The 140,000-nt window shown below is 39.5% G+C and overlaps 4 protein-coding genes across 12 annotated transcripts in view; 2 read left to right on the top strand and 2 right to left on the bottom strand.

The window, feature by feature from the left end:
- gli1 (GLI family zinc finger 1) overlaps positions 1-35,052 on the bottom strand; it is a 59,281-nt gene extending 24,229 nt beyond the window's left edge. Inside the window, 1 exon segment of the mRNA XM_020918541.2 lies at positions 35,014-35,052. The gene's annotated coding sequence lies outside the window, so the exon portion shown is untranslated.
- Positions 35,053-44,909: 9,857 nt separating this feature from the next.
- LOC110154557 (inhibin beta B chain) lies at positions 44,910-46,476 on the bottom strand. Its single transcript, XM_020918553.2, has 2 exons — positions 45,915-46,476; positions 44,910-45,691 (listed from the first exon to the last, which is right to left on the bottom strand). Exons 1-2 carry the CDS (start codon positions 46,474-46,476, stop codon positions 44,910-44,912), a joined length of 1,344 nt encoding a protein of 447 aa, XP_020774212.1.
- Positions 46,477-48,838: 2,362 nt separating this feature from the next.
- LOC110154544 (R3H domain-containing protein 2) lies at positions 48,839-91,591 on the top strand. 9 transcript variants are annotated; one of them, XM_055160506.1, is made up of 28 exons: positions 48,839-49,105; positions 49,480-49,527; positions 62,629-62,704; positions 72,161-72,280; positions 72,469-72,617; positions 72,905-73,127; positions 73,523-73,564; positions 74,430-74,513; positions 74,608-74,731; positions 75,688-75,766; positions 75,959-76,018; positions 76,458-76,598; positions 76,860-76,968; positions 79,266-79,361; positions 79,620-79,669; positions 83,353-83,588; positions 84,178-84,350; positions 84,578-84,670; positions 85,047-85,340; positions 86,749-86,920; positions 87,131-87,288; positions 87,525-87,664; positions 87,866-87,966; positions 88,816-88,985; positions 89,473-89,608; positions 89,693-89,787; positions 89,861-89,942; positions 90,230-91,591. In XM_055160506.1, the coding sequence occupies exons 6-28, from the start codon at positions 72,969-72,971 to the stop codon at positions 90,577-90,579; spliced, it is 3,144 nt and encodes a 1,047-aa protein (XP_055016481.1). In that variant the 5' UTR covers positions 48,839-49,105; positions 49,480-49,527; positions 62,629-62,704; positions 72,161-72,280; positions 72,469-72,617; positions 72,905-72,968; the 3' UTR covers positions 90,580-91,591. The 9 variants fall into 9 exon arrangements, with proteins under 9 accessions (XP_055016481.1, XP_055016487.1, XP_055016483.1 ...); XM_055160512.1 differs by lacking the exon at positions 62,629-62,704 and having other exon boundaries at positions 79,638-79,669; positions 90,233-91,591; XM_055160508.1 differs by lacking the exon at positions 62,629-62,704 and having other exon boundaries at positions 79,638-79,669.
- A 1,327-nt stretch (positions 91,592-92,918) lies between these two features.
- On the top strand, positions 92,919-104,234 carry LOC110154570 (SH3 and cysteine-rich domain-containing protein 3). Its single transcript, XM_055160684.1, has 13 exons — positions 92,919-93,008; positions 93,582-93,634; positions 93,753-93,831; positions 98,180-98,336; positions 98,836-98,933; positions 99,016-99,097; positions 100,085-100,182; positions 101,420-101,483; positions 101,610-101,659; positions 101,839-101,942; positions 102,036-102,087; positions 102,596-102,733; positions 103,573-104,234. The coding sequence occupies exons 2-13, from the start codon at positions 93,618-93,620 to the stop codon at positions 103,669-103,671; spliced, it is 1,038 nt and encodes a 345-aa protein (XP_055016659.1). The 5' UTR covers positions 92,919-93,008; positions 93,582-93,617; the 3' UTR covers positions 103,672-104,234.
- Positions 104,235-140,000: the final 35,766 nt, after the last annotated feature.

The raw sequence follows: 140,000 nt of genomic DNA, 5'->3' as shown, positions 1-140,000 counted from the left end.
TCTTTGACACTGAACTAAATTTCAGAAAAACTACAAACAGTGTGTAAATTACTCACATATTTTTCCCTAATCCGGAATAATCGGCACTGAAAATAGACCTGCACACTCACTCTAAACTGCATTTATTAGATCAATCTGACAATGTTTCAATCATAAATGGATCTTTCTCACTCATACTGTATATTCATTCTGTCCACTGATTAACATTTGAACTTAAAGATGCATTGTGTAACTTTTCTGGTGGAGTGTCTGTCAAATGCTTTTTCCCATGGAGATGTTATTGCTTTGTCTGGAATGTTTCACCATATGGCATTAAACCTTTCTATTCATAGAAACCAAACCAGAACAAGTTAAAGGTCAGGTCAAGATATTTTTGAGCCATAAAACCACCTGTAATTTAAATGTAAAATAAAGCTGTTTAATGTCATATTGTGGAACATTCCAGGCAGAGCAATGACATATCTATAGAAACAAGAAGGTGACGAACCCTCAATCAAAAAGTTACACAGTGCAACTTTGAATAATTGTCCTTCAAATGTAAAAAATTTATGACACAAACCAAACAATGTGCACATACAGTATAGTGAAGCCCTACTTACTTTAATGAGTCAAATGTAAATAGTGCGTGTTTTCTTCCTTCTCTGAAACCCACATGGCAGTAATCTATAATTACAGTTCTCAATTCTCCACTTTAGGCTCTGAACATCCTGAATAATCATTATGAAATTAGTCGAACTTGAGATGAGCAAACGCACTGCTCTGAGATGGCCTTTGTGTGTGAGATGTAAACTATAGTTAAACGGGCTCCAGCAGCTGAGGACACTTGTGAAAACTTGTCTTCACCAGTTTGACGTACTCTCTCTCTCCCTTTATGTGTGTGTGTCTCTCTCTTCCTTTCTCTCTCCCTCTCTCACCGTGTGTAGGTCATTGTTACACCAAGTTATGTCATCGCTTGCCACTGTATTTTCAAAGAATCTTTTTGAACTGTACATTACAGTAAAACTTAATTTTGTTCACAAACATTTAACACACAAACACTGCTTATTTATGATTCTTTTCTCATTCAGTCGGTCCCATCTTGTGATGCCATGTGGTAGGAAGTACTCCACTGTCTTTTTAAAATCCATACACCTTCAGTAGAATCATTTGGACAATTTCAGCCCTGGAAATGCCCACATCTACTGAACTAAAGATAAAAGGTAAAAGGATTACTCAAACATTTAACCAATCTCTGCTATTTGGTTGTGACGTATGTAATGTACCACTAACAGGGCTAACTGGTATATTAAGCTTTTCCCAAATCCCATAGGAAGAAGGGCAAAAATATCTTTCCCCTTGACAAAATTCACCGAACATTCTCTTTGTTCCAGCTTTAAATCCTCGATCTCAGGAATCACTGCAAACACTGAATATATGGCTCTTTGCTGATCGGCTGGTGCCCGGACTTACACTTCCAGGGTTTTTGCGAACCGTCTAGTGTCTTCTGATTCCTGAGAAATGAAAATGATTGAAGGTACTAGGTGGCACCAGCCTGGCTACGGGTTTGTACCTTGCCCACTTTTATATTTTTCAGTAAGAGCAACTTTTTGTTTAAGACTACTAGTCTAACCCTCGTAGAGCACCTGTACTGCTATTTTTTAACTCTTTTATGACCCAGTGAAGCACTCTACCTCTTTTCTTCATCTGACAACTTTGGGTATGTTTTTGATGAGGTAACACCATTATACCATGACTCAAAGATCACAAGAATCAATTTTGTGTAATATAGGACCTTTAATCCAAAGATTAATCACTATCAAATCAAAGTTGCAATTTGAATGGACGCAATTAGCAAATCACTAAGGCTGCCATTTTTGAAGTACCATAATTAAAGTCTTATTCTGCATAAAAACTTCTAACCCTGTAGTTTAGATCTGTACAGACATGCTCGGAATGTGATTTTTGTATTAGTTTGTCAGTTCATATTTCAGTCTTTTTGTCATTTTGCCTGGAAGCGTTTCAAAAATGAATTTTGAACAAAATCCTATAATTAAAATATAAACTAAAAATAGCAGTGAAATATTTCTACCAAATTGTTCAACCATAATCCAAAGTAGATTAAAATATTGTCTGAGCAACTGTAGCATGAGAAGGAGTATGATTTATTTGACCACCAGAATAAAAATGTGAGAGGAGACAATTAACATTTCATAGTTTTATTACGAGCTTGTGTCAGTGAAACCACAGCTCCACTAACATTACAAAACAACTGAATAAAAACACTTATTAAAGGTTTGTTGAGGCCTGATGTGGACTTGGTTTGGTCCTGTTCTAATCCTGGTATAACCCTAATGGGAAAATGCATTCTTCAAAAATGCTGTCTTCAAAGCTCTGATCTCAATATGTCATTTCAAAATAAAAGCTGCCATTTTGTAATTTATTTGCTGTTAGGGAACACCACATGATGTTCTATGTTTCACTCTGGTTGCCATTTATATAACCCAATGTCATCAATTATGTGTAGACAAATTATAGAGTATTGGGATCTTATAGTACAGTACAGTGTGTGGTCCTCCTCTGAGCTGCTGACTTCATAACTAATACATCACAGCCGTTTAGTTTAATACCCAGATGTTAGTAAGGGCCAAGGCATCCGGGCTAGTATTAGTGTTTAATTGGCTGGGATCTTTGCGTTGGTGCGGGTCTTAGCATGTGACTCAGGAGACGCGCACAAACAGACTCACATGCACCGCACACTTTACAGAGTGGGAGGGGCCAATATATGATCAAAAGCCAAAATCTTACACAAAAGTCTTATTGAGTTTTTGTATGGTCAAAAAGAGACAGGAAAACTGCTATAGCTCCAAATTCCAATCCCTGTTATGTGCTTTTTGAATCTTGGCTTTAAGAACTAATTTAAGTTCACAAATCTGTTCCATACCACATTATGTAATAAAAACCCAAAATGTAATAAAATTGCCACTTTGTCATGTAATAAAACTGTTTCTAGTATAGTAGTTCTTCCCACCAAAATGGAGTAGGTAAAAATGAACCAATTTTGAGCTCACTTACCAAAATGTTTAGAGTTTGATCCTGACCAGTAAAAGCTTTTAAATGACTCCATACCAGTGATGGAAAAAGTACTCACTTTTGTAACTTAAGTACAGATACCGGGGCAAAAGATTAGTAAAAGTAAAAGTATCACATGAAAACATCTACTTAAGTAAAATTATTAAACTACCTGTTTTATACTTTACAGATCCACAAGGGAAATTATTTGGACAGAGCAGCTCACACATCACATTATAACAAAAAGATAAAAAAATATAAATGGTAATAATAAATTATAAATAAGTCGCAAAAAGATAGAAAGAGACAAGTGTCAAATGAGGCTCGGTTATATAAATGTATATGTACAAGTTAAAGTAAAATAGATAAATAAGTAATACAACATCTCAGATATATACCAGAGGTCATAAGGAAGACTGTGCAAAATGATATGATGATCAACAGGACATAGGGTTATCTGTTAAATAAAGGTGAGTTGTTGTAGGGAGTATTATCTGTCTCTCAATAGTCTGGTGCAGTGGGTGAGTTGTTGTACAGTTGTAGGGAGTATTATCTGTCCCTGTATAGTCTGGTGCAGTGGGTGAGTTGTTGTACAGTTGTAGGGAGTATTATCTGTCCCTGTATAGTCTGGTGCAGTGGGTGAGTTGTTGTACAGTTGTAGGGAGTATTATCTGTCCCTGTATAGTCTGGTGCAGTGGGTGAGCAGGAGTGTCCATGATGGAGAGCAGTTTGTCCAGTGTCCTCCTGTCCCTCACTGTGACAAATGTCTCCAGCTCACGTGACCAGCTTTATGGATCAGTTTGTCAATCCACCCAATGTCCCTTTTACTGATGTAGCTACCCCAGCAGACCACAGCAAAGTACAGGAGGCTGACCACCTCAGACTGGTAGAAGATCTCCAGTAACTTGCTGCATAGACTAAACTTTAGTGTAAGACTGACTCTAACTCTAGCCCTAATCCAGAATTAAGATCGTAAATCAAATCAAAATGTTTCATCATCCACAACCACTGTGCTATGATCACCAGTAGTTCTCCAAAAGAGTTTGTCTGCAAAAACCATGTCACCACTCACAACAAGGAGCTGAGAGGAGAAGCCCTGATCTCTGCCCACCTCCCCTTATTTATTACAGAGTAGAAGAAAGTGTGGACAGGCAGACTGATCCAACAACAGGTGGTTGCTGGCCTGCTTGGGGATTTCTCTGCACTAAACAATGGGCCTGCCTTGCTACATTTGGAGCTGTGGAGCTGTATGCACTGACCCCCCCATGACTGTAATTAAGGGGCATTACCATGACTAAAAGGTAACAAATCTGCTAATGATTGGCTGTGATGAGCGGAGGAGGAGGGGAGGGGCCAGGCTGGCTCCAATACACAACACGCAGACGTATCTATTGTAAGAACATTTGTAAGAGGGAGTGAGTGCACATATAAATAATATACATTACCTTACATATTAGCATACATAAAGACAGCATTATACATAGTAGCACAAAAGCAATATAAAAGTAATAAGAAAGCATGCATTGATATTGTATATTGAAAAAAAATAAAAATTTCAAGTAATCTATTTTATTATATATATAATTTTTATTTTATTTTAGCATTTTCTGAAGTTTGGGTTTGAGCATCTGTTAGTAAAACTTAAAATAAATTTTTTTTTAGAAAAATTACAATTTAGATGTGTATCATAGTTTTTAGCACCCAGTACCCAGTAAATAGTAGCACTTTTGTATAGTTCTACAATAAATTGGTTTATTACCGCTGCTTTATTTATTGCGTAATTTTCCAGAACTGATAGATTTACTTCACTTTGTATTCCATCCCAATAAAGATAATATCAAATAACTCTGACAGCTCTGGTGTAATAGCCATTCCAGTCTTGGTTAGTGGTCTAGTGGTTAGTGCTCCCTAGGGGTGCACAAGTACCAATACTGGTATTGAATATTGGTGCCGATACTGAAAAAATAGCTGGATTGAGTATTGGTTTCATTATACCAGTTCAGTCAATACCATGGTTGGGACTTAAATTGCATGCAATAAGAGTGCTTACAGACTGATTTTAGCCTAGAATATCTCATAATAATTGAGCTTTTATTTATACGAAGCTGTTCAGTAGTTACTTCAAGTATAAATGACATATTACAGTTACATAACACAACTGGATCTCTTGTGTAATAAGATAATGTTTTAAGGAAATAAATCCCATTTTCCATCCCACCACTATTGGTTAATATCAGGTTTCTGCAAATGCTTAAAATAAAAGTATGAAAAAAGTATGAAAATCAGTGTATCCCTAGTGCTAACACCTCACAGCAAGAGGGTTCTGAATCCATGTTCTTCCCTCGTTTTCTCAAGATACTCCAGTTGTCCCTACCTCTAAAAACATGTACAATAGTGAAGGCAAATAAATTCCTTGTATGATAAATAAAATATCATACAAGGAAACACAAGTACAAAATCATTTCTGAAATCCCAAACAATACTGTACAAATTTGCATCACTAATAAACACTGGACTGGACCCACTCCTATGAACAGTCCACATGCAGGGATGTTTTGCAGTGAGCAGTGATGTGTTATTTGTGCACGTAAACACTGATGTTATCTGCAGCTCAGGGAGGGACTTGTGAGCTTGGCCCCTACATTCCTCTGTTTCTGTGCAGTACTCAGTGATGTAGACCCAAACACACACTCCTCCAGCACTCATCCAGACGTAAACTTATATACTCAACTGTTACTGCTATAGGGACAGACTGTAAGTATCTGTATACAGACAAACAAAAGATGGAGGGAAGCTCAAACTATCACAAATGTTTTTTTGGGGAAAAAAATCACCTACACATTTTGTAATTCAGTAATTGAGAATTTCCTCTACAGCATTGCTTTTCAATCCAGGAACACTGTTAACAGTACATAAATAATGTTTTAAAATAATCAGGAAGACTCAACTTCTATAGGAATTTGTTGGTGATATAAAATGTCTCCGGCGTTTTTGAGCAAGATTTGGGTCATCTTTAAACATGCACAATGTTTCCACTGTCTTTTTAACTTAACATAAATCACAGATAAAAGGAGTGTAATGCGAGACGGCTTCCTGTAAAGTTGGCGAAAGCAAAAAACAACAGTGATTCACTCAAGATGGAAAAAATGTGCGCAGCCTGCCTCAGAGTCTGTGTGTGGTATTGAGAGCCTGCACGCTGCCGGACAAAGGAGGAGAGCAGGGGATCGCAGGGATGGAGAGAGGAGAGACGGACGAGAGCGGAGAGAGGGACAAAAAGAGCAGGGAGCAGCGGTACTATGCATGAGCAGGCCTTTTGACCCACAAGAGAAGCACTGCAGACCCTTTGTGTAGGGCCCATTCCTCACTGTATTGTCCCACCTTAGCAATGCAGGGTCACCAGCAACAATGACACACACTGCCATAACTCTGTACCAAAGAAGACTAAGAAGAAACAGGTGCGAGATTACTTTTAAACTATCTTTGTACAAAAAAATTTAATATTCCTTTTTATGCTTGACAACAGTTGTTGTTTTGTCATAACACATACAACAGTATTTAGTAATCAAATAATTCTAGCAATAAAGACATATAAAAGTGAAATGTTTGACCCAAGTTTCCCGACTGCACCTGTGTAATGACAGGGCCACCAGATGTTTCTTATTCATGAGCGACTATAAAAGCAGTCTCTACCTCTTCACTGTCTGTGCTCTCTCTTCTGTCAGCGAGTGAAAAGGTGAAAGTCTGGCCAGGCCTGGAGCTGCGGCTGCTGCCAGGGGCACCTGAAGAGGGGCAAACATTTAGGAGCAAAGAGAAGTGCAGAGCTGCAGACCAGGCTGAGTGGCCTGTAGGGCCCTCACAGAGTTTGTCTTGTAATTGAGTCAATTGTTGACCCCCTGTTCTGATGCCTTTACAAACCCCATGGAGCAAAAGCCTGTCCTCTCTCCATCTCTCCTTGTCTCTCTATCTCTCCCCTCACTCCCCTCTCTCGTCTGTCACAGGATAATTGTGCAGTGAGTCAAAGGCGCTCATTTGGGAAGAGGTTGAGGTTTGGAAGGGAGCTTACAATCTTCTTTTCAGGCCAAATCTTTCTTACCCACCCCAGCCCTGTTCTGTTCTGCAGCTCTCTCCCCTTTTCCATACCTCCTTTTGTTTGCATCGTGGGATGAATTTTAATCACTGCCTCTCCACCTCCGAACTTACCCCCATTTAGTTTTTTTCTATGCTCTCGGTACTCAGTGTGGCTTTCGCCTTAAATCTGTCTCCTGCTTAACAAGCTCTCTGGCCAAAAGCTCACTACAGCTCTTTTAACATGTCCTGTTACTTTCCAGGATTTACTAAACCTGTTGACAGTGTCAATTTCTGTAAATGCTGATTCTTCATGTATCTTATGTGTAAATACATTCAGAACCTCCCATTATATATAGTGAGATTTGGGCATTATTAGGAGGTTGTGGATTTGCTTAAACTGGATATTCTTTCACCTAAAAATAGTTCAGGTGAGATTAAAGTTTGAGTTTCACAAAAAGGGTAAAATCCCAGAGGAGGGGGAGCAGGACAGAGAGTGGAGGTGCTTCTCTGCCTGTGAAGAGAGATCATTTTAAAATAGCTCCTTCATTGAAGAACACTTTGTTTGCACAAGAGCTCTAGTGTGGTGCTCCCATTGTGCAGGCCTTATCCCCCAGGACAGTTGTGACCTGGGACACTGTTGTCATTCACATTTCTCACAACTACTCAAGAAAATGTGCTCTATATCTAGGGTCAAACAAAGTGTGCTCATTCAGTTAAGAGGACGGGACAATAAATTAGCAAATATAGATTGAAAAAAAGACAATCAATCCTGAAAAGTCATTAGGCCTGTCACAATGACGTACATTTTGAAGTGTGACATATTGCTGAAGTAAATATATAAACCATAAATGATAATATTGAAACTAATTTATGCCACTGACACAAAAAACAAGAGGAGATTTAAAACACAAAAACTATTCTAAATCTATAATATTGTTAAAAAACATTAGCTGCAATAAATAAATAGCAGAATGAAATACTTTAATCTGTAATAGAAGTCACAGAAGTTATTAATTCAACCTTTTATGGCTTACATATTTTCTTATAGCCAAAAACTAACCACAATTGTTCCTCTACTACAAAGAAAAAATGCACGCAATAAATACAGACAACAAAAAATATTGTTCCAGCTTTCATATACTGAATGATACGTTGATATGGTAATTATTGTGACAGGCCTACTAGTGAAAACTCTAACACTTGTGGTGCTTCTTTTACAACAGCTTGGTCTCATTTCCTGCCCACACTCCACAGTTGTACCAGTCCTGCTCTGCTCCAGCTGAAAACATTTACAAGGCAGACATTTAAGATGGCTAGACGTTGCTTTGGCTTTTTATGGGGAGCTGCTGATATCTGATGAGTGTGCAGTCAATAGTGGAGCCAGTTCATTAATAATCTGTGAAAATGGTTTGAAGATTTTTACAGTTTTAATCAATTCTATTTCAAATTTAAGTTTCAAAAGAATAAAAATGCTGTAACACTTTATGATAACTACACCAAAATTAACCTTAATAAAGTGTGAACAAGGACTTAATTTATAACAAGGAAGTATTTTATTAAGGATTAAGAAGTCAGGGTTAAGAGCTACTTAATTCAAAGGGTTACGGTTAGGAGTCAGGGTTAAAATATTAATGAATTATTAATTGGCCTGAATCATTCTACTAATACATAAACTATTTTTTCATTATGTATTAAAACTCATTTACATAACTTTAAGAATTCAAAAGATTCAAAAGATAGGCCTGTCACAATAAATACTAGATCAGTTTATGTTTTGGGGCTCAATATTTATTGTGTTTAAAATTTCTTTGCAATAGTGAAGAGATTTCTGCCATTTTATGTAACAAGTTAAGATTTGAGCTGTAGATAGTAGAAACAATAACTTCTATGGCTATTTATAAGTTAATTCTGCTGTTTATTTGTTGCAGCTCAAGCCTTTTAATGATACAATATTTTTAAAAATGAGAGATTAAAGCTTTGTGTCAGTGGAATGAAGTAGTTTCAGTGTTACTGTTTATCGCAATATTTCTCCATAGCAATATATTGTGCTTCAAAATGTGTTATTGTGACAGGCCTAATAAAAGATAACAACACACTTTTACAACTTATATTTCTGAGGTTCAGTTAAGACTTCCAAAGATTTGTTTATATTAATTTAAAAACAATTTCAAATCCATTTCCTAACCATCTCCCTACGATGACTTTGCACATTACTGTATGCATGATGTAACTCCTGTGTGCAGACGAGCGTTCCCCGGTGGAGTGCGTAGTCTTGAGTCAGACCCCGGCCCTGTCTCTGAGCTGTTTGGGAGGAAATCCTGAACAAACTGGAGCTGTTTGTTCTCTCTTTGTCAATGACAAGTTTTTATAGACTTGTACTATTGACAATTGTACGACTCCTGTTGGCCCCGCGCGAGCTGGATAACCCTGTGCAAATAGGTGTATGTACACACCAACTCACAATCTGTCACAAGTCTAATCAAACTAAATGTAAGCAGTGACATCAAGGCAGAGGTTTCTATGCAATTAATAATACACAATTACAAAATCGACTCCTTTGTAATTTGAATCAAAGAAGCATTCACACATAAACACACACTTCTATACACATGAACCACTGCAGTCAAGACAGTACGTGTGGTGAGCCAGTGTTATGGGTTATGTCTACTACATTAGCATTGTCAAAAGCACTGAAACTCAGATACTAATGTACAATAATAAAACAAGGATAAAAACAGACATAACTACTTATTTATTATCAACACTAACTGCTTTAGAATGAACTTGAGCTGTATCAGAAGTTGTATAAGACCACATAGACGAGTATAAACCCATGGACCACTATGGAACCTACAAGGACGACTGAGGGATCCTACACAGAGTACATGGTAAAGAATACTATGATTTTATGTTGAAAATTCCATCCTACTGTCTAAAAAGAGTGTGCTTTATTATCATTATGGTATCAGAATCAGTATTGCATATCAAGTCTATTACTTTTATCAAAATCGAGTTTGAAATTTTACTATCATGACAACACTCATGGACATATGCTTTACTGACTGAACCACTGGCACCGTGGTACTAATACTTTTGCACCTTAACATAATGAAATAGCGACATAAAATTACAGCAGCTACAGATATCAGGGCAAAAATACATAAAAGTAACAGTATGACATGAAAAGATTTGTGCTGAATTAAATTCAACAGAAACAAGATCGATAATTTTTTTCCAAGCTTTTTTAAGTACAGGTACCTTCTCTCAAATGTAGTAAAAGTAAAAACTATCCTCTTTAACTTGTACTTAAGTAAAGTACCTAAAACCTAAAACCATGTTACTACTTTTACTTTGTTACGTTCCACCACTGGGTTTAAAACTATTATATAGAAGAAAATAAGTTACAATTTAATTTCACATAAATGACTTTTATTTTCCTGGCTATGCAAACTTTATATTTTGATAACCAACTTGATCAAAACTTAAAAGCTTGCACACACTACACCAGTACGTTATCAAAACACTATGCTACTAATTGAAAGTCATTATGTGCATTATGGGTGCTATATATTCAAATGGAGCTGCTCGGACCCTCCAGATGTTGGCACTGATTGTGGAGCAAAAGGAAAGCTGAGAGAAAACAAGCATGGTGCAATGACACTGGTGAGAGAGACACACAGGGACTATGGTTCATGAATGGGACAGATCATGGGTGCCAGTGGGGGGCTCAGCATTTGGGACAATAGACCCCCGACCACTGCAAACCCCCTAATACCCATACTCCTATTTCACACATCTTTTCAAAGCACCCACACAACACCTCTCCCCCTTCCCTTCTCCTCACTGATTGCTGGACAATAGCGAGAAAGTGCAGCAGAGCAACTAGAACAGGGGCCGTCGGGACACCTTGTTTTTGTGTATTGGGGGACAATAGGGGGGCATCTCAGGAGTGGTAGTAAAAGCTTCCTCTGTCCTGGCAGGAGGCTGTTAGGAATGACAGCAGACTCCTGTGTAGCTGATAAATGGGTCATTATCATCTAATCCAAGAGCAAGTGCTGGGGTCATGTGAAGAGTGAGGGCCGAGTCACAGTTACAGGTGAAGTGCTGTGGTGACATGCAGAACTGTTACTAATGGACAGTGGTGGAAGAAGGACTCAGCTTTGTTACTTAAGTAAAAGTACAGATACAGAAGGAAAAGTATCACATGAAAAAAATCAACATAGGTAAACGTATTAAAGTACCCATTTAAAATGTACTTAAAGACTAAAAGTTTTTTTGCACATATTTTGAGATCTAATAAAGCTTTAAATATTCTGATTTAAAAAAAAAGTTAAATATAAACAACTCAATCAATCATTTCTTATTGTATATTTTTGTTTGCTATGAACTATGAACGTGTTAAAAATAAACCACCCAGGCTTTTCAGGAGTCTCAAACAATTATACAAATGCTTTCACTTTTCAGTCCATTTATAAAATGTAGTGGAGTAAAAAGTACAGATACCTTCTCTCAAAAGTAAAAGTAACCACTTTAAAATCTTCTTAAGTAAAGTAAAAATACGTAAAATTTATAAAGTACAGCACTTTACAACTTTTACTTTGTTACGTTACACCACTGCTAATGGAGTTTACAAATGAATTATTTGAATAATTTGCATGAGGGCCACATGATTTTGAATAAATATCTAATTGAGATTTTTATGCTATTATAATTAGACAATGTACTTTATGTTTTAGTTGGATTCTGTTTAGATCACACATTTTACATATTTTCATTTGAGAGAAAATCTGTCTAGGAACTGCTGAATTAAAATAAGTATTACATAAACTACACCAAACTAGAAGGTTAGCAGTTTTAATATACATTTTGTTGTTTGTAAAGGAAATTATGCTACTTAATTTGCCACAAATTGTAGCCACTCAAATTCAAGTTTCAATTGAATTGTGATACATTCTGAAGTGGTGTATTATTATGACTGAGATTGTTATTCAAAAAGAGCATTGAAACTGTACAGCATATTCCATATTTTTGGTTGAAATAAGCATATGCAAATGGGAACTAATAAGAAGTCAATAGCTGGTAGCATAGAACATTTTCCTGACTCTAAGTGAAGTTGAAAGATTTGTCCATAAAGACATCCATAGGTTACACTATGTATACTGTAGTATCAAGGTATAGGGGTATGATGTATGCAGCAATAGGGGAGATATGCAAACATTTCTGGGCAGCCATAAGCAAAACATCTTGAAAAAACTAATCGCCAGGAGCAGGGAGGAAAAATATACCTCAACATCCTGGGCAGGTCCAGGGGAATTCTGGCATAAACCCAAAACAGAGAGAAGAGGACGAAGAAGGCCTGGCTTTGTGGAGTCTGGACTGGAGAAGAGGAGGGCAAATTGACTAAGGAATTCAATTTAATGGAGAAATTTTAATGTGGTATCTTAAACTTTGGTGCCAATCGTACAAGCAAATAAACTCATAAGAGCTTAAAGATGAATTGTATAACTTTTCTGGTGGAAGATCTGCTCCCTGCTTGCTTGTCTCCAAGGAGATGTTAATGCTTTGCTTGTAATGTTCCAAAGTATGGCATAAAACTGATCTATTTTGCATTTATTTCATAGTGGTTGGTTTTATTGCTCAAAAATACCTTGAAAATTATGCATTATTTCTGTCAGTAGGGTTGCCTCTCCACAGATCTTACCTGCAACCCCTGCTTGACTTCATAAAGATAGATAAAGTTCAATGATTTATGTGGAATGACCCTGACAAAGCATAAAATCTTCTAAAATCCAACATAAAGAAATGGTGTTGTCACAATACTGAAATTTAAACTTGATTTTGATTCTAAAGAACAAACTTGATACTTGATACCGATTCTGATACACAAATTATCATTTTAAAAGCTCCTTTTCAACACAAAATAATAAAATTACAGTATTTGTTTATTATATCACTTGGTGTTAGTTAGTTACTAAAAAAGGTCAAAGCTATATGAGTTTTATTTTTTTCAGAAGTAATACTTGCTTAATATAGTATCTAATTAAGATTTTTGATACTTTTGAAAAACCATTGAACAGGTGGTTGGCCCAGAATTACACAGAAAAGTTACATTTGAGTCAAAAATGTGTAAAAGAAAACAAAACAGACTTTTTTCAGGTTCAATATAAATTCTACACTGACCATTTGCTAGTGAGGAAGTTCATTGGCTCCGTGGTCCAGGCAGAGGAGCTGGAACAAGCCTCAGTCCTGCAGCCTCTTGAACGGCTACTGGCCTCCACTCAAGCGGACCCCCTCCTCCATTTACAAGGCCCTTCAGCGGCGCACTGGTTGCTAGACAATATGCCTGGTTATGTGGGTTATGTAAAGACCCTCGTGCTCACAAAAGCCAGTGTGGCCGGCCTGTTATGTGCGCCCCCTTCATTGGCTTGAGTCAGTTAGCAGAAGAGCTTCGCCACTAACACTCCAAGTTAAAAACGTTTGCTCTTCAATGTGTTTACTGAGTGCCCGGGGAAAAAAAAGAGTCAAGACGAGATGGACCGCTGAATTATCTCCTATTTGCTAATTTGACTTTACCCCTTTCACAAAAATCCACTTGTGGGGGGGTTAAAACAGCTTCCTTGTTGACACGTGGCTATATAAGAGGTTTTAGGAGAAGTGAGTGTAAGTAACTCAATCTTTATAGGGAAACAGTTGCTATTTTAGTGCTGTTAGCCAATCTGAGAAGTATTGACAGACAGTTACATATAGGAAAGCTTCAATCTGACTAATAGCAACCACAGAGTAGGTAATAGTTCGTCATGGTATTTGAGTTCAATGCAAAGTGATACGAACCTGTTTTAAAAGTTGTTTTAGCTACTCGTTCACATGAGGCAACAGAAAAGTAAGACAATATATGATACACCAGTTCTAGGTTTTGTTTTTTGTTTTTTTCTGTTAAACCTATTCTTACATAAAACTGAATAATACCACAACAATTCAAATATTTTTATCATCAGAAAAATAAATAAAGTCAGTGTTTTTGATTTAGAAAAAGTACTTCTACATGTTTACTACAGATGTGCAAAAATATTGAAATATCGATATATCATTTCGTTTAAAGTGATGATACTGTATCGATACTGTGGGGTGCTGTATTGATATATCGCCAAGAGTAATTTTTTAAATATTTTTTACTAAATTATTTTCTTACAGTGCCACAGTTTTGTTGCTTGTTTAGTGGAAGGAAACTTTTTTTATGCAACACTTTTGACATTTTCACTGTGTTTCATATTAACTTTGCACAAGAAGTGGTTTTACAAAGACTTTTAGTATCACAGCCATGGTTTAGCTTTTATATTTTATTGAACCATATTGAATCGATTTGAAATATATCGTATCGAATCAAAAGTGCACTGTATTAAGATATGATATGCATCGTATCGTGGCCTAAGTATCGAGGTATGTATCGTATCAGCAACTTCTTAATGATACCCAGCCCTAATGTTTACGACAATACCACAAGCAAACAGTATCATTTGTATAACCCATTTTTGTTCAGCTTGTTTTCAGAGAGCAAAAATTGTTTTGCCTATTAAAGGAAAACACTGATATATCATTATCACTGAAATCCACGTTCGTAAGACTACCAAATATAATCACTTTATTAGCATGTTATCTAATGCCAGTGACCCCAAAACCTGTCTGCTCGTTTACAAGTTGAAAGGTGAACACTCCGTACACAGACAGACCCCTCAGGCAGCGACACGGTGGTAAGCCACACTCTCCACCAGTGGCTCTGATGGCCAGGCGGCTCCGGACCACTGCATGTTAAGGGCTTGGATTTAAAGTCGCTCTGCTTTGCTTTACACTGCATAAGCACACACAGCTGTTGACGTTAGCCTACCACAAACTGTTTCCTAATATACTGCACGGGAGTAAATCCACCATGACAGGTATGAGCGCTTGTACAACCGAATCTGTGACACCTATGATGACTTCACATATCAGGTTGAGAGTGGCTGTTAACATGTCGATCATAATGTTACTTTAAGAATTTGCTAATTTAAAGGTAGGGAATATTGACATAAATAATCTATAATATCCCTTGTGAATCAGTAAAGTATAAGTCTGTACAGTATTTATTTACATAATCTCAATAACAATATTTAGAGATATTTTAACAATGCATGAATGTGCTGAAATGTAACTGTATGTCTTGGTTGAGATTCAAGTCTTGCAAAAAAAACATGAATGGACTACAAAACTAACCACAAATATGCAGAAATATCGATTTACACAGTTGTAAAATTGTACTAGATGTTTCTGTCTCTCTATGAAGTTCTTTTTAGTTGTTTTAATATACTCAATATCCTAATTTTGCATATATATAAAAAAAATCATTGAGATATTCAGAAATTTCCAGTATATCTTCCACATCTAATTTCATCAGATTGCCACCACTAGTGAATTATCAACAGCCATAGCAGCACAAATTACAAATCTGAGACAACTCACAAGATAGCGACCACTTCCCCTTAGCAATTATCTTGTCCAACCAAACTTTCTTCTTTTTATGAGAGCCTCAAAAGACAAAAAGAAGAAATGTCCTCAAGTCAACTCTACTTTCTCGTAATAAACCCAACATCAACAAAGCAAATTAAATTTAAATTTGTTTAGACAAATAAGGTAAATTAAGAGCTCGCCCACGAAATATTTATTGTTTTAATGCAACAAGACACTATGTTTTAGACTCCCCCAAAGTGTAAAGAGACCGGAGGTGAACCCAGACCACAGCTAAGTAGCTAATTGAAATCTTTCTCTTGTCCCAGACCTTCACCTCCACCCACATAGAGAAATCCAAATATACAAAGAGTTAAACATATAGGCACTTACTTGAGCGCTGTCTCTGTCATCCAGGCAGTTTGCTGTACAGTCCCTACATGACAAGTTGCAGCCTGATAGACAGACACACATCCATCTGGCCTGGGGCTCGGGACTATCCTACAGGAAGCCCAGAGTGTGAGTTGGGACACACAGAGAGAGGGGGAGAGGGGGGTGGGGAGAGGGAGAGGGGAGAGAGGGAGGTGGGGTCTACAGCAGGGTAGTAAAGGGGATGTTTCTCTCACCACCAACAGAGTGAAGACTGCAAGAGTTTGTGGAGGAGCTAGTAAAAGTTGTTCCACTGACATTGAAAAATGGCCGATAAGCTTCTAAATACTACTCTCAAACTCACTAATAATAATGTGTGTTATAAAAAACAAGTAGTAAATCTGATTCCTTTACAAATTCTTGGTCATGGTCAAATCAGTGAATTAAAGGTGTACTATGCAATGTTTCCGTTTAAGGGTCTGTAATCTCGTTTCCATGGAGATGTCTTTGCTTTACCTGGAATGCCCCACTGCATGGCATTAGAGTAATTTATCCTCAATTAGACAAGCACATGATGCCACCAGACCAAATTACAGCTCAGATCAGTGGACAGACAAGCATGCTCACAGTAACGATGCATATTTTTCAAAGTACTTTTGAGCCTGTAATGAAATATATGCAAGATATGTTTAATGCCATATAGGGAACATTTAAGGCAAAGCACTAACCTGACCATGGTTACAAGTAAGAAGAGGAAACTTCACTAGGAAGTACAAGCACCTTTGAAGCAGAACAACAGTTGTATTACTATGAGGAGGATAACAAACTATAAAAGGATTAAATGGTTAGCAATAAACAGATCAGGTTGAGTCTGATATATGAAAACATCTCTTTCTTTACTTATTGGACTGTTGATACTGAGAATAATACATGACTCATGCAAAAAGAGAAAGTAAGATGTAAATTAAAATGTATGTCTCCTGCAGAAAGAGCCGCTGTCCTATCTGGTATCATGTCAGTGTTTGGAGGATTTCAGCAGATTTCAGGCTCTCTTGGAGGCGGGGCTAGTTGTGTCAATCAGGTACAAGTGGATGTCCGGCTACTGAAGTTTGAGTCATTTCATTTACACACTCACCTGCATTTAACAGGTGGGTTATTAAGACACATTCCACTCACTTATGGTAATTTAGCATCAGAACTTATTTCATCACAAAGTGATAAATTGTTTTAGTGTGCTGACAACATCACTAGCTGGTGTTGCAACTTTATGGAAACAACAGACAGCAGCACTTTTTTCACTCAGGTTGCACACATATCCACTGTGTTGCGAAAAAAATAATCCATCTATAATGACTGATATCTGGGAAACTTTTCAACTTTTCAGTTATTAAGTGTTGTATGAAGTATGAACAAACACAAGACAAGTCCTGATGACTATCTCTGAAACCTTTCCTGCCTTGGAACATTCCTGGACAAATGAAGGATTACACATATTATTTATATTTTTATAACTATTACACTCAGCTCTGGTGCTCTGGTGCAGTAGCTCTGGATACTACTGCTAAACTGCAACAAATACTACTGCACATTTTACTAAATCTACTGTTACCACTGTTACTACTATTACAACACTTACTAATACTGTAACTATAGACTATAGCTCCTTTAACATTACTAATTAACTGTTAACATATAGGCCTACCACAATACAATCATTCCGAGTCTATATCATATAGTCATTATGAGTCATGATAATAAATATATCGATATATATTGTTCAATTTATGAAAGCTAGAACAATATACTTTGGAGCTCAGAATTGATCTGCGTATAGATTTTTAGTAAAAATTGGGAAATTTTGTGTATTTTAGTTATCTATAGTAATACAATAAGATTTGATGTGGAGAGGGAATAACACATTTTTATGGCTAATTATTGGTTCATCTGCTACAGCTCAGACCTTTAAAAGATACTGTATTTATAAAAGTTACTTTACTTTAACGTTTCAATGTTATCATTTTTTGCTAAAATTCTCTGTAGCAATATATCGTGCTTCAAAATTTGTTATTGTGACAAGGCTATATGAGTCATAAAACTTCTACTACCAACCAATCACTTCCACTTGTGTTATTTTGGTTCTCCTGACTTTATTCACTGAAAACAACTAAATAATCACAGTAAACACTAAATCTGTATCTGCAAAACTGAAGAAAGCATAATAGACTAATGGACTACAAGTGCCTGCAAGGACCAATAAAAGTGGAAGAGGGGAGCAACTGTGCACCCAACGTTGAGGACACGGGGAACATTCTGACGGACAGGGGCCATGCTGCTCCCATCTTCAGACGCTCGCTGATGTTCGAAAGTCGAACATCAGCAAGTCCCAACCTGCTGAACTGGCATCAGATTAACACAAAGCATTCTGGGAGATTGTTACAGACGCACGCTGTTAGGAAGTTTAGGGTGATCTTATCAGGGTGAGGTGGAGCTAATCTGGCACCGCTGTGGGTTAATAGGTGAAGGTTTTGCAAAAGTGCATTACTGTGCATTACTGGTAACAGGCAAATCCTCCACATCTTCCAGATTAAAGGTGAAATAAGTAACTTTTCGGTAGGGGGGGTCACCTTCTTGTTTCTATGGAAATGTCATTGCTCTGCTTGGAATGTTCCATAGTATGACATTAAACAGATTACATTTATTCAATTTCAGGTGGTTTTATAGCTCAAAAATACCCAGAAAAACAGACATCCTGACTGTGTGTGGGATCCACTCCACAGATCTGACCTGTAACTTGGCTTGGTTTTATCTCAGTGATGATATAAAGGTTTAATACCACATTAAATGGATAGATAATGGCTGATCATAAATTGGTGCCTGTTCAATCTTGCGTTTTTGTGTACAATAAATAGATAAGATGAAGTAAAATTCTGTGAGACCATTTCATAGAATTTAAATATTGAATCTAGCAATTAGCTATATCAACAAGTATGTTTGTCCCTAGTGCTTATAATTCCACTCTTCCAACAGTTCCCACAAGAACAACAAAAAATTCAAATTCCACCGATTTTGTCTGTGGAATTCTATAGACATTTTTGAAGCCAAGACATTTTTTATCCACTGATGTAAATATTCTTTAATAGTGAACAGCTGGGGTCTGGGAACGTCCCTACAAGTGCCAGTTTCCCGTCAGAGAGAGGATGCATGGAGCCCCACACTGTCCCAAAGAAAAGTGCACACACATCTCCACTGACCTGCTTGTATTCAGCAGAGAACAGCCCAATAAGATGAGCGTAAATGTCCCAGCATGGTCCCACTGTGTACTCCCCACCTCCCCCGATACCATAGACTTTCACAGAGCAGTCCTTTCACTGTCTCTCCACCTGTCAGCCTCACTGCCCCGCGCTGGACTTAAAACTTGTGCTAGCAGGTGCATTTCTTTAGTTTATGCACTCTTAAACTGTGCCATAGCTTGCCATTCTGCACACATGCTGATGGGGAAACAAGGAGGTTTGTCAAAATGGGAAAAATTTGTTGATATTTCTTTAAAGATTTCAAGCAGATTTTGAACACAAGTGATACTGGTTAATTAAAAATCTGTAGTCAAAGATTATGGATTCGGGATAGTTGAAAAGGCTTTGATAACTTTGGACAAAAGCACTAATCATGTGCCTTTTATAAATTCAGATAAAAAGATCACCATAGGTAACATTGTCCTGTTAAAGTTGCCTGACCAGAACGGTCCGGACCCGGACCATTGAAGGTGAAAATCCTCTGTCCCAATCACAATCCCCCTGAGACGATTCAACCATGGCTGCTAATTTGTAGCATGTGTCTCTCAAATCCATCTCAACTCAAAAATTCTTGTAGGCCAGTTAATACGCAGCAATAATGTGTCCTACCACAATTATGCAGATGACACTTCATCATGCAGATGACACTCAGATCTACGTCTCTCTGGCAGCAGGAGACTATGGACCAGTGGACTCACTTTGTCACTGCATCCAACAGATCAGTGTGTGGATGCAAAACAACTTTCTCCAGCTAAACTCTGACAAGACTGAAGTCATAGTCTTTGGTCCACAGAAACAAAGGGACAGTGTCAGCATCACCTCCAGTCTCTCTCTCTAAAACCTTCAAATCAGGCAAGAAATCTAGGGGTAATAATGGACTCAGACTTGAACTTTAACAATCACATCAAATCAATAACATCTGCAGCCTTTTACCATCTAAAAAACATAGCAAAAATCAAAGGTTTACTGTCTAAAGCAGACTTGGAGAAACTTATCCATGTGTTTGTCTCCAGTAGATTAGACTACTGTAATGGTCTGCTCACTGGTCTCTCCAAACAAGCTGTGAGACGCTGCAGAACATCCAGAACGCTGCAGCTCGGGTCCTTACTCAAACTAGGAAGTACGAGCACATAAGTCCTGTGCTCAGGTCTCTGCACTGGCTTCCTGTGCCTCAGAGACTTTAAAGCAGCTCTGCTTGTGTACAAGTCTCTCCATGGCCGAGCACCAAAGTCCATCTGTGACATGTTAGTGTCATATGAACATCTCACACTCTGAGGAGCTCAAGGACCGGCCTCCTGCTGGTGCCCAGAGTCAGGACTAAACAAGGGGAGTCAGAGTTTCAGGTTCATGCAGCTAAAACCTGGAACAGTCTGAACATGTGAGACAGACTCTTCTGTGACGCTGTTTAAATCGAGGCTCAAAACATTTCTGTTTAATTGTGCATATAACTGAAAGGTTTTCTCCAATTTATGTCTCTCTTTTTTAATTTTAATCTTCATGATTATTTATGTTTTGATTTGTTTTTATTATGATTTTAATGTATTTCTTATTCTGTAAAGCACTTTGAATTACTTTGTGTACGAATTGTGCTATACAAATAAACTTGCCTTGCCTTGTAACATTCAGAACAAAATACATACCTTCTTTTACATGAAATAAGAAATATGTTGTTGTTATCTGCACTGTTTCTCAGTCCTTTATGCAGGCCTATAGCTCAGAATCTGGAGATAAGTTTCTGGGCACTGCACTGTTGCACCCACTATTCATGACAGGCTGCCCCAGCGGCACTGAAGGATGGGTCAAATGCAGAGAACAAATTCCTGTATGAGGACAAAAAAGTGCACCTTAATCTGCTGTGTCCTTGAGCTACACTTCCTAATATAGATAAATCATTTAATATACATTTGATATAGGTAAAAGTTATAACATACTCAGAATAAGTTGCAACATTAGCCTGAATCAGAGACATGTATTGACAACACTGAGCTTATTGTGCTGATAATCTGCCCCTTGTCTCCCAATAATGGATCAAACTTGTACAAGCAGGTGTCTGTGTGCACTGCTCCTGTCCCAAAGCCTGTCCCCTCAGTGCAGTCGCTGATGGGGCAGGAAGGAGGCGAAGAGAAGAGGAGGAGGAGACACTACAGCACAGGTCCTGAAACAACAACAGCTGTCACACAAACACATCATCATCAGAACATTTGTCCCATGCTGAGTTCAGGTCATCTCCTAGCATGGGAAACCACACCACCTTATGTAATATCATTTTACTATATACAATGACTGCCAAAATAAAACATTAATGCAATTACGAATGCAATAAAATTTCATTTTTTTTTCTCTCTGTTAAACAACACATAGGTAATGCACTGGTTAAGAGAAATAAGTGGATAATAACTACACATGAGTCCTAATTAATAAAAATTAACAAGGATTTTAAACTTAGTAACTATTAATTAACACCATATTACACCTCCTTTAACTCCTAAATAATAACCCATTAATGACAAATGTTACTAAGCTCGAATCAATCTCAATAAAGTATTTGTTCATTATGAGTGAAGCTTTCATACTTTACTAATTGAGGGCAGTTAATGTGTAGTTAAACTGATATCTGTGGAGATTTATTCTCAGTCATAAATAAAGAAAATAAAATGACTGTGATATATTGTTCAACAATAGTACTTTGTACTTTCATTATGTGAATTCAACAACAGAAAAAGTACTATGCATAAGCATAATTTAACAAGTAAAGTAATCATAATAAAACATACTACACATAATTTGAAGGTATCGTTTCATGTACGTAGTGTAGTATTAATTTGGTTTGAAAGGTAATGCACTGATGATTACTTTAACACAACAATAGCCCTCATAAGAATTACTCATCCTAAACACTCTTTATGACTCACAAACATTCATTCTTCATAGACTCCTTCAGACCTCCATGCTGTAGTAATGCTGCCCTTTACATTCCTGTCCACAGCAGCTCAGTCACGGTGTCAAAGACTTCATCACACCTGCAGACCTCAGTCACAACATGTTAGGGGCCAAACTACAAGTCCTCTGCAATACTTCTGTGTGTGTGTTAACTGGGAACTAAGTGCAACAACAATGAAATACAAGAAACATGTGAGTAGGGCAGGGAAATTTGGTAAAAAAAAATATTATTACAACATAAAAGGTAAAGTTTGCAATAACAATATACCTAAACCTGCTTATTGGACTGCACTGTGTTGTATACTTGTTTTTGGTCTATGGCTATAAGTTCTTCCTCGTCTCCTCGTCATGCCTTATCTCTTTTGTTATTAGAGTTTTTAGCCTCTGAAGAGTCTTCACAATCACTGTTTAAGTCAGTTTAACTCAACTGAAAGGAAAATCAACGGCAATGAGTAAGTGTCAATGAGTACAAATCACCAAACAGCTTTCATCAATGTATTCCTGTTATCACAATATCATCTTGGTTATTGCTGTGTACCACTGTCACCACAAATGAATGAAAAAAAAAAGTTTTTTCTTCAATGGACTAGTAAATGGAATACTCTTTTGTCATTTAGCTAATGCTTAGTACAGAAATAGCAACAGAAAAAACAAACAGATGTTGTTTAAGTATGAAAATGAAAGCTACAGCTTGGCTTTACATGCATTTACTAATATAGTCAGTTTAGCCACTATTTTGGTTACAAGTTATAAATGAGACAGGTGACTGGCTGTACAGTTCAATATATCGATGTCAAAATATGTGAACAATGGAGCAAGATTAAAAAAAAAAAAAAAAAAAAAAAAAAAAAGACACAACTCAAGTGAAGCCTGGTGAAATTCATAATAGTGTGTAGTGTTGTGCTTATAGGGTGTTTTGTCCCATAAAACCGCTACTATTTGAACAATAAATAAAGTACAAAATAGTTACAGTAATGCACACATGTCTGGAGACCCTCTGCACTGGTCTGTTATTGGGGGACAGGAAACGATGCCCCACCTCATGTAATTAATGGGAGCAATTATATCAGTGAGAAGGGGGTCTCTACACTACAGAGGGGTTCAAACACAGCCAGATGTCCCCTGGGCCTGCTTATACTGAAATGCACTCATGTTGATCGTTCACTGCGGGGTCAGAGCCGCTACCAGACCAGACCCTCTCTTCTTTTCTTGTAAATAAAGACTTAATGGTTTACAAGCCCGCCAATAATCGTAATACCTTCAGGAAGAATTAGCAGCCAGACGCAGGAATAAAATGAGACTGAACTGCTTGAGAAGAAATATTTGCGTCCTTAGAATTTTCAAGTCAAAATCCCTCTTCCCAGAAAAAATGCTGTAATCCATTTCCTTATTGTCGTGTACGTGTATGGACATGCGTGCGTCAAATGCGTTATCGCTCCAGAGCTCCAAACTCTGACGCTGTGGGGCTGATTTACATGCTGATGTCATCCCTCTGAGGATTCAGGCCTGTGCTGTTACGCAGGCCCCGGAAAACTCCATGCTCCTGACCAACGCCAACAGAGCCTGAGCGAGGACACAACCCGGAGAAGACCTAGCTGAAAGAGAAGATGGTCTAGAGGGATTCAGTAGAAGATTTGTATTAGTATATTTCTATATTTTATTTTTACTTAAGTACATACACTAGTATATCAATGTGCTTTATTTGACACAAGTCTCTTGCTATTTTTTCTATTTATTTAGAATTTAGTATTACCATTTATATTTTTGGGTCTTTGCTATTATATTTACTGTGATGTGCAAGTGTCCAAATAATTTCCCTCGTGGATCAATAAAGCTTGTCTGAGTCTAATAATGTGTAAGATTAAAAAACAAACTAACTAACTAACTAACAGACAAACAAAAAACCAGATGAGCCTGTACAAATATTTTCTTTTTCCAAACTGTATTCACACTTTTCCCATTGAAGTTGTGGTTAGCGTAGCAATGTGGGTAGGGTGATCTTTGATCTTTGAAAAAGGTGAGTTACTCAATTATTATTTAATTTTATAGACAGTGTGCCTTTAAAAATGACTTCTGGAGTCAAATAGCCTTGTAACTTATAATAATAGAAGAAGTAAAGGTACATCATGTATAGTTTTTCTGGTAGGGGGATCCATCAAATGACTTTATTGCTTTGTCTGGAATGTTTCACAGTATGGTGTTAAACCTTTCTATCATCATGGAGACCAAAGACCAAGTTACTGATCAAATCTGTGGAGAGGCAACCCTGCTCACAGTCAGAACGCCTGTTTTAGAGGCATTTTTGAGCTATAACACCACTTGAAATTGAATACATGTAAGGTACATGGACAGCTGTTTAATGTCATACTGTGGAACATTCTAGGCAGAGCAATGACATATCCATAGAAACAAGCAGGTGACGGAAACTCCTCCAGAAAAGTTACACAATGCACCTTAAGAAGTACTCTAATGACTTTACTCAGTTTCAGCAAATAGAACAATCACACCTCTCTACACAATAAAACACAACTCAAACTTCAGCCCCTGTACAACCAGCGAACCCAAACTGTATCTGACACATTGAAGGAACTGAAAGAGCAGCTCAGAGCGAGGAGTAGGTGGCGTGGAGAGTGGAATCGAGGCAGGGCAGGGCAGGACGGCACTTTGAGCTGAAAATGTGTTCCAGCAGGAAAAGCCAAAGCGAGGAACAGCAGACTGGAGTCGGCAACTTTCCCCTACGTAGCACCGCCCCCTCTCCCCCTCCCTCTGCAGCCCACCCAAGAAGCAGCCCATGGGCATAAATTTGAGAGGCTGCGGATTTAAAACAATCTGGATCTCTCTCTCCTCACACACATACACACTATACACACTCACACACACACACTCACACACACACACACACTCACACTACACACACACTGCTCCAGTCTGTGCGGTACAGCTCACTGTAGTCACCTCGTTCCAACTAAATTCCACCAGTAAAGAAAATTCAAAGCTCTTTCTCATTGGGAGCCAGTAATATTATTTTTCTAAGGCCACTATTCGTTTTTTGAAAATATACAGTGGATGCACAAAGTTTGGAGGTGAAATTTTTAAATGGAGAAAACCACTTAATTTAGAGAGAAGTGTGTTCTCACAAAAAAAAAAAAAAAAAAAAAAAAATCTGATCAGAGAACATATTTAGATAAATTTGAACAATTCATACCATAAATTAAAGCAATTAGACAATACAGAACACTTTCTGTCCCAAAGTTTACAAAATGATCTTCATATTCAATAGTAGTTTTGAAGCAACTGAAAATGTTACAGTACGAATAGATCTGCTGCCACAATGATATAATTCAGAACACAATTTTTGTTATTGATTTGAGCAATAACTAATTGTAATAAAAATGTGCTGAAGCCAAATCATGGCATTTTGTCAGTTTATATTTGGTGTGGATCTAGAACATCATGAGCTTTCAAAGAATCTGTAAATAATATTAGGCCAGGTTTAAGAAACACAATGTTGCAAACATATTCAGTATGCATCTTGATACATCAATACGATTTTAGGCCTCAGAAGGATAAAAGTACAATTTTATGGTAATATAAACATAACATCCATTTCAATGTGGCTACACTAGCAGAGTTAAACATTTATGGAGCTGTTTTCTTCTGTATCTGTTACAGTAAAGTACACTGGAGTTGTGACATGTGCGTATTGATTCATGACAGACTCTGTATTGGAGGGCTAGGAATCAAATGGTCCCACATGATTTGATACAATACATGATACATGTCTCATGATACGATATTATCACAATATAGTGATAATCGATATATTGCACATGATACTCACTACTTTTGCAAAGTTAATATAAAACAGTGAATATGTCAAGTGTATTGCATAAACAAGTTTCCTTTCACCAAATAAGCAACAAAACTCTAGTACAGCCATAAAACAATGTCTAAAAAATACCAAAATACGTATATATACTTATAGATATATCGATAGGGCAGCTCATGATAACGATACTGTATCACCAAATTTAGTATCACGATATATCGATATTTCAGTATTTTTGCCCAACCCTACTATATTGTATGAAGTACTGTTGCATCCCTATAAGAAACACATATATCCACAGTACCATAGAGAGGTTTATTTTAAACCTATAGAAAAATAACTGTGGCACATTTGAAGTATTTCCTTCTCTCCCTCAGAGTCCACTGCAGACAGGATGCCTGGTTGTAAATTGGCTCGGTTTGACGGAGGGCGCCGTTACCTTTGACCCTGAGCAGATATTCGTGTCAGCGTATCAGTGACGAGGATGCCTGGATTTGGCCCGGAGTGGTAATAAGTCAAGTACGTGTGTCACCATGCATGTGCCCACTTCCTGTTATGGCATTCGATCTGGTTAACGTGGCATGGGCCCAGGGATGAAAGAAGTACTCAGTTTTGTTAAGTAAAAGTACTCAACTCTAGTAAATGTATTTAAGTACCTGTTTAAAAATGTACTTAAAGAGTAAAAAGTAAAAGTATTTTGTGCAGACTTTGAGGTCTCATAAGGCTTCAAAAGTATTGCTTTTGATACAGAATCTTCCTCAGCAGAAAATGAATAAATAGTTTTGAGCTCTTTTTATTTGTATATTAATGTTTGCACAATTTATGAACATGTCAACAATAAACCTACCAGCCTTTTCAGCAGGTCTCTGACAATAATAAAAAATACTTTTACTTTTCAGTCCAGTTAAAAAATGTAGTGGAGTATAAAGTACATGCTCTAAAATGTAGTGAAGTAAAAAGTATTCACTGTAAAATGTACAGATACACAAAAATGTATTAAGTACAATACTTTACTACTTTTACTTTGTTACCTTCCACCACTGCATGGGCCAACCCCTCCAAGTCCTCACATGTGACAGCTCACACACACGCAGCACACACACAGGAATAGAAACGGGCCAAGGAGACACTCAGACTCCAATTGCATATGAATGAAAGAAGAGAAAAACTACTCAGGAACAAAATAATCATAACAACTAATTCTCATCTCGGCCGGTGGCTCCCAAAGGCTGACCACTTTAGTCCGTTCTTATAAACACGCATTATGAAGCAACAATGCGGTGAGTGGGATTTTGCCCAGCGATTGTTTTAAACTGTCATGGTTACAGTATCATACAGAGGAATACAAATTTATCATCCAAACAAAGAACTTGTTGAAAGCTAACAAGAAAATGTGCCAAAGAATTTAAATCTACAAACTGACAGATTACATAACTGCGTGAATGTATAACAGCTTGGGTCATCCTTCAGTACACATACATAATATTCTGCTCGCAATATCATGGTGTATCCTCAAATAGCCTATGTACCCTTTCTCCTCCAAATGTATTTTAATGATGAAAAACGCAAGAAATTTTAGGTAATATTTACTTTAAAATAAGGATCCTAATAGATAGATAGATAAATTGTTGAATTTATGGAGATATAGTTAATATGTTGTGTAACTTAGTGAACAATAACTGCTTTTGATTAATTTGGATTTTTTTTTTTTTTTTTTAAGATGAGCTGCGCAACCTTTTTAGTGGAGCGTATATCACGTGCTTGTCTCCATGGAAATCTTATTGCTTTGCTATGGTTCCATGGAATGACAGTAAACACATCTATCTAGTATTTATTAATTACAGGTGTTTAGTGCTCTTTTTTCCCCCCCATAGATTTAACATGTAATGTAGCCTACAGTTGTCTCCCTTGAGATAGATAGGTTTAATCTATACTGTGGAAGCAATAACATCTCTATGAAGACAAGCAGGTGGTGAACTCTCCACTTGAAAAGTTATGTAGTGCACCTTTAAACAAAACAAAACACGCAAATGACTTACTCAGACTGTTAGCTAAGCAGTCACTTACATGTAGATAGATACTTATTGATCCCAAAAGAAATTCAAAAATAATGTATGGAAAGAAATATGACTGAAACTACGTGGACTGCACAGGAAGTGTGTCTAGAAAAGCCCCATACGCTCACTGTTGTTACGCATTTCAGAACTGTTTTGCTTTCTCAGCTCATATCCTCCATATCTGAGATAAGGCCTGTGGTTTAATGAGCCTGTGTGTGGTATGTGCAAGAATCCTGGAGCTTCTGCCAGCTCCAACCTGGCCAGGATGTTATCTCCTCTCAGATACTCTTATTGAGACACAACTACAAAATCAAATGAAAAATCTATTCTAAAAAAATATTACTGAGTTTTATTAAAGGTACACAGGGTAACATTTCTAGTGGAAAGTCCACACTTGCTTGTCTCTGTGGAAATGTTATTGCTTGTCTATAATGTTCCACAGTATAGATAAAACCTACAGGACTACGCTACACTACAGGTCAGATCTGTGGAGAGGAGCTGTTGTATTTTTGAGCAACATTAACATTACACTCGAAATGTAAATGCTAGACATATATATTTAATGTCATACCATAGAACATTCCAGGCAAAGCAATAACATCTCCAAAAAAATAAAATAAAATAAAATAAATCCACTGAGACAAGCAGGTGGCGAACTCTCTACCAGAAAAATTGCACAGTGCTCCTTTTTTTTTAAAAAACTTTTTTCTTAGAGTAAAAGAATTGCTTTTGACTTGTAATTTGTTAGTTATCTTTTTTTTTTTTTTTTAAACTAAGTTTAGTTGGACCATGCAGAGAAAAGGCGCTTTATGGTCACATGACATTTTTCAAGTACCATGCGAGGCGGACCTTAAGTTGTAATTACACTGATGATGATGGTGGCAATGACCAAATGCACTGTAACCACGGCAACAGGCCGCAATAATAAACACTGCCCCCACGCCACTTTCTGCCTGACGACTGGATGAGCCGTGAGTCATAAGCTGCAGCATGCTTTCAAATTCTCACACAGGTTACATGAAGTCATTCAGGTGCTCAGTGTGTCCGTGTCAACGCCACTGCTACAAAATTGGTTAAATAAGTAGTAAAAAGGCCAAACATGCTGAAGAGGGCTTTAAGTTTTCAGTTTAGATTTCATGATCTCATAAACTACAAATGCATTTGCACAGTATCTCAATGAAATGTTTTGTTGCATTCAGAAGTAGTCATTGTACTTTTATGAACTGAGTTATGCAGTAATCTGTGCATGTGTGCCTAGGATAACACAAAGTAGCACAACTTACAGGTCTGAGTGACTTTTTGTATTTGTTGACATATTCTGTTAATATTATTCACAAATTATAAGCAAAAATAGTTTTAATCTTGTAGCACAAGGTTAAAAAATGTATCATAGAAGCATCAGGACAGTATGAGAAGCTGAACTACAAGAATCCCATGCGTGACATGTCTGTGGAGGTCTACCGGTTTTATGCATAAAAACAGGAGATAGGGTGCGCTCTGCAGATTTTTTATTTCAAATATCATGAACATCTGTGTCTCCAGGAGGTAAGGCAATAAATATTGCTTTTACTGTTGTTTATGTAATAATTTCTTTTCAAGATCAATCCAAAAAAAATCCAGATGAAAATATACATAAAAAGTCTGATCTGATTTGTCACTGCCTAAACACCAGCATCTCCAGTCAATCATTAAACAGTGCTAGTGCAGCCTCCGCAGCTCAGTGACTGAATTTGAGAAGCTCTGAACTTTCACATGAGGCTAAATTATTTGAATACATCCAACCAAAACAAAAATAACACAAGTGAGTAGTATGTAAAGTAACTCTGTGTGGGTTAAATGTATAGAGACTCTCATCTGAGAGTCAAAGGGTTTTCTGTACTTGTAGAATATGGCAATAAGTATAATCTGACTTGTGCTAGACACATCTCCTGCTTTTATTTCAATTGTTCATTCTCAACTTAAAGCTGGTGCAAATAATCACTGGAAGTCATTGTGATTTCAATTATGATTACAGTAATAGTGATTCCACCCATCAAGCAACTGTCACTGTAGTTATGGAATGAGGTGGGCATCATGGATCACAGACATACACTAAAATATACAATAAAGCATAAATAATTATTAAATTTTAACCATTAAACAATAGAAACAAACATAGATCCTTTCTATTGCTTGATCTATTGATCTCATTAAAGTTCCCGATGCGCTGTGTGTGTTAAGAAAAGCGTCTGTGAAAAAGTGATTTTGCTGATTTTCCCATGACTGCAACATTTCCCTCTCATTATGTTTGCCCTTTGACTGACTCAGTTCAAGCCGTAATGCCTTTGGCCTCTGGTGTCAACCCACTACTTAGTAAGAACCCCTCCCCAATCCACTTTGGCCATCATTACATGTTCACTCCAATATTATTAGAACAGAGGTGAAAGAATACCACAAGCCACAACGGTTTTAGTCAGTTTAGTTACTACTAGGCCACAATAATTACTGTATCAAATTATCAAATATATGAAAGCTGAAACAATATATTTTGGAGTTTAGTATTTAGCGTGTCACATATTTGCTACAATAATGTGGAGACTTCTGCTATTTCTTAATGCTTTTCCTCTGCAGCAAAATATCATGCTTGAAAAAAATATCACAAATTTGTAATAGTTAAACCAAAATATTGACTTCAGTAGGTCTAGTTCTTATATAAACACCACCTTCTTTCACTGCTACCAACCTCACAACCTCATCACTAGGTTTCAGTTTTGTTCTTTTGTTCTTTTGTTTTTTCTGAGTTGCCATGATGAAGTGCATGGTGATGTGCTTAGGTTTTGCAATGGATGCCCTTCCTGTCCTAACCAACCACATAGCCTATACTACATGTGACTGGCATACAGAATATTGGTGACTTGGTGACTTGCCCCAGGGCACAATGGCAGTACGCTTGGATGAGGTTTTAGTCAATCCAAATAATTAAACTTTTGCACCTCTGTGACCCATACTACTGATTTCCGGATGATCATTACTTCACCACGAGTAGCCTGCTACAAATACTACCAGCATTGTCACTCTACTAAGATCTCAAGTAAAAATATATCTTCTGATTTACATATGTATATTACATTTACACAATAGAGATTTAACTGTTTAAAGGATCAATACAGAGCAGTACAATAGTTTGAAAACAGCACAAGCTCAGTCCGGTGAACCCAAAATAACCTCAGAATACCAGTCCCTGACAGGCAGCGGCCCATCTGAATCAGTAAAATGGTAGAAGAAGAGTAGAGAAAGGAGACATAGGATAAAACGTGTGTCCCTTGGAGCATCCTCACCCCTGCACTGCCTTCCCTGTCCTGTCCCTCACTGGTTGCAAGCCAAGGCCAGCACAGACAGACAGCTGCTATTAAACCCTGATTGTTTCAGGTTCAGCGAGTGTGAAAGGGCCTGATTGAGGGGCTGTGATCCCAGTGAGGGTGGTCCGAGGTGGGGAGGGGGGGGTCTAAGGTGGGAGGGGGGTCAGCGGAGGATTGCAGGGCGTCACGTGACACTGGTTTCTTGCTGAGCGGCCCAAAATGGAATCTGGACAAAAACACACCACTTGTTGCTGCCTGCCGACATCGTGTGACCTGAAAGTGGGCCAGCCCTGAGATAATTAATGTTAGGTGTTTTTTTGTTTTGTTTTTCATTATGACTTATGCAAATAATATTATAATGTGGAGGTAAAAGTAAGGATGAAGACAGAAAACTTGTGCCTGGGGGTCAACACTCTTTATGTCCTTCCTTCTGCCAGTCTGTCCATTTACTGGGCTATATTTAGAAGATTTTACTACCAGCTAGGGATGATGTGTTTTTTTCCCTCCTTTGATCGATCATTATTTTCTATGGCATTATATTTTGTCTTATGAATGCCCCAAACACACACACACACACACACACACACACACACTTTTACTGTAAACCTCTTGATTACAATGACAAGTATATTATATATATTATATTTTATATTATAAAATGTAAAAAGTAAAATGATTGACTACTATCAGCATATTATATTATTAGTTCATATGCATAAAATACAGAGGAACTTAACAGTAGTAAGTAGTAAGATGGTTTAGAGAACATTTTATGGACATTGGATTATAATTTTTAACTATAACACTACAATAAATTCATCTATAATAACAACATTAATGCTATTGCTCCCATACATCAACCAATATACTACAGTTTTAATACAAAATACTGCAAATTATTTCAAATATGATACATTACTGTATATTTGTGACTCATCATATCAAGTATAGTAATACGACATTGGCTTTTGTGGACTATTTCTTGCCCCACACAAGACATGTCCCTGTACTGTATTCATCCTGCCTTATCACAGCTGATATAGGCCCTGATAACACCAGGCTGGCCCCTCCCTCTCTGCTCTATTTGTTTAAGAAGAATTCCCATTAGGAACCTTTTGGCCATATACCACACTTTATACACTGCAGCCAGAGCAAGGAAGCACCCTGTGGAGTCTTTCACACCTCACCAATGAACGAGTACACTTCCCTCTCTGCTCACTTTCCTCGAGCAACTGAAAGAACCAATCAGAATTTGCAGCTTTTAAGGTACAAGAGAAGTATGACTTAAGGTCTCGGGAGCTTAACAATAAAAAACAAAAAACAAAAAAAAACAACAACACATACATAGCAATGGTTACAACTACTTGAAGATGTCAACATCAGCATCGTGTGCACTGATTTACTCCACTAAAAGTTTTAAAGGTGTAAAATTGACTGTTGTGAACTTTAGGCCATCACAGACCTGGAGTTGTGTTTTCTTTCATTAGTATGTTTGAGTAAAGCTTTATTATTAGTCTGTCTGTATCTCCAAAGCTCAAAATGCTCTGTTCCACCTGATGATGTCATAAGTAGTTTTCAAGTTCCGAATGATTCTAGTGAAGATGTATGAAGTTTAAAAACATGGTGGAGCACTTCCTGCATTAGCACATGATCACAAGGTGGAACAGAGTGTTTTCTGTTTGAGAGAAGAACTCAGCCTAAATATGCAGGATTTGTGTAATAAACATGTGTTAATGAAGCAAAACACAACTCCATGTTGTATGTTTGTGATGAGGAAAACAACATTATAACATAGATCAGAAAATAGTGTACTATAGACCCTTTAAGTAATACTGGAATAATTACTATTATTACATCTGCTGGAGGAGCTGGAGGACGTGTCTGGGGTGAAGGAAGTCTGGGAGTCCCTGCTTAGGCTGCTCCCCCCGCGACCCGGCCCTGGATAAGCGGACGAAAATGGATGGATGGACATCTTTTCTATTGGTTTATCCTACTACTACAGCCAGTTAGAAATCCAGCTCCGTCTCCTCTTGACAAAACTATTTAAACAGATGCTGACCTCGTAGTTACTGACGCAGCTAATTAGTCATTTCTATACCAACTATGCACCCTGTAGCAAGTTGAGGACCTGTTTAATAGATGGCTATCATACATTTGCTAATATCCCGTGTTTGCTGGTGATGATGCTTTCATTCTGTGTGAGAGCTTGAGTAAACAGACTGTGCGTTTGTGTGCTCACCACTTCTCACTGTCACTGTGGAAGACATAAGGCTTTGGGTAGTCCATTGAGTCCAGTGTTGACGCTCTTTAGTCCCTACACATCCACTGCATTAAGAGCTGCTGCTAATCTCCGCACATTAGTTAATACACTCCCACTGCAATGATTAGATTACACATATTGACACTAAAGAGACTTATATAAATTGTACAGTAATATGCAGTATAATAGAATAAAAATGCTGCTCCTAATTTTGCAATGCTAAAAATATATTCCCCTGACCTGCAAACACTGAAACATTAATGCCCTTTACGCTGAACCACAAAACTGCTGGAGCATTATGGAGAGGAATGTACTGCTTTATTCTCAGTGGCCAAAAGTAGATTCTTTGACCTGTGTCTCAGAATGGTAGCCCTTATTCATATTTTATTACTGTTTCACTAAAATGCTCATTTACTTCTAACTATTACAGACGTTTCCTGTAATTTTGACCTGAAAAATTCACATTTGGGAATGACACAGGCACATCGAGCATTATAATCACAAACCTCCCTGACAAATCTGCACTCTGCTGTCCGTTCTTTGTCGTGTGCAGTCAGAGGATGTTGTTTGTGGGTGTCCTACTGAAACTCACATTTGGAAAAGATATTGGCACCTCAAGTATGTCAGGTTACAAGAAACAGCTGTTCCCGGGTGGCCCAGCGACCCTGGGCTGCCTGAGCCAGATGATTTCAAAACTTACTGGCAGCAGCAGGAGCACCAGCTCTTTACCAGTGTACAAGCAGAGAGCAGACAAGCACAACACCACAGCTATAGGCCTAGAGTTTGACCTGCAACCTAATCATCCCAAACTACTGAATCATCTGAAACTACTGCACATAATATTAGTATAGTCTATTGTGACTACAGTATTACATTTAGACATTTTGTTTAACTGCCTCTGTTTTGTTGTTTTTTTATTTTGATAAAGTATGGAACTTTTAAATCTTAATAAATCCTCTAACTTCAAATTATTCCGTGTTATGCAAGTTTCCAATAAACAATAGCATTTAACACCTTCAAGTAATCCATTCCCTGCCAGGAAACATTAGCATACGCAGTACAGAGTCAATAATAAAACGTCTGAATTAATACAAGTTAATGACCCCTGTTTGACACCAAAGGTCAGCCAATCCACTGTACCATCATCAAACGCATTCAAAGTACATTTTAGGTCATTTCAACTACGAACTAGGAATTCTTCCCTATCAGATAGTAAAAACATGTCCCTACTTTTATTAGTTCTAAATGAGCTACTTGTGCATCAGCGAGAGAGACAATGTGTGTGATAAAAAACAAACAAACAAAGAAAAACCCTTTATAACAGAGGCGTGCTTACCTTAGCTTCATGCAGTGATGTTGTGCATTAAACTTTCTTTCTGACTTGTTTCCCAGAATACGTGGAGGGGAGCAGGGTCCAAGAAAGGCTGTGAAAGTTTCCAGTTAGGAGCCCCCCGCTCTTCCCTCGCCTCTGTCTTACTCCTTCTTTCTCCGGTTACGATCAGATGGAGATGAAAAACACCGCTTTATCCTCGTTTCACACGCGTTTCTCTTCCATCGCTGTTTTAGTCACTTTACGCGGACGGGACCAAACCGAAGCCCATGTTCGTCTCTGGAGTCCCGCACAGCGCCCTGGAGTGAGTTGTTCAGCCAATGCGGGAATGCTGCACCCCCTGCTCCCCTCCCTCCTCCTCCCTTTCTCCTCAGTCTGTGGACCACCCCGAAACAGGAAGTTCACTTTTTGTTTTTCTTAAAAAAGTCCATGCTACTTTTCTTATTGTTATAACAACTTTTACGCACGGAGTGAACGAAACATGATGGCCTCATCTTTTTAAGGTTTGTCTTGTCCGTTTCAAAAGCGTGCACGTTTATTTAATTGAAACAAAGAGTTATATAAAGACATGATGTCCCACAGTCGTGCTCACAGCACACACACATAGACACGGCGCTGTCCATATGAAATGATCCTGAATGAAATGGTGTATCTATGAATAAAAGTGTTTCCTTTAATGCTGTAACTTCACAGCAGCGTGTGTGGCTGCCTGCGACGTGTGTGGATCCTGGTGTGGATGCTGCAGATCTGCGCTCCGATACTTAAGTCCAACACAAAACAAGGACTGGAGTTAACTTCGCTGGACCGGGAGCAAAGCAACAGGTTTGTCCCAGTACAAATTGGATTAGCAATTTGCGCATTGTTACTGTCATTTTGTGAAGCCGCAGTTTATATGCAACCGGATTCCAAACTGTATGCCTGATCTTAAACTAGGTTATGCATGCCTAATTAGCCTACAATTAGCACATTCATTCAGCATAGAATATTAAAATGAACAGACTCTTTCATTGCACCAGGATGAGTAATGAAAGCTGTGTGAACAGTAGCTGACCTGAGAAGACGCTGGTTTATTGATGACTCGCTGATCTTAGATCAGATTTTGTGAATGAGAGTCAGGGATTGACGCTGAAATCCTACTGCAGAAGGACAGACGCTGAAACATATGCTCCATGTCTGTGTTGAGTCCAGGCTGCTGCTTTTATCAATGGCAGGATTACAGGTGAGCAGCAGGGGCAGGTGCACACGCTGTGGTGCATAATGTGTGTGTTTTCTGTTATTCCTGACGGTTACAACAAGTTTAACAAACTTACTTCACCACAAATATGTTAATATTAATGTTATATGTGTTTATTACCCATCTTATCAACTAATCAACTACTTAAGAACTACAATTAACTGCAAAACAAAATTTTATTCGAGCTACTGGACAAAAGTTTTTTGTCACCTTTTTTTTGTTTTGTTTGTTTGGTTGTTTGTTTGTTCTGCTCTGGAACATTGTATAAACATTACATCAGAGGAACATATTTGATGTATAGTATCCAGAGTAAGGCTGTGAAGATAATGGCATTTTAATCAAGACATGAGATTCAGTTGTCTCTAGTCATTTATGATCAAGTAAATGGTCAAAAGATAAAAGTTATAAATGTCTCTTAGTAAAGCTCCTAGCTAACACACTACAAGACAAATTAGACTAAAACACACATTCAAACACCTGGTTAGGAAACTTAAACAGAGCAATGAGAAGATGCTGGCAAATTTAAATGCATTTTGCTGATAATACAATTTATTACAATACTGCATAGCACCTGATGTCTTTGTGACACTGGGATTAGACAGAGAGTCAGTGTGGTAGAATGTTTGTGGAGAACGGGGCAGTGGTCAGAGTGAGAGAGCAGAGAAAGGTTCTGTTCAACTCTGAGCAGCTGGGCAACACTCCTTCACCAGCTAAACCACTACATCTCTGACAGGATTTGAGGATTTGTTTTTCCATTGCAGATGGCAGTGCACATGTTTTCATGTCATTGGCCCGGGGTCCCAGAGCTGCAGCTTTGCAGAGCTACATATAAGTGTGCAGTGAACACCAACCTCAGCTCCACCTGTGTGTTCTGAGTGAATGAGGCAGGACACTTGAGACAGAACGACAGCAGCAGCAGCAGAAAAACTTCTCTCTAATGGAGCATGGACAGGTATATTTTGCCTTGGTGACGTGACAGTTTGGTGAATTTATAGTGTTATAGTTTTTATAAGTTTTTGTCTTTTCTGTTTTGATGAGGATTGCATTTGCACTGTAGAAGTCACAAACCCATGTAACCCACAGTGCTATTTTACATGAATCTTTTAATATTTAAGAATCCAGTTCAAGTTAGAACATGCTTTTCCTGGGATAACTGCAGCTAAAGTTTTAGTTCAATGGCAGTAAAATCAAAGTTGTAGTCATCATTTGCACTAAATGGTAACAAGGTCGTGAAAAAATAAATATGATTTAACAATAGCATCTATACAACCACTGAGGTTGTTTTATTCATTAAGGATCTCCCTTCTTTCTCTTCAAGCCACTCTGGTTTCTTGCCAGCATTTTAGTTTCACTACTGTGCAGATTACACATTTTTAAGTGAAGCAGTAGCACTATGTTACCTCTACACCAGATGGCAGCATTGCACAAGACAGACAGAACGATCCCAGAACTTTTTAACATCAGTAACATGTCCTAAGACCGGGAAGGTATATACTTTTGGACATTTTAATATCTTACTTTCTTTATTTACTTTAAATACTAGCATCGGGGGAGTAGGTAATAATCAAAAGTAACATGCAATTATTATCATATCCGTAGTTAATTCCCAAAATCTGGTTATTTATTTATTAAATTATTTCCCCTAAAAATGTTTTTCATACTTCAGTCATTTTACTTTTGGTAGTTAGATTTGATAACAATCCTACAGTTTAAGTGGATTGTGTGGAAAAATAATTGATCCCAAATTATCAAGTGTCATCAGTGTAGATTCTGAAATGTAAATGTGTGCAATCACTCACTCTTCCCAAGTAAGTCTATAAACAACAGCAGGTGTCGCTCTCTGCTTCCTTTGGCTCTGAGATAGGATTATTCTATATGTGAAGTTTCAAATGATCATAGCTACTCTTGTGTGCATAATATTACAAATGAATGAAAAGTAATGTATGAAGTCAACATAATCTATAAATGTCAAATATAAATCTTGTATATTTGATTATTTTGTGGTTGCCATGTAACATCGCATGGCTTCAGCCTTTGACAGAATTAGGTCTACGCAGGAAATGGTGTGGTATAAGACCTGAAAGAGAGGTGAGCTGAAGGAAGAGCACTCCTGTTAATTCCCTGAGCTGTGCTGGGGCATGCTTCTGCGGATCACCACTCACCACGTTCAATACAACCTATTTTCTCATGAACAGAAACAGATGCAAGCACTGCTACAGGAACCAGGCAGGGAAAACTAAACTTAACTAAACTTAAACATTCAATTTAAGTGCTTGCATGAAACTGAAAAAACACTCACTTCTTATTCAGACTTGTACATATACAGTAAGTGTTACAATGAAAATCAACAATAGTAATTATCACAGCAATCAAGAATGTTGTTTATAGGATTTACTGCATGCAGCAAGACCTATTAGAACTATGTTATGTTTTTACCAGGTTATGCTGTTGTTGAACAACAGCATAACATGGCATGGAGTTGGTGCTGGGTTGTTATACAAACAGGCCAATATTATTTAGTACAGATGGGGTTGGCTAAATTAATATTGTTAAAAGGCAGATTTTTGTAACATAGTGAGCTTTTTGGCCTAGTCAATAATAGAAATTATAAGGTCAAAAATTTGTGCATGAAACATTTGTGATTTTGTGCATTTGTGCAAATAAAACTGACTCTTGCCCTCCATCTGGGACTATGACATCATCACATTAGAATCTGAAAATCGCCAATTGACAACGTGGCCCAATTTGACTTTAGACTTCAGACTTTACTGTCCCCAGGCCACTTCTTTTTCATAAACACTGAGCTCATTTGACACATATGCAAACAGACAACAACAACACAGCACAATACACAGACACATTAAAATACACAAAATGACACTGCACTGAGCGGGGCCTGTAGTTCAGAAATGTGATGGCTGAGGGGATGTATAACCTCTGCTCTCCATGTCATCAGTCGGCAGAGAGATCCAGTTCTCGGGCTGCTGTGGGTTGCTGAGATATTCACTGTTATGGAGTGAGTTGACGAAGGATGAAAAAAAAAAAGAAATAACAGGGAAAAATATATATTATTTTAATCACACATTTGTTGTTGTGAAAAACAGCCATATTCAATACAGGAGAAAAGTTTGTATTGAGTTTGTGCTTATGTAGTATGGTTATTTTTAAAGCAACAAACCCTAGTGTCCTCAATCTGACTGAATACAACTACAGACCGGCAGACATATAGTACCTCCATATAGTACCTCCAGCACACCCTGCTTCAGGGCGTCAGCATGGCATGGCATTAAACAATTGAGAAATATCATTTTATTTATTTTATTTTTTATTTCAAACCTGCATATGACACAATTTACAGCAGAATGACTTCTTTTCTGGAGGAGCAAAAATCATTTTCTGGGAAATGTAACTTCCCTCTGGAAACCATGACTTGTAATACATAAAGTCCTTCCTTGTGTGTTTTCAAGTATTAAGTCACCCTTTAACATACAGCTCTTAGTTGCCATTCAGAGTTAAGACTATGTGTGAATAGGTGGTAAGTCCAATAATCAGAATGGTATTTGCTTGTCCACTAGTATTTACTGTCCTATTCTGTCACTATTGCTTATTGAGAGTAACACTGAAAAGTCTGTTTCTTGCTCTAAGTTCAATATCAAAAAGCTATTATGTGTCCACAAAATTAGCAACAAGACTCTATACTTTCACACTGAAAGAGCTGATCTGTTTTTTTCAAACAATATACTTCCAACAGTACTGATACTGATTGATTTATATGATCAGTGACAGTGAGCTCTGATGAGTCTGAAGATAGCATAGCATGGTGACAATATGGCTGATAATGTGCACATGCTGATCTCTTCCATTCTGTTTAAGTGTGAAATGTTTTGTTGTGTTTTGTAGATCCCAAGTCTTCCGGGAACTGCTGTGGAGACACATCTTTGCCGCTGTCTGTACTTTTCAGAACCTTGTCATCGCAGGTATTGGCCTCTACAACCATGATTAAACAATTTGGGTGTAACATCTAACAACGGGTAATGAGATATATAGTCATACTTTGCCTGCTTGTGTCGTAGCAGCATGTTCTGTTGTGGAGATTAAACTGTCGATGAACTGTAACACGCTTTCGACTGTCTTTTGTTTGCCAGATTTATAAGACGGGTGCGGTGCCAACAGCCTGAATGGTCCAATGAGCTACGCCTAAGGATTCAAAACGGCAAGTGCCAAGAAGCATCGACATGTGCTGGTAAGTACAATTTATTACTTCATGAAATGGCTGTAAGGCATTCAAAGTCTGAGTGACAGGGTTTAATACAGTAAATACAGAGGGAAGCAAGCACAATATACAAGCAATCCCGTCTAGTCCACTGGGCTCTGATAAAAAAACAGCAATAAGCATCATCAAGCTGTTTTGGTTGGCCATTATTGAAATCTATATAAAGCACAAATGCACATTACAATAATCAAGCAATCAATCATTAGAACAATCATGTACTTTGAGCCTACTAAGCTAAGGTATATTCACCACTTATTCACAAGGGTCAATTCTCAAGGGTCCATATCAGAGACTGTAAAATATAGACCACCAGAATCTAAATACTAGTCCTACTGGTAATATTACTGCTACCACTGCTGGTAATACAACAAAATAAATGTTAAAAAAGAAATTGGCTGATCTGGTGAGACAAAATCAAGCCAAGATTCTCTGTATTCAACCATGTTACGGTTATGTGCGCCTGGATGAGAATCTCAACAAACAGTCCCTGGTGTTAGCCAAGCACATGACGGTGGTGTGAGCCTGGAGGAAACTGTTGGGTAACACGACTATTCTGATGTAACATAGATTTAAAACAGGTAAGTGGGTCTGGCGTAATGGGATCAGCCTGTGGATTTAAAAGTTATTTGAAGTTCTGAGCGAGGAACACTTAACATTACTTTCTCACAGGCCACTCTTAATCATCTCATCTCTTAAGAGCTCATGGCTGAAGGCAAAAGGACTATCTGTTTAAAATGTCCCCACTATAACAAAATGGCCTAGTCTGATTATTTGTATTTATTTATTTTTTTTAGAAAGTACCAGATGCCTTTAATAATGCAATCATATCTGTTTTAAAACTGTACAGATATATGATCCATCAAGGCTTTAAAGAAAGACCACAAAATAAACTTCGCACCATGAGTATCTTATAACACAAACTGAAAAGAAAGCCAGTAGCTCCAATTTAATTAGCACAATAACATTTCTGAAACTGTTAACTGACTAACTAACTAACATGAGGTCTGATAGAACAGATACTATGTTGATAAATGATCTGAACAGTCTATAGTTTAAGTTGCTCATCATCACTAATCATCTTCAATGTCATTGCTTACAGTTTACCTGGTCCAGAAGAGAGTGTCCTGTCATGACTCCACCACGCAAGATGAGTGACGGCCATCTTAGCATCCTGGTGGATTTGTGGGATTGTGAGTGGAGTGAAGGATTAGGGCTTTAGTGGCACATGGTAAACAGTAGCTCTGTGGGTCAGTGTGTCAGTGTATCAGTAAGTCAGTAGGCTTTCTTTTCTCAGTAGTAGGTCAGTACGTGGCCATCACCACAAGCAGCCTGCTTGGGCCTCTCATCTAAACACCACGCCATTAGACTCTGTTGCATATTATTGTCATTTATTCAGCATTAATTACTCACATACTCAATATTCAAATGTAAAAATGTCTTGCCCAAAGAAAAAAATAAAAGTATGCAATGTTTAGAGCTGGGATCAAACCTTTGGACTGTGGAAAAATGCTCTTGTCTAACCAGTGAGCCACTTGCATAGAATAAATTCCACTTACTTTGGGTGCACTATGTAACTTTTCTGGTGTAGGGTCCACCATCTGCTTTTTCAAGGAGATGCTATTGCCTTTTCTAGAATGTTTCACAGTACCTACAGGTCAAATCTGTGGAGAGGCAACTGTGCTCACAGCTACAAGCCCTGTTAACTCTAATGCCATACTATAGAACATTCCATGTAAGCAAAATATCACCATGGAGACAAGCATGTGTCCCCGCTCCAAAAATTACACAGTGCAACATATATCAGGTAATCAACATATGATAATGTATAATACATGGTTGAAATGTGATGTTATGTGATATCTAATGTTGGATTCTTTTCTGTGTTTTTTATTATTAGGTTGTCAGTCTTTATGGTTTCCTGTTCAATGATCAAGATGTCAACAAACCAACTGAAGGTAGGACTTTTTTTTCTTAGAACATAAACTTTATTAACTTATGAAGCCAGATATCATATAAAAATTGCATCAGTTTACATTGTCTGGTTATAGTCCATTTTGGATGGTGAAACCTCCATTCACCTCCTGGCTGGACAGGGGGTGTTGCCAACTTTGGCATGGGGTCAAAATGTTCAAGTCAATTGTCAAACAAACATCAGTGTGGTCAAAAAAGTGTTTATGTTTAACAATATAGGTTATGCAAGCCTAATTAGGAAAATCAATTAAGATGAACCATTGTCATTGTTTGACAGAAGCCCATATGAATTCATAGGAGATGCAAATGGCGGTGTGCCAGGAGAATGTGACAGCTGTTGACCAAACAAACACAGACGGTCCATAAAGCCACTTCGCTGTCTGAAAGAGCAAGCACAGCCTTTGCCCTACAGACTCACTGCCAGGAGCCATGCCGGGCCACTTTCTCAATGTGAAATTTGGATATCTGATATTAGGACTGTCACAATCACTTTTATTGACTTATCTTTCAATAAATGACAGATGGAACAAAATATTATTGGGCTCAATATTTATCGTGTGTGCATTTAGTTTGCACTATTATTATTATTATTGTAGTACGATAAAGCTTGAGTTACTGCTACAAACTCATAAAATTGGATACAGAGATTATACTGCTTTAATGATGCTAGATTATCCTGATGGATTATTATGTCAGTGCTATAGATTAAATATTATGATTAATTGTGATTTTCTGTAACAATACTTAAAGGGGCGGCACATGAGAAACAGAATATATTGTGGAGGGCTGGGCCAAAATGCTTGACTAAATTCTGTATAATATTGATTGTATTTCTTTATTTAATAAAAGCAGTAAATAGTATTGTTTTGACAAGATGGTAAGACTGGTAAAAGTATATGTTATGACTAAGCAATGAAAAAGTGAGGTTGCCTTATAAAAAAAATATTTTAAAAACACAACACACCTCTTGAATAAAAGCAAATTCTTTAGTCCATTCATGAGGTAAAATTATAAAATATGTTTATTTTATAACTCCAAATGATCTTCTACAGGCTGGTCAGAGTCAACCAAAGGACCAGTTGTGGCCCAGGAGCTGTTCAGTGCCCAGGTCGGATCTAAAATCTTCTCTTCATAATTAAATTTTTTTCCAGGTCTATCTGAAATAATCATCACAATAATAATTAACAGCTGTTGCTTAATGATACCTATTCAAATTATGAGGTATTCTGTTTCTAATGCATTTATCATAAGAATCTGATAATGTTCATATAGTGCTGATTGACAAGGATTTATTTATCAAAATACATTTTTTTTTTCAGTTTGAAAACTTGTTCATACATATACACATTATACACTCAAAACATAGCATTATATAAAAATAAACATACACTTGAACGTGAACAATGACACAACCTTTACAGCAAACATTCGGTTTATTATGTACATGCTTAGGCAGCAGCCCCCTGAGTTTAAAATAGGTTTTAACATTATATATTAGGAAGATAAAGTGCTTTCTACATTGTCTCACTCTCTTACATTGCATTGAGTGCTTACTAAGCTAAGTTGTATTTGTCAAGTTGTACTTCTGAAACTGTTGATAGTGTGTAAATGTTTTGAATAGATTTGAATATATCTTAATATTATGATAGAGATACAGACAGAATTGGCCACGTGCAGTAGTGCAGGGCTGTTCAGTATTTGCCTGTGAATCAGGGAAGTGTCCCTGGGTTCATACCGTGTCAGGACTGTTACCCAACTGATTAAATGTGCAAATATTGCTGATGGGAGCATGGGCTACCCAGCAAGATTAAACCAGCTGGAATACAACAAACGCTATTGTCTAATTTAAGAGGATAGGCACTAGGAAATGGACTGCTATTAAGTGTCACAGAAGTGAACACATCTCTTTGGTCTGAATGTGCATTTGAAGGCACCATCCCTTAAAACCTTCCTGGGAAGTGGTTCCTGAATGGTGGGTGAGGACCCAGCAATTAAAAAGAAAAAATGCAAAACATTGTAACTGTAAAATGTTACAAATATGTTCAAAGAAATCAACATAAAGTAGCTCACTGTATAAAAATAAGCAACCCAAAGCCTTTCAGTCACAACTGTTAAATGTAAATTATCATTGTGTACCAAACACATAATATCAGAAATGTGTCCAAAACATTTGAGGGTATCTCAGCAAACACATTATGAACTGTATCTAGCAGAGTGTACTAAATACTTAAAGAGATTGTCAAAGCAGCATTAGTTAGTGGAATAAGTGTGGAATAAGAATAAGTGAATAGAAGAGTCTACAGAAAAACAAGGTGAATGCAGGTGAAATCAGTGGACTTGTAGTTGTTGACTACTGTCACTGTAACTTGCTATTTGGCTGCATTGACTATGTTTTAGTACTATTGTAATGACACTGCCATGAGTCTATGTGCATCCGCAGGACTCCACAATCATGTCAGGCACGTCTGTTTTGACAATGCTATGCTGAGAATTGAAATAGACCATGGAAAGTGGGCGCCGCTCAGTAGGGATGCAACATGAGGAGATGGCTGTATGGATGCCATTGACTTTGAGCTGGCTGAACACTGTGGCATGAAAGGAAGAGGCAATGCCTGGAGAACCAGACAGGTGCTGAGGACACTGGCCCATACAGTAGTTCATGTGATAACCCTCAGGTGCAATGATCCAGTCATGCCACTGGATGTCTTTGAACTTGATGTAGAAATCTCTCTTGCAGCACACAGTGACATCATTCCCACAGCGCAGAGAACGCTTCCTGAGTGAGCGTTTGCTGTGGTCATCACGTAAGCGCACCTGAGCCACCAGGAAGGGCTGGAAGGGGGTGTCCCTTGTCCTTTCCAGAGAGCAGAGGTTCTTGCCATTTTCCTCACAACTAACCTCAAACAAAAGCCTGTGTTGGCCACCATCCAGAAAGGTCTGCAGTGTGCGGGTGATGGGGAAAGTGTGCCAGTTACTGTTCTTCACTTCCAACATTTGCTCTATAACCAGGCTGCGGTTAGAGCCCTGCTGGCCCTGATCTGCGGAGAGGAAGACCCTAGCAGGCAGGCGGGAGTCTCTGTAAGGGTCCTCAGAGGAGCGCACGTAGATCCACAGAGAGGCCTGCAGCACCTGGATACTGTGGCCCTGCTCCTGGAGGAACTGAAAGGCAAGCTGTAGGCTTGCATCCTCAGTACTCCGAGTGTCATCTGTATCAGAGAAAGACATGTCAGCACTCACTTGACAATACTATTTATGACACAAATTAGAGGTTTTCACCACCTTTGTTTTGCCATACATCATGTACACATGTGAAACATCATGTATCTACACACACAAACACACACCCACACACATATTCATGAATTACATAAATTAATAAGCTTATGCTATACGTGAACAGAATTAACTTTTGCCATTTATTGCACTTACTTATATCTGCAAAGCTGACTATTTCATAGCCTTGGTCTTTGAGAGGTAATCTGTTGTCCAGCTCCAGTGTCCCATCCTGTCTGACGCGTCCTGAGTACAGTTTGCGCAGCGCAGTGAGAAGCGCCGCACGAGGCACGGTTTGAGTGATGTTTGGTCTCTCTTTCAGGTGCAGTTTGTCTAAAAGTTGCTGCTTGGCGAATTCCACCATGAGCCTTTCTTCTACATCCTTTTCCAAACTACAGGACACGCATCCGGAGGAAACATCAACTGCCAGAATTGGCGTAAGAAGAAATAACGCAGAAAGGATCGATAACGTCATGTTAGAGAAGTGAATAATATCTGCCTCAATCAAAGGCAAAATGTATGAAGAAAAAAAAGTTTCTTTCTTTGATATATGATCTTGTAATGATGAAAAGTGTGTCCTCTTGACAGCTGCTGTCCGTGAAGAGTGAAGTTTGGAGAAAGGTGTGCCCTTTACACTCCCGATGAAGAAGATATCTGGGGTAATCCACCAAAACTGGTGACACGTTGGAGGGACGCACCAATGAGCGCATCGGGGCATCGGGGAAATTACGCACTCTACAAGCAAGCACTGCACTGTCAATCATGCACAAGTTCAACTTGACTTAACAGATAAAAAAGGCTCAAGTTACGACTATTGAGATCGATTTTCGGCAACACCATCTCCAATTAAATAAGAGCAAATTGTTTAATTGTCCTAATGGACGATGACTTATGAATTCTGGAATAAACTCAGCCTAATGAAATGATAGAGTATATATTTAATTTTATTTATGAGTCTATCATTGCTCATCGATCGAAGTGGAACCACCCAGTTACGGGATTGTCTGCCTGAGACTCACTCGTCAAACGGTTTGTGTTGTAACGTGAGAAAGTGCTCAAGGCTTGGAGGCGGAGACTCATTTATGGGTGGCAGTCTTACACGTCCCGTCATGTTCTTCAGAAGTGACACCGTGTGTGGAGCGTGTGCGGTGTAAGTTGGACAGTGTTCTCTGTGTAGCGAGCATGAGTCACGAGCTTGTGGTGTGTGCACGGACAGAATTGATGAGGCGGCTGGATGGAATCTGCAAGGTTACTTTTTCAGTTCTGCGCAGGATACTTATACACTGCACATACATGCATCGCGCCGCTGTCACCGCTTATTACCATGTACCTACGCACATGCATAACACATCTGATGCATTCACTGACCGACTGCACAGTCTGTGTGTTCTTAATGATACAAACATCACAGAGACCATGTGTGATGTCTCCTCTATGGTAGGCCTAAACGAGAACACAAGAGAACAGGCCAAAGATCGAAGTAGGGCTATGGTTAAGGCCATCTGAAAGTCACTCAAACGTTTCATTTGATGATCTCGGGACTTCTCATTTAATAGGCTTAATAGTTGGTCATTAGACGAAATAACTGTTTTGCACTAACCATAATGACCACAAGAATTCAATGTAAATTAAGCCTAAACTATTGTGGAGATCTGGCACGCCAAATTCTGTGATGTTTGCAAATGAATGGTGCAACTCCCTCCCCAAAGCTTCACATTTTTTATTATTTTATAGTTTAGTCTGTTTCACAAAGAGCCTCTAGAGCTGAGCTCCTGGGTACTTTCACATATTATAGCATTAGGTCTTTCCCTGGTTGTAGGCCTATAGGCTTACCTGTTTTTGTAACACAGCCAATGCTAATTGTTTCGGATCTGTAAGTCGAATTTCATATATGCCTAAATATAGCCTAATCCTTTTTTTTAGGCTAAATATTTTTCAAATATCAGAAAAAGTGAGCGAGTCTAAAATCCCCCAGTGTGCGCTCACACAACAACTGCCCCTTCAACATGAACGTAGACAGCACAGAAGCGCGTGTCTCCCCTCGTGTGGATGACAATTGAAACTACAACAGTACGTTCAATAGTCAAGTGAAGATGTGGGGAAAACACTGAATGTGTGTCTTTATTATTGATAATAAATAATAATGCATTGGATTTATATAGCGCCTATGAAGACACGCAAAGCAGGTAACACTGCATCATTCATTCACTGTGCACGTGGTTTTGGAGGTAAGCTACTATTATTGCCCCAGCTGCCCCGGGGCAGGCTGATGGAAGCGAGGCTGCCAATCTACACCATTGGCCCCTCCAACTACCACCAATCACTCACCTATCACATTCATCATGGCAAGGTGGCGATAGGATTAGTGCCAACACTGCTGCCAACACTGCTGCCAACACTGCTGCACTAATCACGTATTGGTCTGGATTATTGCATTACTTTAAAAAAAAAAAAAAGATTACAAGGCTATATTAGGCCTACCAGGAAACAGCTATAGTATTAATCATAATAAAGCTAAGGTTATTTCTTCTAAATCAAATGGGCCTATTGCCCACAACATCTTTTAAAACCAACGAGTTGCCTATACCTGCACACACAGGCTACCTCCTTATTTGACAAAATGTTTCAATATTATGTAAATATCAGAGTGTGATAAGAAAGCACGAAAGCACTATACCTTGCCTAGGGAAAGAGAACTACAGTTGGAAACTAGCTGTGTAATACTGGCATTAAAAAAAAAAAAAAAAAAAAAGCTAAATACAGTAAACAAAATAGATAGAAAACAGACTGTAAAATATGCCAAGAGTTACAGTCCATGTAGGCCTAGATACATTTAAAGTTGTGTGAACCTCAATAGCTCAATAGCATATATATATATATATATATATATATATATATATATATATATATATATATATATATATATATATATATATATATATATATATATATATATATATATATATACACATAGGTAGTAGGTAGCCTACTACATGTGCTATTTCATGTTTTCCCAGCTCGTCTCCCTGCGCCCGAAAAGCACGCCGCTGACGTAAACTCTCGGTGAGCGAAAAAAGTGACGCTCGCACAAGAAGCCGGAGCTTTGAACACAAGGGGGAATAGCGTTTTCTTTATTTTTTCTTTTATTTGTACTCTTTTATTCTTTCATGTTTGGTTGTTATTTTTCCGTGCTACAGTGATTGATTCGTTTTTTTTTTTTGTTTAAAACCAAGCGCTTGCAACCTGAGTGAGTAATGTTAACGCCACAGCTCGCTCACACGGCGCTATTTTGACAGCATCGGGGTCGCAGTGAACCAACTCGAGCTAGCACCAATCTATTAGCATTGGTAAGTCATTCGAAGCTAGCCACCTGGTAGCATCTTATTTAATAACCTGGCGCGTAAAGTGTGTACTTTTGTAACGGGGTCATTATTAGCTTGTGCTACCTTTCTGTCTAAGCTGACATTTATCTATAATAAGAACTATTGACAAGTGGTAGCTGGTGCAGAGTAAAAATATCAAATAGCTAGTGGGCTACTGTGCTAACATTAGCTAGGTGGCTATCATGGCTATAATGTTAGGTACTGTGGGAGCTAATTATACTTGCCCAAAGGAGGCAAGCTAACCGTGTGTTAGCTATTGTTAGCGTAAGAATATGTCAGTATTTTAAACCATCCGCAAAACTACTGGCCCAAACGAATCATATTTGTTTTTTTTACAGACAAAACCTGAAGATTCATCTGAGTCGTGACGCGAAGCCAACACATAGGTGAGCCGAACACTCATCATTTCAGATGACTTAAAATCGATTGTTCTTAATTTCCAGTCCCAAAAGAAATATAGCCCAACGCACCGTGTTTTAATACATTGTTTTCCATGATCACACGAGCTTGTCCTGATAAGGTTTTGTCTTGCGACTCTTAAGAAACAAGTGCTACACTTAAGTCACATGGAGGACTGGAGCTGCAAATATAACCATTCATTTGCTAATCAGTTAATCGAACAATTATTCTATAGATTAATTTATGAGTTGTTATAACTGTGAGAGGCCTGTGGCTATGAGAGTTTCACTAAATCTGACCCAGAAAAACTTCCAAGTCATATTTAGACCATACTGATGAGTATATTTACAGATAAAAATGTTTTTTTTTTAATTAAAACATCAATGTTAACAATTCCCTGTCTCATTTTGATGTAATTGCCGTTCTGTCATTAAACCTTTTCTTCAAGTACTGTGTATTGTTCAGACGGTGATTACTTAATTATCAGACAATTATTTCAGTAACTGATTAGTTTCAATTAATTGATTAACTTTAACTACAGATGATTAACAGGACTTATTGTTGGATAGCTTGTAGTAATGTTTCAGTGGAAATTCTATGAATTTGGACCATATCTAAAATGTAACACATTTTGGCCTTTAATGTTAGCCAATTAACCAAATGTTGATTGATTTATACATTGGCTAGTAACACTTTTACTTTGGTCTGGTACATTCGTGCACAGCCTTCATGTAGCCTATTTTACCACAGTGGGGTTCATCATTTCGTTAGGGCTAATTCCGCAATAGACATTCTTTAAAACAGTTTGATAAACTGCTCTCATGGCTTGTAAAACACAAATAAAAAGTGTTGTTGACGAGTCGAGTGTTTTCCTTTGTCAACAAAGCAAACTACATGTCTGCTTGTCTCTATGTTGATGCTAATATTGTACTTAACCTGGAATGTTCCACAGTATGGCATTAAATGTATACAGATTGAAAAGTTAATTGCGTAATCACAGCTAATCAATTATTGACATGATCGCCAACTAATTTAGTGATTAAATAAGCAAAATCTAAACTGCACACAGACTCCCAAACATGCCATGTTCTGTGAGAAGAGGTTTCATGACATGCCAGAATGACATCAAAATGACAAAGGAAACATTTAGTATTCTTTGATGAAAAACCTATTTTATTTGTAATGCTCTCTATCAAGATGTCCTCAATGCTGCATCACTTAAGCTTCATCAGGGTCAAAATGAAATAAATTCTCATACACTTGAGCCTTTCACAAAAAAAATTAAAAAATAATTCATTAATTGGAAAGAATAATTGCTCATTTAATCAATTAGCAAAACAGTTGCAATTATTTCAACTTAACGTTTGTGTTGTTTAAAAAAATGAATGTGCTTGCATCTCCTCAGACACATACCCTGTATACGATGGCAACCCCTCCAGAAGAAAAGTTGTGTAGTGAATCTTTAAATATAACAATATGAATTACTATCCATCAATGATCATGATCCACATTGCCTAGTGTGAATGTGGTGTGTGCTTGATTGTTGGAGGTGGTCAGGGGGTCAGATGGCGTAGATTGTCAGCCTCGCTTGAATTGGTTTACCTCAGGGCAGCTGTGGCTACAGTAGTAGCTTACCACCACTGTGTCCAAAATGCATTCATATTAGCATCTTATTTGTAATTGTTTTATTGCAGCATTTCTCATGTAACTGCCCAGAAAATGTGTTGACTTTAGGATGTTCACAGCTCCAGTTTATTATTAGAAGACAAGGATGTCACTGCTCTTCTGTTGTTTGGTGGAGTGTAAAATGCAGATATATTTCATGTTTTTCCATCATAATCAAGAGTCTTCTTTTAATAATTATCTTGTTCAAGAGTTTAGCTTCACACCTAATGTTTTTTTTCTTTTGTAAATGTTAACTACAACAGTCAAAATCTGAAATCTGGACTAAGATGTACGGTCATTAGTTTATCATTGTGTTGCCTCGCGTTGTGGCACTTGAGCTGAAAATAGGCAGAAGACTGTTGTGCCAAACAAGGTGGGATCTCAGCACAGACTGTGAGAGCGGAGATTCAAACATCTGCTCTGCTCTGGGAAAACGCCATGTGTGTCTGTAGCACGAATATTCACGTCTTCTGGCTCTTTTGTGAATCAAGGCTGCACAAGTGACCGCTTTGGACATCACAATGAAGCAGGTCATGTCCTATTCCAATAAGACCATAGCTATAGTTTTCTTGAGATGGTGCTTTATATGGTTTATTTTGGCTGTATTCAGTTAATTTATTTTCATACTGTTTTTGTTATATGCCAGGTATTGGTCTATCTGTGCAGTTAAAGGTGCATTATGTAACATTTCTGGTGACAGTTCCATCACCTGCTTGTTTCTTTGGATATGTCATTGCTCTGCCTGGAATGTTCCACAGTATGACATTAAACAGCTCTACCTTACATTTACTCAGTTACAAAAATACCTAGAAAAACAGGCATTCTAACTGTGAGTGGGCTTGCCTTTCCAGAGATCTGACATGTCATTTGGCCTAGTTTGGTTTCCATGAAGATAGAAAGGTTCAGTGCCATACTGTGAAACATTCCAGACAAAGCAATAACATTTTCAGGGAGAAAAGCATTTGATGGACCCTCCACCAGAAAAGTTACACAGTGCATCTTTTATATCTGGGGTGATCATTTCTGTGTACGCTACTGTCTGTGTCATGAATTATTGTCTTCTGCTGCTTGTTGCAAAGCCCTATTTTTGAGAACGGGCTGGACCATAGTAGGATCTATTGCAGGTGAGTCATTGAATCAACAGTCTGCTGTTGCTTAGGCCACCAAAAAAAAACTGTATCCAGGGCCAGGCTGCCTGTGAACATGCCTCTCCTTATGGCTTGTGACATGCATTAGCCAAGTGTGATTTGTACAACGGTTGAATGATAAAACTACCATGTTTCTGAGACTGAAGTTTTGTTTGGTGCCTGTCGATAAGCCATTGTTTATTCATTCACTGCTGGAGCATGTGACATAGTGCTGAAGGTAGTCTGCTTGTACCATGTTCACTTAATGTAATCAAATGTACATATATTTGGTCTTATGCTGGATTCTGATTAACACTGAAGTGAGACCAGGAGAGGAGAGGAGGAGAAACACTACATATGTGCTAGTCCGTCAGGTATCCATAAGAGCCGCTGTGTGTGTGTGTTTGCAGCAGCAGAAGAGTGGCTTTTTCTAGAGAGATTTCAAGTGCTATTTATAGACCTCTGCCAGAGCACGGAGCGTGGTGCTGTTGCTGCTGCTTCTCCTCTCTCTCTCTCTCTCTCTCTCTGCCTTCACCACTCCTGTTTCTGTCTTCAGCTAATCACTCTGGCTCCTCTTCCTCATTCGTCCTGCTTCATCTGATCTTATGTCATTCACACCATGTTTATCAATCTGCTGTCTGTGTGTCTGTCTCTCATCGCTAGCTTTGACACAAATGTATGGACTGCAAAGAAAGGTTGCATACTGGTTGCAAATAGGCCAATCAGAAGTAGAGTTTTCTGGTTTTTGGCAAAGATTTTTGTGAAGAAGGAAATCTGTAGTTTACATTTAACTCAGAACTGCACTCTGTTAAGTGTGTGTGGTTTATCTGTGGTATCTTTGGCTGCTGATCCTTGCCCAGCCACTCCCATTCTCCTGCTTTACTTCTACACTCATTACTTTCTAATAGGGTTGTCACGGTACAAAAATTTCAGACTTGATTTTAATACTGTGAAAAAGAGTTGATAGTCAATACCCATTCCAATGCCGTGACAATAATAGAAAACACTCTTTATGTAGACAGTAGAATGCCATTTTCAACATTAAATCATTGTCCAGGTGGTCCATAAGTGTAGAGGAAAGGTTAATGTATCAGTATCAGTACCCGCTCAAATTTGCAACTAGTTTTGATGCTACTTTTATTACTGATTAATATCTGATACTGTATGTTTTGACCACTCTAGTCTAAATGTACATCCATGTTTTTGCTTAGCGCACATTGGTCAGATGAAATAAAACATAATTAAGCCTGGTGTTAGACAAACCCCCTGTGGATGAGATATAGCTTGTCACCTCCAGCTCCTCCTTTGATGCTGAACTTTTGACTACCTCTTCCATTGCCTCTTCCATTGTAGCTTCCAGGCTCTTTCTTTAAAGCAGCTGTGGGGAGATGCAATTATAAAGTCTTATGGGAGTCAGGGTTTTATTAACTAATGAGCTATTTTCTTCCCCTTTTCCTTCTTTATCATATTATACAGTGGGGTATCAAGTGTCAGTGTTAGAAGAAAGCTTGGATGCTATTATTTTTAATGATAATAATAATTTAAAAAAAGTAGTGTGGTGTGATTAGATTGAAGTTCTCTATGTAAAATTTCCACCTTTTGGGAGTAATTTATTTAGACTAGGGATGGGCATTCGATAAAATTTTTTTAATCAATCGTCGGAAGAATTAACGATCGATTATTGATTAATCATTAATGTTTTTATATTAAAATGATCATCATTATTATTACTATCTGCACTACTAATCTGCATAAATAAATTCAACTTTACGATATATAAACCGTAACGACTCTAGAGCCACATCAATCCGTTTGACATTATAATGTGTTTAATTCAGTTTTGCGCAACTCTCACAGAAACGAAACTTAAAACCGCATCGCTAATTTCCATAAACTCAGCGAAGATAAAACTACAGCTCTTGTGTCGCTGATGCGGTCAATTTCTGTCGGATTAAAAGACATGATTCAGTGGAATACAGGTTAGTGTGACCATATTTGCGTTTGTCAAAACCAGGACACCTTACGGGGGGTGGGAGGTTGGGACTCGTCATCGACATTGCGTGACTCTCACCTGGTAAAGCTTTTTCCCACTGGACACCGAAACATATGTGCTGCTTTGTACACTGTGCACATGGACTCACACTTGTCCCGAACGCAACAGAAAGCGTGGAATTTCTTGTACAAATCATCATTAAATACACATTTGTGCTTCGGCAAGCTGCAGGCTGACCTACTGTTTGTGTTTGCTCGCTCCTTCTGAGTGCAGAGAGCTGCATGTACGGACCCCTGTTTGGTCACGCTACGCACAGCAACCTACATTCGGTTTGTCGATTAAAATTTACGTAATCGATGAAATTCTTAATGATCAATTAATCGATTAATCATGCCCATCCCTAATTTAGACTACTACAAGTATGTACAGTCCCTGACAAAAGTCTTGTCGCTTATCCATTTTGTAGAAACAAAAGCTTATAACCTGACTTTAAATTAATCGATTGGTTTTAGAAATGTCTCATATGAAAGCTAAAACCCTCCCAAATTATGCTCAATATACTAAAATAAATTTGCTTCACTGAAGAAAGATTGATCATTTAATGAACACAGAAAGGTCAGATTTTGGAAAGACAAAAGTCTTGTCGCCTTGTCATATGATGCACCCAATCCTAGATTACAGTCTCACCTGTGATCAGTTACTGATCAATCAATTAGTGGGTGTGTATAAAAAGAACCCCAGCACACCAGACATTCACATCAACTGCAACTTGACCTCTGACAGCATGTCTAAGAGCCACCCTGAGACCAAAGCGTTAATTATCAAGAGGCTGAAGACCAGATCCACTGCTGAGGTGGCTGACACCTTCAATGTGTCTCAGCGTCAAGTACAAACAATAAGAAAAAGATCTGAAATGACTGGAGATGTTTTGACAAGCCCAGGTCCGGCAGACCCCGCAAGACAACTGTTCGGGAGGACCGTTTGTTGATTCAAAAATCCAAGGCCAGCCCCTTTTCCACTGCAGCAGAGCTCCACCAGACCTGGTCACCTCAAGTCCCTGTGTCAACCAGAACAGTTTGTAGAATTCAGTCTCGAAATGGCCTCCATGGTCAAATCAGTGCACAGAAACCAGCACTAAACAAAAGGCAATTTAAAAACCATGTGGCATTGCCAAGGCCCACAGCCTGCTAAAAGGATGGACACTGGAAAAGTGGCAGAAGGTGGATTTCTCAGATGAATCCTCGGTTGAATTACATCACAGCTGCTGCAAATATTGCAGGAGACCTACTGGAGCCCGCATGGATCCAAGATTCACCCAGAAAACAGTTAAGTTTGGTGGCAGAAAAATCATGGTCTGGGGTTCCATCCAGTATGGGGGTGTGCGAGACATTTGCAGGGTGGAAGGCAATATCAATAGCCTAAAATATCAAGAAGTATTAGCTACCTCTTATATTCCCAACCATAAAAGGGGTCAAATTTTGCAGCAGGATGGTGCTCCATCGCATACTTCTATCTCTACATCAAAGTTTCTCAAGGCGAAGAAGATTAAGGTGCTCCAGGACTGGCCAGCCCAGTCACCAGACATGAACATCATTGAGCATGTCTGGGGTAGAATGAAAGAGGAAGCATGGAAGGCAAAACCAAAGAATCTTGATGAACTCTGGGAGGCATGTAAGACGCTTTCTTTGCTATTCCTGATGACTTCATCAACAAATTGTATGAATCATTGTTGAACCACATGGATGCGTCCTTCAAGCTCATGGAGTCATACAAGATATTAAATATGGATCTCACAGCACCACTACTTCATTCACTGACATTATGCAACATATTTTTGTATTTGAAGTAAATTATTTGTTCAATTTTCTGTAGGCGGCAAAACTTTTGTCTTGCCAAAATCTGACCTTTCTATGTTCATTAAATGATCAATCTGTCTTCAGTGAAGCAAATTTATTTTAGTATACTGAGCATAATTTCGGAGGGTTTTAGCTTTCATATGAGACATTTCTAAAACCAGTCGATTAATTTAAAGTCAGGTTATAAGCTTTTGTTTCTACAAAATGGATAAGCGACAAGACTTTTGTCAGGGACTGTATTCCACAGTATGGTATTAAACAGATCTACCTTATATGTATTCTGTTACATGTGGTTTTATTACTTAAAAATACCTAGAAAAACAGGCATTCTGACTGTGGGCAGAGTTGCCTCTTCACAGATCTGACCTGTAACTTGGTCCGGTTTGGTCTCCATGAATATATAATACCATACTGCAAAACATAAAGCAATAACATCTCCATGGAGAAAAGCATATGACAGACACTCCACCAGAAAAGTTAGACAATGCACCTTTAACTTGAGTATTATTTTGCTTCAGTGTCTGTACTTTTGCTTAAGTAAAATGGATAAGTGACAAGACTTTTGTCAGGGACTGTAGCTAACAATGGTGTTCTGAGTTTCCCATATGCAGGATAAGGCAATCTTGCTTAATGCCAGTTTTTTATTGACCCAAAAATTCCTCAGACATTTGAGACTTCATGTGAAATTCTGTACTGCAGTTAATCAGAACCACCAGTGATTTAGACATTGATGCATTATTAGTTACTTAGAGTGTGTAACTTGAGAAGACACAAACACTTAACATTAGAGGTTGGTCATATATATTCAAATTAGAGCCCGACCGATATGGATTTTGTTGTGGCCGATATGAAACTGGTATAATGGGAGTTGGCGCTGCCGATAGCCGATATAATCACCGATATATTTAGTGATGTAAAAATTCACTGTAAATCTTGAATTGTTTAAAAAACTTAGGTTTGGCTCTAGTGGATTCTAAATTGGGTTTATTTAGTCAACATTTATTGTTATTCTGACTCTTTACATCATATTTACATACAGTAGATTGGCCTAATGGCATTTTTGCATCACATTCTAGCTACTAGTGATGGGTATTCCAGTTTTTTTTTTGGGAGAACCGGCTCTTTTGGCTCGGCTCACTAAAGCAGCTGGCTCTTTCAGCTCCCAAGCGACTCTTGATTGTTTTGTTGCAAGCAGGACTAAACCAGAACTGAACCAGGACTAAAACAGATTTAAACCATGTGTAAAACAGGACTAAACCAGAACTGAACCAGGTCTGAGTGTCGGGACTCGGTTTCTATCTCTCTCCTGCACTCGAGCCCAAGATTAGTCCTGGTTTATTCATTTTATGTTGAACTACAGCCAAATATGCACTTTTTTTTTTGTTTATCCTATGCACACGCAGATTTCTGAACGTTTCGTTTTCAGCCGCTGCTGCTGTCAAACTACGGGTCTACAAGCGGCTTGAAGAGAAAAAGTGAGAAAAACAGAAAACACGGCTCCCAATAAGAAACATGCTCCCGTCGTTCACTTCAAAGAGCCGGCTCGAAGAGCCGCTTCGATCGCGACCGACCCATAACTCCTAGCTAGTAAAGAAACTACCGCTATTAGCCTTTAGCCGTAAAAACGTGCGCACTTAATAATAATTAATTATATGCATAAATGTGGATCATTCACACGTCTATTCACAGCTCATTTACATATCAATGCTGGTCCAGTAACAAATATACGGACAATACAGTCACTTTACAATAGGCCAATAGAAAACAGCCTGTTTATGTGCGGGAGCTACAGCAGCTAATCGCTAACAGATAACCCCTTCAAAGTCGACATATTTCCAACACTCACCGCTCACACAGGCTCCTCCTCACATCACAAGTCTGCACTAATAAATGTCCTTTTAATCCAGACTCAAACCGATTGTCCATAAAAAGAATATAATCTCAGTGTTGCGCACGGCTGCGGGTGTAAACAAACACACGTGAGTGAAGTGACGTCACTCTGGGGGTGTGTTCAGGGACAGTACGGACACAAATTACACCGCAAATAAATACTGATGCGGAGCCACATATTAGGACATCGATCTGTCTATAAATTGGATTAAATGAACATAATGTAGAGAGTCTAAGCTTTATAACGAGGTATAACCTGCCCACGTGAAATATCGGCCCATATCAGCAAGCATATCGACCGATAGCCGATATGTCTCCAGGTGCCCATATTGGCCGATAATATCGGTCGGGCTCTAGTTCAAATATCTGGATTGGTTGGAGAAATAAAGAAATCTTTAAAAGGTTAAACAGTCATGGGCTGTACATCATTCACAATATTCTTCATTTCATTTTGATTTTTGTTTTTTGCAAGGACAATACAATCAGAAATCGCTGTAAAACTGCTGCACTGCACGATATTATCCACACGGGGTGTATAGCTAATGCTAATGCTAATTTTCAGCTCCCAGCCCTGGGTGTTTTGCTACTAAAAAGTACAGTCTAGTGTGAAATAATTGCAGACACTCTTGCGTTTAAACCATATACTGTATAAAGTATCCTATTTTGCCCATAGCATACGGTTTCAGTCAAATAAAGCTCATCAAGGCAAATTTGGAGCCAGGTTCCATATTTGGAATTCGAGGGCAAGTATCATAGCAACCAAAGAGCCAATCCAGAGCGAGCCTGTTGAAAGTAACACCCCTTCCTGCCTTCGCTGCTCCTTCACTTTTGGTGGCAGGCACCTAGCAGTGCTGTCAGACTTGTTGCTAACGCTAGCGGGAGTGACCTCTGAGAAAGAAAACATTTGATCTGTCTGTTACTAATGTTCATATCTTGATTTATGGACAAAATAATGAAATTAAAACCAAAATGAGAATTCTGACAGTAGTAGTCTGAGAGAGGAGCGCCTGTTTTTCAATAGAAAAATGAATTCGAGTCAGTGAGGCTGGAAGTGCACCCATGCTCTCTTCCCATTTGGAATAAGGTGGCGAGTTGGTTAGCTATGTCCATACAGTCTGTGGTTTAAATATAGACAATTCAGTATTTATGGATGGTTAACATTTAGTTTTTAACTCAAACCTGGAGGTGAACATCTTGAAGAAATGAGTTAGAAATTAGTCAGTTAGAATATGTTGTTTTGTTGACCTCTTGGAGGCAGGTGTATCATTAAAATATTTATAAATGATATAGATTATGCATCCCTTTAGAGAGTTGGGTTTCCCACAAACCCTGTAATAGCTGTCATAGCCATTTGAGTGTCACACGGAAAGATGGAGAGGCCTAACAAGATGTGTGTCTGTGGCAGAGCATGCAGCGGAGAGGGAGGGCTGTTTGAGCAGGGAGCGGTGGAAGCTATGCGCATGATGGCATAAGAGCAGGAGGGAGAGAGGGAACCGGCAAGCTCGCCTCTCTCCTCTGCTTCATTCAGAAAAGAGAGACCATGGGGAAGTATGGATACCTCTACACATGACGCTAGAGCCCGGCTCCACGGGGAGAAAGTAGTGATCTGAAGAGACTCATCTGCTTTAAAGCTTTACAAACGGAATATACACTATTGTTTCCAGCACTTTTCTCTGTCACACACCTGACCTGAGGTGGATGGAGAACCTCACGGTGGACTCTGCATACAGTAAGCCTGAGCTTTGTCTCTCGTATCAGTTTGTGCTCATTTAGGTGATGTCTAAGTGGCTTTTACAGTAATATGGCCATTGTCTGAAAATGTGAACCTCCTTGGCACTTGTATGGTCTTCATAAAGCTCTCATGGTAATGATTGTAATGATTGTAATTATAAGCTGTCTTATAAGAACAGTATTTGACAAATGATACACAGGGCATTGTTTGAATAACTACAACTGTATATTAATACTATGTGTTTTAAAAAAACATGTTGAAAGTTTTATGCCAGTGTGAAGCTCATGATCAGTGAGTGCAGTGAACTGTACTCTCTAAATACAACACATGTGCTGAGGCAAATGCTGAGGTAACAAGGAATTCCCTTCCTCTGTGTCCTGGGGTGGGAGGAGGAAGAGGGGAGGTGGAGGTGGCCTGGTGGGAGGTAGAGAGTCACCAAAAGTATGCGTCTCAGGGTTGCGCTGTCACACCTTGGGGAGCTACGAGGGGATACAGACACCCTGTAGGCTTACATAAAGGATATCTGCATTCTACAAACAACAGAAACATGCACACATGAGTACAGTGAATTGAGCTATGATCCCTTGTGTTAATACAACACTCTAATACAAAAGGAATGTAGAGAAGATGCATTTGCAGCAGCAAAAGCATGAGAGAGAAAGCACAAGAGCAGAGCCCTCTTGAATAAAAAATCTGTCGCTATAAATAGCATGCCATCCTCACGGCCTCAGCACTGTTTCAGGTTTAGAAAACCTTGTTTTTTCCTCCTCTTCTCTCTTCAAATGTTCTTGCTGTTACGATATAATGGTTGGTTGAGTATTTGAGTTGTGCCTAGTGACTTAGATGACACTTTCATTTGGACTTTGTCAAAGAATATATGCAGCTGTGAAATACTTCTGTTTCAACAACATTAATGTATTTTTAATACAAAAAATATCCCTTTTGTATTTCCTTTCTCTCAACAGAGTTGATGGCACATTTTTTTTATGAAATATCTAAATTCAAATGCATCTCCATTACTTCACCATTGTGTGCGGTGTTGTGTTACTAAAGTTAGATCTCAGCTCTGCTGTAGCCTCTTTGGTGGGATGCCATCTTTGCACAAAGGACACCTTTTCCTGCTGGTCATGTACCTTTTTGTTTGACATCCTTTTTTATAACTTCTCTGATAAGTGTGTCCTCAGCTTCATTCTTGCATATACTTATTGCATATGCGTGGGAAATGCTATAGAAGTGGAAGTACAGGAGGGAGTGAAAGGGAGGATAAAATCAATAGGATTCCCCAGAGTAAGTGTTGCTGTAATTGCCTTCAGTCAGGATTTCATGCTTTTCCTTTTTTAAAGTCTTACCTAAACCATTAGTGTACAGTTGCCAGAACAATCATACGCTGCCTCCAGCTCTTTTGGCGCGCTGCATTAAACATTGATGCTTTATTTGTTGTGCTGTTTATTCTGCCTGTTGTGTATGCTGAAATTGCACATTTAACTTTGTTGTGAGTGAGAACATCAGGCTAATGCAGCATTTGTTTGTTTTAATTGGTATTCTTTTTTAGATATATTGATTTTGCTCAAGAGTGTTCCATTTCTGGAGTGCATTCCAGTTAAAATTTCTTCTTCTGCCACCTCAGGTTAACTAATCTTCAAACCTTAAATAGTCCATCTTTCAGAACAGTGGGACCAGGCATCCCATTTGCAGTGGGTTGGTAGCGACATTAAAAGCCTGATCCATCCTTCTGAAACTGACTTTTTCTATTGATTACTCATAATTACTTGTAAAATTATTAAATGATTACTTTTTTGTAAGAGTTTATAAGAGTTTAATCAAATGTGTGTTTTGTTACAGTATTTTGCATAATAAGTACAACAGTTACATGGCCTAAGGGCTAGGATAGAAAAGCAAATGTCATATTTTTTATAATTCATACTTTTATGTCATTATGTAATAATGATGCATTGCTTGTACAGTTCTGTGATTTTTATTTTTTGGAAAAATGGAATTTGGCAATATAGCAGCACCACATCTGGTACAGTTTAACTGTATGTTAGCTGCGCTTGATGCTAATAATTTAACTCCTCCTTCTCGAATTTTTATGAGAGAAACTACCGCCCATGGCCATTGGTGCCATTGGGGTCAAGTATGGCCACAAGTATAATCCACGAGCTGATATCCTATATAGTGGAATCAGTGTGTTCACACACAAATGTTAAGCATCATAAGAGAGTTAAGGGTTACCTTTACATTCACAATTAACTTGAACAGTGTATTGGTAATCTGTCCTTCATTGAGTCTAGAGAAGTATGTTCCATAAAGTCTAGATTTGGGATTTAGCGGGGTAACTTTACTGTTACTCCTGGTGTTTTGATACTATGAAGATGGATTGACAGTGAGCTCTCTCTGTGATTTGGCTTTGATGTCGCTCAGTGCTCTTCCACTCAGAAATCCAGGTTAACTCAGTCCCTTGAATAACTGGTTTATAATACTGCTTATCCAGAGAAGCCCATGTGTGGGCTATTCTCAAGGGTTCTCTCAGCTTCAGTCATAATCATATTCAGACAATTTTATGGCATTTCATCAGAAAGATTCTACAGTGTGCCAACTATAACCATTGAGAGTCATGTTTTGCATAAAGTGCAGAAGGTACCCCTTTTAAATCCTTGTTGGAAAGATTACACTGAGAAAGTTGGTAATATAACTCCTACCTATTCTGTAGTACAGAACCTGAGTGCTGGAAGCATTTGATTTGTGTGCTTTCAGTAAAGTCTTTGTTTTTAGAGCATTTATTTTTCCACATTTTGGACTTATTGTCATGTTTTTTCTTGTTCTAGGTTATGTCAGGTTATGTAAGAGGCAAGGTGGATCACTCTATTGCTGGGCAGGAGGAGGAGATGGTGTCTTTTCCAGGTAAACATATGGCAGAGTTCAGTGGGGGTCTGACTAGCCCCTCTGCCAGGTCAGCTCTGGGATGTAGTGACTTGACACCATGTGTACTTTTTGTAATTGACACACAGCTCCCAATCTACGTTCAGGCTTATAAGGCCTGTCGGAACCATCACACTAACCCTCACTCACTCATGAACAAGGGAAAACTAGAGCGAACTGTGCACACATTTAAGTAAAATGTTAGCTTACTCAAAATCGGGTGGTATATTTCTGACAGAATGTAAATGTAGTCTTTTCCCAGTCTGTCAATGTCAAAGTCTGCATACCATCAAGTGTCTCTAGTCAGCACTTGGCCTGTCATCAAGGCTCTGTTTTCTTATTTTAGCTCAGTGTTGTCATTGTTTGAGCATCACTGAAGCATCTCAGTGTTTCCGCTGCAATTATTTGTATGTGGTGGGCAGGATTCTGGCATGGTGGATGGTAAAATGCGCTTCAGTTCACCTGCCTCTGCACAGTTCATATGCATTTCATGTTGTATGTAAACTAATAATAATCTTCTGTGTAGTAATACATGTGTCTAATCTTGTGTTAGGCTGTAACTTCATTAAGACAGTTAAACGGTTTCTTTCAGAATCAAAGTGACCTTTAGATGTCCCAAAGAGTCTTCATGAAGTCTTCATGTGTTAGACTTCCATTATTTACAGCTGTGCACACCAGACACTCTACAGCTGCAGTTTTTCTCTAGCGATTTGCAATTAAATTTTTTTTTTTCATTGTGGTTATTTTCACTGGACTCACTACTACACTAACTACATTTTTTGTAGGGATGCTCATATTGCCTGGAATATCTGTGTAGCCCCTCAGTTGTCCAGGTAGGGCCCATAACAAAAGAAAAAAAAATTATCAGTTGAATAAAAGTTTTAGAGTGAAGAGGTTTTCACCACTATTGCCTTGTGATTTGTGATTGTAATTATGATTGTAATCGCCCTTTGTGTCCCTCAATGCCTAATACACCTGTCCACCCATCTGAATTCTGGGAGATCCAGTGGGGACCAGAGTTACATCTTTGTACAGTATTGAAGAAATGTGTCTAACAAACTAAATTACTTAAACCAGATGTGGGCTGGTTCTGGTGATTTTTTGTTTTGTTTTTTTGCTTATGTGCATGCTTTATATAATCCGACTGCCCGTGTTCAGCTAACAGCAGATCGACAGCTCTCCCAAAGGCCAGGTTCTTTCCATTTTCACAACAAACCATTTTTGAAAGCCTCAAAGCTCCTATAAATTAGCTTTTGTAAGATTTAGCCTAGCCCCATTCTAAGCCTGCTCTAGCTCCACTGTAGCTGCCATCACTCAAAACCATTCACGTGGTGCACATTTCTTTTGTCAAACCTGGGGATGGACAAGTATTCAGGAAGCAATGTGGAAAAGAAAGGGCAATGGCAATGAGTACAGGCCACTGAACATGCTACAATGTAATCTTTTTTTTTTTTTTTTGCACCCCTATAAATGTACCCTCAGCATTAGCCAAGGCTCTAAATTTATTAGCTTTGCAATGTATGGGAACCAACTGGGCCGCTGGGGACTTGGTACTGCAGTACCTAATTGTGGCCTTTAAACAAGAAATGTTAGTTAATCTTTTATAATAGTTCTGATTTATCCAGAGCTCATCAAGATGGGAATTCAAGCACCATTGTCACTAATTTCAATTTTAGAGTAGTCTAAAAGATTTTTATCTAAATATGTATATTGTTTATTATTTTAAGTAGACAATTAGTCTTAGGTGGGCTAACCAGCACCCCCTGGATGTGCCAAAACCAGCTGAAAGCTCAGAGGGGACTGGGTCTTTGTGGTGGCAGGATCAAAACTGTGGAATGAACTGCCTTTGCACATTATAGGCAGACCTCTTCTGCACCTGTTTTTAAATCTGCGTACACTGGTGTATCAACATGCTTGTGAATGGGTGAGAGAGTGGTTCCTTGTTGTAAAGCCCTTTGAGTGCCTTCAAGGTGGAAATATGCTACATAAAAATGTGACATTTTACCATTTTATAAATAAGCCTTAAAGTTTCATTTCACATTAGTCAATTTTGCATTAGACACACAACAGTATAAAGTATAAAGTAGGACCTGATCAATTGGGATTTTTTGGGGGCCAACATATTGGCTGGTATATTTAGTGATGTAATACTATAATTGTAAATCCTATGGTTATACTATTTAGATTAAGCTCTATTAGATTTCTAGTTGGTCTTATTCAGGCTTTAAATTAATTTTTAAAGACAGTAGTTAGGCCTAATGGTGTTTTAACATGACACGCTTGGCCATACACTAACCTACCAATGAAGTAAACATTGTAGAAGCAAGGGCTGTATGATTTTTGGAGAATTTTTTTGGGACAGTGAAATATGAACTGATAAAGAAAATAAGAATCCCATTCATTTCAGAACAGGATTGTAAAGTAGATAACTTTTATACATTATTATTATACATATACATATTATTATAATGATTGCAGCCATCCCAAATTGTGATTCCATAACTATTAATTGTCAGCCCAAATAGGAAGACCATTCACAACTCTCTTCACAGCTCATTCACACATCAATCCAGGTCCAGTAACATGTAAACAGCTACTATATAGTCACTTTACAGTTGCCCAATGTAAGCGAAAACAGGTTGTTGTGTGGTAGCTTACAGTAGCTAAGTGCTAACCAATGTGAAAGAATGAAAAATGAATACATTTGCAACACTTACCACTCATATGGGCTACCTCTCAGATCCCAAATCTTCAGAAATAAGATTACTTTTAATCCTAACTCAAAACAGTTGTGTGTAAATAGAATATAATCCAGTATGTTTGACAACAGCAGTGTGTGCTCGGTCTGTGACGGCAGTCGTCTGTCTTCTCCGCACTGACACTTTGATAAAAACAAGCTGTAGTTTTGTTGCTGGCTTGAACTGTGCTGTGGTTACCTTTTTTTTTTCTAGTTTAAAGTTTACTTCAGAGGTTTACTTCAGACTGAAGCATTTAATGCCAGCGCTCAAAGTGTTGAATGATCAAAGCACACTGGTGTAAATAGACCATAACATGTGACTCTGACGCCGTACTGCACCTGAATGCACAAACTACTCCACTGATAAATAATAGATGTGATGCCCACATACAAGTGTCTGTCTGTAAATTGGAAAAATGGCTGTAATTTAGAGTCCAAGCTATACAACAAGATATAAAATGTCCACTTGAACTATTGGATTTATTGACTGGATTTTGACTGCTAGCCGATATCTCTCAAGTGCCCATATCAGTCGACAATTTTACTGAATCGAGTGCAAATCAAAAGAATTTTTATACATCGTACTACCCTGTTTAAAAACAGGTGAACCCTGCTCCAAAAAGGCTAAGCTCAGAGTTGGTTGGCTGAGCAGAGGGCTGAATGTGTGCTGTGTTGTGTTTCTAGAGGAAACCGCCACATTCTAAAAGGGCACCATTAGCACCGGCCCACCAGGGCAGTCTGGCAGTTGGACTGGCATGTTGCCGGATGTTGGTCTGGCTGGTCTGGCTGCCTTGTACCTTGCAAGCTGAAGACACATTGGCATTATTTCCCATAGTGGAATTGTGACATTTTTTTGTCATTTCTCAGTAGTTCATACTGAACATATCAGATACTGTACATTACTTGGGCACCTTGTTCCAAATATGTGAGCTTTCAGGTCAGTAGATGTTCACAAGGCCATCTGATGTTTTGATTCAGATAAATTGGAAAAAAATTTAAAATATTCCTTGAGAGTTGTCCAGTGACATGAATTAAAGCAGGGGGTGTAACAGTATGCTGAAATCTAAATTTGGTTTGGTTCAGTTTTGGGCCAGCTTCAATCAGGATATTTTGCAAAATTGTCTGTACTGCAGAGACACTGTCAACTATCACTGCCACTCAGAAATTCGCACTGATGAATTATAGACTACGAAAGAAGTGTGTCCCAAATATTGTCCGTCTTATAATGGTGTCACCGTAGAAACGTGTGACACGTGTGAACTTATTTTTCACTGTGCCCTGTTATTGAATACAATTGAAACATTAAAAATGTGCACCAAACCAAACATGTGTACTGTTATACCCCTAGTTATTTGCTCAAACCTGGTTAGCATGGTGGTAGTTAGGTGTCAATATATTCCTCTTAAGCTTCAGCAGAACTCTTGTTTAGGCTGTTTATCATCTAAGATGAAACAGGTGGACAGTCAATGTAAATGAAGCCCAAACAAGTGAGATTCTGAGTCTTAAACCTCTCAAAACACTATGTTGCACCCCCCTTCCCCATGTGTGCTTCTGTTGTGCCTGCGATTGAACCGTGTGCTTGACATCAGGCCCGTCTTACAGACGCTGTCTGTGTGGTATCAGTCTGAACCTGCTCCTCACTCATACACACAGCAGCTTGTTTAATTGGGGAAGGGGTGAGGGTCGTGAGAAAGAAAAGAAGAGAGAAATCTGGGGGTGTAGAGCGATATAGCTTATTTTCTCTTGGTGACAGAGCCTGTTGCCATGGAGCTGGCCCTCCCATTGGTGGAGAACTGGGCCAATCATTTAACAGCGCAGATTGTTTCATCATTGAGAAGTTTTCCTCTCGTCCTGTCTCGCTTACCACCCCTTGGTCCTCTCACTCGTCCTTTTTAAGAGAAACTGATAAATTACACAAGGTTTGTCTTGGATGCACAGACAGCCTCCCAAAGTCTTTCTTCCACACTTGTGATGACTTAGTACATTCTGGGCTGGCATATTTCCCCTCTACTACCAATGCATGTTTTAGTGGAAATGTGATGGGCTTTTTGACAGACACTCTTGTTACTTCTATCACATGGCGTATATAACAAGCAATTATATTTTATGCATTAAGGATCACAAGACAACTACATGTTGTCTTAATTAAAACTTGTTAATTAGCTGTGTTAATGTTTTCAAAGTACCTCTGATCTGCATTCAGTGATTTGAGAAAGCAGTTGGCAGACAATAGCAGACCCGTTGTATGTTTGTTGCACTTAAGTACATTTTGAATTTGGGCTTAGCTGTAAACTGTTCTACAGTTGCATATTGGCTTAGAGCCAATGAAGGTAGTGATCTTCTCATTCATGCGTTCTCTTCTGACCAGTCCTCCAGACTAGTCATTTAGATTAGCTAGACTTGGTCATATTTTGTGGTAATTTGTTTTGGAGCGAATAGGTCAACATCTGTTGTTTGTTGTGAAACTGATTTTAGAATGGACAATTTAGCCAACACTACATTTGGTAATAGTACATTTAAAAATCAAAGCTGATTATGTAGGACAGCACATTATGGAGGAAACCTCAGGTAAAGCTATATGATATAACAGTAGCAGTTTTGTAAATTAAGTATTCCTAAGCAGGAATCCCCTCTTCCTATGACGTGCCCAGTGTCCTGTCTTCATCACCCACGTTATCTTTGTGTAACATTTGCACTGTTTCCGCTCTTCCTCCACCCAACCTGTGGCAACAAAACCATGCACAGGCTTTAAGCAGCCACAGAAGCTAGATGGTGAGCTACAGGAAAGGTAGGTAGGTAACTCTGGAGAGAGAGGGAAGGAGGGAGCCTATGAGTCATAGCTCGTCCCACAGGACTGAGTGGGTTGGTGGAGTGGAGGAGGATGGCGTCAGCAGCAGGTCTGACAATTTAAGATGACACATTAAAAAGGACAGAGTGAGGGAGAAAGACGAGGAGCGGACAGTGACAGTGGGTGGATATACTCGGAGGGGAGGGGTCCATCAAAGAGTAGAAGGGGTATCCTCGCTGTGGTGGGGGTTGGCAGCGAGGAGGATGTAGACGTACGTGGTGTAAAGAGAAATCCTGTCTTCCGATTCTGTGGCTTCACTTTATTTCTTCTGTGTAGTTTTCTTTCATGGTACTTTGTTCTCGTGTAATCTCCATTGACAATCTGCAGTGAACAAGATGTAGGCAGTGCTCTGTGTTGAAGTATGCACACAACAAATGAAGAAGTTTTCTGTGTATGCAAATTAGCCATGTGCTTTTAGATCTGCAACACTTCTACTTTTCTTATTTCTTATCAATATTAATGGTATTGCAGTTAGTTATAGTTACAAAGTTATAAACCAAATTGTTCCACTCATACAGACCTCCCATTCCCAAAATTACAAGAGTACTATAGGAACATTTGGATTTAAATGCATTTATAATTGGACAAAAGCCTTGCTATCATACAGTTTTTTCCCTAATTCAACTGTTTTAAATGGAAACGCTGGCTTCAGTGAAATTCAGTGATGCTACAGTCTTCCTAAACTGCTCTCCTCCTCTAGTGCTCTGCCAGACCCTTTCCTTGCCCTTCCCATTTCAGACTGTAAAACACACACTAAAGGGAATCCTCACTGAAGCATACTGCCACATTCACATATATATGATATGTGATATGTAATGTGTATAAGCAGAGCAATGTAGATCAAATGCATAAGCTAGTTGCATTTAGAATGGGGTTGCCTCTGACGTCACAGGGTTGCGGTTTTGAGAATGAATTAGAATGCCCGGCCTGTGCGTCTCTTCCTCTGCTGCCTGCCTGCCTGCCTGCATGCATGCGTGCGTGCATGTGTGTGCGTGCGCGCCCGCCCGTGTTTTTCATTCACCTGAGTTTCATTCAGCCTCAGCAGAGAAAATGGAGAGGCACGTCGCATATCTCTCCATTGTGAAAACGGAGGAAATGCAATGAATGAACTCCAGTCCTCCACATGATTCACATTACAATGAAGGGTGTCTGTGATGTGGAAGTTTGTGCTTTTTTTATTCATACCACAAATATAATAGTGGGCTCAATTTCAGATAATGTTAATGACAATTACAATTTTACTGGAATTATAATCTAGCCAAAACCAAACCTATGTAAGTTATTATCATTTTATTTTTTACAACTCTTCCTAAGAGTTGCACAATAATACATACAATAAATATTAAGTCCTAAAATTATAGTCCATCTGTCATCTATTGAAGTTGATATAGTAATTATCATGATGGTTATAGAAATAGATGAACTGTTAAAGTGTTAAAAGGCAATCTCTTCCGTGCTAGAATGCTGGATACAGTTGGTCTTGTTAGTCAGGCTGACCTGCCCTATGGCTAACTACTCCCAGACCCTGACCCATCCTGACCTGGGGCAGCTAAATTTGCCGGTGAGCTCATACCTGCACAACAGAGTCTGAGAGTAGTGTCTGAAGCACTGTGTTGTTTTGTGAGCGCTTATGACAAGTGTCCCTCTCCGTCTCCCTGACCCGCGGCTGCTGTCTGACTGGGCACTCTTCCATTCACAGTGTTGGGTGCAGTAACCTGACACAGTGCAGAGCAAGGCTGCGTGTGGCTGCTGTGTCTCAGCTGGTGTGCTGTCATCAAGAGGTCCATGTAAAGAGTGAGAGGTCGCTTTGTGTGAAGTGGGTCAGAGCAACCTGTTCTTCACTGTAGCCTCCTCATCCAACTGTTCTGGGCTGGCTCTTGTATGTTTGGCTCTTTACATTTAAAATCCCATAGTTTTAAACTGTGATGTTGCTAATTTGCTGAAATGCTGCAAAAGTGTGCATCTTTTTTCTTCAGAGGTACATACAGGCCCATAAGTTACTGTTGTGTTCACTTTGGGGTCCTCCACACTGCGCACCAGACCGACACCACCTAAACACTTTTTACTGCTGCCACGTGGGACACTTTAGAGTTGTACACACTTGTACAGGGGAGGTTGGTTGATCAGCCAAAAAAATTATATTGTTTTGATCCCAGATCACTATGGCTAGTTTATAATGCATGATGCATTAAAGATTTTTTTTTTTGCCTTAGCCAAATTTTTTTTGAATGTAGAGCAGCCAAGGCATTGTTCTAAATCAAGGTATGTGCCAAACTATACACATCATTTATTTTGCCTTCTGGTAGTGACTAGGTTATCTGCCTCACAGCGATGCATAATGGAGTCTGAGGAAAAGGAAATTCTGAATCGCAATCACTTTTTTGTCAAAGGCATCAGATTACAGTACAGTTTTTGTAGTCTTATATTGCCTATCCCTACTCTCCAGACATACTCACATGCAGGAGATACCGTGCCGGCAAAAGTGAGGACCAGAGCGTGACCATAGTTTTGCGAGGATTCACATGGTTTGGAGGGATGTAGTCAAGGCATGGGGCGTGGGGCAATTGTTGTCAATGTGGCTGCCCTAACTATAAAGGAGTGTGGGAAACACTGCACAGAATGGTGTTAATTGTGAGACACTATAGCCTCATCTTTATATTGTTCCATGCATCCACTGCTCACTTTGAAATGAAAGAATTTAAGAAATTTTATTTTACTTTTACTATTTTTACTTTTTTATGGATGACCTGAAAGTACCTCATTACAATAGTATCAGTTTTTCAAATGAATTGTGCACATGGTTGTTGGCGTGTTCCACTCTCTCGTACTCAAGTAGTTTATTCAGTCTTTCCTGTGGACACCTCCATCTACATATTTATCTTTAATTTCATTTGTTTTCCTGCCCTTCTCTCCGACAACTGTTCTACACAAATGGCAGCAGTTGCGAGTGACGTTACCATTTCCTTGGCAACCCTCCGGATCCGTTTTTGTGTGTTGAGAAGCAGAGAGTGGGGGTTCTGGATAGAGGAAGGCTGAAACAAAACTAGGAGGAGGAGGGAGAAAGGTAAATGGGTGTACAATATTCACTCAGTGTACCCCATTTCCGCCTGTGATTCATCATTATCTCTCTGCTTTGAAATGCCAAACAGGAAGTGTGTGCGTTCAGTTGCAAACCCAAAAGGCATTTATTCTCTGAACACCGCTCAAAGAACTGAAGAGGATGCTGAGGAAGATGAGACTGAGTCAGGCCTTTTGTATTGCTGATCTAAACTCTATGGATGTTAGCTGTGCTGCTGTTAGCAGTGTTGTATAAGCAGAGTGCAGTTGGGTGGGGGTACGTGGGTGTCCTGGTCACTGGTGTAGCATAATGCTGCTGCAGCTGATGACGTTCTTTTAGCTTTGCTCGTGTCTCCCCTCAGTGGGAATCCCTGCTGCCTTCATTGGTGTGCTCCTCTTTCCTGCTCTGCAACATTGTACATCATAGTTATAGTCAACATGTAAATGACGTGTATATTTATTTACTTGTCTTTATCAGCCATATTGTTTCTTTATCTTGGTCCATGCTGGTGGTGATACTGCTTGCTTGCCAAAGCGCTTTCTTTGATTTCTCATCAATCTGTGATTTGTGGTGTGTTCTTGCTCTGCAGTCCCTCAGTCATCCTGGTGCCGCTGTTGTCCTATAACTGAAAATATCTCATACATAAGCCTTGTGTTCCAGTGAATGCTGAGCTCTGAGCTGCTGTGTCCCCCCCTTCCTGTGAGCAGCGGCAGCAGCAGCAGCAGCAGCAGCGATGAGTCACTGGTTGTGTGAATAATGACGTCATCCGTGTCTCCTCTTGTGCTCTGGGTCCAGGGCTCCCGGCTGAACACACACCATGCTGCTGCACTGAGCTGGAGGCCGCGCTCTGAGGTTTCACCCCTCCCCCCGCCCAGCCGCCTTTTGCTACCCCAGCCACCTGCCCACCTGACTGCTGTAAATATCCTGCATGCTTTTTTAAATTGTTATTCAAAGAAAGTGAATTTTTGTTTTCATCCTGCAACCTGTCGTCCTTTTTTAAATGCATGCACAAAAATAGTTTACAGGTGTTTGTTGGAATATAAAATTGCATTGTTTGCAACTTGTCAAAAGTGTTTCATATGTGACTGATTCCATGTGTGCAGACTCTGGGGACTTGGGCGTGCTATGGATAGTGCTTGTACTTGTGCCGCTGCTGAGCCCAGTACAGTCCCATAGTATTGCCCCTCTTCCTCTGGCTTGTGGTTCCCATAGAGCCACAGCACCACGGACCCTGGTCTGATACCACCTACAGGTACAGTTGAAGAACATTTCTTTTGTGTATGATTACACATCAAATTCTTTGTAACACTATTTAAACTCTTTAAACCCCGCCTCCAAGTTTGTTCATCATCAGGTTATTTTAATTTATTATTCAAGTTTTAATCTATTAAGGAATTATTGAACATTACAGGTAACTTTTTGCACTCTTATGCATTGGCATTGAAAATGCTTTTATTTGTTTAGAGTTTAGATTAATAATTAGGTTAAATAAAGTGGCACCCATTTATCCAGATGTTAAACTTATAAACTGTTTTACAGCCACTCCTGGGTCCCCCACCCAACCCCCTCCCCATTTCCCACCCTCTCCCCCTCCCCGAAGAAGATGTCAGTGAGCCTGACTACAGACATCCAGCAGGAGGGAGAGAGCGGGCCACTCATTGAGCCCTGTAGTCGAGGCAAAACCTCCCCTCAACCACAGGGCACCAAGGAGCTGACAGGAGATACCCAGGAGACTGAGGACACACTTCCACAGGATGCACTGGTAAGCCTGGCGTAGTCCAGGTCACATGTTCATAGTGAAATTTGGGGACGTGTTCCTGTTTGTGGTGGAGCACTGCAGTTATGGCTCTTGTGTTTGCTGCCACACATTAACCCTTACCACATCACATGTAGCCAGGCAGTTGTCTCACACATGACCACTGTTTTTGAGTTACAACAGATTATTTTTCCCCACACTGAAGAATTCTTTGTTTATAATGTCTGTTTCACTTGGTTGTTTTGTTGGAAACAAAAAGAATAAAACCTTTCAAACCAAATAAGGGAAAAATTAAACATGCATGTAAAAAGAAAAGCACAGGCTTTTACACATTTTGATTGTGTAATGTTAAAGAGATTTTGGAGTTGTTACACAGCACTTAACTTTCTCTTGTCTTTCAGAAACGGGCTCCTAACCACAGCCATGGAAGGAAAAGGGCCAAAGTAAGTATTTTTGACAATGTTCCTCAGATCTGGATTCACAGTGTGATAACCACTCCTCACCATCTCAGGACAAACTCAGACAATCCCAAACAAGCTTGTTAGTCATCTGTCATTTAGAGCAAAACTTCTCTTACCCCAGATTAACAGTGTTTAATGTGTCTTCTGATTCTTAAGAAGTGTTATTATTTTTTCATTGTAATGTGTGTGTGTATATATATATATATATATATATATATATAATATATATATATATATATGCACATATATATATATATACACACACACACACACACACGACACTTTAACGCGTTAATTTTGCATTAACTAATTAATTCATTATTGCCGACAATTATTTTAATGCCACTAATGCAGATTTTATTATTATTATTTTTTTATTGTAAAAGTCTGTTGCTCACTGAAAAAGTCCACCGTGAGCGTTTCTTTACGTTTGGCGTCTTTTCACTTTTTTCTGACGACGTGAGATGCAACGTGACATGCAACGTGTTTGAGCGTCCACCAGCTGTGGACTCTGAGCTTCTGCGGGCTTTGTACTCCGACCCGGCTGCGAGCTCCGGTTCACGAGTCTTTCTCTTTGTTCTCCTTCTTCCAGACGCCCCTAATGCGTCCAAATAGAGGTGTACAGTGCGGTTTTCGTCGCTGCGGTCTCGCTTACATCATGCTATTACAGGGTATTCGCGAAGGGCTGGAAGATTTCATGATATGATCCCGCCCATAACTCAGTCACTGATTAGAGCTAGATAGCATAGGGTTTGTCAGACATACTCTTAAGGGCTTTTATCTATGAAAAAGTTAAGCACTTTTTAAGGTATACCAAAGTTATGTTATGAATTTCACTTTGTTCCAGTCTAATGCCAAAGTGAAACTGGTACGAAGCCTTGCAGTCTGTGAGGAATCCTCTGGTCCGTTTTCTGATGGACCTCCAGAATCGGTAATTTTTTTTTTTACCTTTTAATAACTTTAAAAAGCAAATCAAAATACATTTTAATCTTTTAATTGATTGCATTGTTGTGTTGTGATCTTAGGATATTATTCAATTACACATCAGCTGTCCTTCAGACAAAGAGGAAGAGAAGTCATCCAAGGATGAATATGAAAATGAAGAAAAGGAGAAGAAGGATAAAGCTCCACGAAAGATGTTATCACGTGGTATGTTTGAATCCAATGCTTTGAACACATAAATGCACTCAGTTATATTGTTAACGGTATAACATAACAGTAATATAAAAAAGACACACTTCATTAAAAATCAGAACTAAGGTCATTTTCACACATGATAATGTGCTCTGTTGACCGACCACTGTGTGCAACAACCTTGCTTTCAGACTTCCTGTTTCTAGTGCTCTCGAAGGAGGCTTTTAATGCAAATCAGAATGTAACTGTTGGGTTGGCACCGCTCTCGGGGCGAATGCCCTTTTATGTCGCCCTAACTAATGGCTGTGTGAAAACGACCTGAGATGCTCTCATACTTTTTATTTGGCTGTAACAAACAAGTTAACACTAATTGGCCCAATTAAGAGTTGAGACAATCATTGTGTAGTTGTTTTTTTTTTTTTTCCAGACAAAATTATGACACCATTACAGTAGCCCTACACTAAAATACAGTCATCATTTAGCCCATTTGCTGCCATTTTCGAAAAAACCTTGATCCTTTGACACAGCAACTTTTGTATAGTGTGTCATGATTAGGACTGGCTTGTGTCAAGGGTTTGACAAGAATATTCTAATAAAGGAAATGGGGATCCTATGTCTTCTTAAATTACCCATGGCCCCTTAGCTGCAGTGGCCCCAAAGCGTCATTAGACCTAGAGTAGCATAAAATGAAATGGCTTGTCCGACTGTCTAGTGTTGTGGAAAATAGTGGAAAATGATCCCTGAAGAGTGTGTGTGGGAGATGCAGAGAGGGATGGACCTCTCTGTAATCTGCTCTGTTATGTTGATCCTCCATGAACATCCTGGCATGCTGCTGCGGCTTCTGTGATGGGTGCCATTTTGGGAGCTATGGGTGCAATACGGACTGTGTTGTTTCAATTTAACAAAATGACAAAGTGTTTTCTTTTTTCCAACAGCTTTATAATACAAAATTCTGTCCTTTGTTAATTTAGATTCCAGTCAGGAATACACAGACTCTACAGGCATCGATGTTCATGAGTTTTTGGTCAACACACTGAAAAACAATCCCAGGTATGTGGTTTAATTTATTGTCACATTTAACGTAATGATGGCTGGTAGAAATACATTTAAGTACTTAAACCAGCTAACCACTAATAAATTAGTTTCTAAACTGATTTAGATATTTATTTGACTACATAGTCACGTTACTCTGTGCTCATTGAGTGACCCTTTTTCCTCTCTGCCCCCCTTTGACCTCTACAGGGATCGAATGATGCTGCTCAAACTAGAACAAGATATCCTGGAGTTTATTAATGACGACAAGTAAGACCATTCTTCAAAGCCAATCCTTGTACTTAAATATAGGACAACCACATTCCCAACTTCATATTTATAGTTCATGGTTGTAATGAGCTCTAAATAGGTTCACTATTAGTATGTAATGTTATAGTTACACCAAGTTCAGCTTTGGCACGTCTACTATACAGCGATAAGCGATAGATCAAATGTTTAATAAAAGGAGATGTAATGGTCTTTATTGTCCTGTTGTCCACTAATTAGCTCTTCAAATATAAGGGGCAGACACAGATCAGTTCAACTGGAATTTCGCCAACCTATTTCTATTATTAAGTCGTCTTAGATCAATATAGGAATTTTAATGGAACAAAATAAATCATGTAATCTTTGTGTCATAAGTGTAAACTAAATAACAAAGAATATCATGTCATTATGATTTTATTTGCTGCTGCCTATACTTTTACAGTAACCAGTATAAGAAGTTTCCTCAGATGACTTCATATCACCGCATGTTGCTGCATCGTGTGGCTGCTTACTTCGGAATGGACCATAATGTGGATCAAACGGGAAAAGCAGTCATCATCAACAAGACCAGCAACACAAGAATGTGAGTTTGTGTGACTTTAGTCTATATACGGAAATCATGAGTGTCCATAGTTTGATGAAAAATCTATTAGATACAACAATTTACTGCATATTAGGTTGATACATTTTAAAAATCAATCTAATTTGAAAATGTAAAGGCTAAATGACAAACAATATCATAAGCCAGCCAATTTATGCAAATCAAGCACACTTGGTAAGGAAGTGCACAAACATTGTGTTGTAACAAAACAAAACTCCTAATCTTGTCTTTGTATTTCCGCAGCCCTGAACAGAGATTTTCTGAACACATTAAGGATGAACGTAATATGGATTTCCAAAAGAAATTTATTCTTAAAAGAGATGATGCCAGCATGGACAAAGATGATAATCAGGTTTGTGGTCATTAATGCACCCACAAGTGTGTGTGAGTATTAACACAATTTACTCTCATGTAGCAAATATTAAAAAAAACCATAAAACCTGTGGTCATTGGTGTTGTACTTGCCTGTACATAGAGAGGAGAGGAAACAAAGAAAACAAAAACAACAACAAAAAAATTCTGTATTACCTTCCAATCAAATTGATGCATATTTGGATGTGTGGCGGTGTGTAATGAGTGATGCATACGGGGCAAAGAGGAGAGGCAGACACTTAAATGAGCATCTGCCTCACCTCATCACATGCAAGGTTCAGAGTTTGCACAGGATCGTACACAATAATTTTGTACATGCGCACACATTATAAATAAGATCCTGGGTTTGTACCAGGGTACATGTAACTACGGCAACTATGGGCCAAGGAGGCTATTTAAGTGATGTTTGTTATTAACTGTGCTTTGGCATCCTCTTCCAGGTCTAATGGAATTGTAGCCTCATTTCCTCTGAAGGCATTAGGGCAGATTTTAACCTGCCAGTGCTTTGTACTTTGTCCCTCTGTATAAGAAAGGGGACTGGAGGGTGTGTTCCAACCACAGGGGAATCCCACTCCTCAGCCTCCCCTCCCACAGAATTTCTAGGGGCAGTCAAGAGCTGGAGGGGGTCCGGTTTGGAGACCACAGGATCTCATCTCTGCTGTTCACAGATGATGTTGTCTTGTTGGCTTCATAAGGCCAGGACCTGCAACGTGCACTGGGGCGGTTTGCAGCTGAGTTTGAAGTGGCTGGGATGAGGATCAGCTCTTCAAAGTCTGAGACCATGATTCTTGACCGGAAAAAGGTGGCTTGCCCTGTCTGGGTGGGTGGAGAGTCCCTGCCTCAAGTGGAGGAGTTCAAGTATCTCGGGGTCATGTTCACGAGTGAGGGTAGGACCGAGCGTGAGATTGACAGGCGGTGCAGCATTGGCAGGGATGCATTTGTTGTATCAGACCGTTGTGGGGAAGAGGGAGCCGAGTCAAAAGGCGAAGCTCTTGATTTACCGGTCAGTCTTTGTTTCTACTCTCACCTATGGTCATGAGCTCTGGGTAATGACCGAAAGGACAAGATTGCGGATACAAGCGGTTGAAATGATTTTCCTCCACAGTGTGGCTGGGTGCTCCCTTAGAGATAGGGTGAGGAACTCAGTCACATGGGAAGAGCTCGGAGTAGAGCTGCTGCTCCTCCACGTCAAGAGGAGGAGCTGAGGTTGCTCATGCATCTGTTCCAGATGCTTCCTGGGCGCCTACTTCGGGGGGTGTTCCGGGGATGTCCCACCGGGAGGAGGCCCCGGGGAAGACCCAGGACACGCTGGAGGGACTATGTCTCTCAGCTGGCCTGGGAACGCCTTGGGGTCCCGCCGGGGGAGCTGGAAGTCGTGTCTGGGGTGAAGGAAGTTTGGGAGTCCCTGTTTAGACTGCTGCCCCTATGACCCGGCCCCGGATAAGCAGAAGAAAATGGATGGATGGATGCTTTGTACAGTTCAGTTTTATGCTGCATTCAGAAGCTCAGTGTCAGGGGTGTTGAGTTTACATGCAAAGTGTACAGGGGAACATGTGTTTATGTTAGTCCAACGTTTCTGCTGTTGAAAATCTGAACTTATGCCGAAATTTGACGCATGTGATCAAGTTCCAGATCAAAATCCTTAAATCAGCATTTATAAATGTTTAACTACATTATAACTGTGTGCCTTCTTCATTGACTTAGCATTGGCATTACGTTTGGTTAGTATTTTGAAAGATTTGTACATGTTTGAGTAAACCTTTATTGTTCTACATTTGAGGCTTGAGTGATAAGAGAAAATTTTGTAAAAGTTTGCACCTACCCTCAATGTCCTTTAACTGGACTGTTGAAATCATTCATAAATGAACAAAATGTAAAATAATGAGCCGCTTATGTAACATAAGCCCCTGTTATTTTGTCTCCATGTTAACACTGAAGTCATTTAGCTACACTTTTTTTTTTAATTCAGTGTTCTAGTCCAGGTGCAACTTTCCCCCCTGCCCATCTTGGTTGTTCATAACATTGTGCATTAACTAGAAAGTGCAAACCCCTACATAATAGCATTCACACCCCCTAGTGGAATAGAGGTGTAATAGGGCCTGCTTTCGTAACTAGGTTACCAATTCTCCACAGATACTCAAGTATCTTGATGGGAATAAGTCTGAAGCTACATTTTTTATCTTGTTTTTACAGTATCACATTTAGGTGGGACTGGGTGGGGAGTAGATTTGACATTTGGTTTACTCAAGTATTTTTATTTTTGTTTTTCGATATTAGATTCGTGTGCCACTGCAGGACGGGCGGCGAAGCAAATCTATTGAGGAGAGAGAAGAGGAGTATCAGCGGGTACGAGACCGGATCTTTGCCCGAGAAGTAAGTTTTTTGCCATGGTTGGCCTGTGGTGATATGTATAGGTAGTAATATTCACACATTTTATGATTTATTACTGGGCAAATAATGTGAGTAAATAAAAAAAATAAATAAATAAATGCACATGAAACTAGAGACTTGTTTTTGTTTTCACAATGAATACGCCATCAGGCAGGTTGTTTATTTCATTGATCACTAAACAGATGATAAATTAGTAGCCAAAGTATAGGATGTTTTAAGAACATATTTAATAATATGTAGGTTTCCTTCTTTCTGCAGTCCTCTCAGAACGGATACATAAATGACAACAGGTAAGATCATCGTTACTTACAATAATTCTGTGACACAAGTTTCATATTCTGTAGTACATACTTTGAGATGTATCCCAAGGCCAAGGTGTGTTATTGTGTATGATAGTTTGTTTCAACTCTTTTCAGCAGTAAAGTAGCTTTTCTCTCCTTGCCCAAACATCCTGGTACTGACACAGAAGATGAAAGACTAAGACCTAGTTCTGTGAGATAGTGGAAGGAGAAGTGTGGTCAGCTTTTCAGCAGACCAACTTTCTGCCATGTTTGCCTTTTTTAATTTGTCCACAATATGCACTATTCCACCTCCTTGCGTTATTTCCTCTCCATTTCCTGTTCTCAAATACAATCCAATAACACTAGCCTTGTTTTTGAATGTTAACCCAACAGACTCTCCACAGAGGGCTACTGCTCTAGCTCTCAAAAGAGGAGGCAGATCTTTAGGTACTGGGGCACTGCTGCTGGCATGTGTGTTGCCATGGCCATCCTCTCCAGTGGTTTGGTGGTGGTAGTGGTGACTTGTGGTGGTATTTCTCTGCTTGGCGTAGTGGGCTGATGGATGGCTCTTTCAGCACTGCACTGTGGGGCTTTCTATGGCCCATGCATGGCTGCTTTGTGGTTTCACAGAGGACTGACCTACTTACCTTTTCCACCCATCCACTGTCAGCATTTTGTATGAAGTAACTGCATTGTTTCCACAGTAACCTGTTTTGTTTTGGATTGCAGTTTATGTTAGCATGTCACTTGTTTACTTACTGCAAATAACATTGCATTTACTATATTACTGATCATTTCTAAAATACACTCCTAAATTATTGAGAGATTTCTCAAACACTGTTGGTTACCTCAAAGTTGAACAAATGTGTTGAATAAATGTGCAGTATATTATTGGTCTAGAGAACTGGTCAGATCAACAGAAGTTGTACTGAACAACTAGGCATGCCATCACTATATCCGTATTTAGAGCTACAATTTGAAGTGACTGGAAACGTGATTAGGTGATTCTCACCAATATTGACCTAATCGTAACTAAAAGAAAACAAAATATTTTTCATTCACATGTGTATTATGTGATCTAGGCCAAATGTTCTAATAAAACGTGCTGCTGCAGGATGTGAAACATGAGTTACACGTTGGCCAAATACAAGTGATTAAAACATTCGAACATTTTGCATTGGCAAACAGTAATGTTGAAACTAGTGACACACCAATCCAGCTTTTTCTGTTTTGATACCAACGTCGATACTTTGGCTATCCAACATCAGCCGATACCAGTGCAGAGACTGAAAATAATATTTTCTTTGAACACTAATGATTTGTGCATAAATATGACATAAATGTGTTTTACAACTGTTTTTAGCATTTAATGTAACTAGAGAATAGCTTAAAAAACACTGGTCAGTAAATTGTCTTATTACACCAATTTGTAGACCAAACTGAGATATCGACTGAACGGATATCTGAACCATCAAAAATTTCAATATTTGCACCCATATCCAATATTGTATCTTTGCATCCCTAGCTGAAACACCATGATTATTGGATGGTAATAAGTAAAGGTTGGATTATATTCACTGAGTCTGACTTTGTTAATTCACTGATGAAAACTCAAGGCTGAACTGAAACAAAACAATGGGCCAAAACAAGGCTTGTAACCTGGCTTGATTTAACGTTGATTGTTTTAAATGATGTTCAATCTTATTTTCATGAAGCAAATTTTCATTACACTTGCCATAACCGTATAATATTTTGGAAAGTGCCTCCCTGAGCCTGGCTAAGCCTTGTGTTTTCAAATATACCTGAAATACCATCTACATTCAAAACTAGAACTACAAGTATAATTTTCTATTTTTGTTTCCCCCATAATTTTACTGCACAATGCTGCGTAAAAGGGGACGCAGAAGACAGGCTCAAAATAAGCACAGTATATCTAAAAGCAGCAAATGAACCCCTCCATGTGTCTCTGTGCATCTGTGCACGTGAGGAGCCCGAGTGTTGTCAGGAGCGACGGGAGGCGGACCATGTGACCAGCCGCAGTCCCTCCTCCCTCTCTCCTGCTGATGAAGCCACTCTCATTTCTTGTCTGCAGACCGAGCAAACAAGTGCGCACCCACCCCTCCCTTAAAATAGGTCGTGCTCAGAAAGGAGGACTCAAAATAGATGCTCCCTTAATTACAGTTTCTATGAAATATTTATCAGCCTAAGCCACCTTCAAATACCACCTACTACACCTTGAGTTGTAAATTGCTCACTGGATCCCCTTTTCTCATCAGTCAAATCACTGTGATGATGCATACGTGTATTTTATCGCTTTTGCTTTTTCTGTCCCTTTTCCGAATGATGACTTCTTTGCATCTTAAAGGGCTCATATGAAAGTATTTTCAGATCTGTGTTATAATGTAAAATAATAAAAAAATAATTCTTTTTCAAAAACATACTAGTCTTTAGTTTCATCTACACATGTTAAAACATGCATGTTTAAGATGAGTTTTCTCTCTATCTGTTCCAACTTGCGATGTCATGTGATAAGTGCAACAATAAGTGCTCCACTGTGTTTTAAAAACTTCTTAAACTTTCACAATCATTTGGATAATTTTAGCTCTGGAATTGCCAGTCTCTACTAAACAAATGGTAAAAAGTAGCTGTTAACTTGAAAACAGAACAAAGCATTTTGAGTTTTGTGGCTGCAGACAGCCTAATAATCCAAGATTACTCAAACACGTGTGAATGAAACAAAACACTCAGAGTACGTTTTTGAGCAGGTAACAGCATTATAACATGGCTGAAAGCTCACAAGAATCCATTTTCTGTAATACATAACTTTTTAAAGATATTTTTTTCTATTAAGCCCATAGTTTTTGTTAACATTGTCCTGACTGGAACAGCCAGGGTTTGTCAAAGTGGTGTGTGACTGTTGGTTTTCTCGGCAGCTATCCTTTGGGGGGTGCACCACAACACGCCACAATGAGTGTGTATACAGCCACATAGTTGACAGACCGTAGTGGTGAACACGTGGTAGCAAGTGGTTCTTTTGTAGAAAGTGGGTGTGAGTGTCGATGTACATTTTGCCCTAAGAACTGAGCGCCTATGTACATCTATACGTTTTGTCTGTTTCTCTGGACAGTCTCACATCTCATCGTAAAAGCATGCGTTTTCAGTTACAGTATTCCAATGTAAAAGCCTTTTTGTTGTGTGAATGTTGTCTCCATCCATTGTTGTCATTATGTCATTTTGTGCTATTCACTCACTGTATTACTACCATGCATTCTGACGTTGTTCCTCCGCATGTGTGATTTTTGTCCTATGAATGGGTCAGTATCTGTTTTCTCTAGGTGTGATTGTGTAGTATGTGTTTAAACCAAAATAAATATTGTACAGTTTACAGTGCATTTTTGCCTGATGTGTAAACCAGTTTGTATGCGTCTGCGTTGAATGCTTCATAAGTTTGTCAATGACCCCTTATTGTGCTTTTCCTTTCTGGTCACATCATTTGTTTCATGCGTTCCACTTTGTTCTGTGTTCATAATTCATCTCGTATTTTTTAATCATAACCTCATGGCACTCTTGCTATGTCTTCAACACCTGTCTGTAACTTCACTCTGACTTCCAACTACTTTTTCTACTCTTGTACACAGTAAAATCCTTCTATTTCTTCTTCAGTTGTCTTTATCCATTGTGTTGTCTCTCAGGGGGAACCGCGAGAGCTCGAGCAGGGCGTCCAGCAGTCGCCAGAGCAGCACGGACAGCGACATGAAGTGCCTGGAACCTCGGCCCTGGAGCAGCACCGACTCGGACAGCTCCAACCGCACTCTACGACCCCCTGTCACCAAAGCCAGCAGCTTCTCCGGCATCTCCATCCTGACCAGAGGGGACAGTCTGGGTAGCAACAAGGGCTCCCAAGGAAGCTGTAAAGGCTCCAGATCTGGTGAGTGCTGCTATTATTTTTATACATTTTTGTTAAAGGGCCCATATTATGCTATTTTCTGACCTATGTTATGATGATGTTTCCTGTTTAATACATACCTGGAGTTGTGTTTTATTTCATTGACTATGTTTAACACACAAAGCCTGTGTATTTATTTTAGTTCTTCTCTCAAACAGAAAACACTTTATTCCACCTTGTGATGACATGTGGTAATACAGGAAATGCTCCACTGTGTTGTTAAACTCCACTAGAATCATTTGAGTAATTTCAGCGCTAGAACTGCCTATCCCTACTGAACAAAAGGTAAAAAGTAGCTGTTAACTTTAAAACTGCCAGTGCATGCCAAAGCATTTTGAGCTTTGGAGATGCAGATAGACCAGAGGTGGGCAAACTTTCTGGCTCACGGGCCACATAGGGTCCTAAAGTTTGACTGAAGGGCCGGACAGAAGACAGGACTGTTTTAACCAAAGTTCACCCTCTAGTGATAATGCAGCTATGAGTAAGAAGTGTCTTGGCAGCAGTAGCTGAAAGTGAAATGTAACATGTGAATTGTTTCCCTACATCCATCATGTGTCCTTGCCATCACTAGGCCTGCCTCTAGTCAGTCCTGATGTGTGTCCCCCACCCACAGTCTCTCAGTCCAGCCGTAGCCTACTGCCATGCCCACCCCAGCCCCCACAGCAGCAGCCCCAGGCGCCACCTCAGACTGCCCTGCTGCCCACTCCTCCGCAGCACCCACTGAGCAACCACATGATCGCTCAGGTAAGAGCCGCCTTAGCTTTTGTTCTCATGTTGTATGAAAGAAATTGTGAAGGGATTTGTTCAGGGAAATCTCTAAAATTGATGGTGTTATTGCATCCAGTATATCATATTTAATTTCAAATGAATAAACTCCATCAGCTTAACCCCCTTACTCCTGTTTTAACCGTTTCCTGTCTGTGATGTGTTCACGGCTGTGCTCTGTCCTCTGCTCCCTGTCTCTGGTGTAGGCTACTCTGCAGCCCTCTCAGCCTGTCTCCTTCTCCAGTCCTTCCTGCCCCCAGGTTCTCCTGCCAGTCTCTCCTCCACAGCAGTACACAATGGTACTGTGGTCTGACACTTCATCTTCACTTCATTTTTCTCAACAGCATTTCTCCCCATTAACACACTAGTCCACAAGTAACACATGACAAGTATTACTTTCACCTTTTTGTTTTCACAGTGTATAAAAATTATTATCCCAAAACCATTTTTGCACCCACACAAGATCACACTGTCTGGAAAAATGTGCTTTTAAAATTCAATCAGTTCATTTAAATTCTAATTCAGTTTATTCAATGTAATTTTATTTGGCATAATTTCAAAGTGGTATCAGAAAAGCAGTTGTTTATCATGATTTCGCAGCCTTAATTCAATATGTCAGAACTTCATAATTTTAAGTTTATATATTGAACCTAACAGTAGTTTCTCTCTGGACAGGGTGATGAACTGCCACCTCAGTTCAGTCAGATGACTCTGAGTCGGCAGGGCTCCAGTGAAAACCCGGAGCCTCCCCAGATTTACCAGGCCCCTCCCACAGTGCTCACTGGGCACCCCCCACCCCAGACCAGCTACATCATGGCCACAACGGGGCAGCCTTTACCGCCTCCATCTGGATACCAACCTGCCACAGGACACCCCCACCCTCCTCCACCACCACCGCCCCCATCACAGCCAGTCATACAAGCACCTCCCCCACCACAGGGATACATGGCTCCTCCGCCACCCCAGCAGGTACTACCTTCCGTATTATTGAGCCTTAACCTTGCCGGATTGGTTATGGCATGGACTACATAAAATCATTTCTTGAATTTTTTTTATTTTTATTTTTTTATGATTGATCAAGCTGACTTCTTTGATTTTGATTAGATTTTGGGTTTTAGAAAGAAATACATTTAACATGGCAAGTATTAGTAATGGTAAATGGTCACATTTTTCTATAGCGCTTTTCCACCTTCAAGGCACTCAAAGCGCTTTACAACAAGGAACCACTCACCCATTCACACACACATTCATACACCAGTGTACGCAGACACTGGGCAAAGTGGGTTAAGTGTCTTGCCCAAGGACACAACGGCAGCATTCATCTGTGGGAGCTGGAATCACACCAGCCAACCTGTGGGTCAGTGGATCTGACCACTCAACCTGTGATGGTTTTTTTATGTTGAGAGCTGGATTCAAACCGCCAACCTTCAGATCAGTGGGCGAATGCTCTACCAACTGAGCTACTGCCGCCCCAATGTGTAATGTGATATTGATCCACTAATACAATAACTTTTATTAAAATGCATTGAATCTCTTCTATATTTTACCTTGTAGTTACATTTCCGCTCCTCCCCAGTTTGAAATGACAGAATAATTAAATATATATGCAGATAAACTAAAATCTGAACAGTGTCTTTAAAATGTACTATGCTTTACTATTAAAATTGAAAAACTGCAACCAGTTATTTACATTTACATTTGCATCACATTTTCACAGTGAAAAATTGTGATTAAGACTTCACTACTAATGGGGATCTTGTTGCATTAAACTGTAATAATGTTCAATGGATAAAACTGTAGAGTTCTAGCTTGCAGGAGTGCTGGTAAACAATATTCAGGAAGGTTAATTTCATCTTGTTTTGAGCTCCCTTGTCATAATGTCTTGTTTGACTGCACTACTCACACCTTTCTGCATGCCCCCCTCTTACAGGGACTTTTGTACTTGTATAAAAGTATTGGCAGGCAGGGGGAATATTGGCTTGGTCAGTGTGTAGGTGGTAAATAGTTTAACAGAGTACAAATACTGACCGTCATGCAGCTTCACAAGAGTGTTGTCACATATGCAGATGAGGACGGAGGCTGGATTATTGATCCTACCTCTCTTTGTCCTTCTGATGTCTGGTTTTCTAATACTTCTACATCCAGACTAGTTGTAGTGCCAAAGAAATGGCATAGAAATGAATGATGCCATCTGTTCTCGTTAAGAGGTATTTCTATAATACTGGTAATTCAACTCTAAGTAACTGACAAGGAGCTTCTTTCTTAGGAGTAGGAAAATGTATATGTGGTCTAGTTCATCAATAACCGTCTTCAATTATTTGTATTTCTTTGATTAAATCTGGCTAAAATGTCATGCTGTTGTTTCATGTGTGTTCAGATCCAGGTGTCGTACTACCCTCCGGGGCAGTATCCCAGCTCAGGCCAGCAGTACAGAGTGTCCCAGCCCATGTCCCAGCCCATGTCCCAGCCCATGTCCCAGCCCATGTCCCACCAGGTGTCCTACCCTGCCCAGCGCTCACAGCCCATGGCCCAGCCCACGCAGCAGTCAGGTGGGCTCGAGCTATTGTTCTGTTCAACAGGCCATTTAGAGAGGAGAGCATGTATCAGTCTCAGAGAATTTCTTCAATGCTACATTGAAATCTAGCAGAATGAATGTGCTTGTCAGGTGTATTGTTTGGCCTGAGATGTGAGTCCTGAGCCAGTGCCTCTATAAATAATGAACACCAGTGTGGTCAATGAATTTCTCTTGTCATGTCCAGGTCTCACATCAATGATGCCCAACCAGCAGCCAAGCTACCAGAGTATGATGGGGGTCCAGCAGCCTCAGAATACAGGACTGCTAAACTCCCAGAGGCCACCCATGGCTGGACAAATGCAGAGTATCATGGTTCAGTATCCACAAATGCCCTCATATCCGGTAAGAACCACTTATTCAGCAGCTCCATCTAGTGGACATTTGTAGAACTTTTTGTTTGAGTTGGGGTAATGAAATGAGTTTTGATTCTGCAGCGGGTTATATTTGTAAAGAAAAGAGTAGTTTTGGAGAAACCATGTAAATTATTTACTTATTAAAATATTGGCATGCCTAGGTTGTAATAGGGACGGCAGTGTGTTCCTGACATACACTATATTTGACCCTTGGCCTTGTCCCAGGTCCAGGTAGCCAATGAGAGTCAGCCGGTGGTACAGCAGCAGTACCAGCAGCAGGTGATGGTGCCTGTGAGCCAATCTGTCCAAGGGCCCATGCCCGTTTACTACAGTGTTATCACACCCACGCAGCAGAACAGCACAAGGTACAGAGCACCACTATGCTTACAATACACTATGAACAATAAATTATGTCCACTGAAGATGAGATCCATAAGGTGGGGTTATTTTACAAAAACAAACTTTTTGTGCCAAATAATGGTCAGCAGTAATTAACATTTACAAAAATACTGTGCGCTACTATATTGTATGAAATTTTCTAAACTGTTGGTTTGATCCTGTTTCAGCCCCTCTGTGGGTTACCTGCAGCCCCCCAGCTCTGAGCAGTATCAGATTACACAGTCGCCGTCCCCATGTAATCCTCAACAGTTGCAACAGCAATATTCAGGTAAAAAAACATTTTTGAACCCTTTTAAGTCAAGGTTGTGCTCAAGGTACACTCAGGGACTCTACACTTTGCTTGAAAATATTTTCCAAACATTTCCATTTTGTAAGTTCAACTTAGTGGGCTTCCATCTATCCAAAATTAGGTAAGGCAAAGCAAGTTTATTTGTATAGCACACTTTGTACACAAAGCAATTAAAAGGGATTTACAGAGTATAAAATCATAATACAAAATAAATCAAAACATAAATAATCATCATAAAAAGAGAAAGACACATTAAATGAGAGAAAAGAGTGCAGAATGAAGATGCACAGTTAAACAGAACTGTTTTGAGCCTGGATTTAAAAAGCATCAAAGTAGAGGCCTGTCTCACATCTTCAGGAAGACTGTTCCAGGTTTTAGCTGCATGAATCTGAAACTCTTACTCCCTGTGTTTAGTCCTGACTAAAGTAGGAGGCCGGTCCCTGAGGTCCTCAGAGGGCAAGATGGTTCATATGGCACTGACATGACAAAGATGTACTGTGGTGCTAGGTCATGGAGAGATTTGTACATAAGCAGAGCCGCCTTAAAGTCTGTTGCCTGAGAGAAATGCATGCTTAAGTCTCTCAAAGTCTGGTTTAGACGGTATACATTTGATTTTTGCTGTTATTTAGATGGTAAAAGGCTGCAGATGTTATTGATTTGATGTGGCTGTTAAATTGAACTGCTGGTCTAATCATATGTTACATAAAGATTGATAGAAGGCATATTTTGCTAAATATGTTGTGCTTAAAAGATCCACATGGATACAGAATGGTCTTTGCTTAATAATAACAGTAATGATAAGCTGTAGTTTTTTTTTCTTCTTCTTAGGAGTTCCACCTCCTGGTTCTGGGGTAATGGTTATGCAGCTCAGTGTCCCTAATGGGCCCCAGCCATCCCAGAATCCTCCTCTGGTTCAGTGGAATCCCTGTAAATACTACAGCATAGAGCAGCGGCCTAGCAAACCAGTAGAGCTCTACAAACCTGACAACACTCCACAGGTAAACAAAACACAAAATGTTCTGTTTACAGAGGAAACTCCTGAATGAATACTGCAAAATATGTTGAGCCCGCTTTAGATGACAAAGATGGCCTAGAAAAGGAACAGTCCTACCATGCTAAGATGCATTTTTGTGGTGGGATGAGAGCCTTTTCACGAGACAAGAATAATCATTTACACTACATTTAATAGAATATGTAATGTTTCTGTACTTAGATTTACACACTAAACGATATATAATTATACATGTAGGCCCAATAATATAAATACATTTAAACGGATATCTTATTTAAGGCTGATTAAAAAAATAAAATCAAAATTTTCATTATATGCTTGTTTTGTGAACAACGTTTGGGGGCCCCCCTGCAATGAGCATCATTCATTATACCTCCCCTCCCCATTCTTTCATATTATTAATTTAGTAGAGTCTGAACTTCTTCCATGATGTTAGTTGATTTGCTGTACCACCTGTCATTTTTATTGTGTAGGTCACTACACAGCTGACCAGTCCCTTGGCGTCTCCCACACAGTCTCCGACTCCATCTCCATCTGGCAGCGTCTGTGCTGGTCTGGGGCCACTCCCACTACTATCCCAGTTTCCCCGTCCTGGAGGACCCACACAAGGTACTAAAGAATTGCACACAGGAAGCATCTGTTCAGAGCAATTCCCCATACCTCAAGTGAACTATTTGATTCTGTGATTTTCAGGTGATGGACGTTATTCGTTGCTGGGACAGCCTCTTCAGTATAGTCTATGTCCTCCACCTTTAATGCATGGCCAGTCCTCCTATAGCTCCCATCAGGTCAGAATAAGCAAACCTCTAACAGTCTGACTCAATAATGTATTTATTCTGACTCTTGTAACGTCCTGTACAGGGCCAAGGAGTCATGAAACACAGCGCAAGAGGGAAGAAGCAGACTCTTAAATCTGCTTCAACAGACCTTGGAAATGATGTGGGTAAGTCCTTCCTTTACCCAGATCAAGTCCAGTGTAGCCACTACTGCCTTTGGGCAGACTAATGGAAATGTAGCTGCCTAGCTGCAGCAAGACATTGTCAGGTCACTATCACTCTCACAAAGCCAAGTTGCCAAACAATTGGTTTGCTAGTGACAGTTTAAACTGAGAACTTAACTGTCATGATCGTTCACTACCTGAGCCATCACATTTCCAAATGAGAAGATAACAGTAACAGTCTAAACTAGTTCATTCACACATTCTGAGTACTTTATTTGTTTGTTTTTCAGCAGCGTTAAGTCGTGTGTTGGAGGTGACAGACCTGCCAGAGGGAATTTCACGTCCTGAGGCTGAAAAACTCTTTAACCAGCTGTCCATGTGCGGTGCCAAGATCCAGTGGCTAAAGGAGCCCCAGGGAGGTCGAGGGGGGCCTTCAGGAGGCGCTGCTGGACCTGGGGGGATGAAGATGGATGGGAGCGACCCGGCTCACCTCTACACTGTAGTGGCAGTGTTTCCTAGCACCATGGCCGCCCAGAGTGCTTCCTTCAAACTTAACAACAGTGGGGCCAGTCACTTCAAACTGCGGGCCGCCAAAAAGAACTATGATCTGCGTGTTCTGGAGAGAGCCAGTTCTCAGTGAGGGGCAGGAGAGTGTGAAAAAGACGAACTCTTGATGGAGTGGTGGGAACGAGAGTAAGACTGGACTGCTCTTAGTGTTCTATCTAAAAACCACAAAAGAAAAAAAAAAAAAACTTGAGTTGATGTGTCAAATGTACAAAAGGGAAGAAGGTGTGAATCATGAGGTGGCTGGTGTTTGGTTCCAAATATGAATAGTTTGTTTTTAATCAGCATTTTTGTTCAGTATTTATAGCAGAAGAGCACACAAGACACGTGAGCATGTGTTTCACTGTTGCCGTGGAGTGTGTGCCTCCATCATTCACCAACAACAACGTTCCCATAGAGACACCACACAGGCAACAGGGTCACGTAGCACAGAAGACACTGGACAGTCCACCTCAGTCAGAGCCCTTCGTCCTGGCCCTCTCCATGCAGCCAACTTTTTCTGCCTCCCTCAGCTGTCACCCAAAACATTATATTTATAAACTTTCATACGCACAGTTGCGCACTCTCTCTGCTTTCCTGTCTCTTCTTGACCATGTTTTACTCTGCCTCCTCTCTTTCTCACTTCCTCAGCCCCTCTCATGTACTCCTTTCTCTGCCCCGTCCTCAAGCTTTCTGTTTGCCTTACTGCTGTTGTGGGTCTCTGTATTGCGCTGATATTTTTCAGATTTTTTTTTTTTCTTGGGAGGGGGTATTCAATATATTTATATAAGTGACGTAAGGAATAAAAGAAATCTATATATTCAGTGGTTTTTCTTTCCTGAGTGAAAAGTTTAGGCCTTCCTTTCTCCTTCCTACTTCCCTGTTCATACCTCTCTCCTCTACCTCACTCTGTCCTCTCCCACAACTCCCTGCTCCCCCGGTCGCCCCCATTGTGTTTGCGTTTTTGTTGACAGCTGTGCAGAACGTATCAGAAAAAGTAGTTAAAGTGCACAATGATTGCATATGTCTACTCTACTGTAAATTTTATTTAATCTGTTATTTTTTGTTTGTTTTTAAAAATATAAAAGTCGAGAAAAAATATATTTAAACATCTTGTTATGTGATTTATTTAATTTTTGATGATCACTTTTTATGTAATTTGGAAGAAGGCTCAGGATGTTGTAAATTTTGTGTTTTATTCTCCCACAGACACTGCACATTAGAACAGCTGAGCAATGCTGCCTTTGTAAAAGTTGCTACAATTGCCGCCCTTTTTCTTAACACTTAGTGGTCTTAAGTAATATCTGTGGTTGCCTTGGATCCAGAATACACATTCTACTACTTTATGAAGATATGAGTCTGGTCAATGTTGAGTCTTCCCAAGTTTAGATGGGTTTGATTGACAGGTCGAATAGCCAGTCAAGGACATGGTCTCAACTATTGCTGCTTAAAAGGGAAACAAAGCAAAAATATCACAGGTGACTGAAAAACAATAAGTGTAGCGCTCAATGAGCAAAGCTCTACTCTGTTAATCAAACTTCAGTCACAAGTCAAAATTGGTCAAGCCAATCTGACTTAAACTGAGCTAAATATAATAATAGTAATAGTGATGTCCCTAAAGACATTACACTAGGACCTTTACCTTTTCTGCCCAATATGAATGATCTCCCTTTCTTGTGCCAATTCTATAGACTCATTTTCATATGCAGATGCCATGGTTTTTACCTCATCATAATTCTGTTGTAACCACTAGTACCAACCAACAAAGCTGTCCTTGCATCTTAAACGGTCAGCTATTTGAGAACCCCGTAACTGTTAATGTGAAATATACTGAGCATATGTACTCTGTCACTCAGAAAGCAGCTATTCTATAATAAAACACAGCTGTTCTTGTTTCTGTCTGTGTCAAAACACCTGCTGCAGTAGTCCTCCACCATCTCCTATTGTCTGTTTGTCTCTCTGACGGATGATGAGCTGGAGCCTGTGGTCTGACATTACAATAGATTGATGGTAGACGTCTTTTGCTGGGTGTACCACTCCATAGTGCTAACCAGGTGTAATGGTATTTAACACCTATAAAACATGATAATATAATTTTTATACCTGTGGTTGGTTTTAGTGTTTCTTTTTAGAAAAGTCACTAAATATTTGCATTTTGCATTCCTTCCTTTCATTTCCTTCAAACAACTATTTAGATATCTTTTTAACTATATAGCCTGTCACTCATCTTTGCGCCGTTAGGGAAGCTTTGCATTTGGAGGCTTCAGCTGTTGTGGGCAGTCACATGGGGTCCCACACATGGGGTCCCACACATGCTCACACATAGCCTGGGCTTGACTGGCTTCTCTGCATTACTCATCCACAGCACCCACCTGTTGGAGTCCCATTTAAGCAGACTGTGGTTTAAAGGACCGCCCTGGGACACTGGCTGTAAAAACATGCAAAATGTCTCAGAGTGTTTGGATCTGCCCTAAGTGAAGCCCACCCTACGCTTGACCAGAGAGAAGACTGTGAAGACCCTAAAAAGTGAGTTTTCATTTCATGTATTGATTACTTATTTGTTTTAGATCATTCATATGAAAAGGAACATTCAGAGGATAAATTTTTAATAATCAAAATAATTTATTTTCAATGTTTTCAATAGTTTAAAATATTTTGACAAAACATACCCTTTTTTGAACAAAGGTTGGTTAGGTTATCTGGCTCCTCCAAAATCTTTCCTTGTAAATGTGACCACAATGTGTCTTTATTTAGACTAGATATTAAACATTCTTTATTAGAACTATACTTAGAATCTCTTTTGATCCATAAAGTTAATCACTTCAACATAATAACTCACATTAATATAACAGTACAAAAAATATTCTTGTAAACTTTGAAATAATTAAGTTCAAATTTAAAAAGTACAAAATAGATATGAAATATATCTAAGCTATATATAAGAAGTGTTTGTTTATTTATTTATTTATTGGAAGTATGGCAAGGAGATACAGAGCAAAGATAAAAATGACATATCAAGATTATCTATTACATAAGGGTGAGGTGTTGTACTGTTATGGTGATTTTTAATAACACCTTTTGCACACTGTTGCCCTTTAGCGCCCTCTGTTGGACCAGTTTCTGAATGACAACGATATGGCCAATTATGACTCGTAAGTTTCTTTAAATGATTAAGTATTAAGTGCGGTACAAATCATCAAACATCGAATGAATGTATTTATAATGTGTAAACTTTGGTATTGTGTAACATTAACTGCACTATGGTAACAGGCTGGATGACAAGGATTCTTTGGACTTTCATGACAACCCACCCCTCCCTGACAATGTGGTGAAAGAGGAAGACAACACGGTGAGGAAGAGTTCAGTTTGCTTACTTTGCTGTCAACAGTTTGTTGTGACAATTACTAAAAGTCCAAATTACTACTTAAAGGTGCATTGTCTAACTTTTTTGGTGGAGGATCCATCAAATGCTTTTCTCCATGGAGAAGTTATTGCTTTTTCTGGAATGTTTCTCAGTGTGCTATTAAACCTTTCTATCTTCATGGAGATCAAATCAGGCCAAGTTACAGGTCTGGTCTGTGGAGAGGCGACCCGCTCACAGTCAGAGTGCTTGTTTTTTCTAGGTATTTTTGAGCTATAAAGCCACCTGTAATTGAATAAATGTAAGATTGTTGTTTAATGTTGTATTGTGGAACATTCCAGGCAGATCAATGGCATTTCTATGGGAAAAAGCAGGTAACAGACTCCCAACCAAAAAATGACACTGTACAACTTTAAATCAGTGTTTCCCAAACTTTTTTTCTGGGGACCCATATTTTAAAAGTCACAAACCTTCGTGACCCAAGTCAACAAACATTATTCGTAAATCACAAAATAAAGGTGGATTTGACCATTATTGAACATTAATGAGGATATTTTATTGTTGACTGAGTCAACTGTGTCACTGAACAATTAGAATTACTCAAGTTTTAAACAATGAAAAACAGTCATTGAACCAGCAATGAATGAATCCATAAGTCCCCTATTTGGACTTTAAATGAAGCCTATCTCTTTTTCTTTTCAAAATTCAATTGAATCAGCAATATTTCAACAAAATTTTCAATAAAATTATTTCAAACTGATTAGAAATTATACAAAACATGTCTTAACATTTATAATGAGATAGGTGGGCCTGTCTGCATTTTTGTAGCATGTCCTGGGTGAAGGTGGAGAACGCAGCAGCAGATCAGGTTTACAGGCAGAACTGTTTATTGTAGACCACCATGCAGATCATGACAAGGCGACCCCCAAAAAAATCTCACCTCAGGGTCGCGACCCAGTCTTTGGGAAACAATGCTTTAAATGACTACTTCAAACTGTGATTACGCTGCTATTGAATACAGTGGAATCTTCCTTATTGCTTCTGTAAGCTGATAGAGGTACATAGGGATGGTGTTATGTGCGAAGTATCTGTGGGGTTAGCAGTTATTGTAGTGTAAATCCTGGGGTCATATATAATTCTGGCTGCAGTCTGTCAGCCGCTGTCCCCAGCACTGTCCCATACTATATTTATGTCCACCTTTACCATTCTGCTACGTGACTGCTATTTCAGCGCAGACACACTGTCACTAACTGTAAATTACTATATGGTGTTTATGCTCGATACACAGTGTTGAGAAGAAGACTGGTGGAAGAAGTATTGCATTTTGTTACTTAAGCAAAAGTACAGACACTGAAGCAAAATAATACTCAAGTTAAAGGTGCATTGTCTAACTTTTCTGGTGGAGTGTCTGTCATATGCTTTTCTCCATGGAGATGTTATTGCTTTATGTTTTGCAGTATGGTATTATATATTCATGGAGACCAAACCGGACCAAGTTACAGGTCAGATCTGTGAAGAGGCAACTCTGCCCACAGTCAGAATGCCTGTTTTTCTAGGTATTTTTAAGTAATAAAACCACATGTAACAGAATACATATAAGGTAGATCTGTTTAATACCATACTGTGGAATACAGTCCCTGACAAAAGTCTTGTCGCTTATCCATTTTGTAGAAACAAAAGCTTATAACCTGACTTTAAATTAATCGACTGGTTTTAGAAATGTCTCATATGAAAGCTAAAACCCTCCGAAATTATGCTCAGTATACTAAAATAAATTTGCTTCACTGAAGACAGATTGATCATTTAATGAACATAGAAAGGTCAGATTTTGGCAAGACAAAAGTTTTGTCGCCTACAGAAAATTGAACAAATAATTTACTTCAAATACAAAAATATGTTGCATAATGTCAGTGAATGAAGTAGTGGTGCTGTGAGATCCATATTTAATATCTTGTATGACTCCATGAGCTTGAAGGACGCATCCATGTGGTTCAACAATGATTCATACAATTTGTTGATGAAGTCATCAGGAATAACAAAGAAAGTGTCTTACATGCCTCCCAGAGTTCATCAAGATTCTTTGGTTTTGCCTTCCATGCTTCCTCTTTCATTCTACCCCAGACCTGCTCAATGATGTTCATGTCTGGTGACTGGGCTGGCCAGTCCTGGAGCACCTTGATCTTCTTCACCTTGAGAAACTTTGATGTAGAGATAGAAGTATGCGATGGAGCACCATCCTGCTGCAAAATTTGACCCCTTTTATGGTTGGGAATATAAGAGGTAGCTAATACTTCTTGATATTTTAGGCTATTGATATTGCCTTCCACCCTGCAAATGTCTCGCACACCCCCATACTGGATGGAACCCCAGACCATGATTTTTCCACCACCAAACTTTTCTGAGTGAATCTTGGATCCATGCGGCTCCAGTAGGTCTCCTGCAATATTTGCAGCGGCTGTGATGTAATTCAACCGAGGATTCATCTGAGAAATGCACCTTCTGCCACTTTTCCAGTGTCCATCCTTTTAGCAGGCTGTGGACCTTGGCAAATGCCACACGTTTTTTTAATTGCCTTTTGTTTAGTGCTGGTTTCTGTGCACTGATTCGACCATGGAGGCCATTTCGAGACTGAATTCTACAAACTGTTGTGGTTGACACAGGGACTTGAGGTGACCAGGCCTGGTGGAGTCTGCTGCAGTGGAAAAGGGGCCTTGGATTTTTGAATCAACAAACAATCCTCCCGAGCAGTTGTCTTGCGGGGTCTGCTGGACCTGGGCTTGTCAAAACATCTCCAGTCATTTCAGATCTTTTTCTTATTGTTTGTACTTGACGCTGAGACACATTGAAGGTGTCACCACCTCAGCAGTGGATCTGGTCTTCAGCCTCTTGATAATTAACGCTTTGGTCTCAGGGTGGATCTTAGACATGTTGTCAGAGGTCAAGTTGCAGTTGATGTGAAGGTCTGGTGTGCTGGGGTTCTTTTTATACACACCCACTAATTGATTGATCAGTAACTGATCACAGGTGAGGCTGTAATCTAGGATTGGGTGCATCATATGACAAGACGACAAGACTTTTGTCTTTCCAAAATCTGACCTTTCTGTGTTCATTAAATGATCAATCTTTCTTCAGTGAAGCAAATTTATTTTAGTATATTGAGCATAATTTGGGAGGGTTTTAGCTTTCATATGAGACATTTCTAAAACCAATCGATTAATTTAAAGTCAGGTTATAAGCTTTTGTTTCTACAAAATGGATAAGCGACAAGACTTTTGTCAGGGACTGTATTTGAATCAGAGCAATGACATGTCCATAGAATCTAAATCATTTGGATCTAATAAAGCTCCAAATGTAGTAACTTTGATAAATATTTGTGCTGAATTTTGTTCAAGAGAAACAATTAAATTATTATTACTATTTATTATTATTTTCACTGTCTGTTTTTATTTTTGTATTTTTGTTTGCTCAAAATAAACCCTGCAGGTTTTTCAGCAGGTCTCAAACTATCATAAATAATACTTTCAATTTCAGTCAAGTTAAAAATGTACACATACCTTCTCTCAAATGTAGTGAAGTAAAAGTAAAAAGTATTCACTTCAAATTAAGTTAAGTAAAGTACAGATACCTGAAATTTTGGCTTAAGTAGAATACTTTGCTACCTTTACTTCCAACACTGGAAGTAACTGAATAAGAATACATATTCTGAATACTAATTTTGAGTAACTGTAACAAGTATCGCTACTGAAAAAATCCTGTAACTGTGGTAAAATTGGATGTTTTTTGAACAGTTTTAGATTGATATTAAACTGTTCAAGAAATCAACACCAACATCAGTATAGAACCACATGATAAAAAGAACAAAGCACTATGATTCTGAGCTGAAAATTACATTCTAATGTTTTTTTTTTCATCATTACGGTATCGAAATTGGTATTGAGTATCAAATTTTAATATCCTGACAACTCTAATCTGTGGACACTGGGGACCTTTTCAACCTATGTAAATGTATTATCTTTATAAAACAGGCGCTAACAGACAGCGATGCTCTCTATACCTATAAAACCTCCTACTGTAATATTAGACAAGTGTTATAGCTGGTGCGACCACCTCTTAAGCACAGAATGACTCAACCGACGTTTGGTATTTATAGACACTTTCAAGATAGAAGTGCCGACCATAGGCTTGACGTAAATTAAGATTGCTTGATTTACATAAGTGGACATTTTGAAATCTTTCCCTTCCTTTTTGCTCAGTGCGTGCAAAGCTGAGCGCTGCATTGCCTGAGTCCATGGCCTCTCTGCTGTCTTTAGTGACCTCTGTGTTGTCCCATGTGCAGGTGTACTTTATCTACGATGAAGAGGTGGAGGAAGAGGAGAAGGAGGAGCTGCCCCCTCCCGAACCCCCCAAACCTGTCAACGACAAACCACACAAGTTCAAGGACCACTACTGCAAGAAGCCCAAGTTCTGTGACGTCTGTGCGCGAATGATAGTCTGTAAGAATCTGCTTTTTACATTAGATATTTATTCATGTTTGCCTAATGTTTTAAGATTTTAAGATATTAAATACGAAACTTAGAATTCTTTAAAGGCTCTATATTACACAAAATTGACTCTTATGTGCTTTATGACATGTTATAATGTTGTTACCTTATCAAAAACATACCCAGTTGTGTTTTGTTTTCTTTGTTTTGATAAATCTGCAGGGTTTGTGTGTGAATGAAACAAAATACAACTCCAGGTGTGTTTTTGATGAGGTAATAATGTTATAATAGAACCAAAATTAGCATAATACGGGCTCTTTTAAAATTAAGATGACATTGAGTGATAAAAGTATTGATCAGATTGAATTTCCATGCATCACAAGCTTTACTGGGTCTACTGAGATATTATCAAAACTTTTACTTTAATGTACCATTTCGTAGTGTCATTTTGGTCAAGTACCATGGCTAATTTCACATATTCTGTTCCATCGTTTTTTATTTTTATTTCCAGTGAATAATAAGTTTGCGTTGCGATGTAAGAACTGCAAAACCAGCATCCATCACCAGTGTCAGTCCTACGTAGAGTTCCAGAGATGTTTTGGCAAAATTGTAAGTCAATTCAATTCTTTGGAAGTCCGATTTGAGATCCAGTTCATATATTTGTTTATACATTGTGCTTTTTGTTTGGTAGCCTCCGGGTTTTAGACGGGCCTACAGCTCCCCTCTGTACAGCAGTCAGCAGAATGCCACCGTCTCACAACTGCTGCCGTTTTGTAAGTCCACCCTCTGAACCCAAGCATGCATGTTAGAGTATAAAGGTCCTATATTACGCAGAAGTGAAGCTTTAAGCCATGTTAGAATATTTTTACCTCATTGAAACATGTCTGGAGTTGTGTTTTGTTTCATTCACACATGTTTGAGTATCATTTGATTGAAGTCTTATACTTTTACTTGTTTCTAGTGTATATATTTTATTATATTTATTTATTTTAGGCATATTTTTAGGATTTCCAGTGTTTCCTCTGTAGGAGCCTCTGCATCAGGAGCGGAGGCCAGCTGTGGCCACTGGGTCTGTCCCGTGGGCTCCTGGTGAAGGGGTGGTGCTTGGGCCTCAGGTGTCTGGGCTTCATCTCTCTCCTGGACCCTGTGGTGGTTCCTGGTGGTGGTGGACGTCTCTCTGCTCTGATGGTGCTTTCTCAACTGGTTCGCCTGTATTTAGCCTCACATCTTACTATGTGTGGTTTTATGTATTTTACCGTGTTTGTGTGTGTGTGTTTGTGTGTGTGTGTGTGTGTGTGTGCGCGTGTGTGTGCGTGTTTGGGTTGTCTGGTTGTGTGGGGTCAGGCAGCTGTGGGGGTTGGGTAAGTGGGTGGGTGGATAGAAATGTGGGATTGTCTTTAATCACTGTAAAGCACTTTGTGTTACAGTTTTGTATGAAAAGCGCTTTATAAATAAAGTTTGATTTGATTTGATTTATTAATAATCTCTCTACATCTCCACTGCTAAAAATGGTCTGCTCCACCTTATGATGTCATGAAGTGGTAATTTTCAAGTTACCTTTTACCTTTTATTCAGTAGAGATTGACAAAATACAACTCCAGGTATGTTTTTGATGAGAAAACATCATAACACAGAACATCATAGAACATCAGAAAATAACGTAATATGGGCTCCTTTAATTGTGTCATACGCTTACTGTAAACATCTTATTTTGTTTGTTTTTTAATTTGACTTTTCTTTGTGTATATTTCAATGAGCAGCACAGTCCAACCGCACAGATCCAGTATTTGAGACGCTGCGTATTGGGGTGATAATGGCCAACAAGGAAAGGAAGAAAGGCTCAGAAGACAAAAAGAATGTAAGAACATAGATACATAATTCATTCCTTTTGGAGCCTGTGAGTTTCTTGCCAATAGGAAGCAAAATAAAACTACCAAATTAAATACTGAATGTAAACATAATTGCGATATTGTGTTTAACTGGATGAAAATGACTCTGCAGTACATATACATGAAGGTTAAACTGAGAAAAATATAAAACACTGCTCTTGCAAGTGTGATTTTTTTTCCCTCTCTGATCAATGATAAATAAATTCAAAAGAAAGTTGGGAAGGTGACTTTTAAAATGTATTCCCCTACAGATTACAGATTACGCACCCCAAAATGTAGTTTGTAACATAATCCATTAAATTACTTAACATGAGTAACGTAATCTGAATACTTTGGATTACTTGATTTGCTGTAGAGAAGCAAAGACTAGGATATTTTCATTTAAGATGTTTTGTCTGATAAAAGAAAATAAAAAGCCCAGACTTTATTTAACCAAATTAAAAATATTATTAATAGAAGAGGAGGAGAAACGGTCCACACAGCAGGATTAATCCTGTTAAATCCTGTTAAATCCTGTTTTAGTCCTGTTTTAGGTCTGGTTTAGTCCTGGTTTAGACCTGATTTTAGTCCTGGTTTAGTCCTGGTTTAGACCTGGTTTAGACCTGGTTTAGATCTAGTTTAGATCTAATTTAGTCCTGGTTTAGACCTGGGTTATATCTAGATTAGTCCTGGTTTAGATCTAGTTTAGACCTGGTTTAGTCCTGGTTTAGATCTAGTTTAGACCTGGTTCTAGTCCTGGTTTAGTTCTGGTTTAGTCCTGTCTTAGACCTGGCTGCTAAATTTAGACCTGGTTTAGTTTCCAGCAATGAGTGGAATTACCGCAAAAAAAAAAAAAAAAAAAAAAGCCCAAAATGTGAAAAACTGGAAAATACTACCATGTAATCCAGTTATTTCAACCACTCATTGAAAAAGTAACTGTAACTGAATACAGTTACTCATAATTTGTACTCTGATTACGTAACTCCAGTACATGTAATCTGTTACTCCCCAACACTGAATATAAAGCTGTTTTTAATCCCATGTTGCATTTTTACACTTATAATTTAAATACAACCCTGACTGAAAGTATTCTAAGTATTCAGAATACAGTACTCTAATTGGACCTTTCATTTAAATACGTTACAAAATACATTTTAATGCAGGTATTCAGTATTCTGTAACTAAATAGATTTTCAAATTATTCTTCCCCATCACTGATTTGCTCAGATGGTGATGATGATGGAAGATGAAGATAACCAGCCAAAAGCAGATGAGGAGGGAGGCGATGGAGGTCAGTTTTCTTCCGATAAACATCATATTTACCATTTCATGTTACTCTTAATATTACACTGAATTGCAAAACTGAATACCAACAAACATGTGTGTGATAAGATTTCTCTGCGTTCAATTCTCTTAGCAAATGTAGAAGGAGACAAGAAAGGAGACAAAGCACCTTCTGATGACAAGGTAAGGCTATAGCTCTTACTCACACTAATGTTGTAGCAGAACGTATCTAAAAGTAAAGTTACTCTTTTGAACTGTTTTAATGTAGAACTTCAGGAATTTTGAAGTAGACTTCACAATGTTGCTTTTTTATACAGTGTCACATACTTTGCATTTAATTTTTTTTTGTTTTTGGGCTTTAGAATAAGAAGGTTCAGCCAGGAAAGATTGGCGTGTTCAGTCAGTCTCACTACTACCTGGCTCTGTACCGCTTTAAAGCCATAGAGAAGGATGATCTGGATGTGCAGTAAGTCCCTTTTATAAGTACTCAGTATTATGCAGACATGATTACATTGAATGAAACTGTGATATCTGATTACTCTGTACACGTGTGTTTTAGTCCCGGCGACCGCATCACAGTAATCGACGACTCTAATGAAGAATGGTGGAGGGTGAGACCTGAATTTTTATGTTTTTTAATTTTTTAATAAGGCATTTGTTGTCTTTCTAAAGCAGAACTATAATGTCAAATTCACTGTACTACTAAATACTAAAGTAAAGATGATCTAGACACAGAGAGTTTTTATTTTTCAGAGAATTGTGTTATTTATGATTTCTCTTTCTCTATGATTTTTAAAATTAACCCTGAATTTATTTGTACATTGTAGGTTCTCCCAAATAGCACAAAAGTCATTATAAAAGTTAATAATATAACTGAGGGCATGTATAGTTTTAGTGGAGTTGGATGGTTGAGAATCTTTACATGGGTGAAATGCTTTGCCCATGGACACAGCAGCCGTATACAACACTAGCGCTTAAATCCACCAAGCCTCCAGTTATTTGTCTTTAACAACTGACGATACTGCCTCTTAAAACCAGTACTGCGGGCATGTAGATAAGACAGTCCTGTTATAATCCACTCAGCTGTTTGTGCTTTACCTCCCCCTCCCCCTCCTCCAGGGCAAGAGCGGAGAGAGGACGGGCTTCATCCCGGCCAACTACATCATCCGGGTGCGAGCGGGAGAGAGGGTGTACAAAGTGATGCGCTCCTTTGTGGGCAACCGAGAAATGGGCCAAATCACGCTCAAGAAGGACCAGGTCAACACAGTATTTTCTTTACACACACACAGTCATATGCATACTTTTTTCTTCTTTATTTTTACTACTTTTTACATTTTAGATACATAAGCAAGACATCAAATATAAGAAGAAAGGTATATGGAATTATGTAGCAAAGAAAAAACGTGAAACAACTCCAACAAATATTTTCTGACAAAACAAAAGGAAGATGTGTCCAAACTTTTGACAAATAAAAAGGATAATAACATAACATAACATTGCCATATTACCTTTTACTTTTCTGAAAATGCAATAGGTATTAAATTGTATAATTAATCTCAGCTTCCTTTTGACACACATACGCTCTCTTTGCTCACTGTCTCTTTGCTCACTCCCCCTTCAGAGTGCTATCACAACACAATCAGTGTGCGTTCTACTAATGAAACTGCAGCACATCGCCTCAGGTTTGTCAAGTTGAGTTTTGGATCCTGCTCTTGTACTTTAACTTTTTGAATAGTGCTCAAGAGATCGCAACACATGCACAGATGACATATAAAACCACTTCAAGCATGTTTGTTATGAGGGAACAGTGTTATAACATGGTGTAAAGCTCCAACAAGTCAATTTTGCATAATCCTCCCTTTTTAATCTGTATAAGAACATCATGAGATTTGTATGGATGCAAATTGAGTTCATTGAGTGACTGCAGAAGACATTACATATCATCGGTTGCGGTTATTACTTTTATAGTTCTTTCATTTTTGGAGTAAATGTTGGGTCAGGTTTTGTGTCAGATTAGTCAGATTGAATGTATAACTTGTATAATTTGATCAATATGGCACAGTGTAACATTGATCTGGTGTGTCTATTGTGTCCAGATTGTGGTGAAGAAGGGTGAGGAGGTGAACGGTTACCTAAAGGTCAGTACGGGACGAAAACTTGGCTTCTTTCCAGCCAATCTGCTGCAAGAAATCTGAGCAGTGGCTCCATGGACACGTTATGTATCAGCTACTATTCCTGACGCAGCAATAACACTTTGTACATCAACGTGTGCTTTATTGATACTTTGCAGTGACATCATGTCTGGGGTATTCTACATGTATCTCTAATGGTCGAACGTTTATTAGTTACCATGGTGACACGATGCACACATTAGCAAACACTGTCAAAAACACACATAATGGAACTAAAGGACAAATGGAACATTTTCAGGAGCCTGTGATCAATACAAACGTTCGCTGTTCTGTTTAGGTGTTTGTTCTTCTGGTCAGATTGTGATTAAATAAAGCAGAGATTAAAGTTGAATAACACCTCAGACAGAGCAGTGCCTACAGTTAGCACCACACCCCCAGGCAACGTTGATGGCATCTACCGCATCTATACTGCGTCTCTTCTTGATAATGAGATCACAGCAAAAGAGTATTTTTATCCCAAAGTATTTTCTACTTCACTGCCACTTGTGTGTTTTCACTGTCTTTTTTTAATAGAAACACAACCATTTCTTAGTTGTGTTTTTTTATTCACACTTTTTGTACTTCGACCGCACAAACGCTTTGAAACTCATATCCTGTTTTATCCTTCACTGTATGTTCTGTATGTGACTAAATTAAACTGTGTAATTGTCTGTTGATATTTGAGAATGAATTTATCACTCCATAAAAGCAAGGCACATAAGAGGGGCTCAGTGCTTAACATTTCGTCAGGACTGGTTGGCACGTTCTGGGCGAGAACACAGATGCTTCAATCCACACAGCTTAAATGTCAATTAAAGGTTGGTATTTTTATTTGGTTATTCCAGTGTTTTCATTCTCTGGTAGCCTACAACAAACAAATCTGATTGATATGTTTTGTTAAATGCTATTGCAGTATACAACAGAATTACTGAAGTATTAGATATAAGTAGCTCCAATATTGTACTACTTGTACTACTACTACTACTTCAAAACAGAGCTACTGCTGGCCAAACCAAGCATGCAGGTGTTCTATTGGTTTTGGCTACTGTTGAGCTGGGCTAAATCTGTCTCTCTTTCTTTGTGCTAAACTCGGCTAACCAGCTGCTGTCTGTGAAGTCAACTGTTCTACACTCAAACACACACACACACACAATCAAACACAAGTACACAGGCAAACACACACATACACACACTCAAACACATGCACACACGCAAACACACACACACACACACACACACAAACCCACGCACAAGCAAACACACACACACAAACCCACGCACAAGCAAACACACACACACACACACTCAAACACACACACACACACACAATCAAACACAAGTACACAGGCAAACACACACACACACACACACTCAAACACATGCACACACGCAAACACACACACACACACACAAACCCACGCACAAGCAAACACACACACACGCACACGCAAACACCACCATGGCATCAGTGTTAGCATTTGTAACAGACATGGAAGATCAAAGTAAAGTCAAATAAGTGAAATGTGTGTGAAACGTGGGGAGATCTCACTGCGCCCAGTGGGTGACGCCGCTTAGACCATCACAGCATTGTCAATCATAAATGTGTTTATTTGAGCATTATTTAAAGGCCCTGTATGTTGCCTGTTCTCTCTTCTCTGTCAGCACTATCACAACTTAAACTGCAGATAGAGGATACATGAAGATTTTTCTCCTTCTCCATATATGGACAGGCCGTGCCTCATGTGAAGGCTCAGAACCCCCAGAATTGGTCCCACTGAGCTGCAGAGGCTGCATTAGCACTGACTGCTACCATTCGGTGCTATATTTGATTTGAACATGTTTACCTCAAATCTGGGGACACAGTTTGATTAAATCAAGTCCTTTAATGTATCAACATTATTTGTGTCTGAATGAGTCTGATTGTGCTCTGTCCTGTGTGTCGGAGACACATCAGGAAGCAGACAGCAGCTGCAGAATGCATGATAATCACTTGGTTATTGATGCTCTTCTCACAAAGTTGAATATTTCATGGGGGTTCAAATACTTGGAGGCATTTGCAGATCTTCAAAAGGGGACTGGGCTATTTTGTGCTGCTGAGGTGTAATTAGTGGAGCAGAGGGTTTACTGTGCATAGGCCGAGCGAGTGAGAATGTGGAGAATGGCATGTAGAGGTCCCAGAGAAAAATGTGTCTGGCGACAGCAGACCTGAATAACAGGAATACTGCAGAAACCACCACGTGCCTCTGACCCTCACATCTGCCCTCACACTCCACGCCACATTCTGACCCATCACCACTTAGTTTGGAGAAAGATTGTCTTTTCATGTTTGAGGAGAAGACACTGGTCTCGTGCAGTGCAGACTAAATGTGATGGTCAGTTTAGTTTGGAGAAAGATGCCACACTGCAAGATGCAAGAGAGTAACAATGTCCTGACAGATCTGTAGGTTTTAGAGGAACTTCTTCATTCAGATTGTCTAAAATGTGAACAGTTGTCTACTGCACTTTATTCTGGGTTTGTGGGATCTTTCTGTGATCTTTCAGCAGTTACAGGTGATGCTAGTTTTATTTGAAAGTTCTATGAACACTGCATTGTTTCCCACTGCTCCAGGTGATCCCTGCTGAATCTGAACTAGAAGATTAATCACAAAGCACTGTATGTTTTATTTGCTTTGATCAGTATTTTCCTGTTATCATAATCCTAATATAATCTGCTTGCATATGTCAGAATTGTACTCTCACATCTCCACCCACTCAGCAGCTTTCCTCAGATGAAGCAGGCGAGGTGCACAGTCACGCCTCTGTTGTCTGTCAGAAGAGAAAAAGCTGCTCAGCTTGGGCAGGTAGCGTGCCCGGGCGCTGCCAGTGCTCTGATTGGTCCACGGAGCAGAGCACCCCTTCAGTTACGGGTCACCTCCTCACGGGAAACGTTCTGTGCCTCGTGCCCCCCGACCCGGAGACTGTGTGGGAGAAATCAGAGCTGCCATGTTGTCATCCCCGACCTTTGACCCTGCCACTTCAGACAGGCGGGTCACTGAAATGTCGTCAGGTCATGTATTTGTGTATGCTCCTGGGTTTTATTTCTGGGGCTGTGCTGCTGTGTGAATGTGTGAGAGAGAGGACAGAGCATGGGAACTTCAAGTGAATAGTCTTACAGAACGTCTTCACAATTAACTCATTGTTCATATTAAGTCAAATTTATGTAACATTACTACACAGTATAGACACAGGGTCCTATTCTATTGTCCAGTTCTCTCACTTGTTGGTGTTGATGGGTGATTAGACCAGTCAGGCTGTCGATTCTAAACTTATTTTTGGTTATATGTCCAAATCTACTTTCTAAAAAACAAAGGTTGCTACTCCTATTTACTTCATTTACTTTCTATGGACAAGGAGGTATTTTGAAGATTACATGTAATGGCACCTTCCAACCAACAGAGGGCCCTATTCAACCAGTGATAAGACCGACCATCTCTTGTTATTGTTCGTAGACAATTAGTGATCAGTCAGAACACGAGGCCTCGATTAGAATAAAGACATAATAAAACTATCTTTCTCTTATAATGTGATCAAATTAAACTAGCAAGGCAAAAGTGGGATGTTAGCTGGCTGGAAGTTTTCTTTAAAGGAACACTGTGTAACTTTTCTGATGGATAACCTGTTTGTCTTTGTGGAGATGTTAATTAAACTAGACAAGCAGTTGATGTCATGACCAGGTCAGATCAGTGGAGAGGTGAGTCTGCTCAGTAAGAATGCAAGTTATATTATATTTACCAATTAAAACAAACAATAAAAACGTAATTCAGATCAGGTTAATGCCATACTGTGGGATATTCCAGGGAGTAGCATATCCTTGGAAACGAGTGGGTTGCATATCCTCCACCAGAAAAAGTTACACAGTGCATTTTAAAGCTCTACTTTACTATGAAGTAAAATAAATAAATAAAATACAACTTGAGGCCCAATATATGTTTTTTACATTAAACCACTGACCCACCTCTTTTAGAATTGCATTTAGCATTCAGTCGAAGCAAAAATCCATGCTCTCCAGACGTGGAGAGATGTTGCAATGTGCGAGGAGAAATAATAATAACATAAAACTGTATTAGAGATCCTCTTTGCCTAGCAGAAAGCCAATATTGATTTTCAGGAAAAATGTTTCAGGAAAAAAGTACAGCACCCATTGTTAATGCAGCCTCTCCAGCCACAGCTCGGAGCGAAATAACATTCTAACTCAACATGAGGTATTTTTGGAAACCGTTTTGCTCTTTTGATTTGAGTTTGTCATTGTTTTTTCATGAATAATTTGATCAAATCACACGTTTTCTGACAGTGGCTGTGAGGCAATAGATTAAAGCTGCTACATCTTTCTTTTAATAAAACGCCCCTTTATTCCCTCCATTTTTCATTCAGGCACCAAAATTCAATTATCCTGGCTGATTTGAGTGAGTATTAATCTCCATTACGGGTACATTGGAAATGACTTGGCAATCTTATGTGTTACAAAACAGTGTGCGTTATAAAGTGGAATTGTAATGAGCTGCGGTGATGGATGGAGAAAGGACGTGTGCAGGCCAAAGGTGGGGCAGTGGATTTAATATAGATGACAGCAGCTTCCTGTCTATTCAAATGAGACACTTTTAGTCACATACATACAGGCATAATTCAGAATATTACCTTTGTTTATGGGTGAGTCAAAACTTTGCCTTTTCTGGGTTGTGCTCTTTCAGTACAGGTTGGATTTTTTTCAAGGCATTATCATGACAAAAAGTGGGGGGCAAGAATAACTTCTGACATTTTTTTCCAATATAACTAACTTGAGTCTGAGAAACCATCAAGAGCACCAGGCATTTTAATGACCAAGGAAGAGAGTTGTAGTAGTGCTGGCTCAAAGTATGTAGGCCTGTTGGTGCTGGTAGGTGGTTTTAAGTTCAGATACTAGAGAAGGGACCAAGTCTTTGTTTTGCAAGTCTCAAGTAAGTCTCAAGTCTTTGACCTCAAATCTGAGTCAAGTCCCAAGTCAAATACAGGCAAGTCCAAGTCAAGTCTCGATTCAGTGGCCAATAAGTCCCAGTCAAGTCCAAGTCGTCTGCTTTGATTTTGAAGTCAATTATTATTTGAATTTTAAAGTAAATTGTACTTAAAGCAGTAAAGTCATGTTATATTCAGGATATTTTTTAAAGAGATGTAGAAATGTTATTTTTTCCCCCTTTTTAAAGATATTTTTAAATGTTTCGTCAAGATCTTAGCATGAATAATTATGGTCAGAAGAGAAAGAATCTAGATTTTCAGTGCTAAATAACAATTATTTTGTCAAGTTATTTTGTCATGTGTCTGAAATGGAAAGATCATGTTCTACTGTATGTAGTTCCCTCTGTTTTACTGTATTGTACTGTATATTACTGTAGTACATTTGAGGATCCAATATTAAAGTACTTCAGTTACATACAAAGTAACAAACAGAAGTGAGAGGGAAATGTTCCAGTTTGTTCCTGTAAAATTTAGCTCTGTATTTATCAACTGTAATGAGAAAAGTATCAATTCTGAGTCAAGTCCCAAGTCATTGAGCTTCAAGTCCAAGTCGAGTCCCAAGTCTTAGTCTAGTCTCAAGTCCTAAAAATAGTGACTCAAGTCTAACATTAGTCCAAGTCACAACTTGTTAGTCCCCACCTCTGGTCATTACCACAGCACCTTCTCTGACTGGTCACATCTCATGTCCCAAAGCTTAGTACCACTGCTAAAGATCCATCTTAAATCTGCACTGCGTAACATTTCAATTAGAGGGTCAGCCACCTGCTTGTCTTCATGGAAATGTTGTTGCTTTGTCTAGAACACAGGTGTCAAACATAAGGCCCGGGAGCCGGATCCGGCCCTCTAAGACCTTTTCTACTAAAATATTTTAATCATATTTTCTATTAAAATATTGGTAATTTTCTGTTCCGCTTAGCATAGCTGTGTCTCCCGTGCCTCTGTGTGTGGCCCCTCCCACCAGAGCAGCACAAATGAAGACTTGTCTCTTTCCAAACGCTCTTAAAGGACGATCGTTTTGACTGTTGACCATGACACCCTCATCAGCAAAATGTCAAAAATGAGAAAAGTGGAGCCAAGTGCAGGATTTTACCAGAAAAATTGACTTATTCCTATTTGAATTCAAGTTAATGTTAAAACATTGTGTTGAAATAGCTTTTTTTTTTTTTCATAATATTATAATATTTTGTAAAAGAAAGAGTTCATCAATTAAAAAAGATTTCTGTAATAGATTTACGTTTCTCTGCACAAATATTTTAACTTATTGCTGTTTTTGGGGTTTATATGCCATGAGTTTTCTGATCCGGCCCCTTTGGAATCAAAGTAGGCTGGATACGGCCCCGGACCAAAATGAGTTCGACACCCCTGGTCTAGAAGGTTCCACAGTATGGATTAAACTATACTGTAGCTCGGCGGTATACTGTAGAGCGGCAGTAGCTCAGTTGGTAGAGCATTCGCCCACTGATCTGAAGGTTGGTGGTTCGATTCCAGCTCTCAACATAAAACATCACAAGTTGAGCGGTCAGACCCCCTGACCCATTTACCATTAAACTTACCTATCAAAAGGGAGATAAGCAGGTTATAGCACTGTGCTACAAATTATTTATTTGTATATTTATTTTTTGTGAAGTATATGAAACTGATCTGATCTGCACCAATGACTAATCAAAATTAATGAACACCATTATTTTGTTATATGTAAATTACAAGAAAAGTTGTCTTCCTCGTGTGGAAATTATCCCTGAATTTTGGATGAATTTTCTGTGTTGTAGAAGGATGCTGTTTTTAGAACTCACTGCTATTTCCTGGATTTTTCAACTTTTTAACTAATCTTTTCTTTTCCCAAACTCCCACTAAACTGATGTGAAACTATGACATTTAGCAATACCGACACTTTTCCACCAAACCAAGTAATAATTAGAAAAACATGAGAACCTGTACTTTAACGGTTCTATATTAAGCCAACTTGACTCTGTTAAAATGTTCCCTCATCAAAAGCATACCTGTTTTGTTTTGTTTCATTCACACATGTTTGAGTAACTACATCTCCAAAGCTCAAATGCTTCAGTTTAAGAAAAGAACTCAGCCTAAATTTGCAGGGTTTCTGTGTTAAACTTGTGTGAATGAAACAAAACACAGCTCCAGGTTTGTTTGTGATGACGAAACAACAATATAACATAGATCAGAAAATAGTGTAATATGGTCCCTTTAAAGTCTCGTAGAATAAACAATAGAAAAACAGTGTGGATTCATGTGCAGATGTTGATATCACACACAAAGTTTGGTGAGTGAGTCCTGGGGCTCCGAGTGAGTGTGTAGGGGAGGGGGAGCAGGAGACAGGGCTGCAGAGAAGACTGCAGGCTTGGAACCAATTAGGCCAGGAGAGGCTGTGTGCACCTGCACCGAGGCCCCCAGGGGAGCGCCCCGGTGACAAGATGAGGGATCATCATCATTACCATTATTTATTTGCTAAGCAGAGGCCGACTCTGGGGCCAAACCTAATAGGATTCAGGAATTACAATGAGTGTTTTGCTTTTGGGGCAGATCATATGCTCGGTGTAATGGGGAGGGTTAATGCATGGATAAGAAACATGCATATATTTGGAAATGGTAACTATAAATACAAATGCTAAACTAAAGTGCAGCTATTACCTGCTTCAACTGATAATCAATAATGTATGTGGTACTAGTACAGAGCTCAGGGACTGTTCAGAGAGAGGGGTCACGTTAGACACAAAAGGGAATATGAGAGACAAAGTTTATTCATAATTATGTTTATTGATACTTTGCATCAACATCACCTGAGAGTGTGATGCTAACTAAAGGTACTACTCTGTCTGAAGCTCTGTTACTCAAGTTAGACTTTAATCTGAGTTTATTTTAACCCACTGCCACAAGAAAGAACTGACTGAGCTGGAACTACAAGAGATGAGTGCTGTTAAAGAAGTCTCGCACATAGAAAAACACCTAAAAACACCTAAATTGCACTTATATTGATTACAGGCTCCTGAAAATGTGTTAAATCCATTTTGTATTTTTCTTGAGATTTCAGATTATTTTAAGACTTTTTTTTTTTTTTTTTTTATCTATGCCTGTTAATGTGTGCATTGGGTCTTCATGATAACTGGTGAACATCCCACACTAACCTCTACAGCGTCAAGTCAGAGTAATGTTATTTTCTCATCTATGTTCAGTGTTGGGGAGTAACAGATTACATGTACCGGGGTTATGTAATCAGAGTACAAATTATGAGTAACTGTTTTCAGTTACAGTTATAGTTTCAGTGAGTGGTAATTGGATTACAGTTACTTTGTTGAAATAAGTGTATTACACTGTGGTAGTCTCCTGATTTTACATTTTGGGCTATATCCCACATTTTGTTTTTTGTTTTTTTGTAATTCCACTCATTGCTGGACATTAAACCAGGTCTAAAACCAGGTCTAAAACCAGATCTAAAACCAAGTATAAACCAGGATTTAACAGGACTAAACCATGCACCGTCGACCATGTCTCCTCCTCCTCTTCTATCAATAATATTTTTAATAAGGTTAAGGAAAGACTGGGCATTTTATTGTCTTTTAGTAGACAAAACTTCTTATGTGAAGATTTCCTAGTCTTTGCTACTCGACAGAAAATCAAGTAATCAAAAGTATTCAGATTACATTACTCACTTTAAGTAATTTAATGAATTACGTTACAAACTACATTTTGGTATATGTAATCTGTAATCTGTAGGGGAATTTTAAAAGTCACCTTCCCAACACTGTCTATGTTATAACAGAAAACACACAGTTCCACCTTGTGATGTCAGGTGTGAGTTATACAGGAAGTGCTCCACTGTGTTTTTAAGCTCCGTACACATTCACTTGACCGATTTGGTTAATTTCAGACCTGGATGACCAACAATTGTTCTAAGGTAAGTTATCTTGGAAACTGCTGCTTAATGGCATCACAAGGTGGAGCAGAGCATTTTGAGGATTGGGAATGTTGATAGATTCAACACCAGGTATGTTTTCTTTTAATGAAGTAACAGCATTATAACATTGGCTCAAAGGTTGTATAGAGGAATTTTAAGGGAAGTGAAATACAGTGACAGTACTTTTTCAAATGTTGTGCATGTGTGATACCACCTCCCTCCTCCACCGCTCCCTCAGTAGAAACACCTCCTCCCGCCTCCTTACTCTAGAAATCACGCTTGTTTACAGCCAGTGCGCGTTCAGAATTACTGTTGAAATGCCTTGTCTTGAAGTAATTTATCGAACGACGCGTCAGTTTTTAGAGCCTTCATCTGCTTCATTTGCACAATCGCTGGAAGGAATCTCCAAGAATCACTTGGCTCCTTTTCTCCTTCTCTTCGTCTTTCAGCGACCTCAAAAACCGACTTTCTTTTGCAGCGAACTGGTCGGGGACTCTCGTCGGCCATCGCAACAAACCTTGTGTGAAATGCGAGGAAACGACGGTTTAAAAAAGCCTCTAAGAACCACTGCATAAACCACGTAATCCCCCCACGCCAACGAGTCAGTTACACTAGAAACGTAGGGAGTTTGATTGACAACCGAACAGCCAATAGAAAATGAGGCAGCCTCGTTTTCTATTGGCTGATGTTTATCTGGCCTCAACACGTCCACAGTTGATCGATTTCCATTCTTTTTTTTTTTTGGTCATCATAATTACAAAGCTACTGCATATCTCTAATGGTATTTTAAACTTTCATTGACAATTTGAAACTAAAAAAAAAAATCCTCCATACAACCTTTAAAGCTCACAGGAGTCAATTTTGCATAATATAAGACCTTTAAACAAAGTCAGTCATGCTCAATCACATTAAGGCCAAGTCTCATCTGAAGGAAGAACTGTTTTTGGTTTGTTTGTTTACTGTGCCTTTAATGGTTTGCTGACAGTTTATGAGCTCTTGTCAAGATGTCAGCAAAAAAGACAGAGAATCTCACAACTTGAAGTTCCAAACACATAATTCTATTTCTTCTTTCATATTGTTAATCAATACAGCAGTAGCACTCTGTTTATACCTTACTTATCTCCAATATGGGACTTATTTGTCAGGCCTTTTCCACAGAGACCTTTCCTTGTATACTTATACTTGCATCTGTTGAGTTCATTTCGGGAAAGCCTTTCATACTGTTATACTGTGGTCAAAAGGTGCAGAGGTGTAAGATGTTCAAAACCCCAGTGATGGGAAGAAAACCTTGAAAATGTATTTAGTTACACAATACTGATTAACTGCATTAAAATGTTTTTATAACTTTACTTTTGATGGTCAGAGGACTGTATTCTGAATATCTTTGCCCCAAATTGCATTATATTATAGTGAGAAGGGGGGAAGAAAAGAAAGACCATGAGAAACCATCAATTTAAAGGTGCACTATGTAGCTTTTCTGGGGGAGCTGCTGGTCTCCATAAAAATGTTATAACTCTGGCTTAATGTTTTGCAAAATGACATTAAACTAATCTAACTTCATGTGAAATAGCAGGTGACAAGAGGTCCCATCGTGCCACACTTCACAAAAAAGAAAGAGCAATTTAAACATTTCAAAACTACCAAGATGATAGTGATTCTTTCTGTGATGCTGTGGCTCAGATTTCTGTTTCACTCTGATATTAAAAGATGCACTATGAACTTTTTAGTTTGTGTCACCTTTTCTTGCTTTGACTGGAAAGTTTCACAGTACTGCTTTAAACTTAATTGTTCTCCATTGAGGCATTGAGTGATATAATTAAGTTATTTAAGTTTAATGTCTTATTGTGGAACATCTGAGCAAAGCAATATCACGGTGGAGAGTGCATTTTTAGGTCCTATATTATGGAAAATTGACTCTTGTGAGCTTTTAGCCAAGTTAGAATCAAAAACATACCCAGAGTTGTATTTTGTTTTGTCCACACATAAGTAACCCTTTATAATTAGTCTCTGTTCCACCTTGTGATGTCATGTAGTGGTATTTCTAAAGTTAACAACTACGTTTAACTTTTGTTTAGTAAGAGATTGGCAATTCCAGAGGTGAAATTTCCCAAATGATTCTATTAAAGGTATACGGAGTTTAAAAACACAATGGAGCACTTCCTGTATTACCACATGACATCACAAGGTAGAACAGTGTGTTCCCTTTAAGAGAAGAACACAGTGTAAATGTGCAGGATTTGTGTGTTAAACATGGTGGTCACAGGTTGTGGTGGGGCCTGTATCTCTGTGTGAGGAAAATAAATAAATGCAACCACTGTGACTGTGAAAAAAAGGTAAACAAGAATGGACATGGAACTTGGAAAAACAGCTATGTAAAATCTGGCATAAAAAATAGAATATGTCATGACATGCCATGGGAAAAAAAAATGTCCCTCGCACTTTACCGAACAGGAAGTCGGCCGTTTGAACTGGCAAAAGCACATGTGTGAATGAAACAAAACACAAGTCCAAGTACATCTGTGAAGAGGAAACAACATTATAACATAGATCCAAAAATAGTGTAAGATGGGCCCTTTAATACAAAAACTGCAGAAGCCATGTTTTGGAGGATGGCTTTTGTCTCCGGGCGAGTGTGTGTGTGTGTATGTGTGTGTGTGTGTGTGTGTGAGTAAGTGCATGGCGTGTCTATCTGTGATTCAGGTGTTGTGGAAGACTGACTTTAGTTAGTCCATAACTCATGATGCTCTCCATTCAGAAGACACCTTAGGGCCCGCATTACACCCAGCGAGACTCAATCACGGCCTACGCTAAATCGATAATCCTGGAGATAGTCGGTGGGAGGGAACGGGGAAGAGATGGAGAGAAAGTAGCTGGGGGAGAGAAGGGGGGAGGAGACCTGGAGGGAGGAGGAGGAGGGGTTGCGACGATGAAAGATGAGCACTGCTTTTCCCACAAACTCCCAAAGGCCTCCGTGCTGACTGGGTTTTATCAGAGCGTCACAGGACAGAGTTGAGAGGAAAAGAGGAGAACAGAGAGAAAGGATGGTGTAAAAAAGGTTAAATAATGTCTTTAGATTCAGACTGTTTGATGCAAGAAAGATAGGAAATGTGTGTCAAAAAGATCTACAATTTCTCTTGAAAGGGGCACTGAGTTGCTTTTTGTTCACACTCTCAGCTCAGTTCTTGTTATATTGGTCTACGTCAGCAGAGGTATAATACTCCCTACACAGAAGCATACCTAAACTGGACAAGACTGGACTAGATTGGAATGGACAACACCATTTAAGAAAGGCCAAAATAAAGTAAATTAAACTAAACTGGTAAACAAACTTCTCCAACTCTCAGGGTTCTTCAGTTATTTTGATGACAAGCATGTGACTCCAGGGCCAAGGTTCAGGTCAGTCCCATGAAGAAGACTTCCTGCTCACAGTCATTTGCATGGTTCTCAAGGGATTTTTGTACGATAAGAACATTTTAAATGGAAGACTTGATCACTGTGGTATATTCCAGACAAAGAAATAGGCAGACAAAGACTTAAAAGTCAGCACAAAATAAAAAAAAATAAATAAAATAAATAACAACACAGAAGAGCCACCATAAGTGAAAATGTTGTGTTTCCAAATGTAGGAAAAATAAGTTCACTAAAACTGTATCTGACTAGGCACACAGGCAATAGGAAGGAGATATCGCTTTTTTACTGTCATTACAGTCATTTTGATATGGAATAATTGTTCTATTTATGTATATAGATTACATTACTTTATGCAGTGTTTTTGTATGTCTCAGGGAAATTTGCTCCACGAGCTACAGTCTAGTACAAATAATATATATATATATATATATATATATATATATATATATATATATATATATATATATATATATATATATATATATATATATATATATATATATATATATATATATATATATGTCAGTTATCTATCTATCTATCTATATATATATATATAATATAATATCTCTTCAATGTTTTCTTTAATTAAATATCCCATATTGCACTATTTTCTCATCTGTTATAATGTTGTTTCCTTTTCACAAACATACCTGGAGTTGTCAGATGAAGAAAAGAGGTAGAGTGCTTCACTGGGTCATAAAAAAGTCAAAAATGGCAGTACAGGTGCTCTACGAGGGTTAAACTTGTAATCTTAACAGAATGTTGCCCTCACTGAAAAATTTAAAAGTGGGCAAGCAAGATACAAACCCGAGGTACTCTGACTGAATATACTGAAAGTCCTTTATTACATGAAGGGACATCAATGCCTGTCGACCAGCAAGATGGTCTTCGTCAGGGCATAAAATACCTGGAAACTCCATACACCTTCACTAGAATCATTTGGATAATTTTAGCTCTGGAATTGCCAATTTCTCCTGAACTAAAGATAAAAGTAGCTGTTCACTTGAAACCTACCTTCTCATGACATCACATGTGTCTAAAGATGACCCAGGCGTCTCTCCATCATAATTTAACTTTTGTCAAACCCCCTCAAATCCTTCATTTCACTCATTTATCTTGTATAATTTTCTGTTTATCCAACCTGTCACACAAGGAGACAGTTTATGTACAGTGCTCCCTTGATGTGTCAGTTATCTATATTTTATCTGTAAGTTGCACATTTCAGCAGTGATGGAAGTACTCAATTTTCCAATTTTGTTATTTAAGTTAAGTTAACTTAAGTTAAGTTAACATGCAGCTACTGGAGCAAAAAATACTAAAATAAAAATAAAGGCATCACATGAAATTGTATTAAAGAACCTGTAATTAACTTAAAGAGTAAAAAGTAAAAGTATTTTGCAGACATTTTGAGCTATATAAAGATAAAGCTTATAGATTTTTTAATAAAGATTTGCGCTGAATTTTGTTCAACAGAAACAAAGGAAAGTGATATTTATTTGTCCTGTTGTTAAATGTGTTAAAAATAAACCCCTCTGCTTTTTCAACATGTCTCAAACTATAATTAAAAAATACTTTTTCTTTTCAGTCCAGTTCAAATATGCAGTGGAGTAGAAAGTTTAGATACCTGCTCTCAAATGTAGTGAAGTAAAAGTAAAAAGTATCCTCTTTAAAATATTTTGAAGTGAAGTACAGATGCCTAAGATGTATATTTGGGTACAGTACTTTACTGCATTTACTTCACTATGTTCCACCACTGAATTTCAGTTATATTTTTGATCACTATCCAGTTTTCACAGGCTGCATTTCTACTGGCTTTTTGAGAAGACATCACTCTCCCTTTCAATGTGCCTTGAGTGTTTTAGGAGGGAAAGAGAATATAAAGATTAGTCGGCAGAGAAACAGGAGCTGAGTTTCCACTGGTAAATTATTAGTCAGTCACTACTGCTACAACTACAGCTATAACTGCATAACAACAAATCTATACAATTGTTTTCTGTATATTTACATATTATGCTTCACTGCAAGATAATGAAACAAATATATACTTGAAAAAGAGGTCACAATAGTCTTTGCTAGAGCCTTTAACCCTGAATCAATCAATTTTTCAAATTTTATAGGTGCTCAAAAAAAGGAAATTCAGAGTTTGAGTCCTTAATGATAGTGTTTGAGAAGTGTGTGTGTGTGTGTCCTCTGTTTTGAACCTTTGCTTGTGTTTAATGGCAATGTATGTTAAAGGTGCACTATGTAACTTTTTGGATAGGGGTCCGTTACCTGCTTGTTTTTATGGATATGTCAGTTCTCTGCCTAGAATGTTCCTCAGTATGCATTAAACAGCTCTACCTTACATTTACTAAATTACAGGTAGTTTTATAGCTCAAAAATACCTTAAAAACAGGCACTCAGACTGTGAGGAGGGTTGCCTTTCCACAGACCTGACCTGTAACTTGGTTTGGTTTCTCCATAAAGAAAGATTTAAGGTTTAAAACATTCCAGACAAAGAATAGCATCTCCATGAAGAAAAGCATCTGATGGTCCCTCCTCAAGAAAAGTTACACAGTGTACCTTTAAGTTGCTCAGTTATCCTTGGACTGAAATGTCCCACATTATGGCATTAAACTCCTCTGTCTTCATGGAAATAAGGTCCGCCATGAGACCAAGTTACAAGTTAGATTGGTAGTGAAAAGCGACTCTGGTCAAAGAAAGATTGTCAGAAGAAGTTTAAAGGTGTACTGTGTAACTTTTCTGGTGGAGGTATCTGCTACCTACCTGTCTCCATGGAGATGTTATTGCTTTGCCTGGAATGTTTCATGGTATGACATTAACCGTATCACTCTAGCATGTATTCATTCTGGGTGTTTCTATTGAAGAGTACTATCACTCAGGTTTAAGGACTGTATAGGTGTTAGCTCAGATTGTGATATTCGCCCTGGAGCGCCGGTCAGGACACAGGAGACAGGATGCAGATGGTGAATTTAGGAGGTTTAATGAAGCTCAGACAACATCACAGAACATTATTGGTTGTATGTGTGGTCTATAAAGAAAAAGAATAAACAAATTAAGTTACTGTACTACAGATTACAGTGATAAAGGTGTACAGGTGTATTGCTAAGTATATAACAAACATAAATAGTAAACATGGATGGACTAAATAAAAAGCACACAATAAAGACATAATATAACAATAAGGAACATAAACGGCACGACACACGAAAATAGCATTAGCGCCTAAGCTAAGATAACTCCCTTATAAACATAACTCCACAGGTATTATAGGAACATGAACACATCCTGACACGCGTAAAACAATAACAAAGGACTTATAAAACGTCCATATAGCCCCGAATACCATAAACTTACTTTTTGTCAATAATGCACAACTTTAGCTGACAATAGGTGTCTGCACGCCCGAGCCTCGTGAACCAATTAAGACAGCGGTGCCGTGCGCTCTGAACTAAAGCATGCATTAACTCACAGCACCTCTAGTGGGCGCTCCTGACAAACCTACTGCCTTTCTAACAGTTTCTATTGCTCAAAAGTACCATAATTCTCTTTCTGTGCATAGGGGTGACTCTCCACGGATCTGACCCGTAATGTAGCCTAGTGCTGTAACCTGCTTGTCTTCCTCATGATGGATAAATTTAATCTATACTGTGGAACATTCTAGACAAAGCCATAACATTTCCATGGAGACAAGCAGGTGGCTGACCCTCCCCTAGAAATGTTACGCGGTGCACCTTTAATGCCATATTGTGCTTTTCAGGACATTCCAAGCAAAGCAATAACATAATGAAGACAAACTGGTGTCATACCCTAGGCCAGAAAAGTTACACAGTGCAGCTTTAGTAATAAGTCACACTGGTGAGCACTGTTTCAGCTGGCAACACCTAAATCTTATAGTCCCTGGTATTGTCCCCAGCCCATCCGAACACTATCAGGAGTAAACAAGTGAAACTGACAACAATTACTTTTTTCTCTTTTGTTTTGTTTCCCCTCCCTCCTCCTCTTCAGTCACTTAGCTGTGCTCGGAGCCGCGGAGTTGTTTGTGAGGGATGTGGGGCTGGTGGCGAGCGCTGGGCGATGACAGATGCGCGTGACAAGCAGATGGTTTTGCTTGTCGTCTCTTTAATCACACGAATCCAGTCGGCCATGACGCTGCTGCTCCGTCTTGTCAAAGCAACGCAAAGTGGAGACAGATTTATCCCACGTCAGCCGTACTCTTTGATACAAAAACGGTGCAGGCATTTGTTAAGGAGTGGGCAGGGCGTGGAGAAGGAGTATAGGGCCTCTGTTTGGGGTCCGCTGCTGTGGTGTGGTGCTGTTCTAATGACTGAGGAGTGAAACTTTTACACATCTGAAGGGGTGACGCACAGTGAGTGATTGGTCCTGTCAGTTCACTTGTGAGATCGTTTGACATGACATGCTGTGTGCTGTGGGGAATACAAATAGACTATTATGTTAATGAGGTTTGATCACTCTCAGCACATGATCCATGATGTGTGTGAATGGAGTCTGGCCATTTGTTGAAGTAGTGTTTCTAAAGGCTTTGTGTTTGTATTTCTCTGTTTAACCTTATCCCCTCTGGCGTCTTTTCAAAGCTAAGATCTAACATTTGATAATCAATCTTAAAGGCGTACAATGGGGTAGGAGTCGAAGAGATCCTTGGAGATGCTTTTACTCTGCCAAGAATGTACCACAGTATTGCATTAAACTTATCTATATTGCATTTATTCATTTACATTTAACAAATGAATCAATGTTTATTTGGAGAGTAATACATAAAACACACATAGAAAACATAAATGCATTTGTATAATCAAAATAATAAATACTTTTTTTTTCAATTGATTTCTCCAAACCATTGAAAAACATGGATCCTGTTAGCAAGGTCACCTCTCCACAGATCTGGCCTGTAACTTGACCTGGTGACACCTGCTGACATCATGGAGATAGTGAAGTTTCATTCCATACCGTGAAACATTATAGGCAAAACAAAAACAAAACTAATATCTCCACAGAGACAAGAAGATGGTTAGTCAGGCTGGCGCCATCCAATGCCTCCGCTCAATTTCATTTCTCTCCAGTGACTAGATCAGGAATCAGAATACGCTTGACGGTTTGCAAGAACCCCGGAAGTTGTAGACCGCACACCGACCAATCAGTAAAGAGCTGTGAAGCCATGATTGGGTCCTTTTGTGGAACAGCACAACAGTAAACAAAGTGGTCGAGATGGATGTAGACGAAGCCATACATTCTGTGTTGGCAATGATTCCCGAGATCGAGGATTTAAACCCAGAACAAAGAGAATGTTTGGTGAATTTTATCAAGGGGAAAGATGTTATTGCCCTTCTTCCTACGGGATTTAGGAAAAGCTTAATATACCAGTTAACCCCGTTGCATTACATACATCATGACTAAATAGCAGTAACTGGTTAAAAACAAAAAGTACCTGCCTACCGTCAAGTGAACGATGGTTTCCACGAAGTGAAACCAGCTGATGAATCAGGCTAGAAGATGGTAGGCCCTTCACCAGAAAAGTTACATACCAGATTTAAATCCCTTTCAGTTTCCTTGACTTTTCATTGCCCTAACAATAATACTCTTTATAATTATATTGATTAGCATGAAATTAACTTTTTAAATTTTACTGCCATTTCAGTTCATTTAGAGAAGCATAGCCTAAAGTAAAAATAGTCCATACCATATCAAATGATAGACTGATCAATGACTGAGGACTTGGTAATAATTTGTATGCATTTTTGTAAACTAGAGTGAAAAATACAACCATCAGGAGTAGAACTAAACACTTTTCATTTTCCTTTTATTTTACGTTCTAGTTAGCGGTATGTTCTTTTACCCATTTCATCTCTTTGCCAGTATTTGATTACCACTGATCTGAACGCTGCGATCTATTATAAGATTGTAATAATATTATGGCATGATATAATGTCTTGGACTAATGGACATTGTTATCTTGGGGCATATTTATTATAGGGACATTTTACCTACAGGTGCCCTTACCTTCATCACTTTCTCATCCAATATGTCTACCTCACTTTTCCAATCTTCCAGTCTTAATGTTAGCCATCCAAGGTCAGATTGACTTTAGATAAATTAACTGTCAATTAAAAGGAGTAATTGTTTTGTAATGTTCTACTAATGCCCCAGAGACAAGGGCCACCACTGTCAGTATTGCATTCACCCAGAAAATCTATGGTATGAACAGGTAAAATGGGTTGATAATTGGATATGGTATTGTACATTAACGGCTAAAAATGTCACTGCTCATCCTAGAACCTATTAACATAAACAGAAGTGGTGTAGTACTTGGTTATATCTGCTATATTTACCTGAGGAACTTTTAAAATAAATAGTTCTTTTCAGAATACTTTTTCCAGCAGCATACTTTTAGCTCTAATTGAGTATGTATTTTTATTGAAATAGCAGTATTCTTACTTGAGTAAAACTTTTGGCTACTCTTAACACTGTGAGTAAGTCTACAAGTGGCAAAAGCGTTATGTTGACAATATGAAATGATTTGAACATTTGTGTTTCTTGCAGCTCTCTTTTAGATCTAACTATCCATTATTTACTGTTTTGCTCTACCAATTACATTAACTTAAAATTATAAATCAGACCAGTAATATTATTTTGAAGTAACATTAGTCTTATTTAGCTACTCTACCTTCACCTGATTCATCTGCTGGTTTCATGTCGTGGAAACTGTCTGACCTCACAGCATTAGGATTCATTCACTTGACGATAGGTGGATACTTTTTTTATTTAACCAATCACTGCTATTTGGTCGTGACGTATGTAATGTGCCAAATCCTGTAGGAAAAAGGGCAATAACGTCTTTCCCCTTGATAAAATTCACCAAACATTCTCTTTGTGCGGGCTTCAAATCCTTGATCTCGGGAATCGTTGCCAACACAGAATGTATGGCTTCGTCTACATCCATCTCGACTGTTTTGTTTACTGTTGTTCTGTACCACAAAAGAACCCAGACAGGCGCTTGAGTTTGACGTCATGACTTCACAGCTCTTCGCTGATTGGTTGGTGCGCGGTCTACAACTTCCGGGGTTCTTGAAACCGTCTAGTGTATTCCGATTCCTGATCTAATTGTTGGAGAGAAATGAAATTGAGTGGAGGCACTAGGTGGCGCCAACCTGACTAACTCTACCCACCTCTGTTAACAAACATGAAACTGAATCCTCTACTCATTATAGCAGTATAAAACTTCTCATGCATGGCTCTTTCCACACGCACGGAGCCTTTTCAGGCCTGATCTAATATAAAGCTCCTCCATGTTTTTAAAGTCTATATCTTATTCTGACTTGGTCTGATCAAATTAGCCCAGTCCACATTTTAAAAGAATTTATGATAGCTGTTGTTGTTTGTAATCTTGCATGTAATTACACACACACAAAAAAAGCATTAAATAATTACTGACCAACTTTTTGTTGACAAAATTTTGTGAAGCCCTGAGAGGTGAGGTGTTGTGATTTTGAGATCTACAAAAATACACTGAATTGAATTTTAGTTCCGAACTTTTCAATATTTCACATTTCAATATTTCATTAGATGGAGTCCCTTTGCTGGCGTTGTGTAAATTTCACCAGCTAAGGTTTTTGGAGGTATAAGACACATTCAAAATCATAAGCAAAGCCTCCAAGAGTTCAGAACTGTAGACTCCAGGTGACTTTAATTTAAGCCTGTATAATGCATTGGAGGATTTCAGGAGCAAACTATTTCTGATAAGACCTATGTGAGTATCGTAGTGGTGCATCTTAATAACAATAATATTTGGGTAATATACTCAAATGATTGTGTTCAATAACATAGTGAAAAGTGGAAGGAGGATGTAGACACAGAGACGAGTGATGAAAACAGAATAAAAATGAGAAACAGACAAAACAAAAGCCCAAAGAAGGCAGACATGAATAAGAGAGCGGGGTGAGGCCTTGCCATGAACGCTGATGAAAAGGCGATGCTGTGCGCCTGCTAATAGTGGGCCTGGAGCACTGACACCAGCCCCACGTGCAGCTCAGCCCTCTCTCTCCTCAGCGCGCACTATTGTGAGAGAGGCGGATGAATCAATAAGAAGTCAATAATGCATTAATTGTCTGTGATAGCAGACAATTGTGAATAGCTGGCTAACCTGGCTTGTATTCCACTGAGACAGATATAACATTTTACCAACAAGATTAACGGTACAGGCAGCTGTAATTTTAGTTGTAGTGTTGTCTCTGATAATCCATATTTTGAGTTAGCCAAATGTTTGTTACAAACTGGATTTGAGTATTACAGTTCATTGTCATTGTTCATTTATCTGAGGGATATTTTTGGACTGACAGTTCTGTACTAATTAGGCTAAAACCCAAAAAGTGACAATGATTTAACATGGTTAAAATTTATTAGGCAATACATTATACTTTAGACTTTACACTATATGGAAATGAATTGTCTTCATTTGACCCATGAAAGCCAGGCTCAGGGTCTTTAGGATTAACCTGTTGTTTGTGTTTAGGCTGATGGGGGTAATCTTATAACTCTGGGTTACCATAACAACTCCCCAGAGGATGGCCTTGAGGTCCGGATATCGAACGTGGGACATTCCTACTCTGAGAAAAGTCACTTAACCACTATGCCACTGTGGCTCATGAAATATGTCAGGCTAGTTTTATAATTAAAGTACTACTTTACTACTTTTCTACTGCCCAGCACCCCCATGATTTTAGGGATCAATAATTAATTCTAATCTAAATTCTATATACTCTACCCTCTATATTGTGCTCAGATTCCTTATGCATTCCTGTAAGACATATATACTGTAGATCTATTTGTACAAATAAGAGAACAGCCTCAGGCTTGACATTACACTAACATTAGTTGGACTTGTTGGAGTTATTGCAGTGTCTGTGTGAAGGATTGATGAGTGTAACTTGAACTAGATTTCACCTTAAGCTGCGAGTCATTAGCAAGTTAGCAACATGCCAGGCTAAGCTTAGCTGTGGCAGATCTGTGCCTGATCTGTGCCTGACTCAGTCACACTGCTGCAGGTGTAAATGACTAACTGCTCTTTTCAAATGAGCTCTCAGCAACTTTCCCATGAACCCCTGTACCTATATGGGTTTAGACTGTATATAGTAAACATTTAACAAAACAAATCTCTGCACTTGGATGTAAACTGCATTTGAGTACACATTAACCTGGTTTGGTTTAATTATGGAAATCAGCATAAGCTTTGTTGCCATTGCTATAAAAAAAAAAAAAAAAAAAAAAAAGGGTAAATTCCACAAATTAATAATGTTGACAGTTTGATTCAATAAAAAGGAACAATAATAAAACATGCTAAAATACAGACCTAATACTAATCTATAAAAAATCTGGGAAATTGGCATTGTACCACAGTGAGCGAGAATGAACACCTCGCTACCAGCAACAACTTGACCTGATAGATCCACCTGCTTGTTTCCGTGGATATTGAAGTGTAAAGCACAGCAATAACATCTCCATTGGCACAAGCAAGTGAAGGACACCCACACTAGAAAAGTTACATATTGCACCTTTAAGTAAAGTACCAGTTCACAACCAAAACCGAATGCAATAGTCAAATGGTCAAATTCAGATTACACCCAACCAGAGAAAGTACAATCGTGTTAATTCAAGCAAAGCAAATGTCACACAATATAGTCCTAGGCCTATTATCCACAAACAGGCTTCCTGATTGTGTTTTATTAAACTCACATAATCCACTCTAAGTTTATTATAAACACAAGCACCACCAGTACACTATTTAAATACTTCCTTTCAGCCTCGTAACAGATGACGTGATGTGACCAGTGGAACAAAAACGCACGGCCACTTACAGTACAGTCATCCCCTCTTCTGTCTGCTTTAGCTTTGTTTCCACTTACCCACATCCCTCAAAAACATGTCAAAATGGAGAGCAAGGTATGATGGGAATTGTTCATGCCATGTGCCGAGTGGGCGTCAGGAATAGAGCTGTTTGCGAGTTTATTTTGGCCTCCATTACCTCTATTACAGATGACTAGGCGCTCTCCACTCCGCCTCGAAATGCCCGGGATGCAGGTGGCCCACTCCGGAAAGCTCCCATCAATCGGTCTCGCCACACCACCTATCCCATTTGTGCCTCCCTCACATAATCAGGCCATCAGAGTACCCATCTGTGAGCACCCAGCTTACAATTCATCCAGCCATCTACACCTGACCATCACTCTTCTCTTTGTCTGTCATGCATCTCACCATCTACACACAAAGTCCAGGCACTGGGATTTTTAAAGGAACTGTATGTAGCCTGTGCTTTTACAGTTTTAAAAAAGAATCACAGCCAAACCTGGGTTGCCAGTGTCTTCATTTTTCTCATTTTCAGTATTGATACTTTGGGATGCTAACTGTAGGCACTGCTCTGTCTGAGGCTCTGTCACTCATGTTAGACTTTAGAATGAGGTTTATTTCAATGCAATTTTTCTATGAAGAACTGACTTAGCTGGAGCAAAAACAAGTGAACTGATTTGTACTGCATAACCAAGCAGTTTTTCAGTTAGTCACTTTCATGTTTTTTTTTGTGTTGAAAACCAAACTCCTAAACAGCACCATGAATGTTCGTGTTGATCATTTACATGCTGAAGTGCTTAGGACCAGCTGGAATCATAATTCAGACTCACAACTGTATTTCTATTTGCATGTTCATTGTTAGTGGCAAGTGGCAAATGAAGTATACTTTGCATGCAGTGTTGGGAAGGTGACTTTTCAAATGTATTCCCCTACAGATTACAGATTACATACCCCAAAATGTAGTTTGTAATGTAATCCATTAAATTACTTAAAGTGAGTAATGTAATCTGAATACTTTGGATTACTTGATTTGTGGTAGAGAAGCAAAGACTTGGATATTTTCACATAAGTCTGTTAAAAGACAATAAAAAAAGCCCAGTCTTTACTTAACTGTATTAAAAATATTATTGATAGAAGAGGAGGAGACACGGTCCACGCAGCATGATTTAGTCTTGTTAAATCCTGTTTTAAACCTGTTTTAGTCTTGGTATAGTCCTGGTTTAGCCCTGGTTTAGTCCTGCTTTAGACCTGGTTTAGTCCTGGTTAGACCTAGTTTAGACCTGGTTTTAGACCAGGTTTAGACCTGGTTTGGACCTGGGTTTAGACCTGCTTTAGTCCTGATTTAGTTCTGGTTTAGACCTGGTTTTAGACCTGGTTTAGTGTCCGGCAATGAGTGGAATTACTCATACTCATTACTCATTACTCATAATTTGTACTCTGATTACGTAACTTCGGTACATGTAATCTGTTACTCCCCAACACTGTTTGTATGACAGTAATAATATATACACAAAGTACATTTTGCTCATTCCAGTGAACACATCTGTCAGTGTTCTTTCACAGGAGGTATGGGTGGACTTGTCTCGGTGTCCTCTGAGCAGATGGATGGTTCACACTCTGCTGCCTCACATGATTCTGAGGCAGTGGAGTGTTGGCCACATGGACACACATAAACTGTAAACTGTGTACATGAGGGACATATGTTGACAGGTGAAGAAGACATGCTTATTCTGCCATTCCCTACCAGCCCCCCTCCCTCCCTCACTCCTCTCTGCAGCCCAACGTATGCTCAGATATTCCCTTGATATTTCTCTTACGGCACTATATTACGCAACATAGACTCTTGTGAGTTTTAAGCCATGTTAGATTGTTGTTACCTCATCAAAAACATACTTGCAGTTGTGTTATGTTTCATTCACCCATGTCTGAGTAGTCTGTCTACATCTCCGAAGCTCAAAATGTTCTCTACCACCTTGTCATGTCATGAAGTGGTAGTTCTAAAGTTAACAGCTACCTATTTTGTTCAGTAGAGATCAGAAATTCAAGGGCTGAAATTATCCAAATGATTCTAGTGAAGGTGTATGGAGTTTAAAAACGCTGTAGAGCAAATTGTGTTTTACCGCATCGCATCACAAGAAGAATTCAGCCTAAACAAGCAGGATTTGTGTGTTAAACAGGTATGTTTTTGATAAGCAAACATTAAAACATAGATCAGAAAATAGTATAATATGAGCCCTTAAAACTGCTGCCCCCATGACCCAACCCCGGATGCGTGGAAGAAAAAGGATGGACGGGCCCTTTAAAGAACAGAAATGCAGCTGTCCTGTAGTCAGTGTTGGGGAGTAACAGATTACATGTACCGGAGATATGTAATCAGAGTACAAATTATGAGTAACTGTATTCAGTTACAGTTACAGTTTCAGTGAGTGGTAATTAGATTACAGTTACTTTGTTGAAATAAATGGATTACACAGAGGTATTTTCCTGTTTTCACATTTTGGGCTATATCCCCCCTTTTTTTTCCTTTTCCCCCCCTTTTTTTCCCCTTTTTTTCGGTAATTCCACTCATTGCCGGAAACTAAACTAGGTCTAAACTAGACCTAAACCAGGACTAAACCATGACTAAACCCGCACTAAACCAGGACTAAACCAGGACTAAACCATGACTAAACCCGCACTAAACCAGGACTAAACCATGACTAAACCCGCACTAAACCAGGACTAAAGACTAAAACAGGACTAAAACAGGATTTAACAGGACTAAAACAGGACTAAAACAGGACTAAAACAGGATTTATCAGGACTAAACCAGGACTAAACCATGGTGCACAGACGTGTCTCCTCCTCTTCTATCAATAATATTTTTAATACGGTTCAGTAAAGTCTGGACTTTTTATTTTCTTTTATCAGACAAAACATCTTATATGAAAATATCCTAGTCTTTGCTTCTCTACAGCAAATCAAGTAATCCAAAGTATTCAGATTACGTTACTCACTTTAAGTAATTTAATGGATTACGTTACAAACTACATTTTGGTGTATGTAATCTGTAATCTGTAGGGGAATACATTTGAAAAGTCACCTTCCCAACACTGCCTGTAGTGTAGTTTAGACTTTAATGTTTCAGTATGGAGATGGAATGATCAAATCTCTTGTCAATTAATTATTTTGCCCTGATATTGTTCTTTTTAGACCTCAAAAACATGTGTTTCCTGAAATGTGATATTATTCAAAATAACTCATAATTAATTTGAGCTTCATCCATAATTTAACTTTGAACATGAACTACAGATATGACTTAATCAGAGTTTATTTCCATCCATTTGCTCTCACAAACACACTCTCTCTTACAATGTAGCTGAAATGGGTGAAATGTCTTGCCTGAGGACACAACAACAGGAAGCACTACAGCAACTGCGGCCCCATTACAGCAGCTGGTATTCCTAGTAGTTAGACAGATAGAGACATGCACATCCGATAAAAATGCGTGCTGGGTCCAAAGATAAAAAATGTAAAAAATAATAAAACAGATTTGCACTGCAGTTCTTTTTTTATTGTGACGTTATTAAAATAAAAATGTGGAGCAGTTGGGGGAAAGAACTGCAGTGCTCATCTGTTTTTTTCTTTTCTACAATTCCTAATAGTTTCTCATCACAATACTAACCAGGCTGAACCCTGCTTATTGATACTTTGCAATGCCATCACGCTGGGGGTGTTATATACATATCTCTATGGTGGAATATTCCGAAGTTACCATGGAGACACAATGCAGATATTAGCAAATGCAGCCAAAAACGTAAAAGATTGGAAAACTCAAGAAAAAATACAAAATGGATTTAAACGGCACATTTTCAGAAAAGGCTGTGATCAATACGAGTGTTCACGATTCTGTTTAGGTGTTTGATTTTTAACAAAAAGATGAGAGTGACTAACTGTTGGTTAATACTAGCTTGTTTGAAGCTCTGATACACAACTTAAACTTTGATCTGAGCTTTGTTTTAATGCAGTTTGAGGATAAAGAACTGACTTTGCTGGAACTAGGTGAGCTGATTTGTTCTGTGAAACAAGTCTCTCACATATTAAATTACAAGCACAGACAGAGTAGTACCTCCAGTTAGCGTCACAACCCCAGGGAAAGTTCATCACATCAGCTGCAAAGTATCAATATCTTCCAAAATTGGGCATTCTCAAGACAGTATGGTTGAAATATAAATTCATAATATCTACGGACCTCATCCTCTGTGAAGAATGTGCAAATATGCGTTCCTCTCTCAACACTTGTTTGATGTATTAATTTATTTTTCATATATTTCTCACTGGTCTGCAGGAGAATGCAAATAAGATCTGCTGGTAATGACAGAGCTGGAGGTCATTAGAGCTTTGGCCGGAGGTCCTTCATAACGCACAGACTAATAAGATGTGTGTTTTGACTGGGGAGCCCTGTGGATGGGTCTCTACAGTGTAATGCAAACACAAACGTCATGTATAAATAAAGTTTTAAAGGCCTTAGAAATGGAATTGAGATTAAAAATATATTGTTTACCCAAGAACCAAGATATAATTATTCTTTTATTAGGTGATGAAAGTTTAATTCATCTTTTGTGTAGATAGTAGTGTTTTAAATAAATATTATGCGTTTTCAAGTGTGTTTTAGGGCTGATTTGCTGCTCACTGCTGTCTGATGATTGGACACAAAGAAATTAAAATGTATGAAGTGAAAACATGCACAGTAAGGTACCTTTTCATTGAGAAAACCCTGAAAAATTGATTAAACACACTGGCTAAATTTCACTATGGGATGATAAGTCTAGCTTAAGTTAAAGACGCACCATGTAACCTCTCTGGCAAAGGGTCTGACAACAGGTTGTCTCCCTGGAGATGTGACTGCTTTACCTGGAAAGTTTCACCATATGCTATTAACCCTCTCCAGGCAGGCGTTGCAGATTTGCAACATGTAAATGCCAATTACCTACTTACTCCAAATCCATATTTTATTAGCTTTTTTTACTCAGGAGCCTTTTTTCCCATCCATGCTGATAAACGTGGATGATGCAGACTGTGCAAGAATGGCTCCACACAAACAAAGTGCAAAGTACTTTTGTTGTTTACAAAGGATAAAAATTGTTTCTTGGAGAACCACATGAAAAAGTGATGTTGTTCTGCCACTGTAAAGCTGTTACACTGTGCTTTATGTTTTCAGTGTTATAAAAAGTGATATACAAATAAAGTGAGCGTTCATATCATTTTCAATCTTCAATGTTGATTTACCACACTGGACCAATGCTGCAAATCTGCAACATCCCAGAACACATTGGATGTGAAGGTCTCTCTCAAAAAAAAAAGTCAGGATTGTATATTACTACCCCATATGATCATTTTCCCCAAATATCAGATTTTTTCCTGTTACTAAATTTTAATTTGAGCTTGAGAGGGTTAAATGTAACTACCTCCATGGAGACAACCTGGTGAGGCCACATGGCCAACTAACAGGTTAGATCTGTGGAGAGGCACCTATAAAGGTTCTATATTATGCATGTAAAATTGACTCTTGTGAGCTGTTACCTTCTCAAAAACATACCTGGAGTTGTGTTTTGTTTCATTCACATATGTTTGAGTAATACTTTAGTCTGTCTATATCTCCAAAGCTCCAAATCTTCCAACTTGTGATGCCATCAAGTGGTAGTTTTCAAGTTTTTTTCAACACTTTGCCTTTAGTTCATTAAAGATTGGCAATCCCAGGTCTAAAATCATCCAAATGATTCTGGTGAAGGTGTCTGGAATTTAAAAACACAGTGAAGCGGATGGCATCACACGAGTCTTTTCCCTTTGACAGAAGAGCTCAGCCTAAATTTGCTGAATATCTGTGTCAGTGAAACAAAACAAAGCTCCAGGTTTGTTTTTGATTATAGCATTATAGCATTGATCAGAAAATAGCAGAATATGAGCCTTTTAAAGATACCGTTTCCTAACAGTCTGGCAAAGTGAATAACAGCAAAATGTTTATGAACCTCCTATTCAAAAGATACCAAAACTTTAACTAAAAAGAGATGACTTAAAGGCAGCAAACAGAATAAAATAAAAGCATGTTCTGTTTTGTTTTTTTCATTTTGTTTGTTTACGTTGAAATCATACAGGTGATGTGCCATTTCCAGAAAGTTACATACTGTACTGTACTGTTAACCAGGATGAAGGGGCTTTTTTACTGTCACACACCTGGGATAGTGTCCTGAATAAGTCAGACTGCAGAGGGCGCTGTCGTCCTGCTTCCATTAGTTGACATCTCCAAACCTGTTTAAATCAGCTGACCAGACACATCACAGCAACATCACGTGACCACTCTGAGGAAGAGAACCAAATCTGTCTTTTTATGAAAACAAACTCTTAGTCTAAAAAAAAAAAGAATCTAACAATAAGACCAAGTGAACCTTGCTGGCCTACATACTGTAGCTTTAGGAGTGTAGTTGCTGAAGAAATCAAGTTTAATGAAAGACTGCATTATTCTGCCTGGTGCCTGCGTGTGGGGTGGTCGTATATTAACATATTTAGCTATCTCAATTCCACTGGCTCTACCTCGTGACCTGAAGAAATTTGTTATTTTTCGACATTATTTTGACAGACATTTTGACAGGATTGACACCAGTGTTTATCGTACTGAGTACTGCAAATCCCTTTTCTTAGATGACAGATTGGTGCCAGCGTACACAGCATTAGCACCACTCACACATATTTATTACTGCTCCTTTTGACTTCCGAGACAACAGCTGAGTTAGACTGGAGACACTGGCATCCGCAAAGCTGTTTTTGTACACTTTTGTTTAATTGTGTTTAAGTGCTAACAAGCTGAGAGCGTTCATTAACACCACATCTTAAGTGTGTGAGGGCTCTGCTCTTCTCACAGGTGTACCTCCGCTTCTCTGTTCACTCGATGTACTCTTAAAATACTGTTCATCTGGCAAACTGAACAATGAGAGGTATGTTTTAGCAAATCTTCGGTACATTCTCTCAATTCTCTCAATACCTGCAACAAAAACAAAAGAAAACAAAACAAACAAACACACACGCGCGCACACGCACACGCACGCATGCGCACGCACACGCACACACACACACACACACAAAACAAAAACAAAAAACACTGTATAAGAGTTGGAGTAGTTACTTGTTAGAAGGAATATATTTCAGTATTTATTTTATTTTACAGCTACTACTGCGTTAACAAAATAAGCAACAAGAGGCTTACTTTGTTTGTGTATTGTATAAATAAATCCAATAGTGTTTTTATGTATAAAGTTTAAGGGCATTTAAAGAAAGGTAAACAACACACCAGTCAAGGACAGACTCATTCTTTTCACTTCAGTCTTTAAAATTGTGATCTCATTAAAGATGCATTGTGTAACTTCTATTTCGTGTGTGCTCCGCCCACCTACGGGCTTCGCTATTGGTTACCTCTCTCTGGTGCCAAGCCAGCCTCTGAGAAAGATCAAAGCAGTCACCGCGCCAATCATGCCCTCAGCCTGGCACATGCCCGCGAACCCGGTGCCCTATAAATACCGGGCCGCTAGCCACATAACTCCCTTCTTCTCTCAGAGCTCTACGAGCTCAGCTTCTCTGAGAACTTCTTCAAGATTCTTCACAAGAGGACACAGAAGATGGATTCCGCCCGAGTTTCGTCACCTACCGGTGTCGGGCGCTTCAGATGCTGTTCGTGTAGCATCCCGCTCCACTGCGAAGATCAGCACGATTGCTGTTTCGTCTGTCTGGGATGGCACCATCAGACTCAGCACTCTTCGTGCGCGGCGTGCCTCGCACTCCCTAGAGAGGAGTTGGAGCGCCGCGCCGCCTTCATGGGCCCGTTTCCCCGCTCCTTGGCGGGGCCGGTTCGGGACCTGCTGATGATGACCCGCTCATTGATCCAGCCCCTCTGGACTGGGCGGAGGCGAGTGAAGATGAGGGAAGTTCCCGGGGCTCCCTGGACTCTGCGGAGAGGACGAACCGCTGTGAGGACTCAGTCTCGACCGCTTCTGATTCTCGAGCATCTCGCCGCGAGCTAGTAGACCTGCTGCCGGGGTTGTTCGCTGCCGCTGCTGTCAGGACCCAGATCCCGCTTCCTCCTCAGCCTCCGGAACCGGCGCAGAGGGATTTCATCCTCGGACTAGCGTCGCAGGCCCGGGCTAGGGCACGAGTAGCAACGCTCTGTCCCGTTGTACCGTCCCTCACCAAGCTAGCTAAGCGGGAATGGGACAACCCGCTGTCTGCAAAGGGACCGGCACGAGGGTACTTTGGCTGTGTCTCAATTCAAAGGGCTGCAGCCTCCGAAGGCTGCGAAGGCTGGGTCCTTCGTCGGCCGCGAAGGCTGCAGCCCTTGAACTGGCCTCCGCGGACCGCCAGGCCGTTGCGGAAATGGGACAGGTCTAGACCTCGGAGCCGCTCCCCTGTCGCCTAGCAACCGAGGGACGCTGCTAGCGCTAATGCTAATGCTAACACGCTCCGCGCAGATTACGCACACGGATCAGTAAAAAGAATACGCACAGGTCATCAAACTGTCGGATTTTGTGACCAAATTATTTTAATAATTCGCATCCAAATCTTATGGCCAAAACCGAAAATGTATGTTTAACTTTTGCAAAACAAAACGGCTATATTTAAGGGATACATTTTAAATAGACTAAATTATCTTAAACTTAAAAAAAAAACTGTGATGAGATATGTATTAATAAATATTATCATTATTAAGGATTTTTATATTGACCAGGGATTACATTTATACAGTCAGTTTGTAAAGAAAGAAAGACATCTCTCCTGAGAAAAGATGATTTATTAAACAATCCAAGGAACGTCTGGAAATACTTTATCATAATATGAAGTCAAATATTAAACCCATTACACACACACTGCATTAACAGGTTAGTACAAACAGCTGTATGTCAGTAAATCTCATTGTGTTCCCTTTTTGCTGAAGCAAGTGACAATCAAAAATGAACAAATTATCTTTGCCAGATATGATCATGTGGAATACCACAGCTTATCTGCAGTACAATAGTACATTCTTATAGTACATGTAATTAGTTACTATCAAAAGAGACACCAAATAAATGGCACATTTCACCATAAATCAAATGTCAGTACAGGCTGAAAAACATTCAGAAACACTTATGAGCAGATGTTTTCATTTCTGTCTCACACACTTGTTCAGATCATATGAGACTCTGGACCTCCTCCTCAGAGACTCTGGACATGGACATTGGAGACATGGACAGTGGAGACATGGACATTGGAGACATGGACAGTGGACTTGGACCACTCAGTCTGATGTGTCTCGTCTTCTGGAGGAGGAAGAGCAGAATGGTTGTTGCGTCTGATTGATTCAAAGTTCTGTCCTGCAGAGTGAAAACCTGTAATGACACACACATTAAGAACACTACAAAACTATTAGAGGAAAATAAGTTTCACAGAGCATGCAGCCCCAAAGAACACCTGGACTCCCTCCGCACTATTTACATTTATTATTATTTATTTATACACAAGGAAGTGAGAAAAACAATTTCGATTCTTTATATGTTTTTCGTATGAAGAATTGACAATAAACTATTTTAACGTTGAACTTAAACTTTGATGTACATTCAGATTCAAAGGCAGTTTATATCTGAAACAGCTAAATGAATAGAGGAATCCCACACATTTGAGAAATACATATTTTCACAATTTAAATCATAATTTCAACATAAGCATGATTCATTTGCAGCTCTTTTTATTAGTACAATTTTCAATGTAACATGCCCCATACCTAATCGTTGGCAGGAGTCTGGGTCAGCACCTCCAGCTCAGTGTTGGCTTTACTTTGTCATCTGCATTTGACCCATTTTATGAATCACAAGCATCTTGTCAGCCAACAGTTCTGTGGCCCCTGCAGTGTGCCGTGTCCTCATACAGGAGGCTACAGATGAGAAAAGAAAATTCATGTAAAACAGATTTTTTATTGTTATAACATTAGATGTGACAGACCAAACAGACAGTCGGGTCATATCTACACCAGTGTCTGCACAAATCTGTTAAACGAGCCTCATGTCCATCATAAATCTGACCTGTCCAGGCAGGATATTATATACTCTTCACTTTACAAACATGCACGGATTGTTAAAAGCAGATAATGTATTCCCTGAATGAAATGCACACGTTGGAGGCTTATATTATGTGATTTACAAGTAAATATGAGCTTTGATAGAGTCAGACTGAGTCTTTTTTCAGTTGAATGTATGAAATAATGTGTGTTTTCATCTTAACTCCGAGCTACACTGACCAACTGTTTACATGTTTACACTGTCCGTGAAAACGTGGAGTTTTCTCCTCGTTGCTTCTTTAAATCACTCTGTGGGCTTCTTTTCCCCCAACAGTAAAAACATGATGAGTGTTTGATGGAAATGTGTCCAAATATGAAAGTTTGAGCGGACTTTTCAATTTTCATCGCATTAGCTGCACATTACTAGGCAAACTTTAGCTCAAAACTCCGCGGTTCACGCAGTTAAAAACAAACTTATTTGACAGTTTTGTGGGAGTTATGGTCGTATTTTACGTTTACAGTTGTGTTAGTAATGATTTCCTAAAGTTAAAAGTGTTACTCACATGTTTTTCTCCGCTCTCGGGACCGGCTTTTTGCTCCGTGTTTTCGAACGTCTGACTGCCGCCGCGCGGTGCATGCTGGGATACTGAAGGCTGCGAAGGATACTCGGATGTGTCCTCCGTTCGCGGCCCCATTTCCATGGAAACGAGGCCGGTTTTAGGGCTGCATTTGAAGGCTGCATGACATAAAAATGAAATGGGACAGGCCTTCTTTCACCGGAAGTGACGTATGCGGCCTTAAAACCAGCCTTCGGAGGCTGCAGCCCTCGAATTGGGACACAGCCTTTGAGTACTGCAACGTCGAGGGCTGGCCCAGCGTTTCCGGTGTGCCGCTTAAGACTCCGTCAGGCTCTGCCTGCTCCCATTTTCCACTCCTGGGCCCGGCGGGAGACCCACTCTTCCCTCGGACAGGGATAGGCGTATGGCGGGGCTCTTGGATCGCTGTTATGCGAACGCTAACCAGGTGCTGGCGTTAGCTAACAACATGGCTTTTCTGCTCGGCTCCATTGACCACATCTGTCATGAGCGTTCGGAGCTCACGCCAGAGGACATCGGGGAGATCCAGAACACGGCTGAAGCCCTGTTGAGGATGTGCCAGGTGTTGGCCATAGACGGAGGACGTTCTATGTGCGCCGCGCAGCTCGGCATGAGACACCTATGGCTCGGCTTGTCCTCCCTGGCGGAACGGGACCAGAGAGGCATTCTTGTTTTTCCCCTCTCCACGGCTTCTCTGTTTGGCCCGGATATCCAGGCCATCATCGATTGTTTGGAGGCCGCTGCCAGAGGATCTCAGCAGCTAGCTCCCCATCTTCAGCCCCGGCGCGAACAGCGTGGTTTTCGTCGCCGTGAACCAGACAGAAGGAGGACCGGCACGTGGGGAGCCCGGGACCGAACTGCTGCCCGTGTCCCGGCTGACTCTGCACCCACGCCCAGAAGTGCTGGCCCAGTAAGGGGGGGCCACTCTCGGCGCGAGGGGAACGACGTTTCCTCGCGCTCTTCACGTGTCTCCAAATATGCTAATAAAGGCCGTCAGGCCCGTTACTTAGCCCAAAAGAGCATGACCTCTTTAGCTCCTATGCATGCCTGTTGCCCAGCTGCTACTAAAGCCGGTAGCAACCGGGGCATTCCCACAGAGGGCTCGAGCCGCTCTCCTGCGCTCACTCCGCGCAGGCGGATCAGGCTTGAGGGCAATAGCCTCTCGGTGGCTGCGGCCGCAGCGGACACCACTACGGCCAAGACCCGAAAACGTAGCGGCCAGTTGGAGGGGAGTGCGGCGGCGGTTGGTAAGCGTCTGAGGCGGGTACAGCAGGCTCTCGGCTGGGTGCCGCCTGCAGGAGCCGGGCCCCCACCTCTCCGCCAAGCTCCCATGCGGCGCACATCTGCGAGGGTGAGGTCTCAGTGGTCTCGCATAGACGCCATGGTTCGCAGACCACCACCTTAAGTGCCGATGTGGACCGGCCCTTTCTCGGAGGGCCCCCCGCCTCCCGACCCGCTGCAGGGCTCTGGCAGAGCGGGCGGGCCCGTTCTACCCCGTACAGTGCAACCTCTAACAATCTTTCCAACGTGGGTGCAACTGGATGGTCCACTCGCACCCTGGTTGACAAGGACGCTGAGGAGCGGCTACGCGTTACAGTTCTCCCGTCGCCCTCCTCCTTTCAGCGGCATTCTCCGCACTCAACCAGCCAACGATGTGGACGCCGCAGCCCTTCAAAAGGAAATATCGTCGCTCCTGTGCCGCGGCGCTATTACAGAGCTGGACGCTACGGGGGCGGGAGCAGGGTTCTACTCTCCCTACTTCCTGGTGCCCAAGAAGAGCGGAGGAGTGAGGCCCATACTGGACCTGAGGGTCCTGAACAGTTATGTGGCCACCAGGAAATTCCGCATGCTGACAGTCAAACAACTCCTGGAGAGCGTTCGCTCAGGAGATTGGATGACGTCTATAGATCTCACAGACGCATATTTCCACGTTCCAATCCTGCAGAAACACAGACGTTTTCTCAGATTTGCTGTCGGAGACCGCTGCTTCCAGTACAACCGTCTCCCATTCGGCTACTCCCTCGCTCCACGCACTTTCTCCAAATGCGTAGAAGTGGCGTTGGAGCCCCTGCGTCGACAGGGCATTCGGATCTTGACCTACATCGACGACTGGCTGGTCCTTGCGTCCTCTCGTCGCGAGGCGGAGGAACACACAGCCCTGATTCTGCACCACATCTCCAGGTTGGGTTTTGTGGTGAACAGAGAAAAGAGCGCGCTCCATCCAGCTCAAGGGGCCACTTACTTGGGCCTGGAGCTGGACTCACGCACAATGCATGCACGGCTCGCCAGGGAGAGGCGCGGAGCGCTACTCACCCTGGCCACGAATCTTATGACCGCTCCATCAGCCCCATCCCACCAAGTACGGTCTGTCTTGGGGATGATGGCCTCAGCCCACCCAGTGGTACGCCTGGGGCTACTGCACATGCGCAGACTCTAGCGTTGGTTCACTCGGCTCCATCTGCACCCTACGAGGGACAGGCAGAGAGCAGTGACTCTGTCCCCAGCAGCGCGGGAGGACCTCAGGTTCTGGCTGGCCCCAGGTCGCCTCCAACAGGGAGTGAGCATGGGCGGAGTCCCCCACTACGTGGAGGTGTTCACAGACGCCTCACTCGCCGGGTGGGGAGGGACTCTCGGCCAGTTGGCGATAGGTGGCACATGGGAGTCGCCACCGGCCCACATCAACTTGATGGAGATGGTAGCAGTGCAGAGGGTGCTCCTGCACTTTGCTCCCAGGTTACGAGGGAAACACGTCATGGTCAGGTCAGACAACATGATGGTTGTGGCCTACTTGAAGAGACAAGGGGGGTCCAGGTCTCCTCCTCTGCATCGGAAAGCAGCGGAGATCCTGTTGTGGGCGGACTCGTGCCTGGCGTCTCTGAGAGCACGCCATGTACCCGGAGTACTCAACATCGGGGCAGACAGGATGTCCCGAGGGGGGCCTCTGCCCGACGAATGGAGCCTTTCACCAAGCATAGCACTTCAGGTCTGGCAAAGGTTCGGTCGCCCCAGGGTCGACCTTTTCGCAAGTGCAGAGAACACACAGTGCCCACTCTGGTTCTCGCTCAGGTCGTCAGATGAGCCACCACTCGGGGTAGACGCTCTAGGGCATCGGCTGTGGCCCGTGGGCCTACTGTACGCCTTTCCACTGCTGCGTCTCCTAGGACCCCTGCTTCACAGAGTGAGGTTGCAGGGTCTGCACATCCTGGTTGTAGCCCCGGACAGCCCGAGTGCCAGGTGGTACCCGGACCTGGTACAAATGGCGGTGATGGACCCATGGCCTCTCCCCGACATACCAGATGCTCTAGTACAGGCGGGGGGCACGCTACGGTTGCGCCCCCTCCTAGGCAGGAGGCTCCTAGTCTGGAGGTTGAAAGGGGAAGACTAGTTGGTTTAGGTCTTCCTCCAGAGGTGGTGTCCACCATTCAGAGCGCTAGGGCTGGCTCCACCGTCAGAGCGTATAACAGTCGTTGGCAGCTCTTCTCCACCT

The sequence above is a fragment of the Boleophthalmus pectinirostris genome, unplaced genomic scaffold (assembly GCF_026225935.1).
Source record: "Boleophthalmus pectinirostris isolate CB_2022bp ecotype Guang Dong unplaced genomic scaffold, ASM2622593v1 HiC_scaffold_3, whole genome shotgun sequence".
In the NCBI taxonomy this organism is placed as follows: Eukaryota; Metazoa; Chordata; class Actinopteri; order Gobiiformes; family Gobiidae; genus Boleophthalmus; species Boleophthalmus pectinirostris.
This window is presented reverse-complemented; position numbering and strand designations above follow the sequence as displayed.

Coding starts and splice junctions, on each gene's coding strand:
- LOC110154557 (XM_020918553.2), bottom strand. CDS start 46,476: ATGCCCCGATGCGCTCATTGGTGCGTCCCTCCAACGTGTCACCAGTTT. Junction 45,692..45,914: donor AGTCAGCTTTGCAGATATAA/GTAAGTGCAATA, acceptor TCTCTGATACAG/ATGACACTCGGAGTACTGAG.
- LOC110154570 (XM_055160684.1), top strand. Junction 100,183..101,419: donor GCTCAGAAGACAAAAAGAAT/GTAAGAACATAG, acceptor TGATTTGCTCAG/ATGGTGATGATGATGGAAGA. Junction 101,660..101,838: donor AAGCACCTTCTGATGACAAG/GTAAGGCTATAG, acceptor TTTGGGCTTTAG/AATAAGAAGGTTCAGCCAGG.
- LOC110154544 (XM_055160505.1), top strand. CDS start 72,969: ATGTCAGTGAGCCTGACTACAGACATCCAGCAGGAGGGAGAGAGCGGG. Junction 79,670..83,352: donor GGATACATAAATGACAACAG/GTAAGATCATCG, acceptor GTTGTCTCTCAG/GGGGAACCGCGAGAGCTCGA. Junction 85,341..86,748: donor CTCCTCCGCCACCCCAGCAG/GTACTACCTTCC, acceptor ATGTGTGTTCAG/ATCCAGGTGTCGTACTACCC.